This window comes from Rhinatrema bivittatum, chromosome 2 (genome assembly GCF_901001135.1).
Source record: "Rhinatrema bivittatum chromosome 2, aRhiBiv1.1, whole genome shotgun sequence".
Taxonomy (NCBI): Eukaryota; Metazoa; Chordata; class Amphibia; order Gymnophiona; family Rhinatrematidae; genus Rhinatrema; species Rhinatrema bivittatum.
Genome location: NC_042616.1, coordinates 4732820 through 4876998, shown reverse-complemented (window position 1 = coordinate 4876998; position 144179 = coordinate 4732820). Strand labels below are relative to the sequence as shown.

General features: G+C 46.7%; 1 long non-coding RNA gene across 1 annotated transcript; it reads right to left on the bottom strand.

The window, feature by feature from the left end:
* Positions 1 to 30100: 30100 nt before the first annotated feature.
* On the bottom strand, positions 30101 to 87620 carry LOC115083443. Its single transcript, XR_003854338.1, has 4 exons — positions 87558 to 87620; positions 80526 to 80641; positions 61251 to 61341; positions 30101 to 30276 (listed from the first exon to the last, which is right to left on the bottom strand). It is a non-coding gene; the product is annotated as an uncharacterized LOC115083443 (long non-coding RNA).
* Between the last annotated feature and the right edge of the window lie 56559 nt (positions 87621 to 144179).

Here is a 144179-nt window from a genome sequence, read left to right as displayed (position 1 = left end):
AGTCTTTCTATTTATTTAATTTATTTATTTATTTACTTTTATATACCGGTGTTCGATTTTACATATCACATCGGTTTACATTTAAACAAAATTTGCAGGAACTTATGCGTTACCTTTGTCAAATTATTCTTTATTATTAATTAATTAAATTAAAAAATTAAACTATTATTCGAAAGAGTAAAAACCTGATTCACATCTACCTGTTCTAGACCTCTCATGATTTTAAAGACCTCTATCATATCCCCCCTAAGCTCCAAGCTGAAAAGTCCTAACCTCTTTAGTCTTTCCTCATAGGGGAACTGTTCCATTCCCTTTATCATTTTGGTAGGCCTTCTCTGTACCTTCTCCATCGCAATTATATATTTTTTGAGATGTGGCGACCAGAATTTTACACAATATTCAAGGTGCGGTCTCACCATGGATTTATACAGAGGCATTATGACACTTTCCGTTTTATTCACCATTCCCTTTCTAATAATTCCCAACATTCTGTTTGCTTTCTTGACCGCCACAGCACACTGAACTGACGATTTCAATGTGTTATCCACTATGATGCCTAGATCTCTTTCTTGGGTAGTAGCACCTAATATGGAACCTAACATTGTGTAACTATAACATGGGTTATTTTTCCCTATATGCATCACCTTGCCCTTGTCCACATTAAATTTCATCTGCCATTTAGATGCCCAATTTTTCAGCTCACAAGGTCTTCCTGCAATTTATCACAAGCTGCTTGTGATTTAACTACTCTGAACAATTTTGTATCATCTGCAAATTTGATAACCTCACTCATCGTATTTCTTTCCAGATCATTTATAAATATATTGAAAAGTAAGGGCCCCAGTACAGATCCCTGAGGCACTCCACTGCCCACTCCCTTCCACTGAGAAAATTGTCCATTTAATCCTACGCTCTGTTTCCTGTCTTTTAGCCAGCTTGCAATCCACGAAAGGACATCACCACCTATCCCAAGACTTTTTACTTTTCCTAGAAGCCTCTCATGAGGAAGTTTGTCAAATGCCTTCTGAAAATCCAAGTACACTACATCTATCGGTTCACCTTTATCCACATGTTTATTAACTCCTTCAAAAAAGTGAAGCAGATTTGTGAGGCAAGACTTGCCTTGGGTAAAGCCATGCTGACTTTGTTCCATTAAACCATGTCTTTCTATATGTTCTGTGATTTTGATGTTTAGAACACTTTCCACTATTTTTCCTGGCACTGAAGTCAGGCTAACCAGTCTGTAATTTCCTGGATCTCTCCTGGAGCCCTTTTTAAATATGGGGGTTACATTAGCTATCCTCCAGTCTTCAGGTACAATGGATGATTTTAATGATAGGTTACAAATTTTTACTAATAGGTCTGAAATTTCATTTTTTAGTTCCTTCAGAACTCTGGGGTGTATACCATCCGGTCCAGGTGATTTACTACTCTTCAGTTTATCAATCAGGTCTACCACATCTCTAGGTTATCGTGATTTGGTTCAGTCCATCTGAATTATTACCCATGAAAACCTTCTCCAGTACGGGTACCTCCCCAACATCCTCTTCAGTAAACACCAAAGAAAAGAAATCATTTAATCTTTCCGCAATGGCCTTATCTTCTCTAAGTGCCCCCTTAACCCCTCGATCATCTAACGGTCCAACTGACTCCCTCACAGGCTTTCTGCTTCAGATATATTTTAAAAAGTTTTTACTGTGAGTTTTTGCCTCTACTGCCAACTTCTTTTCAAATACTCTCTTAGCCTGTCTTATCAGTGTCTTACTTTTAACTTGCCAACGTTTATGCATTATCCTATTTTCTTCTGTTGGATCCTTCTTCCAATTTTTGAATGAAGATCTTTTGGCTAAAATAGCTTCTTTCACCTCCCCTTTTAACCATGCCGGTAATCGTTTTGCCTGCTTTCCACCTTTCTTAATGTGTGGAATACATCTGGATTGTGCTTCTAGGATGGTATTTTTTAACAATGACCACGCCTCTTATTTATTTATTTATTTAACATTTTTCTATACCGAACTTCATGTCAAGATTCATATCAGACCGGTTTACATGGAAATTAGGGACTAACTAAACATAACCAAATAACAGGAAGGCCGAGGCGCAGTTACATATAACAGGGAAATAGAACTTGGGGGCTAGAGTAGCATGGGAATAAAAGGATAGCAAAAATAGAGGCTGAGAGCTAATGTCTAAACTGTGGCTGGAGCGGGAGTCTTGCCACTTGAGAAGTGTCTAGTTGAGTTATATTGAAATGTTCGAGCTTAGGGGAAGGCTTGGAGGAAAAGCCAGGTTTTGATTTTTTTTTCGGAAGGTTAGCAGGCAGGGTTCCAATCTTAGGTCTGTTGGCAGGTTGTTCCAGATGATGGGGCCTGCTGTGGACAATGCCCGTTCTTTGATGGAGGTTAGGCGTGTGGATTTAGTTGGGGGGACTTGAAGGGTTCCTTTATATGCTTCTCTAGTTGGTCTTGCGGATGAGTATAGTTTTAACGGGAACTGAAGGTCTAGTGGTAGTTGGTTGTGGATGGATTTGTGGATTATGGTGAGTGCTTTGTGTAGGATTCTGTATTTTATTGGTAGCCAGTGCAGGTTTTTAAGTATAGGGGTGATATGAGCTCCCCAATTGGTGTTGGTTAAGATTCTGGCTGCTGAGTTCTGGAGCATCTGTAGTGGTTTGGTGGCGGAGATCGGGAGTCCTAAAAGGAGAGTGTTACAATTGTCAGTTTTAGAGAACGGTGTTGACTGGAGGACAGTTCTGAAATCCTGGAAATGAAGAAGGGGTTTAAGTCTTTTAAGAACTTGAAGCTTGTAAAAACAGTCCTTAGTGATATTGTTGATTGATTTCTTTAAGTTCAAATGGTTATCTAGGATGACTCCCAAATCTCTAACTTGAGTGGTTTGTGGGTTAGAGACTGTCTGTTCTGAGCTGTCTGAACGGTCGGGGGAGATAAGAAGGATTTCTGTTTTGGCTGCATTGAGGACCAGGTTTAGGCTGGAGAGTAAGTTGTTGATGGACTTAAGGCAGTTCTCCCAGTATGAAAGCGTTTTTGGAAGGGATTCTTTTATAGGGATCAAGATCTAAACGTCGTCTGCGTATAGGTAGTGAACTAGGTTTAGGTTTGTGAGTAGCTGGCAAAGGGGTAGAAGGTAGATATTGAAGAGGGTGGGGGATAGAGAAGAGCCTTGAGGAACCCCAAGAGTAGATTTGAAATTAGGGGATTCTTTAGTATTAATTGTGACCTTAAAGCTTCTGTTATTGAGGAAGGAGTTGAACCATCTGAGGGCGTATCCAGATAATCCGATGTCTGAGAGGCGTTTAGGAGGATGTTATGGTTCACGGTGTCGAAAGCCGCGGAGATGTCTAAAAGGACAAGTAGAAATGAATGTCCTTTATCTAGTCCCAAGAGGATTTGGTCTGATAGGGAGAGGAGGAGGGTTTCCATTCTGGATGATTTACGGAAGCCATACTCTTGCACACTTTTTACTTTTATAGCTGCTCCTTTCAGTTTTTTTCTAACTATTTTTCTCATTTTATCAAAGTTTCCCTTTTGAAAGTTTAGCACGAGAGCCGTGGATTTGCTTACTGTCCCCCTTCCAGTCATTAATTCAAATTTGATCATATTATGGTCACTATTGCCAAGCGGCCCCACTACTGTTACCTCTCTCACCAAATCCTGTGCTCCACTCAGAATTAGGTCTAAAATTGCTCCCTCTCTCCTCGGTTCCTGAACCAATTGCTCCATAAAGCTATCATTTATTCCAGCCAGGAACTTTATCTCTGTAGCATGTCCCGATGATACATTTACCCAGTCAATATTGGGGTAATTGAAGTCTCCCATTATTACCTCACTACCAATTTGGTTAGCTTCCCTAATTTCTCTTAGCATTTCACTGTCAGTCTCACCATCTTGACCAGGGGGACGGTAGTATTCTCCCTTCACTATAGTCTTCCCCGACACACAAGGGATTTCTACCCCTAAAGATTCAATTGTGCATTTAGTCTCATGCAGGATGTTTATCCTGTTGGACTCTATGCCATCCCGGAGATAAAGCGCCACACCTCCTCCCGGGTGCTCCTCTCTGTCATTGCGATATAATTTGTATAGCACTGTCCCATTGGTTATCCTCTTTCCACCATGTCTCTGAGATGCCAATTAAGTCTATGTCATCATTCACTGCTATACATTCTAATTCTCCCATCTTACTTCTTAGACTTCTGGCATTAGCATACAAACATTTCAAAGTTTGTTTTTTGTTTGTATTTTCATTCTGCTTTTTAATTGATAGGGATAAGTTAGAATTTTTTAGCTCAGGTGAGTTTTTAGTTACAGGCACTTGGACTACTTTTCTTATTATTGGAACCTTACTGTTGGGATGCCCTAATTCTAATGCATCATTAGTATCCTTTGAAGATACCTCTCTCCGAACCATGCGCTGCTGAGCGACTGTCGGCTTTCCCCTTTGTTGTAGTTTAAAAGCTGCTTTATCTCCTTTTTAAAGGTTAGCGCCAGCAGTCTGGTTCCACTCTGGTTAAGGTGGAGCCCATCTCTTCGGAATAGACTCCCCCTTCCCCAAAAGGTTCCCCAGTTCCTAACAAAACTAAATCCCTCTTCCTTACACCATCGTCTCATCCATGCATTGAGACTCCGGAGCTCTGCCTGCCTCTGGTGACCTGCGCGTAGATGTTGATACTTCCATTATTGACTTTTGAGTTTCACTGACAAAACGACTGTAATCTTTATATTCTTGTTCAGCATATTTTTATAAGAGATATAATTTTTTTATTTGTGCTGTCTCTTGTCCTTCCTTCATTCTTGAGGATTTAGGAAAGGTTTATTAAGTATATAATATTTCTTTCTGTTTTTTCATTGTTCTTCGATATATTTTTGGTTTTATTTTACGTTAAACCTTGATTTCTGTCAAGCATTGTTGCTTGTTATTGTAATGTAAAAAAATTCAAACTAAAGAATTATTTACACTTTAGGATAATAGATAGACTAGGCGGCATTCCATGAAGTTAGCAAGTAGTACATTTAAGACTAATCAGAGAAAATTCTTTTTCACTCAACGCACAATAAAGCTCTGGAATTTGTTTCCAGTGGATGTGATTAGTGCAGTTAGTGCAGCTGGGTTCAAAAAAGGTTTGGATAAGTTCTTGGAGGAGAAGTCCATTAATGGCTATTAATCAAGATTACTTAGGGAATAGCCACTGCTATTAATTGCATCAGTAGCATGGGATTTTCTTGGTGTTTGGCTACTTGCCAGATTATTGTAGCCTGGTTTGGCCTCTGTTGGAAACAGGATGCTGGGTTTGATGGACTCTTGATGTGACCCAGCATGGCAATTTCTTATGTTCTTATGTTTAAAGAAAGCAGCTCTTTCTCCTTTTTAAATGTTAACTCCAGCAGCTGAGTTCCACCCTCAGAATAGGTTCCCCCCTCCCCAGAGTGTTCCCCAGTTTCTTACAAATAAATCCCTCTTCCCTGCGCTATCGTCTAGAGATGTGAATCGTGTGATCGATTTCGGCTGGGGGGGGGGGAATCGGATCGTCGCAGTTTTGTTTTTGAAAATATCGTGTAAATCGTAAATCGGGGGAGGGCGGGAAAACCGGCACACTAAAACATCCCTAAAACCCACCCCGACCCTTTAAAATAAATCCCCCACCTTCCCGAACCCCCCCAAAATGCCTTAAATTACCTGGGGTCCAGAGCGGGGGTCCCGGTGTAATCTTTTACTCTCAGGCCTGCGGTGCGTTGTAGAAATGGCGCCGGCACTACCTTTGCCCTGTCCAGGACAAAGGTAGCGCCGGCGCCATTTTGTTTTTTGTCCCCCGACGTCAAGAGCGTAGGAGATCGCTCCCGGACCTCCGCTGGACCCCCAGGGACTTTTGGCCAGCTTGGGGCGGCCTCCTGACCCCCACAAGACTTGCAAAAAGTCCAGCGAGGGTCCGGGAGCGACCTCCTGCACTCAAATCGTTTTGCCTTACGGCCGGCGCCATTTTGCGCAAAATGGCGCCGGCCGTACGGCAACACGATTCGACTGCAGGAGGTCATTCCCGGACCCCCGCTGGACCCCCAGGGACTTTTGGCCAGCTTGGGGGGCCTCCTGACCCCCACAAGACTTGCCAAAAGTCCAGCGGGTGTCCGGGGAGGCCCCCCAAGCTGGCCAAAAGTCCCTGGGGATCCAGTGGGGGTCCGGGAGCGATCTCCTACGCTCCTGACATCGTTTTGCCTTACAAAATGGCGCCGGCCATACAGTGTATGGCCGGCGCCATTTTGTACGGCAAAACGATTCGAGTGCAGGAGGTCGCTCCCGGACCCCCGCTGGACTTTTGGGTCACTCTTGTGGGGGTCAGGAGGCCCCCCAAGCTGGCCAAAAGTCCCTGGGGGTCCAGCGGGGGTCCGGGAACGACCTCCTGCAGTCGAATCGTGTTGCCGTACGGCCGGCGCCATTTTGCGCAAAATGGCACCGGCCGTACGGCAAAACGATTCGAGTGCAGGAGGTCACTCCCGGACCCCGCTGGACTTTTGGCAAGTCTTGTGGGGGTCAGGAGGCCCCCCAAGCTGGCCAAAAGTCCCTGGGGGTCCAGCGGGGGTCCGGGAGCGATCTCCTACGCTCCTGACGTCGTTTTGCCTTACAAAATGGCGCCGGCCATACACCGTATGGCCGGCACTATTTTGTACGGCAAAACGATTCTAGTGCCATTTTGTTCCCCAACATCAGGAGCGTAGGAGATCGCTCCCGGACCCCCGCTGGACCCCCAGGGACTTTTGGCCAGCTTGGGGGGGCCTCCTGACCCCCACAAGACTTGCCAAAAGTCCAGCAGGGGTCCTGGAGCGATCTCCTACGCTCCTGACGTCGTTTTGCCTTACAAAATGGCGCCGGCCATACACTGTATGGCCGGCGCCATTTTGTACGGCAAAACGATTTGAGTGCAGGTCAAAGGTAGCGCCGGCGCCATTTCTACAACGCACCGCAGGCCCGAGAGTAAAAGATCACACCGGGACCCCCGCTCTGGACCCCAGGTAATTTAAGGCATTTTGGGGGGGTTCGGGAGGGTGGGGGATTTATTTTAAAGGGTCGGGGTGGGTTTTAGGGTTGTTTTAGTGTGCCGGTTTTTCCGCCCTCCCCCTTCCCCTCCCCCTTCCTCCGATTTACAATTTTTGACGATAAATTGGGGGAATTCCTATTGTATCGCGCTTCTAACGATTTTTGACGATTTAAAATATATCGGACGATATTTTAAATCGTCAAAAAACGATTCACATCCCTACTATTGTCCCATCCACACACTGAGAATCTGCAGCTTTTCCTGCCTCAGGGATCCTTACATGGAACGGGGATCATTTCTGAGAATGTAACACTGGGGTTCTCCATTTCAACTTTTCACCTAAAGCCTAAAATTTAGCCTCCAGAACCTCTCCGCTTCCCCTTCCCTGTACATCAACAGCTTTCTCTAAAACCTTATGTAGGTGACACTTGAGATCTGCCACCTTTGCAGTAGGCAGGCAGGTTGCCAAGGATCCTCACATCCTTGGCAACATCCACCAGTCACCCAGCTATCTGCATTTCTAATTATTGAATTTCCAACTATATTGGCAGTCTTAACCCATCCCTCCTGGGCACCTGGCCCTGGAGACGCAAACTGGCAATTGATCCAAGTACTGAGCCCCTCGGCTGGTTGGATATGTGTTATAATTAGTGAGGTTTGGGTGGACCTTTGGACAATGTGGCAGCTGATCACGCCCACGGGGGGAAGTCCCGTGAGGGGCCACAAGTCATGCTCAGCTTAGGACATACAAACACAGATTGATCTTTTAGTAGAGAATGTGATGAAGCCACCAGAGGTGGCAGTGGTGAGCAGTAGAAGTAGCCTGGCTGGGCTAGTATCCCTCAGGTGCTGGAACAGAGACTCCTCCGGTAGCAGTTCTGTAGTGGAAAGAACTGAGAATAATGAGTACAGTGGAATATGCACAAGCCCCAGTATGGAGAACCCCAGGATAGGGAGAGCTGGCCCTCGAGGAGCGAGTACCTGATCCCTGAGAGCTGAGAGGCTTGAAGGTGATGTACTCACACAGCGGTTCCACGTAGGAGATGGCACCAGTGCTGGAATGGAGGCAGGCCCTCGAGGAGTGAGTACCTGGTTCCAGAGAACAGCTCTGAGGTGAAGATGGTAGTACTCACTGTTGTTGAATATAGTGAATCCTTCCAGGCAGAAGAGAAGGAATGAACAGACAGCAAGTCAGGGAACATGGGCCCTCGAAGAGCAAGTACCGTTTTCCTGATAGCGACCTGAAAAGCAAGTGAGGCCCCTGAGGAGCCGGTACCCCGTTAGCGTTAAGAGTCCAATGGAATTGGAGGCAGATTAGCTGGGAACGGAGAGCGAATCCCATCTGTAAGAATCCCCTTTGCTAACTCAAAGGCTATCAAACAATGTAGGCTTTAAATATCCGGGCGGTGTAACGTCATCACAGGGGGACACCCCTGAGGTTCGCGCCAAGTAGGAAATAAGAGAGAGGAGCGTGCGGTACTAGTGGAGCATGGGGGGAGGCAGCACCCAAGCCGGTCCGGGAACGCCAGAGAAGGCGGCAGGCAGATGCAGCAGCAGCCAGGCGTCCATCCGCAGCAAGAGGAGGAGCAAATAAAGAAAGGTAGCCGGAGTGAAGCTGTCGGGAAGGGATGGTTGCAACAGTACTCCCCCTTCAAACGGCGGTCTCCTCTGCGGGTACCAGGTTTAGGTTTCCAATGATACGAGAGATGAAACTGATGGAGCATCTCTTTGTCAAGGATATTAGCCAGAGGCTTCCAAGAATTTTCTTCGGAGACAAAACCTTCCCATGAAAGATGGTATTCCCAGGTTTTGCCTCATTTGCGGACATCAAGAATGGCTTCGACCTTGTATTCTAGGTCATCTTCTGCATTAATAGGAGATGGTTCCTGAGACTTGGAAGAGAATTCACTGATGATGAGTAATTTCAGAAGTGAAACATGAAAAGCCTTATGGATGTTCAATCCAGGTGGTAACTTCAGACTGTAGGTAACATTGCCAAGACATCGGAAGATTGGAAATGCTCGAACGTAGCGAGGAGAAAATCGAGAGGAGGGTATCTTCAGTCTAAGTTGCTTAGTGGATAGCTAGACTTTGTCACCAGGTTGAAAGACAAGTGCTTTGGAATGATGAGCGTCATAAAACGTTTTAGCTTGATAGCTTTCGTCTGAGTCCATAATTGATGGATTTCTTCAGCTGTGGATTGAGCTGCTGGGGACGTCACTGAGAGCTTCAGTGGAAGTGGCGGTGATGGCCACTTCAAATGGTGTTGATCCAGTAGATGTTGATGGATGAGAATTAATGGCGAATTCAGCCCATGGTAACAGTTTGGCCCAGTTATTCTGACGGCAGCTCACATAGGCCCAAATGAACTGTTTCAGGGTCCTATTCATCTGTTCTGTGTGGCCAGATTGAGGATGATAGGCAGATGTATAATCTAGAGAGATGTCCGACGAATTTGCAGAGGGCCTTCCAGAATCTTGCCGTGAACTGTGATCCTTGATCTAAGACTATGTGCTTCGGTAGGCCATGGAGGCGAAAGTGGAAACACTGAGAGGAGAGGATCACCTTGCTGGTGGCTGAAAGGAATCAGTAAGTTTTTGCTTGGGACATTGACTTTTTTAAAAGTATTGGGGCAAAGTTAAATATTTGGGAATATTATTTAGTGTGTTTGTGTGTTTGTGCCTTTAATAGTCAGAAAGGCAGTGAATAAACAAGTTAGACTGTTTGCATTTTTAAATAGTCAGTCAATAAGGTAGCAGTAGGTAGGCAGTGAATAAACAAGTGAATAAACAAGTTAGACTGTTTGCATTTTTAAATAGTCAGTCAATAAGGTAGCAGTAGGTAGGCAGTGAATAAACAAGTTAGACTGTTTGTATTTTTAGTCAGTCAATAAGGTAGCAGTAGGTAGGCAGTGAATAAACAAGTTAGACTGTTTGTATTTTTAGTCAGTCAATAAGGTAGCAGTAGGTAGGCAGTGAATAAACAAGTTAGACTGTTTGTATTTTTAGTCAGTCAATAAGGTAGCAGTAGATAGTGTGTGTTTATTTTTAAAAGTCTGCAGAACTGAGTGTTCTCCAGACTTTTAAAGAGCTGACTGTTTGTTTTTAATACTAACTGAGTGCATTGTGTTGAAAAAAAAAAACCACAAAAAAAAAAACAACCCACAAAAAAGTAGCCAGAAGCTAGAAATAAGCTAGGAGCAGTATATACCAAAGTAAAAAAGTTGAATAGTTCAGCTCAGTTACTCACCTTGGAAAGGTGTTGAGGTAGTGTGATTGGGTTTGAATAGGGACCAACATTTGTTAATCAAGGGAGCAGTGAGTCACTCAGGCTGACTAACTGAAGTTAGACTGTTTGTATTTCCCAACCCTCCCACCCCTCACCCACCCACCCCTAGCTCATCCCTTAATTTATAGGCAGGTGCCACTTTCACAAAAAAAAAAAAAAACATCAACAAAAACTTTATTGAGAATTCGATCAGACCACGGTAGGCCACTACCAGACACATAGTGAATTCACTAATACATTTAAAGGCAGTTAGACACATTCCTACTCCCATAGCAACCAAAAACTTAACTAGGAACTGATCAAAATTGAGATGAAGGCAGTAGTCCAGCAGCAAGAGGGGGGCTTCCCAGTCTTTTGCATCGAGTTTCACATTTATGATTTTTTACCCACCGGTGAGAAGTTGTACATGTGCATGCGATGCAAAGAGCTCCTGGCTCTCAGAGAATAAGTCCGATCTCTGGAGGCTAGAGTGGCAGACCTGGAGGAGCTGAGGCAGACAGAGAGGTATATAGATGAGACCTTCAGGGACATAGTAGTCAAGTCCCGACTTCAGACTGGCAGCCCTGGTGCTGCCTTGGAGGAAGAAGGTCTCATAATGGGAGAGCACCAACCAGGTGTAGCAGGAAAGGATCCTGTAGCAAGGACCTGCTCTCTAGATGATGCATTGTCCTTTCGCACTGAGGATATCTCCCCAAGGCCTACTGCCCAGGAGGGAAGGGTTAGGTCGGCCGTCATAGTTGGTGATTCGATTATTAGGAATGTAGATAGCTGGGTGGCTGGTGGGCGTGAGGATCGCCTGGTAACATGCCTACCTGGTGCGAAGGTGGCGGACCTCACACGTCACCTAGATAGGATTTTAGGCAGTGCTGGGGAGGAGCCGGCTGTCGTGGTACACGTGGGCACCAACGACATAGGAAAATGTGGGAGGGAGGTTCTGGAAGCCAAATTTAGGCTCTTAGGTAGAAAGATTAAATCCAGAATCTCCAGGGTAGCATTCTCTGAAATGCTCCCTGTTCCACGCGCAGGTCACCAGAGGCAGGCAGAGCTCCGGAGTCTCAATGCGTGGATGAGACGATGGTGCAAGGAAGAGGGATTCAGTTTTGTTAGGAATTGGGGAACCTTTTGGGGAAGGGGGAGTCTCTTCCGAAGGGATGGGCTCCACCTTAACCAGGGAGGAACCAGACTGCTGGCGCTAACCTTTAAAAAGGAAATAGAGCAGCTTTTAAACTAGAACAAAGGGGAAAGCCGACAGTCGCTCAGCAGCGCATGGTTCGGAGAGAGGTATCTTTAAAGGATACTAATGATGCCTTAGAATTAGGGCATCCCGACAGTGAAGTTCCAATAATTAGAAAAGTAGTCCAAGTGTCTGTAACTAAAAACTCACCTGAGCTAAAAAATTCTAACTTATCCCTATCAATTAAAAAGCAGAATAAAAATACAAACAAAAAACAAACTTTGAAATGTTTGTATGCTAATGCCAGAAGTCTAAGAAGTAAGATGGGAGAATTAGAATGTATAGCAGTAAATGATGACATAGACTTAATTGGCATCTCAGAGACATGGTGGAAAGAGGATAACCAATGGGACAGTGCTATACCGGGGTACAAATTATATTGCAATGACAGAGAGGAGCACTCGGGAGGAGATGTGGCGCTTTATGTCCGGGATGGCATAGAGTCCAACAGGATAAACATCCTGCATGAGACTAAACACAAAATTCAATCTTTATGGGTAGAAATCCCTTGTGTGTCAGGGAAGACTACAGTGATAGGGGTATACTACCGTCCACCTGGTCAAGATGGTGAGATGGACAGTGAAATGCTAAGAGAAATTAGGGAAACTAACCAAATTGGTAGTGCAGTAATAATGGGAGACTTCAATTACCCCAATATAGACTGGGTAAATGTATCATCGGGTCACACTAGAGAGATAACGTTCCTGGATAGAATAAATGATAGCTTTATGGAGCAATTGGTTCAGGAACCGACGAGAGAGGGAGCAATTTTAGATCTAATTCTCAGTGGAGCACAGGACTTGGTGAGAGAGGTAACGGTGGTGGGGCCACTTGGCAATAGTGATCATAATATGATCAAATTTGATTTAATGACTGGAAAAGGAACAGTGTGCAAATCCAAGGCTCTCGTGCTAAACTTTCAAAAGGGAAACTTTGATAAAATGAGAAAAATTGTTAGAAAAAAAACTGAAAGGAACAGCTACAAAAGTAAAAAATGTCCAAGAGGCGTGGTCATTGTTAAAAAATACCATTCTAGAAGCACAGTCCAGATGTATTCCACACATTAAGAAAGGTGGAAAGAAGGCAAAACGATTACGGCATGGTTAAAAGGGGAGGTGAATGAAGCTATTTTAGCCAAAAGATCTTCATTCAAAAATTGGAAGAAGGATCCAACAGAAGAAAATAGGATAAAGCATAAACATTGGCAAGTTAAATGTAAGACATTGATAAGACAGGCTAAGAGAGAATTTGAAAAGAAGTTGGCCGTAGAGGCAAAAACTCACAGTAAAAACTTTTTTAAATATATCCGAAGCAGAAAGCCTGTGAGGGAGTCAGTTGGACCGTTAGATGATCGAGGGGTTAAAGGGGCACTTAGAGAAGATAAGGCCATCGCGGAAAGATTAAATGATTTCTTTGCTTCGGTGTTTACTGAAGAAGATGTTGGGGAGGTACCCGTAATGGAGAAGGTTTTCATGGTAATGATTCAGATGGACTGAATCAAATCACGGTGAACCTAGAAGATGTGGTAGGCCTGATTGACAAACTGAAGAGTAGTAAATCACCTGGACCGGATGGTATACACCCCAGAGTTCTGAAGGAACTAAAAAATGTAATTTCAGACCAATTAGTAAAAATTTGTAACTTATCATTAAAATCATCCATTGTACCTGAAGACTGGAGGATAGCAAATGTAACCCCAATATTTAAAAAGGGTTCCAGGGGCGATCCGGGAAACTACAGACCGGTTAGCCTGACTTCAGTGCCAGGAAAAATAGTGGAAAGTGTTCTAAACATCAAAATCACAGAACATATAGAAAGACATGGTTTAATGGAACAAAGTCAGCATGGCTTTACCCAGGGCAAGTCTTGCCTCACAAATCTGCTTCACTTTTTTGAAGGCGTTAATTAACATGTGGATAAAGGTGAACCGGTAGATATAGTATACTTGGATTTTCAGAAGGCGTTTGACAAAGTTCCTCATGAGAGGCTTCTAGGAAAAGTAAAAAGTCATGGGATAGGTGGCGATGTCCTTTCGTGGATTGCAAACTGGCTAAAAGACAGGAAACAGAGAGTAGGATTAAATGGGCAATTTTCTCAGTGGAAGGGAATGGACAGTGGAGTGCCTCAGGGATCTGTATTGGGACCCTTACTGTTCAATATATTTATAAATGATCTGGAAAGAAATACGACGAGTGAGATAATCAAATTTGCAGATGACACAAAATTGTTCAGAGTAGTTAAATCACAAGCAGATTGTGATAAATTGCAGGAAGACCTTGTGAGACTGGAAAATTGGGCATCCAAATGGCAGATGAAATTTAATGTGGATAAGTGCAAGGTGATGCATATAGGGAAAAATAACCTATGCTATAATTACACAATGTTGGGTTCCATATTTTGAGCTACAACCCAAGAAAGAGATCTAGGTGTCATAGTGGATAACACATTGAAATCGTCGGTGCAGTGTGCTGCGGCAGTCAAAAAAGCATACAGTATGTTGGGAATTATTAGAAAAGGAATGATGAATAAAACGGAAAATGTCATAATGCCTCTGTATCGCTCCATGGCGAGACTGCACCTTGAATACTGTGTACAATTCTGGTCGCTGCATCTCAAAAAAGATATAATTGCGATGGAGAAGGTACAGAGAAGGGCTACCAAAATGATAAGGGGAATGGACTAAAGAGGTTAGGACTTTTCAGCTTGGAGAAGAGACGACTGAGGGGGGATATGATAGAGGTGTTTAAAATCATGAGAGGTCTAGAATGGGTAGATGTGAATCGGTTATTTACTCTTTCGGATAGTAGAAAGACTAGGGGGCACTCCATGAAGTTAGCATGGGGCACATTTAAAACTAATCGGAGAAAGTTCTTTTTTACTCAAAATGGCGCCGGCCGTACAGCAACACGGCCGGCAATATGGCCGGCGCCATTTTGCGCCGGCCATATTGCCGTATGGCAAAATGGCGCCGCCGTACAGCAACACGATTCGAGTGCAGGAGGTCGTTCCCGGACCCCCGCTGGACTTTTGGCAAGTCTTGTGGGGGTCAGGAGGCCCCCCCAAGCTGGCCAAAAGTCCCTGGGGGTCCAGCGGGGGTCCGGGAGCGATCTCCTACGCTCGTGACGTCGGGGGATAGGTCAAAGGTAGCGCCGGCGCCATTTTTCTATCAACGCACCCGTGGCCCGAGAGTGGAAGATCACAACGGGACCCCCCCCACTGGACCCCAGGTAATTTAAGACATTTGGGTGGGGGGGTTCGGGAGGGTGGGGGATTTATTTTAAAGGGTCGGGGTGGGTTTTAGGGATGTTTTAGTGTGCCGGTTTTCCCGCCCTCCCCCTTCCCCCGATTTACAATTTTTGACGATAAATCGGGGGAATTTCTATTAAATATCAACTCTAACGATTTTTGACGATTTAAAATGTATCGGTCGATATTTTAAATCGTCAAAAAACGATTCACATCCCTACGCGCGCCTGGCGTCACGCACCTAAGGAGCGCGACAAAGGAGCCCGTCCCTTTGTGCGCCCCTTAGTGCGCACCTGAACAAAGAAATAGAATTTCATATTCGGACTAGCTCCAGAAACCAATAGACACCGAACCTCAACAACTCCTTCTACTGCCCCCCTTTAAAAGGGCATACAACCACCCAACTATCCACTCCAGCGTTCATCTAAACACGCCAGCGTACCTCTAGACACTCATCCAGCCACGCCAGCACTCATCCAGCCACTCCAGTGTGATTCCAAGCACTCCAGCACTCATCCAGCCACTCCAGTGTGATTCCAAGCACTCCAGCACTCATCCAACCATTCCATTGTGATTCCAAGCACTCCAGCATTCATCCAGCCACTCCAGTGTGATTCTAAACACCCCAGCACCCATCCAGCCACTTCAGTGTGATTCCAAGCACTCCAGCACTCATCCAGCCACTCCAGTGTGATTCCAAGCACTCCAGCATTCATCCAGCCACTCCAGTGTGATTCCAAGCACCCCAGCACCCATCCATCCACTTCAGTGTGATTCCAAGCACTCCAGCACTCATCCAACCACTCCAGTGTGATTCCAAGCACTCCAGCATTCATCCAACCACTCCAGTGTGATTCCAAGCTTTCCAGTCTCTCCAGAGCCCGCCCCTTACACGTGACCCGGCCAACCACCCGAAGGTTATAAGGCAGCCAACTTGAAGAAGACTGGTGGCTCTCTTAACCTAAGTAGCCTGCAAATTCTCCTCCTTCGGCAGGCCCTCTGGGAAACATCTACAATCGCACCGGGAAGCAGTACCGCGGCTTTTAACAAGGCCTGTGATGCCGGCGCCAGCGTCACTTCGGAACCTCAATCCCCCAACATCTCAAATCCTGCTCCGGCATCATATCCCGCCAACGCATCTGCGGGAGGAAATGCTAACTCACCATATACCTATCAGACACCTCCGTCTCCACGCCAGCATTTATCCTACGGCTGAATTACCATCAAGAAGTCGCAGATCCCTCATACCAATCATGATCACCCCTCTCACCCAGTTCTTAGGACTCACGCTACTCTCGGTAACCCTATTTAATGACAATCACTGACTAAAAAGACGCACATCCTCAATGACTATCTACTGGACTCAGACCCCGATATCTGTGCCATCACAGAAACCTGGTTAGAAAACTCCGACATCGCGCTAATTAATCAATTACCTATACACAAGTATGACATACTATCAACTCACAGTCACAAAAAACGAGGGGGAGGTTTACTACTAGCAACCAAAAAAGAACTCAGACTCACTCCACATACAATCAAGTCTGAGTCTAAACTGGAACTGGGCCTAGTCAAATCACAACATCTTCAACTACTACTAGTCTATGCCCCTCCTGGATTACTTGAAGCGGACGCCTCTCCCCTCATCGAATCCATAGTGAAGCACATCGATTTTGACCTCCCTACCATGATCATGGGAGATTTTAACTTACACACCGACGCCTCACCCCTCTCCCCCAACTGCGAAACCCTTCTCATCTCCCTCAATGCAATGGGATTCACGCAGATCGTCAACAACCTGACTCACAAAGGAGGACACACGCTAGATCTTATCTTTATTAACTCAAAATTCAGTTGCTCTTCAGCACCCACTTGTACTCCAGTCCCATGGTCAGATCACTTTCTGATAACCACCAAGATCTCCGCTAAACAACAGACTTACAGCCCGCAGTACCCATCCACCATCCACTTCAGGAAATCATGTGAAGAAAAAATTGCCCCTCAGGGGTCTCCCTTCTTCAATTTTTACTCCGCGGTACTTCGTTAAGTTTTTTGCCGTTGTTTTTGTCGACTACCGTCGAATTTGGCCCTCGAGGCCTGTTGGCAGTCGACCGTCCCGCGGCTAAATTTTTGGCCTATGGCCATGGCATCGGGGTTCCGTTGGTGCCCGGACTGCACACGTACTATGTCCATCACAGACCCCCATAGAGTCTGTGTTTTGTGTTTAGGGAGTGAGCATGATGTCCTGACTTGCACCAAATGTGCCTTAATGACACCAAAAGGTCGCAAAGCTAGAATGGAGAAGATGGGACTCCTTTTCCATGCTCATACTCCGACGCCATCGATTGCATCGACGTCATCGGAACCGGCACCGTCGAAGTCCCATCGTCATCGACAGCCTCCTGGTGACCATCCGCCATCGACGTCTTCACGGCCATCGTCGCCTGTCCCTTCCCCCGAAGATCGAGGGGATCGGAAAGACAAACATCGCCATCGACATCATAAGTCTCGGACCGTCGAGGAATCAAAGTCATCGACCTCCGTGCTGTCCGAGCCTCCGTCCAAGAAGTCTCGACCAGAAGTGGCACCGTCCACTCCTGTCTCGCAGACACCGAGGCAACCCTCACCCCTCCGGGGTTTGGGAGCCGCGATTCCACCTGTGACGGTGGTCCCTCCGGCTCAGCCTCAGCCTCCCTCTCCCATACAGCCGGGTCTTGTTACCCCAGGTCTCCGGGTAGAACTGGACCGGCTGGTCCAGGAGGCCATCGATAAGGCGATGCTACAGTTCCAGACTCCTTCGGCACCGACCCCGGCACCGAGAGTGGAACCGGTCACCGACCCGATTCCAGCAGCACTGGCACCGCTGCTTGCTCGGATGGAAGCGCTTATGAATGCCCTTCCACCGGCAACACCCGGGTCACCGACAGCCTTCTCATCAGGTGGAGAAACACCGTACCAAATTCCTCCTTCTGGGGTAGTTCCATCGGTGCCTTGTCGTCCCTCGCCACCGATACGTTCCTCGGGGGCGATACGCACATCAGCTCCACCGAGATTTTCGATGACGGCACCGATTCCTTCGATGCCGACACCGATTCCTTCGATGTCGGCACCGGCACCGATGCCGGCACCGAGTCCATCGAGGAAATTCTTGATGCCCCCGGTAATTCCTTCGAATCTCTCGGAGCCTCAACCGGGGCCTTCAGGTATACAGCCCCCTCATTTATTTATTTATTTATTTATTTATTTATAGATTCTTTTATACCGCGGTACGTATAGACATACATCACCTCGGTTTACAGTGAAACAATAAATTAGCAACAGGCTTTACATGTAACAGTTTAAAAAACAGTAAAACATTTAACAGCAACAAGCTTTACAGAAACAAGGGTTTTAAAGATAATATGCATACATCATTAAATATCAAACAATAAAATATAAATAACCATGTATTCGCAGGAGCAAATTAACTGTCAGCAGCGAGACCAATGTCACATTGAATACAATAGCCTAAATTGAGTAACAGTGGGGGGGTATGGAAGGTCAGCAGCCTGATCTTTATGACACCTGGGGTGATGATACCTCTACTGACACCGATGATTTGCCATCACCACCCTCTCCTGCGGAGAGTAGAAAGCGTTCTCCCCCTGAGGACCTCTCTTTCATAAATTTTGTGAAGGACATGTCGAAGTTGGTCCCTTTTCAGCTTCAATCAGAACAAGATGACAGGCACCAGATGATGGAGTTGCTCCAATTCTTGGATGCCCCCAAAGTCATCACCTCTATTCCAATTCATCAGGTTTTTCTGGACCTTCTAAAAAAGAATTGGGAATCTCCTGGTTCTGTTGCTCCAGTGAACAAAAAAGCTGACTCTACTTATCTTGTACAGTCAGCACCTGGCTTTCAGAAACCACAATTAGATCATCACACTGTTGTGGTAGAATCAGCTCAAAAGAAAGCTAAAAGATTAAAGCCACATTCTTCCATACCTCCTACTAAGGAAAATAAATTCCTAGATAGTATAGATAGGAAAGTATACCAAGGAGCTATGCTAATTTCCAGAATAGCTTCTTATCAATTGTATATGACCCAATACAATAGGGTCATCCTGAAACAGATGCCTTACCAGAGCAGTTCCAGCCACAGCTTCAGTCCCTACTAAATAAAGGGTTTGAAGCTGGGAAGCATGAAATAAGAACAGCTTATGACATCTTTGTTGCTTCCACTAGACTTTCTGCTACGGCCATCTCTGCCAGACGCTGGGCTTGGCTTAAGTCGTCTGACCTTCGCCCGGAAGTTCAGCACAGGCTCTCTGATTTGCCCTGCCTAGGGGATAATTTATTTGGTGAGCAAATTCAGCAAATTGTTGCAGAACTGAAGGATCATCATGAGACACTTAAACAGCTCTCCTCTATTCCTTCTGACTTGCCTTCTAAACAACCATTTAAGAAGGACTCAAAAAAGTCATTCTTCCGTCCACGGAAGTATTATCCCCCACTAGCCAAGTCTAGGCCTGCGAGGCCTTACCATAAAACTCAGCCTCGTCAGTCTCGAAAACAAAAACCCGCAGCAGCTCCACAACCTGGCCCTGCATCGGGTTTTTGACTTTCAATTAGAGAGCAGATGCCAAATCCCTCTTCCAACTATACCAGTAGGAGGTCGGTTAACCCACTTTCTAGAAAAATGGCAGCATATCACCACAGATCAATGGGTGATAGCGATAATTGCACAGGGTTACCACCTCAACTTCCTGACTCTCCCTTCGGACTCCCCACCCCTGCAGGCGTGGAGACTCACCGATCACTCTATTATTCTAGAGCAGGAGGTTTCCCTTCTCCTCCAGTCAAACGCTATAGAACCCGTTCCTCCCTCACAACAGGGACTAGGGTTCTACTCCAGGTACTTTCTGATCTCAAAAAAGTCAGGAGGACTTCGACCAATCCTGGACTTACGAGCCCTCAACAAGTACCTTCACAAAGAGAAGTTCAAGATGGTAACCCTGGGCTCGCTTCTCCCTCTGCTGCAAAGAGGGGACTGGCTATGCTCTCTAGACCTAAAAGATGCCTATACTCACATTGCGATAGCTCAGTCTCATCGCAAATACCTCCGTTTTTTAGTAGGCCGAAATCATTACCAATACCGAGTGCTCCCTTTCGGCCTGGCATCCGCACCACGAGTTTTCACCAAATGCCTTGTGGTGGTTGCAGCTTTTCTCAGGAAGGAAGGTGTCCACGTCTACCCCTACCTGGACGATTGGTTAATCAGGGCCCCAACCCAGCAAATTGCTCTGTCCTCCCTGACCCTAACAATTCAAACTCTGCTTTCTCTAGGGTTTCTTGTCAATTACGAGAAATCCTACTTAGTCCCATCTCAGACCTTATCCTTCATTGGGGCAGACTTGGACACCTTACAGGCAAAAGCCTTCCTTCCTCATCCACGGGTTCAAACCCTTGTGTCCCTAGCTTGCCAGCTGCAGTCTCAACATACAGCTTCAGCTCGCCACTTCCTCATTCTACTGGGACACATGGCCTCCTCAGTTTATGTGGCTCCCATGGCCCGTCTGGCCATGAGAGTCACACAATGGACTCTGAGATTGCAATGGACCCAAGCTGTTCAGCCTCTGTCCTCCATTGTTCGCATCACCGATGCACTCCGTCTGTCTTTTGCCTGGTGGACAAATCAATTCAACCTCCTACAGGGCTTGCCCTTTCTTCCACCAGACCCTCAGGTAATCCTCAACACCGACGCTTCCAACATCGGTTGGGGAGCCCATGTAAACAATCTACAAACTCAAGGATTCTGGTCACTAGAGGAAGCCAAACACCAGATAAATTTCCTGGAGCTGCGAGCAATTCGCTATGCTCTCAGGACCTTTCAGGATTGCCTATCGAACCATGCAATCTTAATTCAGACGGACAACCAGGTGGCCATGTGGTATATAAACAAGCAGGGAGGCACAGGCTCCTTCCTTCTGTGTCAGGAAGCTGCGCAGATTTGGGCAGAAGCCCTCTCCCACTCCATGTACCTCAGGGCCACCTACCTGCCGGGAGTAGACAATGTATTGGCAGACCAGCTCAGCCGTGTCTTCCAACCACACGAGTGGTCACTCAATCCCTTGGTAGCGACCTCTCTGTTTCACAAATGGGGTTATCCCCACATAGACCTCTTTGCGTCCCCTCAGAACCACAAAGTAGACAATTACTGCTCTCTCATTCGGAGCCAGCACTCTCGGCCGAGGGATGCATTCTCCCTCACGTGGACAACCGGTCTGCTCTATGCATTCCCTCCACTTCCTCTTCTGTCGAAGACTCTCGTGAAGCTGCGTCAGGACAGGGGAACTATGATCCTGATAGCACCGCACTGGCCACGCCAAGTGTGGTTTCCCATACTCCAGGATCTCTCCATCCGCAGGCACATTCCTCTAGGAAAGGACCCGCATCTGATCACTCAAAACAACGGATGCCTCCTCCATCCCAACCTCCAAGCCTTGTCCCTGACGGCATGGATGTTGAAAGGTTAGTCCTTCAGCCATTTAACCTTTCAGATTCAGTTTCTCGTGTTCTGATCGCTTCACGAAAGCCTTCCACAAAGAAATCTTATTCCTACAAATGGAAAAGGTATACATCATGGTGCACTTCTCAGTCCCTTGATCCCCTTTCCTGTCCAATCTCTAAATTCTTGGACTATCTCTGGCATCTATCAGAATCAGGTCTAAAGACCTCTTCCATTAGAATGCACCTTCCATAAAGGTATCGGGGGTGTCCCTATTTCAGTACAACCCCTTGTTACACATTTTCTTAAAGGATTGCTCCATTTGAAGCCACCTTTACGTCCTCCGGCCCCATCTTGGGACCTTAACCTGGTTCTTGGTCACCTTATGAAACCACCTTTCGAACCTCTTTCCTCCTGTGACTTAAAATATCTCACATGGAAAGTATTATTCCTTTTGGCTATCACTTCAGCTCGCAGGGTTAGTGAATTACAGGCCCTAGTTACCTATCCGCCTTACACTAAACTCCTGCAGGACCGGGCGGTACTCTGCACTCACCCTAAATTCTTACCTAAGGTAGTTTCGGAGTTTCATATAAATCAATCCATCATACTACCTATCTTCTTTCCCAGGCCCCACTCCAACTCAGGATTCATTTAGGTACTCTACGACACTCTTGTACAACAAATCCCGCAGAATGTCATTTATCATGTTCTGGAACACAGTGAGTGCATTGCACAGGCTAAAGGGCATTACTAAGTACTCAAAATGACCATCTCGAGTGTTGAAAGCCGTTTTACACTCGTCACCACTGCGAATCCGGACTAAGTTGTAGGCCCCCTTCAGGTCAAGTTTCGAAAATATCTTGGCCCCCTGAAGCCGGTCAAACAGTTCTGAAATTAAAGGCAGGGGGTAACGGTCTTTAATCGTAATCTTGTTCAGACCTCGATAGTCGATACAAGGACGTAAGGTTCCATCCTTCTTCCCCACAAAGAAGAATCCTGCGCTGGCTGGCGACCTTTAAGGCCTAATGAAACCTTTCTGTAAATTCTCCTCGATGCACTCGGACATAGCCTTATTCTCTGAGAGTGGATAGACACGTCCTTTAGGAGGTTCAGTGTTTGGTTTCAGCCGAATGGCACAGTCGTAAGATCTATGTGGAGGGAGGATGTTAGCAGCTTCTTTGGAAAACACATCACTGAACGATGCACATTGAGGCAGCAGTCCTGCCATCACTGGAGTTGTAGGCATGCAGAAAACAGGAGAAACTTCCTTGAGGCAACTGCCATGACAACCTGGGCCCCAGCGGGAGAGTTCCAAGGAGGACCAGTCGAATTGAGGATGATGCGACTGCAACCAGGGTAACCTCAGAACAATAGGGTGCATGGCCTTCTCTAAAACAAAGAAGGAGATTGTCTCCGTATGGAGGGCTCCGGTGCAAAGAGTCACTGGTTCAGTGCGAAGAGTCACATCAAAGGGCAAAGGCTCTCCATGAATGGAAGACAAGAGTAGTGGAGCTTCTAAAGTGATGAGGGGAATCCTCAAATGTTCCACTAGGCGTTGAAGTATAAAGTTGCCTGCTGCCCCCGAATCCACAAGGGCAAGAGTTTGGATTGTAGACAGTCCGCAAGTCAGGGAGACTAGTAGAGAGAGCGGAGGAGAAGGCGAGGTAAGGCTTAAGAACAGTCCTCCTACAGGACTTAGGCCTGTCCGTTTCCCAGACGAATAGAGCATGTTGGGACATCGTGACCAGCTTGTCCACAGTACATACATAACCCTTGCTTCTTCTGAAGTCTTCTCTCTTTTGGAGTCAAATGACTGTGACCAAGTTGCATCGGTTCTTCTTCACTGGCAGCAGGTACTGCTGGAACCACCCAAGGTGCAAGTTTAGCACGTGTCTCCTTCTGAACCGGTCCTTTAGTAGGCTTGAGTTCTTTCACCTTATCAGCCTACATCAGCTTCTCCTCAAGCATTCATCCAGGCACTCCAGCATCCAGCAATCGTCCAGGCACTCCAGCAATCGTCCAGGCACTCCAGCATCCAGCATTCATCCAGGCACTCCAACATCCAACAATCGTCCAGGCACGCCAGCAATTGTCCAGGCACTCCAGCAATCGTCCAGGTACTTCAGCATCCAGCATTCATCCAGGCACTCCAACATCCAACAATCGTCCAGGCACGCTAGCATCCAGCATTCATCCAGGCACTCCAGCATCCAGCATTCATCCAGGCACTCCAGCATCCAGCAGCCGTCCAGGCACTCCAGCAATCGTCCAGGCACTCCAGCAATCGGCCACGCACTCCAGCAATCGGCCAGGCACTCCAGCATCCAGCATTCATCCAGGCACTCCAGCAATCGTCCAGGCACTCCAGCAATCGTCCAGGCACTCCAGCATCCAGCATTCATCCAGGCACTCCAGCAATCGTCCAGGCACTCCAGCATCCAGCATTCATCCAGCCACTCCAACATCCAACAATCGTCCAGGCACGCCAGCATCCAGCATTCATCCAGGTACTCCAGCATCCAGCATTCATCCAGGCACTCCAGCAACCATCCAGGCACTCCAGTAATTGTCCAGGCACTCCAGCAATCGTCCAGCCACTCCAGCATCCAGCATTCATCTAGGCACTCCAGCAATCGTCCAGCCACTCCAGCAGCCAGCAGTCTTCCAACGATCATCACCGCCAGCAATAACTCCAGCACCCAACGTCTCCTGCACCCTGCTCTCTCACATCACTCATTTCTTCTAGCAGCTATATTTCCCCCCACAATCCTAACAGTCATCCACTTTCTTCCAATAAAGCAACATGATACAAATCTTCCCCATACCGATTATCCCTCGCTCACTCCCCAACAGAGCTAATCCACCCATGCTCAATATACGCTCAAAGAGATCCCTGATTCCAATCATGATCTCCCCACTAACACAATTCCTAGGTTTATCTTTAATCACCTTAACCCTTCTCAACTCGCAGTCGCTCTCAAAAAAATCCCACATGCTCAACGACTACCTCATGGACACCCAACCGGACATCTGTGCCATTACCGAAACATGGCTGAAAAACACAGATACTGCCACAATTAACCAACTACCAATACAACAATATGACATCTTCTCTATCCCCAGACTTAAAAAAAGAGGGGGTGGAATAATGTTAATTGCAAAAAAAGAACTGAGGCTATCCCAGCAAGCCTTCAAATCGACGACCAAACTTGAAATCGGACTATTCAAATCCTCCCAGCTTCAAATCTGCCTTATTTACGCCCCCCCGGGGCTCCTAGAAGCCGACCCTTCTTCCCTCATCGAAGTCATAGCCAAACACCTCAACATTAATGCACCTCCCATCATTTTAGGAGATTTCAACATCCATGTTGACTCCCCCTCTCCATCATCCAACTGCAAAGCCCTTCTCTCCTCCCTCCAAGCTATGGGCTTCAAACAATTATAAACAATCCCACACACAAGGCAGGCCACACACTTGACCTGATATTCATGAATGAAACCATCTCGCCCATTTCCCCACCTTCTTGCACCCCATCCCTTGGTCAGATCACTCGCTAATAGTGACAGAATTATCCATAAAACAAAAACAGAATCCCATTGTTACGAAATTCTCTATCCAGTACAGGAAACCTTGTTCCATGGACACTCTCAACAACAGCTTTGCCAAAGACCTAACTAAACTGGACCTCTCTGATGCTGACTCCACTATTAACTCCTGGCAAACCATCACACATTCAGTAGCAAACTTAATATGCCCCTTATCTTCAAAAGTTATCAACCCTGCCCGTACGAACAAAAAACCCTGGTTCTCAACTGAATTAAGAAAACTCAAACAACACAAAGAACAACACTGGCGAAAAGATCCCTCCCCTACCTCTCTGGCTTCTTACAAAACAGCAATGAACTTTTATAGGACTTCCATTACCCGCACAAAACGAGATTTCTACGCCAAAAAAATACACGGCTTCCTATACGACCCAAAAACTCTGTTCTCATATGTTGCTGCCCTTACCACCCCTATTCCCCCTACCTTCCCAGAAGAAGAAGCCCAAAGCAAATCTACAGAGTTGGCAATCTTCTTTGACAACAAAATCAAAAATCTTCTTGCCCCGCTGGCAACATCCAACACTTCATCAACTCCCTCGCATCCACCAAGCCAAAATCCTTCACCAACTATCCACGAACAGACGCTAGAATCTCTTGAACCTACATCATCCCTGGAAATCGAATCGATAATCAAGAAAATGAAACCTTCGTCACACCCAGTGGACCAAATACCGACCAAACTACTTCTCACCATTCCTAACACCATTGCTAAACCTCTGGCTGACATTATAAATTGCTCCCTCAATCAAGGATCTGTCCCTGACTCTTTAAAAATTGCTTCCCGGAAACCCTTACTAAAAAATCCCAACCTGGACCCAACTAACCCTGTCAATTTCCACCCCATTGCAAACCTACCTTTTATAGCCAAGCTAATGGAAAAGCTGGTCAACATCCGACTCACAGACTACCTTGACTCTCACAACATTCTCTACCCTTCTGAATTCGGTTTCAGGAAACGACTAAACAAAGAATCTCTCCTTCTTTCTTTAACGGACAACATCCTGATTGGCCTTGACAAGGGACAATCATACCTGCTAGCCCTACTCGATATCTCCGCGGCTTTCGACACGGTAAACCATTCTATCCTCATCAACCGTCTAATGGAAATAGGCATCTCTGGCTCTGCACTGCTCTGGTTCAAATCTTTTCTGAATAACAGGCACTACAAAGTTAAAATTAATGACAAAGAATCCCACCCCATACCTTCAAAACAAGGAGTACCACAGGGTTCTTCACTTTCCCCTACCCTGTTCAATATATATCTACTCCCTCTATGCCAGCTACTCAACAGCCTCAACCTTACCCATTTTATATACGCGGACGATGTGCAAATCATAATCCCCATCTCGGACCCCATCTCCTCTACTCTAAATTTTTGGAACAGCTGCTTACATGCCATCAACCTTCTTCTCTCGAGTCTCAACCTGGTCCTTAATACGTCCAAAACGGAACTCCTGATTATTTCCCCTAGCGATAACCCCTTCGCTAATAATGCAATTATTCCACTAGCAAGCCAGGTTAGAGACCTTGGGGCCACCCTTGACTCTAGAATGAATTTCAAAAAGTTCATTAACACTACAACTAAAGAATGCTTCTTTAAGCTACAGGTTCTGAAGAAGCTAAGACCGCTCTTACACTTCCAGGATTTCCGTTCAGTGCTGCAAGCCATACTGTTTTCAAAGATCGACTATTGCAACGCTCTACTACTCGGTCTTCCCGCCTCTTCAACTAAACCTCTACAGATGCTGCAAAACGCAGCGGCCAGGATCCTTACAAACACACGTCGTAAGGACCACATCACACCAATTCTAAAAATCCTACATTGGCTACCCATCCAATATAGAATACTATTCAAGGCTCTCACCTTCATCCACAAATCCGTATACCAGCAATCTACACTCCAACTCTCCATCCCTCTCGAACTACATACTTCCGCAAGGCCGATCAGATCCGCCTACAAAGGTTTTCTCAAGGCCCCCCCTAACAAATCCTCGGTCCACAACTCCATTCATAAGCAAGTACTTTCAACTGCGGGTCCGTTCCATTGGAATTCGCTTCCCCCAGATATACACCAGGAACAATGCCATCTCTCCTTCAGAAAGAAACTGAAAACCTGGCTGTTCACACAAGTTTACCATTGAAGGAACCTTTATCAACCAACATTGACTCTCACCCTCTGATCTCTTCCCTAACTCCTCCCCCCCTCCCCGTCTTAGTCCCTGCCCTGCCATCACCCCCCCCCCTGCTTACCTCCCCATGTTTTCCTCCATCCACAAGATTTGTTAATAATCGCCTAAGATAAATCTACAGCTGAGATCAATCTAGCTGTTTATGTCTCGCTACTCTATTGTTTTCATTGTTTTTCATTGACTATTTTATCACTCTCCAGTTGTTATCATTTAAAAATCTTTCCTGTCCTCCAGCTCCCATGTTTTCGCTCCCTGGTTAATGTAACTTTTTACCTTCTATATAGTTGTTAATTGGTTTCCCCCTGTTCTATTGTAAACCGGTACGATAAGACCTCGTCTTGAGTATCGGTATAGTAAAAGAATTTCAATAAATAAATAAATAAAGCTGGTGGTCAATTCTAGTGGCCAAAGCCACTAGTTCATCCAGCGAGTCAGGTGTCTCACGAGCGGCAAGCTCACCCTTCAAGCGGGTATTCAGACCTCGGAGCAAATGAAGAAGAGAGTTTTCAGGCATCTAGGTTCCCAGCATAATTCTGTAGCAAGAGTCTTGAACTCTATTGCAAAATCAGCCCGTGGTCGGTTGCCTTGCTTCAGGTCCACCAGGTCAGAACTAGCAACAGTCACTCGAGCAGGATCATCAAAAATGGATTTAAATAATTCTAGAAATCCATCAATATCCTGCAGGATTGTATCCTTACGTTCCCACATCGTTGAAGCCCAAGACAAGGCCCTTCCATCAAGATAAGATAGAATATAAGTAGTCTTGGCGTAGACTGTGGGGAAGTGTGCAGGCTGCAATGCGAAATGCATGCAGCATTGGTTTAGGAAACCTCTAGTTCTTTGTATCTCTCCAGAGAAACGAACTGGAGCAGCCAGAGGTACCATAGTCTTTACAGTTACTTCAGGTAACTGATTTTCATTACTGGAAGTAGCACCTTGCGTCTTCTGTGCTTGTAGCTGATGAAACGCTGAAGTGAGTTTCTCCAAGGCATCTTGTTTAGCAATGCGCAGGGCCAGGCCAGGGACGGCCTGTAAGGTATAGATCTGTGCCGGATCCATGGAGTTAGCAATCTGTTATAATTAGTGAGGTTTTGGTGGACCCTTGGACACTGTGGCAGCTGATCACGCCCACGGGAGGAAGTCCCGTGAAGGGCCACAGGTCAGGCTCAGCTTAGGATACACAAACACAGAGATTGATCTTTTATTAGACAATGTGATGAAGCCACCAGAGGTGGCAGTGATGAGCAGTAGAAGTATCCTGGCTGGGCTAGTATCCCTCAGGCGCTGGAACAGCGACTCCTCCGGTTGCAGTGCTGTAGTGGAAAGAACTGAGAATAATGAGTACAGTGGAATATGCACAAGCCCCAGTATGGAGAACCCCAGGATAGGGAGAGCAGGCCCTCGAGGAGCAAGTACCTGATCCCTGAGAGCTGAGAGGCTTGAAGGTGATGTACTCGCACAGCGGCTCCACATAGGAGATGGCACCAGGGCTGAAACGGAAGCAGGTCCTCGAGGAGCGAGTACCTGGTTCCAGGGAACAGCTCTGAGGTGAAGATGGTAGTACTGACTGGTGTTGAAGATAGCGAATCCTTCCAGGCAAAAGAGAAGGTATGAGCAGGCAGCGAGTCAGGGAACATGGGCCCTCGAGGAGCGAGTACCGGTTTCCTGATAGTGACCTAAAAAGCAAATGAGGCCCCCAAGGAGCAGGTACCCCGTTAGCGTTAAGAGTCCAATGGAATTGGAAGCAGAGTAGCTGGGTATGGAGAGTGAATCCCATCCGTAAGAATCCCCCTTGCTAACTCAAAGGCTAGCAAACAATGTAGGCTTTAAATATCTGGGCAGCATGATGTCATCAAAGGGGGACGCCCCTGAGGTTCGCGCCAAGTAGGAAATAAGAGAAAGAAGTGTGCGGCGCGCACCCTAAGGTATTAGTGGAGCATGGTGGGAGGCAGCGCCCAAGCCGGTCCGGGAACGCCGGAGAGGGCGGCAGGTAGACGCCGTGGCAGCCAGGCGTCCATCTGCAGCAAGAGGAGAAACAAAGAAAGAAAGATAGGCGGAGTGAAGCCATCGGGAAGGGACGGTTGCAACAATATGTCCATCCTACTCAGTATTTACAAGCCTTTACTCTCCCAGATTATCCAGTACTTGGTGCCCTCTTCTGTGCATGTTGTTGGCTTGTGTAGTGTACATCTGGTTGGGTTATATCCTTGTACATCAGTTGACTCATTTCTCATGCTCAGCTTTATGATAACAAGTGCGAACCCACAAAAGCCTCTGCAGGATTGCCCCATACCACAAGATGTTTTTCGCATGGTGCATGGCCATTTACATAATATAAAAATGGATTCCACAGCAATTGCCATGCGAAAATGTTTGTGAGAATCCATTTACTTTTCTGCAAGAAAATCCAACTACACCTCCTTGAGGTGAAATTTTTCTCATGCAGAATCACTAATGAGCTGATTTGCCTGAATTTTCATTTCAATAGCTGATTTTGAACTGCTTCACAAACACAACATTTTGTGTGTTAAAATGGCGAATAGAGAGAGGACCTGATTTACTAAAGCATTTCTTCTATTCTTGAGTGTGAAAAGTTTTGCAAATACGATCACGCACTCCATTTGCTATTTTAACATGCAAAATTGTGTTTGCAAAGCCATTTGTTGTCATTTGTGGCTCTGTACATTATCCTTTAGGGTTTTTACTCAGGCAATAGCAGATTTTCTTGCCGTAGACTTAGAAAATGGTATTTCTTGTCACCCCATTAGTTTGTTACACACCGTGTATGTTTTGCTTTTTCCTACAAAGCTTGTTATAAAGATGCTTCCCTCAGTGTGGCTGACCTGTTTCCAGATACCTGTTCTCCATTGTCAGCAATGCGTCGGAGACATTATCGGGAAGGTTGCTCTGTTCCCTTATATTTGCCAAAGAATTTGATTTAACACAAGAACAAGAGTCCGATGTTTTTCTTTTTTTTCTGTTTGCTCTCTGGTTTATTTAGCAGGGATTCCAGCATTTAACATTACACATTTTGACAGGGGATAATTCCTGCCTTCCAAATGCCACTCTGCTTAGTGATTTCTCTCTGCCAGGATCCAGGTGCGAGAATGCAGACTTTTCCCCATCTTCATTTGCTCTTTGGATTCTTATGGTTCTTTTTAATCTCATAAAAGCTGTAAGAAACACAAAAACAAAATGAGAAATTTTTTTTTTTTATCAGGGATTACTCAGTCAAGAGAGTCTTTGAGTGTCTGACACTCAATTAAAAGTTTCCACTTTTTCCCTCTTCTTTTCTGCTCCTTCGTAATTTTTTTTTTTTTGTTTCTGTCTTTTTCAGCATAAGGAATGTTGGAAATAATTTTGCGTAGTGACCCACTGGGGTTTACTATCAGTGGAGCCCTTAGTCCACTCTTTGAGCTAGAATTAGGGAAAATGGGTGCTCATGATCGATTGCCCACTCTCCCAATGCACACCGATCGACCTCTCCGGGGCGCCTGATTTAATATTTAAATAATTTGCTGCGGTAAAAAGGAGGCACTAGGGAAATTGTGCACCCCTAGCGCCTCCTCTGCAGCGCCCAGGAGACGTGGCTGTCAGTGCGGGTTAGGAAAACGGACGCTCAATGTTACGAGCACAGCCACAGGTTAGGGAAATGGATGCTCATTAACCTTTTTTTTAAGGTTATCCTCCTTTTTGTTCCTCTGGGAAATCCTATTACCAACCGAAGCACTTCAGCTTACGTGCTTTGCCAAGCATAGTTCCATCTGTGACCACCAGCAGTGATTAGCAGTCCACCTGCCCTCTTGCATCTACACCTCAAAGGAAGTCACGCTTGCTCGTACTGCATATCTTCTAGAAACTGCTATACCATCCGGTCACTAATACTTTCAACCCTGACCCTCGAACTACTGAGTGATACCAACGGCTACTCCTCGATGCATTCAAGTGGCTAGCAAGTCTGCCAAGTCGTCCGGTCATCAAAGTCCCTACACATATATCCTTGACCGACTTGGGGATGCCTGCCACCGTGTCGAGACTTCTACACCTCTACTCGCCGCAGCTCAAACAGCTACCTTGACTCCTTGCATCCATCGTGAGTCACTGAACTGCCAAGTTCCTGGAACCATCAACTCAACGGCTAACTTCACCTAGTACTCCAGCCTGCACCACGGCTTCAGTCTTAAGTTTATGGACCTCCATTTAAGCCAAGTCTTGGATGGAGCCTTGCCTCTGCCTTGATCCTAGAACTAAGATGCCATCTTGTGGTTCTGTACCCTACACCCTGCCTGACCTGCGCTTTCAGCATTCCATGTTCTGTGTTTGTCTTGCCTGGACCTTGACCACTTCTGCCTTGTCTTCTGCGCTAGTATCCGTCTCGCTACAGCTACTCTCCAAGAAGTTCCAGCCTTGACCTTGGATCCTTGATTGCCCCTGACGGTATTGGTATACCGCCTTCTTCTCAAGCTGTTGACAAGAGGCTTGAGGGGGGGGCTTTGAGGAGGGGGTACTGTTGCGATCCTGCCCGCGAGGAGCGCGGGCAGGCTCTTACCTTCTCGCGGCCAGTCGGGCCACTGACGCTGCTGCTTCTCTCTCCTTGAATCAGCTGGGGCCGTCCCCGCAGCTGTTGCCATGTGGCCGGCTCCTCTGCTGCTGTTTCTGCCTTCCCCCGATGTGCTGCTGCGATCCCGGGGCCTTCAGCCAGCAGGGAGGCCATCCCTGCCGGTGCCTGCTTTAGCCCGGGTCCTCGCCCGGCAGGGAAGTCGTCCCTGCCGGTGCCTGCAGCCTGATACAGCTCTCTACTCTGCCTGCAGTCTCTCACAGCTCCCTGCAGCCAGCCTTACCTCTCTATGCTTCTTCCTGCTTCAGTCTTCGCGGCTGGGAGCCGCTCCAGCAACATGCCTTCACCCAGCTCCAGTCCAGGGCTGCTCCGCTGCTTCCTTGGGCCCTCCACGTGACTGAGGACGCCACCCGCTTCCAGCTCATCTCTCCAGTTTCCTAGGGCGCGGGCGTGCGCCTCTCTCCTCCTCTTCAAGGGCCAGCCGGGTGGGACCCTCTGCTGACCCCTCCCTGGTCGTTGTCTTCATCAGCCCTACAAAAGGGCTCAGCGTCCAGTCTAACTTTGCCTTCGCAAGGAGTTGGTCACTCCTGAGATCCTTCGCTCCAGGAGGTGTCCGTGTTCCAGCACTTCTGCAAGGTCCTGTGTTTCCTGTTACTTGTTGGAGCTCCTCGTCTTGTCCAGATGTCCGCCTTCTGTTCCAGTCCCGATGTCCGCCTGCTGTTCCAGTCCCAAGGTCTGTCTCTTGATCCAGTATCCGTGTTCCAGTCCTGATGTTACCTGCTGTTCCAGATGTCCATGTTCCAGCCCCGAGGTCTGTCTCTTGTTCCAGTATCCTTAGTGTTTGTTCCTGACCCTGATGCTTTAACCTGCCTTAGGCTGCCAGTGTGCAGCAAACTTGTCTTCGGCTGCCAGGAGTGCAGCACCAGCTTTCGGCTGCCAGGAGTGCAGCAACTTGCCTTGACTGCCAGGAGTGCAGTAAACCACTGCTTGCTCTTCCCTGTGCTCTCCCATTCTCAGCGTGGTCCGCGACCAGCCTTCCAGGGCTGTGTAGGGCGCGCATGGGACAGGGTGGTCCGCGACTCAGTCCCCGCGGGTGGCCTGAGTAGGGTGCCCTGAGGGACAGTGCCCATGTCTTCCTTCATCCCTCGTTCCTGAGTCCACCTCTGTGCATCCAGTATCTCGCCCTGAGTCCACGTCTGTGCCTGAGTCCACCTCTGTGCATCCAGTACCTCGTCCTGAGTCCACGTCTATGCCTGAGTCCACCTCTGTGCATCCAGTACCTCGTCCTGAGTCCACGTCTATGCCTGAGTCTATGTCGTTCCTGAAGTCTCGTCAGTACCTCTATGTTCCAGTCTTCACTACCCTGGCCTCCATCCGACCTCTACTTCGTGCCATACCCTGCGGCAGGTCCGAAAGGGCTGGGAAGGTTGGAGGACTGTTCACAAGACCAACATTGCGTTGTTGGGTCTTACGAAGCGTGCAGGTCCGGAGGAGGGCCTGTCTTCCCAGCCATCACTCCAGCCTTGCTCCCATCCAGCCCATGCTTGGGCATGCCACGCCTCCCAAGGCACCTCTTCAGAGTCCCTCTGGGGTCGAGCCGTGGCCCAAGGTCACACTTCTCTCAGGAAGTGGGATCGCTCTCCTAGCGCTCCCCAACACAACTATTACAAAATGCCGCAGAAAGACTCCTACTAGGATTCAAGAATTATGACCACGTTACACCCTCGCTAATCTCACTGCATTTGGTTATCAGTACAATCCAGAATTTATTATAAAGTACTAACAATAATTTTCATTATCATTCATTCCATTAACTCCAGCTTGTTAGGAGTGATATTACATCCTTACAAACCCCAGCACACTTTAAGATCACAAAATAAAGTACTATCGACTATTCCAACAATAAAGAGCACACCTCTAATGCAAATAAGAGACTATGTGTTCTCTGTAGTGGGCCCAAAGCTATGGAACTCTCTGTCTGAGATGCTACGTATTTTACCCGATAGAGTTTTAAAAGCAAACTATGGTAAAAACATGGTTATTCAAAAACGCATATGAATTAACATACAACACCTGAAAGTCAAGAACCACAAGGCCCAGAAGGACAAAAGATAATAATCAAAACATGTAAATAAATCCAGTGAGAGATATAATTACTATGTAATATAAAATTCACAAGACAGATATTAATAGATAACAATACTTGTACAAGAATACCAGATCTGAAACCAATCGTTTGTTGTCATAATTATGAATGTCATTTTGACTCGAAGGCTTTATTCTCCTACGTATCATCTCTCACCAAACCAACACCACCATCCATTCCAGACCAACTAGCGCTCAGCAAGGCCAACGAATTAGCCAACTACTTCAAAACAAAAATTACAAACCTCACTCGCTCCCTTACAATCCATCAAACTCTCCCAACACCTCTTAGCTCATACCAGCCCACGCTGACTTCTAGACTAGAGTCATTCGAGCCCACATCCGCCTTGGAGATTGAAAATTTACTTAAAAAAATTAAACCATCTGCACATCCCTCGGACCCACTCCCTACTAATCTGCTCACCGCCATCCCTAACACCGTCGCAAAACCTATTGCAGAAATCATCAATACCTCTTTAGCCATGGGCACAGTCCCTAATCAACTAAAACTTGCAATCATCAAACCCCTACTGAAAAAACCAACTGCATCACTAACGGACCCAGCTAACTTCAGACCCATTGCAAACCTGCCCCTGATCTCCAAACTGATGGAAAAAGCCGTAAACAAACAACTGTCCGAATATCTCGAGGAGCACAACATTCTTTCCCCGGCACAATATGGTTTTCGAAAATCACGAAGTACAGAGTCACTATTGCTCTCTCTCACTGATAATTTACTTTTAAACCTGGAGAAAAAACAGTCATTCTTACTGATACTTTTAGACCTATCCTCAGCGTTCGACACGGTAAATCACCCACAACTCCTAGAACAACTATCAAACATAGGAATAAAAGGCACAGCTCTCAGTTGGTTCAAATCGTTCCTATCTAACAGGTTCTACAAGGTCAGAATTAATAACAAGGAATCTGCACCCATCCTATCAGACCAAGGCGTACCTCAAGGTTCATCCCTCTCTCCCACCCTATTCAATGTCTACCTCCTCCCCCTCTGCCATCTGCTAACACAACTCAAACTTACTCATTACCTCTATGCAGACGACATCCAGATCCTCATCCCCATTACAGAATCTATTCAAAAAACCTTCGCCTACTGGGAAAATTGTCTTCAACCAATTAAACAACTACTTTCCAGTCTGAACCTGATTCTAAACTCTAGCAAAACAGAGTTGCTACTGATCTCACACAACCCGAACACCCACACACCCAGCCTGACACAAACCACATCTTTTAACATGGAGCTCTCTACCGACGTCAGGAATCTAGGAGCATGGCTTGACAACCAACTTAACCTAAAAAAATTCATAAACACAACCACCAGGGATTGCTTCTTTAAACTACAGGTCCTAAAGAAACTAAAGCCACTCCTTCACTTCAATGACTTTCGTCTCGTTCTTCAATCCATTATTTTTTCGAAACTTGACTACTGCAACTCAATCTTACTGGGCCTTCCCGCCATCAGCATCAAACCCCTACAGATAGTACAAAATGCCGCAGCCAGAATCCTAACTAACACTAATAAAAGAGACCATATTACCCCTATCTTGAGCAACCTCCACTGGCTACCCATCAAACAGAGAATCCTATATAAAACATTAACCATCATCCATAAAGCAATTCATAACGTTGCACCTATATCTCTACAAACCCAACTTCTTCCACACTCAGCTGCCAGACCCATAAGAAGCGCCTACAAAGGCACATTAGTCGCAGCTCCGGCCAAATCAACACTAAGAAAAAGAGCACTTTCCACTGCGGGACCACACCAATGGAATGCGCTCCCACCAGACCTTCGACTCGAACCCAATCTACTAGAGTTTAAAAAAAGGTTAAAAACCTGGCTCTTCAGGCAAGCGTTCCAATTCCCAGAATGTAACTAGGCACCTCCTCCTGACGCTCAATTCCAACCATTGCAGTGTGTCACTAACACATTGACACTTAATTTCATACCCGCACTTACTTTTTCTCATGTCTATTTAACAGTCGTTATTCACCTTTATATAGCCGCTTTTTGCAGACCATATTCGTTACTAAAATTCCTTGTAAAAAGATGAACTCACACATACTATTCATTACACGGTTAAGGTTTTGTTAATTGTTAAATTTGTTAAATATAATTATTATTACTTTCAATGTTCATTGTAATAAGGTTAAATAGTTGTAATAAGGTTCAATGGCTGATTGTTATTGTTCAATGTTCCATGTAAAAAAACCCCGGTCTAACCTCCCAGACCAGGGCAACCTTTTTGTTACTTGTAAACCGGATTGATTTGTATTGTATACAGGAATTCCGGTATATAAAAATTAAAAATAATAATAATAATAATAATAATTTTGTAAACTGTTGTGATTTATATATGGAACAATGGTATATAAAATGTCTAAATAAATAAAAAAATACTACCCCCACACATCCACACACTCACAACTAACCCCCAAAGATGTACACACATACATACCTATATACCACTCCCACAAACATCTACACACCCACATATATAACACACACATATTTAGCACACACAAATACCCACACAACCATATGTATACCACCCCGACTCACAGCCATACCCAACCTTCAAAGACATACACACACATCCAAAGATACAACACACATCCACATTTATAACACACACGCACACAACCGCAACCCTCCCACTCACATTCATCAGACCCTTAAAGACACACTTAAACACATATACATATATAGATATACCACCAGCACCACACATAGCCGCACACTCAGATATATACCACCATCACACACATCTATACCTTAACTGCCAAAACACACACAAACATATATATATTACATACACCCTCTCATACATCCACACTGGACGACCCAAAGACACACATGCACATACCCACATATATACATTAGGGATGTGAATCGTTTTAGGACGATTAAAATTATCGTCCGATAATTTTAATATCGTCTTAAACTGTTATGGAACACAATACAATACAGATTCTAACGATTTATCGTTATAAATCGTTAGAATCGTGAGCCGGCACACTAAAACCCCCTAAAACCCACCCCCGACCCTTTAAATTAAATCCCCCACCCTCCCGAACCCCCCCCAAATAACTTAAATAACCTGCGGGTCCAGCGGCGGTCCGGAACGGCAGCGGTCCGGAACGGGCTCCTGCTCCTGCATCTTGTCGTCTTCGGCCGGCGCCATTTTCCAAAATGGCGCCGAAAAATGGCGGCGGCCATAGACGAAAAAGATTGGACGGCAGGAGGTCCTTCCGGACCCCCGCTGGACTTTTGGCAAGTCTCGTGGGGGTCAGGAGGCCCCCCACAAGCTGGCCAAAAGTTCCTGGAGGTCCAGCGGGGGTCAGGGAGCGATTTCCCGCCGCGAATCGTTTTCGTACGGAAAATGGCGCCGGCAGGAGATCGACTGCAGGAGGTCGTTCAGCGAGGGTTCCGGCGCCTCGCTGAACGACCTCCTGCAGTCGATCTCCTGCCGGCGCCATTTTCCGTACGAAAACGATTCGCGGCGGGAAATCGCTCCCTGACCCCCGCTGGACCTCCAGGAACTTTTGGCCAGCTTGTGGGGGGCCTCCTGACCCCCACGAGACTTGCCAAAAGTCCAGCGGGGGTCCGGAAGGACCTCCTGCCGTCCAATCTTTTTCGTCTATGGCCGCCGCCATTTTTCGGCGCCATTTTGGAAAATGGCGCCGGCCGAAGACGACAAGATGCAGGAGCAGGAGCCCGTTCCGGACCGCTGCCGTTCCGGACCGCCGCTGGACCCGCAGGTTATTTAAGTTATTTGGGGGTGGGGGATTTAATTTAAAGGGTCGGGGGTGGGTTTTAGGGGGTTTTAATGTGCCGGTTTTTCGATTTTTTCGATTTTTTTAACGATTTTTCACGATTTTTCACGATATTTTACCCCCCCAAACGGCAACAATACGATTCCCTCCCCCTCCCAGCCGAAATCGATCGTTAAGACGATCGAGGACACGATTCACATCCCTAATATACATAGTAACATAGTAACAAAGTATTGACTATACAGACCAAATGGTCCATCCTGTCTGCTCAGCAAGCTTCTTATGGTAGTAACTGCTGCTCTGGCAGGTAACCCCCAAGACGTATGCTAAAGGGAGTAATATTAACAATCTACTCAAAACTAGTGTTGACTCATCCAGTGGGGGATAGCATCCAATCATTTCTATCTATTTGGAACCAAATATCAAATAATAATAATACAACATCAAAAATATAAACTCATAAACCATTGTAATTAATTCTTTCTTTGGCTAAGCTTGCACTAAATCTATAATGAGACAGTCATTGTTGCTTCCACCTTAAATTAAGATGCCACTAACTCAACCAGGTTTTTACCTTATACCTATCACACATCAGATCCAACTCCTCTCTGACAGATAACGATAGATCATTCCAAACTTTGGGAACTGACATGGGAAATGAGCAATTCTGCAATTTAAACTTCGTAAGCTTTAAGAACATAAGAACATTAGAAATTGCCAAGCTGGGTCAGACCAAGGGTTCATCAAGCCTAGCATCCTGTTTCCAACAGAGGCCAAGCCAGGTCACAAGAACCTGGCATGTACCCAAACACCAAGAAGATCCCATGCTACTGATGCCCGTAATAGCAGAGGCCATTTGTAGGAGCAGCTACAAAAGTAAAAAATGTGCAAGAGGCGTGGTCATTGTTAAAAAATTCCATTCTAGAAGCACAGTCCAGATGTATTCCACACATTAAGAAAGGAGGAAAGAAGGCAAAATGATTACTGGCATGGTTAAAAGGGGAGGTGAAAGAAGCTATTTTAGCCAAAAGATCTTCATTCAAAAATTGGAAGAAGGATCCAACAGAAGAAAATAGAATAATACATAAATGTTGGCAAGTTAAATGTAAAACATTGATAAGACAGGCGAAGAGAGAATTTGAAAAGAAGTTGGCCGTAGAGGCAAAAACTCACAGTAAAAACTTTTTTAAATATATCCGAAGCAGAAAGTCTGTGAGGGAATCAGTTGGACCGTTAGATGATCAAGGGGTTAAAGGGGCACTTAGAGAAGATAAGGCCATCGCGGAAAGATTAAATGATTTCTTTGCTTCGATGTTTACTGAAGAAGATGTTGGGGAGGTACCCGTACTGGAGAAGGTTTTCATGGGCAATGATTCAGATGGACTGAATCAAATCACGGTGAACCTAGAAGATGTGGTAGACCTGATTGACAAACTGAAGAGTAGTAAATCACCTGGACCGGATGGTATACACCCCAGAGTTCTGAAGGAACTAAAAAATGAAATTTCAGACCTATTAGGAAAAATTTGTAACCTATCATTAAAATCATCCATTGTACCTGAAGACTGGAAGATAGCAAATGTAACCCCAATATTTAAAAAGGGTTCCAGGGGCGATCCAGGAAACTACAGACCGGTTAGCCTGACTTCAGTGCCAGGAAAAATAGTGGAAAGTGTTCTAAACATCAAAATCACAGAACATATAGAAAGACATGGTTTAATGGAACAAAGTCAGCATGGCTTTACCCAAGGCAAGTCTAGCCTCACAAATCTGCTTCACTTTTAGGAAAAGTAAAAAGTCATGGGATAGGTGGTGATGTCCTTTCGTGGATTACAAACTGGCTAAAAGACAGGAAACAGAGAGTAGGATTAAATGAACAATTTTCTCAGTGGAAGGGAGTGGGCAGTGGAGTGCCTCAGGGATCTGTATTGGGACCCTTACTTTTCAATATATTTATAAATGATCTGGAAAGAAATACGACGAGTGAGATAATCCAATTTGCAGATGATACAAAATTGTTCAGAGTACTTAAATCACAAGCAGATTGTGATAAATGGCAGATGAAATTTAATGTGGATAAATGCAAGGTGATGCATATAAGGAAAAATAACCCATGCTATAATTACACAATGTTGGGTTCCATATTAGGTGCTACAACCCAAGAAAGAGATCTAGGTGTCATAGTGGATAACACATTGAAATCGTCGGTGCAGTGTGCTGCGGCAGTCAAAAAAGCAAACAGAATGTTGGGAATTATTAGAAAGGGAACGGCTGTCATTCATCAAAAAGGGGCGTGAAAGACAAATGCCCATATGTGCAAGAGAAAGCTACGAGTTAGACAATTATGATTTGGTGTCTTAGACTTAGTCTTAGTCATTTCTTAAATAAAATATTTATATAAAATAAAATAAAGATATCTACTTTAGTTAGTAGGGCAATCGCTTTTAATTTATGCGGTATCGTGGCTGGTTTTGATAGATAATGTTGCCGATCGACGTATAAGCAGTTTTTTTTCAACTTTTTAACAGTGTCTCTTTGAGAACTATTTTGATATATTTTCACAAATTGCTTAAGCCAGTATGTGCGTCAGGGTTTATTTATTTTTTGTAGTTTTTTGATAGATACATTTGATGATAAAGGGAGAAAGACAACAATGTCGATGTGTGTATAAAATTATTTGGTGCATGGAATTGAAAGCATTGTCATTAGTCATGTTCATTTTTTAAAATTCCCAATTAAACATTCATCTTACACGGCCCCTATTGACATATTTTTGAGACACCGACTTTAGTCACTTATTTTAAGTCATAACATTTATTGGCTTAAGTTTTATTCACTCACTTATTTATTTATTTTTGTTAGATAGAGTACTGCATTGTTCTATTTTACGATTTTTTCATCATTTTTTCTCCTTTTTACTTCTTTTTGTTTGCCATTAAATCTTCTCTGTTGTAACATGCACATTATACACAATAAGTGGTTTTATTATTTTATTTTTTCAAATTTTACACTATACACAGCATTGGAGAGCATTGTTCATTAATTATATTGTTGTGCAAGATATATATTTTCTTGACATGAGGCACATTCATAATCCTTTATGTGTTTTATTAATTACAATATTTATAACATTCTTTATTCATATTATTTTTTTATTCATCAAATTACAGACCATTTGATGTTTATTTACATTAGAAATCCGGATATTCAGAAACGACAAAACAATAAATTTGAGGTAAAGGCAATACTGTATTTTCACTTTATTACACATATTTATTACAACTTATGTTTTCAGCATTATATGTCACACCACACATATCCATGTTACCATTTTATATGTTCATTTTATATGTCTGTTTTAATTATGCTTTTATGCTTTTTATTCATTTATTTATTAGTATATGTTATTTATTGTATGTTGTAGCACCTGATGCAGCCCTATTGAAAGAGGGCGAAACTCGGCCTGAGTCGGGCTTGTTTGCATATTCTTGTCTCTATTCAATAAAGAAATCCAGATCGGACATTTGGCTGCTTATTCTGTACTGTTGCCCCCACGGCTTTGTTAGGCAGCCTTCCTTGCTGTTTCTTCAGTCCAATTCTGGTCACCGCATCTCAAAAAAGATATAATTGCGATGGAGAAGGTACAGAGAAGGGCAACCAAAATGATAAGGGGAATGGAACAACTCCCCTATGAAGAAAGGCTAAAGAGGTTAGGACTTTTCAGCTTGGAGAAGAGACGGCTGAGGGGGGATATGATAGAGGTGTTCCCTGTACGTACCAGGACCAGTCCAGACGGTGGGTTATGTCCCCCGTCCAGCAGATGGAGTCAGAACAGAGCTCGAGAGTGGCACCTCATAGGCTAGCGCACCCTCTGCTGGAGCCCAGTATCTTTCTGACTCCAGCAGATGTGAGTTGGGGAAACCAGAGCTTCCCCAGAGTGACAGGTTTTCGTACTTGTTTTTGCTCTTCTTTGAGTTCTCTTCCTGTCATTTCTTTATTCTGGTAACAGGTTGGATCAAGTTTAAAAAAAAAAAAAAAAAGTTTTCACTGCAAATTTTTGAGGAGGCGTGCCTTCCGATTTCTATTCTGCCTCCTCCTGCTGTTCTCTACTCACGTTTTGGGTAAGGGTTGAATTTTTGTACTTTTGCCTTTCAGCGCTCTTCAGCCGGTGGAGCCGGCTTCGGCATTCTTTTGCTGTCAGTCCCGCGGCCCGGCACCTCTCTCTCGGGCCTGGGCGCGCCGGCAGGGGGTTTTTCCCGCCGGTGCCTGAGGACTGTTTGGGCGGGTTGTGCAGGCCATTTCGGCCCCCCCGCGGTGCGATCCTTTTTCGGCCCCCCCCCGAGGCGTCCTTCTCGTTGCGGCGTTCCGATGCCGCGCTTCGCTCGTTGCGAGTCCTGCGGAGAGCAGGGGTCGCGTCTCTCGAGGGAGGGGGTTTGCCCGCGCTGCCTTCCAGGAGAGGAAGACGCCGCGCACGGCTCGGGGTCTCTCCCGACGCCCCCCTCCCCGCAGCCCGGGAAGCGTGGGCCGGCCATTTCCCCGCCGAGGGCGGGGAATGGCGGCCATTTTGGAGGGGGACCCTGGCGCGGCAAACGGCCAGGAGGAGAATTCTGCAGCTCGGGGCGTACCTCGCCTCCCTCGTAGCTCCGAGGAGGGCCTGCCGGCGCGTCTGCCTCAAGAGTCATCTACTTCGGGCGCGCCCCCCGGTCTGCCGTTTTTCTCACCAGATTTTATTTTAAAAATGCACATGGCATATTTACAGGGCCTGTCTGATCCGGGGGGCGCTGCAGCAGGACCGGCTCCTCCCAAGATCCCTAAGCTAGCTTTACCACCCTCCGGGCCTCGGAGTCCGGCTGGGGCGGTTCCAGGGACCTCTGCTCTGCCATCCCCGCCTCGTGCTGTGGGAGCGGCTCCCTCGACGGCATGTGACCCCTCGGACCCTCCGGATCCGGCGCAACTGGATGGCCAAGCGGAAGGCGACGACCCGCGCGCCCTACGAATCTTCCACAGGGAAGAGCTGCAGGATCTGCTCCAACAGACTCTGCAAGAGCTGGATTTGGATCCGCCGCCGGACCCTCCGGCACCGGTGGCTCCGGCAGTTGCGACGTGTTCCAAGAAAGGAGATCCAGTTCTAGCCGCCCTCAGGCCTCGGGCGAAGGCTTTCCCGGTACATGAATCCTTCCTGCAGCTACTTACGGGGGAATGGGAGCAGGCAACTTCCTGGGCTGAGTCTCGTTCCGTCTCGCCACAGGAGATCTGCCGGGCGGCGACATGGAAGTCGCTGCATACGTTTGCCAGGCACTATCGGTTGCACCTGGCTCCTTCGGGATCTGGCCACTTTGGCGATCAGGTCCTCCGAGCAGGGCTTTCGGGGGCCCACCCGGTTTAGGGAAGCTTTGGTACATCCCACCGTCTGGACTGGTCCTGGTACGTACAGGGAAAAGAAAATTATTCCTTACCTGCTAATTTTCGTTCCTGTAGTACCATGGACCAGTCCAGACGCCCACCACTCTGAGATTTTAAGCTCCTGCTCGGGTTTTGACTGTATAACTGTCTTATTGTCTATTTTTCCTCGTCTACCTTGTTTTGTTCGAGGTTGCAGCTCCTCACAAGTTTGCCTGTTGCGACCTGGGTTGCTGGTCGCACCTGTTATTGTTCTTGATGTTTCACTCACTTCAGGTTCTTGATCCAACTTGTTTCTTTACCTGGCTATTTTCAGCTTTGTTATTCATGATACTGAGCTCCAGCAGAGGGTGCGCTAGCCTATGAGGTGCCACTCTCGAGCTCTGTTCTGACTCCATCTGCTGGACGGGGGACATAACCCACCGTCTGGACTGGTCCATGGTACTACAGGAACGAAAATTAGCAGGTAAGGAATAATTTTCTTTTTAAAATCATGAGAGGTCTAGAACGGGTAGATGTGAATCGGTTATTTACTCTTTCGGATAATAGAAAGACTAGGGGGCACTCCATGAAGTTAGCATGGGGCACATTTAAGACTAATCGGAGAAAGTTCTTTTTTACACAACGCACAATTAAACTCTGGAATTTGTTGCCAGAGGATGTGGTTCGTGCAGTTAGTATAGCTGTGTTTAAAAAAGGATTGGATAAGTTCTTGGAGGAGAAGTCCATTACCTGCTATTAAGTTCACTTAGAGAATAGCCACTGCCATTAGCAATGGTTACATGGAATAGACTTAGTTTTTGGGTACTTGCCAGGTTCTTATGGCCTGGATTGGCCACTGTTGGAAACAGGATGCTGGGCTTGATGGATCCTTGGTCTGACCCAGCATGGCAATTTCTTATGCTCTTATGTAATTTAGGAATCCTGCCGGGTACCTGTGGCCTGGATTGGCCACCGTTGGAATCAGGATGCTGGGCTTGATGGACCCTTGGTCTGACCCAGCATGGCAATTTCTTATGCTCTTATGTAATTTAGGAATCCTGCCGGGTACCTGTGACCTGGATTGGCCACTGTTGGAAACAGGATGCTGGGCTTGATGGACCCTTGGTCTGACCCAGCCTGGCAATTTCTTATGTTCTTATGTAATTTAGGAATCCTGCCAGGTACCTGTGACCTGGATTGGCCACTGTTGGAATCAGGATGCTGGGCTTGATGGACCTTTGATCTGACCCAGAATGGCAATTTCTTTTTTTTTTTTTTTTAATTTAATATTTATTGAATTATAACATTTACATAAGAATGATATAAAACAAGAATACAGGTAAATTCTTTTCAAAATTTTTCCATAATTTTTCAATTTGTTCCAGTCCACGTCTAGGAGGAGAGGAGAAACTATTGTCTCATAGTGTGTCTTTACTTTATTTAACAACCATTCCCTTATTACCAATTTAGGATTTATCCCTAAGAAAACGTTCCAAGTGAGTAGGGTCTAAAAAAACAAATTTGTTATTTTGATACATAATTTGACATTTGCACGGGAATTTTAAGAAGAAGCCGGCCCCTATATCTAGAGCCTGCTTCTTCAAAGATAAGAATTGTTTCCTACGGGCCTGTGTGGCTCGGGAAACATCAGGAAAGACTTGTATCTTATGTCCACAAAAAATATTATCTTTATTTTGAAAATATTTTGTAAAGAACAAGTCTTTCTCTCTTTTTAAAGAAAAAGAAAGTAATAAAGTTGCTCTTGTATCAATTCTGTCCAAGGAGTCTTCCAAAAATGTGGATACTCCTGGGCTTTGCAATATGTCAACTCCCCCTTCTTGCCCTTGGATCGTTTTACTTTTAGGTAAGTAATACATCTTAGAAATTACAGGAATTTTTTCTACTTCAAAACTTAAAATTTCAACTGCATATTTTTTATACAATTCTTCAGATGACATTAACCTGGACACAGGAAAATTCAATAATCTTAGATTGAAAGATCTTAATTCATTCTCCATTGATTCTAATCTATTATGCAGTATCAAATTATCTTTGATGGATGATGTATTAACAGCCTGCAAATTATTTACTAAAGGGCTCAAATTTGCCACAGCCTGTTCTAATTTGTCAGTTCTATTATCTAATTCCTCGAGCTTTGCTCTTATTTCATCAGAAAAAGCATGTATTTTAGATATTGATCTAGACATTTTCTTATCTATTTTTACAGATAACTTCCAAACATCCAATAATGTTACATTTTCTGGCTCCTCATTATACTCCTCCCCTTCACTAGTAGCATCAGGAATTAATGATGGCAATTTGACTTTAGTATTACAGTCTGTGGCCTCGCCACCCAATGTTAACATTTGGAAATGTATATTTTCCCCTGGGGTCTCCCCATGTCCTCTAGGGCTTGGGGTATGACTCCCAGAGGGTCCTACCACTGCTTCTTCTGTTTGTACACCATCCATTACTGGCTGTAAAGGTGGTTGTGTGGACCTGGGGCTGAGGGTAACTTCTAATATAGAGTTTCCCTCCTGACTCCCTCTTACGGTGGACTCTGACATAAGAACTATATGAGAGTCCATCGGTCCTATTTTTCTTGACAATGGGGCTGATGGCGATGAAGTATAGTTCTTACTTTTCCTTTTCTTGCCCATTATTTTCCTTACCTAGGGGCGCGCTCCTTTGGCGCGCGGCTTCGGCAGCGCGCCGGCGGCTGCGCGCCGCAGGGCCCTTCTTTTTATGCTGTCCCGGGGCTCCTGCTGATGATGTCACACCGGGTCCACCCCCTCGATCCGGGTCTCCACTCTCCGAGCCCAGGAAACAGTTCTTTATTTCTCAATTCGCTTCCAGCAAGCAAAACCGGACTTGGGCAGCTCCCAGCACTAGAGCCTCTCTCTCTCCTCACCTCGGATTCGATCGCCGCAGGGCCCTTCTTTTTATGCTGTCCCAGGGCTCCTGCTGATGATGTCACACCGGGTCCGCCCCCTCGATCCGGGTCTCCACTCTCCGAGCCCAGGAAACAGTTCTTTTATTTCTCAATTCGCTTCCAGCAAGCAAAACCGGACTCGGGCAGCTCCCAGCACTAGAGCCTCTCTCTCTCCTCACCTCGGATTCGATCGCCGCAGGGCCCTTCTTTTTATGCTGTCCCAGGGCTCCTGCTGATGATGTCACACCGGGTCCGCCCCCTCGATCCGGGTCTCCACTCTCCGAGCCCAGGAAACAGTTCTTTTATTTCTCAATTCGCTTCCAGCAAGCAAAACTGGGCTCGGGCAGCTCCCAGCACTAGAGCCTCTCTCTCTCCTCACCTCGGATTCGATCGCCGCAGGGCCCTTCTTTTTATGCTGTGCCGGGGCTCCTGCTGATGATGTCACACCGGGTCCGCCCCCTCGATCCGGGTCTCCACTCTCCAAGCCCAGGAAACAGTTCTTTTATTTCTCAATTCGCTTCCAGCAAGCAAAACCGGACTCGGGCAGCTCCCAGCACTAGAGCCTCTCTCTCTCCTCACCTCCATGGCAATTTCTTATGTTCTTAGGTAATTTAGGAATCCTGCCGGGTATCTGTGACCTGGATTGGCCACTGTTGGAATCAGGATGCTGGGCTTGATGGACCCTTGGTCTGACCCAGCATGGCAATTTCTTATGTTCTTATGTAATTTAGGAATCCTGCCGGGTACCTGTGACCTGGATTGGCCTCTGTTGGAATCAGGATGCTGGGCTTGATGGACCCTTGTTCTGACCCAGCATGGCAATTTCTTATGTTCTTATGTAATTTAGGAATCCTGCCGGGTACCTGTGACCTGGGTTGGCCACTGTTGGAATCAGGATGCTGGGCTTGATGGACCTTTGACCTGACCCAGCATGGCAATTTCTTATGTTCTTATGTAATTTAGGAATCCTGCCGGGTACCTGTGACCTGGATTGGCCACTGTTGGAATCAGGATGCTGGGCTTGATGGACCCTTGGTCTGACCCAGCATGGCAATTTCTTATGTTCTTAGGTAATTTAGGAATCCTGCCGGGTACCTGTGACCTGGATTGGCAACTGTTGGAATCAGGATGCTGGGCTTGATGGACCCTTGGTCTGACCCAGCATGGCATGTTCTTATGTTCTAATGTGATTTGACTTTTTCCCAATTCCCTACACCTCTACCTGGCCTTCCTAACTTTTCAACCCCTAAAGTCTCCCTAACTTTTCTAAATGTTTTTGTTTTTTGACTTACCTGATCTAAGGAGCAGATGTAAGTTCCATGCACCGGCAACAGCGTTTTTTCAGGCCCGGCACTTGTGCGCATATTGAGGGTTACGTGCGTGGCCGGGCCCTTTCAAAAATGTGCGCAGTGCGTGCACGTGCGTAACCCTCGAATTTTACATGCGTGGGCCTTTTACAATGTGGGCGTAAGTGTTGTAAAATGAGCTGTAAGTGCCAGAATTATTCTGTATGAGAAGATCTGATCAGCTGGGTTCATCGCACAGGGAGGATTACCTTACCTGTAGGGGTTGTGTTGAGAAAGCTCGAATAAGGTTATGGAATGGAAGGAGTGACGGCGATGAAGATAGGGTTTGTCTTTTGAGAGAGAAGAAATGCAGGTGTTTCAGGGGAGGAATAATAATGACACTGCAGAACTCCAGGAGACTATTAACAGTGACTCTACATTTGTAGGAGAGACTGAGATTTTTAATATATTTTTCTACACTGTGAAGAAGATTTTCTAAGATTTATAATAAGACATTTGGGCCTTATTTTTTTAATAAGTAATGTTTATTCAGCGTAGCATGCACATGTTGGAAGTTGCAATAATGTGAATTTAGTACTTTGTATGTTTTGCATTATAAAAGAATAAAATGTTGTAAATTATCCCCCACAAAATGTTTTAACTCTCTCTAGTGCTCTCTGGTTTGTTTTTTGAATTGGTACCAGAAGGCTAACACTCACCTGAGAACCAACCTTGTTGGAGCAAGCAGGTTGCAGGTGGCCAGTTACTGGCCAAAAAAGGCCAAAATAGACTAGGAGGCAAGACATCTGGACAACAGCCGCACTAGCTTTGTTGATCTCAGGGAGGCCGATATTAAACATGGAATTTAGCCGGGTAAGCATGCATTTGCTTGACATGCGTTCTTCGTCTCTATTTGTTTTCATTTCTGCTATATGATGTGTTTGTCGGACTGATCACATTGCAATTTTGTAAACCGCTTTCAGCTTTGGTATATGGTGATATATAAATATAAATAAAGATTTGGGGTTCCACATTCAGCCACTGACTAGCTCGGTTAGTTAACTGGATAAACTTATGCGGCTAACTTATCTGGGCAATTTAGTGGCACAGCAGCATCACAGAATATTCCCAGCTATCTTACCCGCATAAGTTTATCCGGCTAACTTATCTGGGCAATTCATTGGCGCGGCAGCATCACAGAATATACCCAGCTTTCTTACCCGCATAAGTTTATCCTGCTAACTTATCTGGGCAATTCAGTGGTACGGCAGCATCACAGAATATACCCAGCTATCTTAGCCGCATAAGTTTATCCGGCTAACTTATCTGGGCAATTCAGTGGCACGGCAGCATCACAGAATATTCCCAGCTATCTTACCCGCATAAGTTTATCCTGCTAACTTATCTGGGCAATTCAGTGGCGCGGCAGCATCACAGAATATTCCCAGCTATCTTACCCGCATAAGTTTATCCGGCTAACTTATCTGGGCAATTCAGTGGCGCGGCAGCATCACAGAATATTCCCAGCTATCTTACCCGCATAAGTTTATCTTGCTAACTTATCTGGGCAATTCGGTGGCGCGGCAGCATCACAGAATATTCCCAGCTATCTTAGCCGCATAAGTTTATCCGGCTAACTTATCTGGGCAATTCAGTGGCGCGGCAGCATCACAGAATATTCCCAGCTATCTTACCCGCATAAGTTTATCCGGCTAACTTATCTGGGCAATTCAGTGGCACGGCAGCATCACAGAATATTCCCAGCTATCTTAGCTGCATAAGTTTATCCGGCTAACTTATCTGGGAAATTCAGTGGCACGGCAGCATCACAGAATATTCCCAGCTATCTTACCCGCATATTTTATTTATTTATTTATTTAACTTCTTTTACTATACCGACACTCAAGACCAGGTCTTATCGTGCCGGTTTACATTAAAACATGGGGAAACCAATTAACGTATAAGTAGAAATGAGAAGTTACATTAAAACAGAGAGAGTAAAAACATGGATGTCGGAAGATAGGACAGAATTAACTATAACAGCAATGGGAGATCAAGAATCAAACAATAAGTTAACAAAATTACAAACTATAAACTAACACAAAACAATAAATTAGTAATACAGAAACATGGATTATAATCAGCAGATATATACTTGGTATGTCAGATGGGAGGTAGTGGGGGGAGGGGGAAAAAAGGTGGGTTGAGGTTGGGGGGGGAAAGGGAAAAAGGTAGGGAGTGAGGGGAGGGATAAAGGGTGGGTTGAAGGGTGAGAGACAGAGTTGGTTGAAATGGATTCCTTCAACGGTAGGCTTGTGTGAACAGCCAGGTTTTAAGTTTTTTTCTGAAGGTTAAATGGCATTGTTCCTGGCGTAAGTCTTGAGGAAGCGAATTCCAATGTAGCGGACCTGATGTCGAAAGTGCTCGCTTGTGAATGGAGTTGTGGACTGATGATTTGTTGGGAGGGGCCTTGAGCTTACTTTTGTAGGCAGTTCTTATTGGTCTTGAGGATGTATGTAGTTCCAGAGGGAAGGTGAGTTGGAGAGTGGATTGTTGGTAGACCGATCTGTGGATGATAGTGAGAGCTTTGAAAAGTATTCTATATTGAATAGGAAGCCAATGTAAGATTTTTAGGATAGGTGTGATGTGGTCCTTGCGCCGTGGGTTTGTAAGGAGCCTGGTGCGCGAACAAAAGTACGCGATCGCGCAAGTATTTAAAATCTGCCCCTAAGATTATTCCATGTAACCATTGCTAATAATAGCGGTGGCTATTCTCTAAGTCAACTTAATAGCAGGTAAAGGACTTCTTCTCCAAGAACTTATCCAATCCCTTTTTAAACACAGCTATACTAACTGCACTAACCACATCCTCTGGCAACAAATTCCAGAGTTTAATTGTGAGTTGAGTGAAAAAGAACTTTCTCTGATTACTTTTAAATGTGCCACATGCTAACTTCATGGAGTGCCCCCTCGTCTTTCTATTATCCGAAAGAGTAAATAACTGATTCACATCTACCCGTTCTAGACCTCTCATAATTTTAAACACCTCTATCATATCCCCCCTCAGCCGTCTCTTCTCCAAGCTGAAAAGTCCTAACCCCTTTATACTTTCCTCATAGGGGAGCTGTTCCATTCCCTTTATCATTTTGGTCGCCCTTCTCTGTACCTTCTTCATCGCAATTATATCTTTTTTGAGATGCGGCGACCAGAATTGTACACAGTATTCAAGGTGCGGTCTCACCGTGGAGCGATACACAGGCATTATGACATTTTCCGTTTTATTCACCATTCCCTTTCTAATAATTCCCAACATTCTGTTTGCTTTTTTGACTGCCGCAGCACACTGAACCGACGATTTCAATGTGTTATCCACTATGATGCCTGGATCTCTTTCTTGGGTGGTAGCACCTAATATGGAACCTAACATTGTGTAACTATAGCATGGGTTATTTTTCCCTATATGCATCACCTTGCACTTGTCCACATTAAATTTCATCTGCCATTTTGATGCCCAATTTTCCAGCCTCACAAGGTCTTCCTGCAATTTATCACAATCTGCTTGTAATTTAACTACTCTGAACAATTTTGTATCATCTGCAAATTTAATTACCTCTCTTGTCGTATTTCTTTCCAGATCATTTATAAATATATTGAAAAGTAAGGGTCGCAATACAGATACCTGAGGCACTCCACATTCCACTCCCTTCCACTGAGAAAATTGTCCATTTAATCCTACTCTCTGTTTCCTATCTTTTAGCCAGTTTGTAATCCATGAAAGGACATCGCCACCTATCCCGTGACTTTTTTTTTCCTAGAAGCCTCTTATGAGGAACTTTGTCAAATGCTTTCTGAAAATCCAAGTACACTACATCTACAGGTTCACCTTTATCCACATGTTTGTTAACTCCTTCAAAAAAGTGAAGCAGATTTGTTAGGCAAAACTTGCCTTGGGTAAAGCCATGCTGACTTTGTTCCATTAAACCATGTCTTTCTATATGTTCTGTGATTTTGATATTTAGAATACTTTCCACTATTTTCCTGGCACTGAAGTCAGGCTAACCGGTATGTAGTTTCCCGGATTGTCCCTGGAGCCCTTTTTAAACATGTGGGTTACATTAGCTATCCCCCAGTCTTCAGGTACAATGGATGATTTTAATGACAGGTTACAAATTTTTACTAATAGGTCTGAAATTTCATTTTTTAGTTCCTTCAGAACTCTGGGGTGTATACCATCCGGTCCAGGTGATTTACTGCTCTTAAGTTTGTCAATTAGGTCTACCACATCTTCTAGGCTCACCATGATTTGGTTCAGTCCCATCTGAATCATTACTCATGAAAACCTTCTCCAGTACGGGTACCTCCCCAACATCTTCTTCAGTAAACACCAATGAAAAGAAATCATGTAATAAGAACATAAGAACATAAGAAATTGCCATGCTGGGACAGACCAAGGGTCCATCAAGCCCAGCATCCTGTTTCCAACAGAGGCCAAAAACCAGGCCACAAGAACCTGGCAATTACCCAAACACTAAGAAGAACCCATGCTACTGAGGCAATTAATAGCAGTGGCTATTCCCTAAGTATAATTGATTAATAGCCATTAATGGACTTCTCCTCCAAGAACTTATCCAAACCTTTTTTGAACCCAGCTACACTAACTGCACTAACCACATCTTCTGGCAACAAATTCCAGAGCTTTATTGTGCGTTGAGTGAAAAAGAATTTTCTCCGATTAGTCTTAAATGTGCTACTTGCTAACTTCATGGAATGCCCCCTAGTCCTTCTATTATTCGAAAGTGTAAATAACCGAGTCACATCTACTCGTTCAAGACCTCTCATGATCTTAAAGACCTCTATCATATCCCCCCTCAGCCGTCTCTTCTCCAAGCTGAACAGCCCTAACCTCTTCAGCCTTTCCTCATAGGGGAGCTGTTCCATCCCCTTTATCATTTTGGTTGCCCTTCTCTGTACCTTCTCCATCTCAACTATATCTTTTTTGAGATGCGGCGACCAGAATTGTACACAGTATTCAAGGTGCGGTCTCACCATGGAGCGATACAGAGGCATTATGACATTTTCCGTTCTATTAACCCAGAGCTTTCCAAAGTGTGTGTCGCGACACTTTAGTGTGTCGCCTGCAGTGTGCCGGTGTGTCGCGCAAGCCCAGTGCACGTGGCACACCGGCAAGTGGGAGCCAATGCGGCCGCCAGTGGACCTCATCCCACTGGCGGCTTAGTACTGAAGAATCGCTGTGCTGCATGCCAGCAGGAAGATCGGCAAGGCCGTGATGGAGCTCACGTCACCACGGCCAGAAAAAGAAAAAGGTCACGTCTAAACGTGCAGGTGCTCCTTCTCCTTCCTGCCCATGCGGCCCCGGAAGAAAAATATTGAAGGAGCCGCACGGGCAGGAAGGGGGAGGAGCGTCGGCCACGTGCAGAAGAGGAGCAGCGTTGTTGCTGCCAGCTAAGAAGAGGAGGAGGAGGCCCGGTAGCAGGGTCCCCACCGCGGATCGGCCGGAGAAGAGCAGGGCCGCCGCTGCCGCGGATCGGCCCGAGAAGAGCAGGGCGGCCGCTGCAGAGCCCATCCTGCAGTGACCCATGAAGAGGAGGCCCAGAGGTAAGAGAGAAGCTGAGGGCCCGTAGAGTGCGTGTTTGCGATGAGTTGAGAGATTGTTTGCGTGTATGAGATGAGTTGAGAGATTGTGTGTGGGAATGAGGACCTGAATGTTTGCAGAGACAGCATGTGAGAGCCTGTGTGTGTGTGTGAGAGACAGCATGTGACAGTGAGAGCCTGTGCTTGAGCAAGACAGCATGTGGGAGTGAGAGAGAGCCTGTGTGTGTGAGTCTGACAGCATGTGCAAGAGAGAGACTGTGTATGAATGATTGTATGAGAGAAAGCATGTGACAGTGAGAGACTGTATGAATGATTGTATGAGAGAGAGCATGTGACAGTGAGAGCCTGTGTGTGTGTGAGAGAGAGAGAGAAAGCATGTGAGAATGAGAACCTGACTGTATGTTTGAGGGAAGAAGATAGATGGAGAGAAAAGAAATAGAAAAAAAGACAATATGAAAGGAATTGTCAAAAAAATAATAAGGGGAGGGGGGGGGGGGCAAAAAAGCCTGGGACCAACCGATTAGAAAACTAAGATCAGACAGCAAAGGTAAAAAAAAAAAAATAATAATAAATTACTTTTTAGTGATTGGCACATGTAATCTTTGGTAATGTGCAAAAGTAGCACTTTCTCTATGCGGATCTCACAATGTACGAGATCAACATGGAGGAAGTGGAAACCCACGGGGCCTGCACAGAGGAGGCAGCAGAATGGGCTTCAGTGCCAATAGCAGCAATCAGCGCCACCCCAGTAGCCATGTGGCATCAGTGACAGTGGCAGCAGAGGAATGAGAGAGGCTCCGAGGTTGCTGGCAAAAGAAAGAGAGGGGGTCTGCTTTTAGTGTGTGCATGTGTATGAATGGGAGTCTGCCTGGGGGTGTATGTGTGTGAATGCATGGGTGCCTGCCTGAGGGTGTGTCTGTGTATGAGAATGTATGGGTGTCTTCCTGGGGTTTGTATGTGTGAGAAGAGGTGCCTGCCTGTGTGTGGTGTATGGGTGTGTGTGTGTGAGAATGAATTGGTGCCTGCCTGGGGGTCTGTGTGTGTGTGAGAATGAATTGGTGCCTGCCTGGGGTCTGTGTGAGAATGAATGTGTGCATCCCTGGGGGATGGTGAGGGAGTGGTATGAAAATGAATGGGAGCCTGCCTGGGGGTCAGTTTCAGTGTGTGAGAATGACTGGGAGCTTGCCTGGGTGTGTGTGTTTGTATGAGAATGATTGGGAACTTGCCTGGGTATGTGTGTGTGTATGTGAGGGAGCCAGAGAGAGTGAGAGCATGAGTGTGTATGAGAAAATCCAGGGGAGTAAGAGTTTGTGTGGGGGGTGTGTGTGGAGGGGAAGAGAGTGTCTTAGAGCCTGAGAGTGTGTCAGTGTTTGTGAGAGCGAGAGGTTATGGTGGATATAAGAGCATGAATGTGTATGTATGTGACAGTGTATGTGTGAGAGAGAATGGACATGTGAGTATGTGTGAGAGAGAGAGGATAACCTCCTAATCCTTGACAATATCAGGGTGACTGGAAATCAAGAGCTCCAAAGTATGGACAGCAGGGGCTTTTTAAAATCCTTATTAGTTTTAATTATTGGGTGTTATTTGATAAATGTGCTGTTTTGAAATATTTTATTGGTGTTTGGGAAATTGTAAAAAATGTATATGATTTTAATTAATAGAAATTCTATTTATCAATAGTTTTAAAATATTCTTTTATTAGTATGGTTTTACTATTATAACTGATGCTTTATGTTTCTTGATTTTATGTTTTATGAGGAATGGTGGTTCTGTTTTTCCATTGTTAATACAGAGAGTCTGGCTTCTTGGGATTTCCATTTCAGTTTTTGTCTAATTTGTGCTCCTTTATTTTGTAGTCTGTATTTGGTGAGGGTCTGTCTCTGCTCTGTGTGTGTGACCATGATGAGAGATTCTGCTAGCATAGGGATCTATAGCAATCTGGTTTGTTTTGTTTCCTCAGTAGGTGGTATTTTGGTATTCTAGGACCCAGTTAATATTTACCCTTGCTTTTTCACAGGTACGTTATGATGGGATTGCAGTATAGATTTTGAGTGTCTTTTTTGCGGGGTTTTGTGTTAGTTCACAATGTGCCTGGCAGTGGAAGGTGTTTCTGCTGCTGTTACTGTGAGGTGACACCAGAATTTGAAAATATCTTTTAGTATGATGAGCTGTAAGGGAAACATCCAAGCTCCATTGTTTGGGGGAATTTCTGTGGATGCACAGTGTTACAGAACTGGAGGTGCAGGATTTATATTGACATTCTGTCCCTTCCTATAAATTCCAGACTTCACTCTCATAGCCATATAGAATTAGTTGAATGAGGCTATCAATAATTTTATAGTGTGAAACTGGCCAGCTTTTTAAAATTACGCAGAAGACCTTTTGGACTTTTTTTATTAACATCAAAGTAAAACTTATTACTTTGTTTTTGTTCAATGTAAAACTTCTTTTATTCTGTTCTATGTAAACCGCTATTTGTAGCGATAGTTACTGTTCTTTGTGAACCGGGGTGATATGTATATTATACAGGAACCTCCGGTATATAAATTAATTTAAATAAATAAATAAATTCAAAAGCTGTGTCCATCAAGCTCATATATATTGCACCCCCATTCTATGTAAACCAGCAAGATATGTTTTCATGATTGCCGGTATATAAAAACTCTAAATAAATAAATAAATAAATAAATATATCTCATTAAAGAGGTAAATTGAATAACACAATAACTTTGTTTTATTATTGTTACTCATAAATTATAACAATAACATTAATCTTGGAATGTTATATATTTTTAATATAAATGAAAGGTTTTCACAAGATAGGTTGTGTCGTGAAACATTTTATTATGTATATATTTAAGGAAACATACGTAAATTGTAAAAATACATTTTGTTCATTTAACCTTTAACCTCTGGTTTGCTAGTAGATGAATTACTGTGTCCCGAAATTATGTTTGTCTAAAAAGTGTGTCACCAACATGAAAAGTTTGGAAAGCTCTGTATTAACCATTCCCTTCCTAATAATTCCTAACATTCTATTTGCTTTTTTGACTGCTGCAGCACACTGAGCTGACAATTTTAAAGTATTATCCACTATGATGCCTAGATCTTTTTCCTGAGTGGTAGCTCCTAATATGGAACCTAACATCGTGTAACTACAGCAAGGGTTATTTTTCCCTATGTGCATCACATTGCACTTGTCCACATTACATTTCATCTGCCATTTGGATGCCCAATTTTCCAGTCTCACAAGGTCTTCCTGTAATGTATCACAATCTGCTTGTGATTTAACTACTCTGAACAATTTTGTGTCATCTGCAAATTTGATTATCTCACTCGTCGTATTTCTTTCCAGATCATTTATAAATATACAAGCCGTTAAGCCCGTTAAAACGGGCTACATCCCTCTGTCTCTCACCTCCCCCTCATTCTCTCTCCCCTCACTCTTCACCACCCCCTACCTCCCTCCCTCACACTCACCCACTCCTCCCCACCCTCCCTCTCCTCTCACTCAGTCCCTCCCTCCTACTCAGTCTCACTCACTCCCTCCCCCCTCTCTCCCTCCCACTCACACTCAGTCCCACTCACTCTCACTCAGTCCCACTCCCTCCCTCCTCTCCCTCAGTCCCACTCCCTCCCTCTCTCTCAGTCCCACTCCCTCCCTCAGTCCCACTCACTCCCTCAGTCCCACTCACTCAGTCCCACTCACTCCCTCCCCCCTCACTCAGTCCCCCCTCTCCCTCTCACTCAGTCCCACTCCTTCCCTCCCTCTCACTCAGTCCCACTCCCTCCCTCTCACTCAGTCCCACTCCCTCTCTCTCCTCCCCTCTCACTCAGTCCCTCCCTCTCAGTCAGTCCCTCCCTCTCTCTCTCCTCCCTCACTGCTGCCGCCTGTCTTCGCCGCCGCCGCTGTGGCCCTGTCGCTCACCTCTCCCTCATTCTCCCTCTCCCCCTTCCACTTACTCACATCCCTGACTCTCACCTCTCCCCTCACTCTTCCCCACCCCCTACCTCTCTCCCACACACTCACCCACTCCTCCCTCCCTCTCACTCAGTCCCTCCCTCCCAGTCCCTCCCCCTCACTCAGTCCCTCCCTCCCTCTCAGTCCCTCCCACTCAGTCCCTCCCTCTCACTCAGTCACTCCCTCCCACTCTCTCTCTCCATCCCTCCCACTCCCTCCCTCCCACTCAGTCCGTCCCTCCCTCTCTCTCTCGCCTCCCTCCCTCGCTACTGGCCGCTGCCGCCGCCGCCCGCTGCCACTACCGCTGCCGCCGCCGGTACCGCCGCCGCTGCCGCCGCCATGTTTTTTTTTTTTTACGCTGCCTAAGACCGACGTACTCGCCCGCATTTGCGGCACGTCGGTCAAGCGTCGTTTATCTAGTTAGATAAAACAGTAAGGGTCCCAATACAGATCCCTGAGGCACTCCACTGTCCACTCCCTTCCACTGAGAAAATTGCCCATTTAATCCTACTCTCTGTTTCCTGTCTTTTAGCCAGTTTGCAATCCACGAAAGGACATAGCCACCTATCCCATGACTTTTTACTTTTCCTAGAAGCCTCTCATGAGGAACTTTGTCAAACGTCTTTTGAAAATCCAAGTATTCTATATCTACCGGTTCACCTTTATCCACATGTTTATTAACTCCTTCAAAAAAGTGAAGCAGATTTGTGAGGCAAGACTTGCCCTGGGTAAAGCCATGCTGACTTTGTTCCATTCAACCATGTCTTTCTATATGTTCTGTGATTTTGATGTTTAGAACACTTTCCACTATTTTTCCTGGCACTGAAGTCAGGCTAACCGGTCTGTAGTTTCCCGGATCGCCCCTGGAGCCCTTTTTAAATATTGGGGTTACATTTGCTATCCTCCAGTCTTCAGGTAAAATGGATGATTTTAATGATAAGTTACAAATTTTTACTAATAGGTCTGAAATTTCATTTTTTAGTTCCTTCAGAACGCTGGGGTGTATACCATCCGGTCCAGGTGATTTACTACTCTTCAGTTTGTCAATCAGGCCTACCACATCTTCTAGGTTCACCGTGATTTGATTCAGTCCATCTGAATCTGAATCATTACCCATGAAAACCTTTTCCATTACGGGTACCTCCCCAACATCCTCTTCAGTAAACACCGAAGCAAAGAAATCATTTAATCTTTCCGCGACGGCCTTATCTTCCCTAAGTGCCCCTTTAACCCCTCGATCATCTAACGGTCCAACTGACTCCCTCACAGGCTTTCTGCTTCGGATATATTTTAAAAAGTTTTTACTGTGAGTTTTTGCCTCTACAGCCAACTTCTTTTCAAATTCTCTCTTAGCCTGTCTTATCAATGTCTTACATTTAACTTGCCAATATTTATCTTCTTTCACCTCCCCTTTCAACCATGCCAGTAATCGTTTTGCCTTCTTTCCTCCTTTCTTAATGTGTGGAATACATCTGGATTGTGCTTCTAGGATGGTATTTTTTAACAATGACCACGCCTCCTGCACACCTTTTACTTTTGTAGCTGCTCCTTTCAGGTTTTTTCTAACTATTTTTCTCATTTTATCAAAGTTTCCCTTTTGAAAGTTTAGCACGAGAGCCATGGATTTGCTTACTGTCCCCCTTCCAGTCATTAAATCAAATTTGATCATATTATGATCACTGTTGCCAAGCGGCCCCACCACTGTTACCTCTCTCACCAAATCCTGTTCTCTACTGAGAATTAGATCTAAAATTGCTCCCTCTCTCGTCGGTTCCTGAACCAGTTGCTCCATAAAGCTATCATTCCATCCAGGAACTGTATCTCTCTAGCTTGTCCCGATGATACATTTACCCAGTCAATATTTATTTATTTTATTTATTTAACATTTTTTATATACCGAAATTCTAGCAACAATGTTGCTAATCATTTCGGTTTACATATAACATTGGAGTGACTTAACATGCGAGTCTTACATGGAACAGGAAAGTGAACTTGGAGAAAATTGAATAAATCCTAATAACAAATAACATTAAAACAACAACAGTAGTAATAGACATGTTATATACAGGCGATTAAAATGAATCAGTTATGAATAAGATATCTGCAAAATAGACAAGAGGGATTGGAAAATTAATTCTTTAGTTGTTGAGCTAAGAGGTATTATATGGCATAGACCTGGAGGAGGGATTTGTGGATAGTACTCTTTCGGATAGTAGAAAGACTAGGGGACACTCCATGAAGTTAGCAAGGGGCACATTTAAAACTAATCGGAGAAAGTTCTTTTTTACTCAACGCACAATTAAACTCTGGAATTTGTTGCCAGAGAATGTGGTTCGTGCAGTTAGTATAGCTGTGTTTAAAAAAGGATTGGATAAGTTCTTGGAGGAGAAGTCCATTACCTGCTATTAAGTTCACTTAGAGAATAGCCACTGCCATTAGCAATGGTTACATGGAATAGACTTAGTTTTTGGGTACTTGCCAGGTTCTTATGGCCTGGATTGGCCACTGTTGGAAACAGGATGCTGGGCTTGATGGACCCTTGGTCTGACCCAGTATGGCATTTTCTTATGTTCTTATGTTCTTATGTTCTTACTCAATCGTAGGCTTGAGAGAAAAGCCAAGTTTTAAGTCTTTTTTTAAAAGTGAGGGGGCATTGTTCAAGCCTAAGATCCGATGGTAGAGAGTTCCAGTGGATCGGACCTGCAGTGGAGAAGGCTCTTTTGTTTGACGAAATTTTAAGTGGAGGGATTTTCAGAGAGCCTTTTTGCGCAGCTCTCAGTGGACGGGAGGAAGTATGTAGCTGGAATGGGATCCTGAGGTCTAGGTATGAGGCTTTGTTAATGGATTTATGAATGGATGAAAGGGTTTTGTAGGTGATTCTGTGTTTTATAGGGAGCCAATGAAGATTTTTTAATATTGGTGTTATGTGGTCCCTTTTTTTTGCTTTAGTTAAGATCCTGGCAGTGGCATTTTGGAGCATTTGTAGCGGTTTCAGGGAGATATCAGGGAGTCCAAGTAAAAGGGAGTTGCAGTAATCAATTTTAGAAAATATGATTGCTTGCAGAACTGATCTGAAATCCTGGGGGTGCAATAAAGGTCTGAGTCTTTTTAGAACCTGGAGTTTGAAGAAGCATTCTTTCACTGTGTTACTGATAAAACTTTTGAAATTCAGTAGGTTATCCATGGTGACTCCTAGGTTTCTGACCTGGGTAGAAAGAGGAGGTGGTGCCGAAGAATGAGTGTTGGAGAGTTGGTAGTTGCCTTCTTGGGTGATTAGGAGGTATTCCGTTTTGTTGGTATTCAGAACTAGACAGAGATCAGCAAGGAGATTGGATATGGAGAGGAAGCATGAATTCCAAAAGTTAAGTGTTTCTTGCAAGGATTTGGTGATAGGAATAAGTATTTGGACATCGTCCGCATAAAGGTAGTGGGTTAGATTAAGCTTAGAAAGTAGGTTACAGAGTGGGTAACCTACGGTAATTGAAGTCTCCCATTATTACCGCACTACCAATTTGGTTAGTTTCCCTAATTTCTCTTAGCATTTCACTGTCAGTCTCACCTTCTTGACCAGGTGGACGGTAGTATACTCCTATCACTATAGTCTTCCCCGACACACAAGGGATTTCTACCCATAAAGATTCAATTGTGCATTTAGTCTCGTGCAGGATGTTTATCCTGTTGGACTCTATGCCATCCCGGACATAAAGCACCACACCGCCTCCCGGATGCTCCTCTCTGTACTGTCATTGCGATATAATTTGTACCCCAGTATAGCACTGTCCCATTGGTTGTCCTCCTTCCACCGTGTCTCTGAGATGCCAATTAAGTCTATGTCATCATTCTTTGCTATACATTCTAATTCTCCCATCTTACTTCTTAGACTTCTGGCATTAGCATATAAACATTTCAAAGTTTGTATTTTGTTTGTATTTTCATTCTGCTTTTTAATTGATAGGGATAAGTTAGAATTTTTTAGCTCAGGTGAGTTTTTAGTTACAGGCACTTGGACTACTTTTCTTATTATTGGAACCTCAGCGTCGGGATGCCCTAATTCTAATGCATCATTAGTATCCTTTGAAGATACCTCTCTCTGAACCATGCACTGCTGAGTGACTGTCGGCTTTCCCCTTTGTTCTAGTTTAAAAGCTGCTCTATCACCTGTTTTGCCTGTATCTTCCCCACCCCTCATCTTATTCACCCATAACGAAGACCCAGCAACTACTACTTGTGGAAACCCAAACTGGAAATTAGTGGTGGGGGGAAGGAGAGAATCACAGATCAAGTCAGCACAGTAAGAAGGTCGGAATGGGCAAACAGGGTGATTCAGATGATCCTGTTCTATCCTTATTGCCTACCCATGTTAATATATACGTTATATGCACATTGATTTAAATTACCACCGAATTCTCAAAGTATTGCAGCAAATCTTATGCTTTATCGTATTTTGGAATCCAGAAGGATGGGTGACCTACGTTGGGCTTAAGATGTCATGGAATCCACGTACTGCATGGTTGCTCCTCAGATGTGCAGGGACCAATATGGAGCATCCTCAGCATTGGACTCCTAGAGAAAAAGAGAAAAAAAGAGCAATGCAATCAGCAGTTTTAAGTAATCACCCAATCTCACTCCCCAAACTATGCATGATAGCACTAACCCTCCCCCATACATGATAATTATACTCCTCCCCTATCACACGTGATATTAATCCCCATGCCATGCATGATAACATCCCTCTGGTATCACACATGATATTAATCTGCACAACAAGCAAGATAGTACTCGTTCCATATCATACGTTAATAACATTACACTTGATACAAAGCCCCCTCCCACATGTGTTAATGTGGGATTTTATTTTCCTGTAACTCCTTTGTGTGGGAGGGGAGTTATTCCTGAACTAAGAGTAATTAAAAATTGAGTGCTAAACCAGGTATTTAAAAACTCTGATAAATTCCTGCGGAGGGCCTTTATTTCCCCACAGGTTGCTTGGCGAGCTCGTCTCATCTCTGTTTCAACATGCCCCCGTTGCCACCTCGCCATTGTTACTTTATCTCATGCCTTTTGGGCCTGTCCTCTAATACAATTGTTTTGGCAGAAAATTGTAAATTATTTACAGCATCTCTTGAAAGTGCGTTTCACAATCACTCTGCAGCTGATTTTATTTGATTGCATTCCCCAGTCTGTCATTAGAAAAGTGGGGTGGCGTATTTTGGTCAGGAAGGCCTGGCTGGTGGGGAAAAAAGTTATTTTACTTAATTGGTTGGAGCAGTCAGCGCCCTCATACTGGACATGGAGGAATCATTTTCATCGAATGATGCAAATAGACAATCTTATAAGAATATAAGAAATTGCCATGCTGGGTCAGACCAAGGGTCCATCAAGCCCAGCATCCTGTTTCCAACAGAGGCCAAACCTGGCAATTACCCAAACACTAAGAAGATCCCATGCTACTGATGCAATTAATAGCAATGGTTATTCCCTAAGTAAACTTGATTAATAGCCGTTAATGGACTTCTCCAAGAACTTATCCAAACTTTTTTTGAACCCAGCTACACTAACTGCACTAACCACATCCTCTGGCAACAAATTCCAGAGCTTTATTGTGCATTGAGTGAAAAGAATTTTCTCCGATTAGTCTTAAACGTACTACTTGCTAACTTCATGGAATGCCCCCTAGTCCTTCTATCATTCGAAAGTGTAAATAACCAAGTCACATCTACTCGTTCAAGACCTCTCATGATCTTACTTCTATAATGTCTCTGGCAAAAAGACGATCTTTCATGGACATCTGGGAGGTCTATCTGCAAGCCTTGCCACACCATGCTCGAAGTTTGATACTCAATGCTTAACCATTGACAGAAGACTATATTTTTTTTTTTTGGCAAGGATTGGGTTTCCACCCCTATGAGTTCGCTTTGATTCTTGTTTATTTTGCTATATCCATGTGCTCGCTTTGCCTAGACCTGGGGGGAGGGGGGAAGGGCTATGGGGGGGGGGGGGGGGGGGGGGGAGGGGAGGGTTAAGGGTGAGTCTGGAGGCTTTGTGTTCCTGAAAGTGGTTCTGGTGGGGCTTTGCCTTCTACAGTCGTTGGTTCAACTGGTTTGGGGGATGTCTCAGAGTCCAGCGTCCCCGACGCCATCTGGCACAACGCTTTCTAAGGGGCGTCCTTGAAGTGTTTATAAGTGTGGGTGTAGGTACACAGAGAAAATAGTAACTAAGTGGTTCTCTATGGTCTTTTGACTCTGGTTGTTGATATTTGTATTCTGTTCCATGTTCTTTGGTTCTTCTGACAAGTATTGTTTCTCCCTTTATTTATTTAAATTCTTTTACTATACCGATACTCAGGACGAGGTCTTATCGTACTGGTTTACAATAGAACAAGGGGAAACCAATTAACAACTAAGTAGAAGGTAAAGTTACATTAAACAGGGAGCGAAGAACATGGGAGATGGAAGACAGGAAAGATTTTAAACGATAACAACTAGAGAGTGATAAAAATAATCAACGAAAAACAATAGAGTAGCGAGACATAAACAGAGATTTTTCCTAGGCAATTATTACCATAATATATCCTGTGGGAGGAGGAGACATGGGGAGGTGAGCAGTCAGGGCAGGGACTGGAAACGGGGAGGGGGGGGGAGGGATTAGGGAAGAGGTCGAAGGGTGAGAGTCAGTGTTGGTTGATAGAGGTTCCTTCAACGGTAAGCTTGTGTGAACAGCCAGGTTTTCAGTTTCTTTCTGAAGGAGAGATGGCATTGTTCCTGGCGTATATCTGGGGGAAGAGAATTCCAATGGAGCGGACCTGCTGTCGAAAGTGCTCGCTTGTGAATAGAGTTGTGGACCGAGGATTTTTTTGGGGGGGGGGGGGGCCTTGAGCGAACCTTTGTAGGCGGTTCTGATCAGCCTTGCGGAAGTATGTAGTTCGAGAGGGATGGCGAGTTGGAGTGTGGATTGTTAGTAGACGGATTTGTGGATGATGGTGAGAGCCTTGAAGAGTATTCTATATTGGATGGGTAGCCAGTGTAGGATTTTTAGGATTGGTGTGATGTGGTCCTTACAACGTGTGTTTGTAAGGATCCTGGCCACTGCGTTTTGCAGCATCTGTAGAGGTTTAGTAGAAGAGGTGGGTAGAGCATTACAATAGTCGATCTTTGAAAACAGTATGGCTTGAAGCACTGAATGGAAATCCTGGAAGTGTAAGAGCGGTCTTAGCTGCTTCAGGACCTGTAGCTTAAAGAAGCATTCTTTAGTTGTAGTGTTAATAAACTTTTTGAAATTCATTCTAGAGTCAAGGGTGGCCCCAAGGTCTCTAACCTGGCTTGCTAGTGGAATAATTGCATTGTTGGCGAAGGGGTTGTTATCGCTAGGGGAGATAACCAGGAGTTCTGTTTTGGACGTATTAAGGACCATGTTGAGACTCGAGAGAAGAAGGTTTATGGCTTGTAAGCAGTTGTTCCAAAAATTTAAAGTAGAGGAGATGGGATCCGAGATGGGGATTATGATTTGCACATCGTCTGCGTATATAAAATGGGTGAGGTTGATATATATTGAACAGGGTAGGGGAAAGTGAAGAACCGTGTGGTACTCCTTGTTTTGAAGGAATGGGGTGGGATTCTTTGTCATTTATTTTAACCTTGTAGTGCCTGTTGTTCAGAAAGGATTTGAACCAGAGCAGTGCAGAGCCAGAGATGCCTATTTCCATTAGACAGTTGATGAGGATAGAATGGTTTACCGTGTCGAAGGCCGCGGAAATATCGAGTAGGGCTAGAAGGTATGATTGTCCCTTGTCAAGGCCCATCAGGATGTTGTCAGTTAAAGAAAGAAGGAGGGATTCTGTGTTTAGGCGTTTCCTGAATCCGAATTGAGAAGGGTAGAGAATATTGTGAGAGTCAAGGTAGTCTGTGAGTTGGGTGTTGACAAGCTTTTCCATTAGCTTGGCTATAAAAGGTAAGTTTGCAATGGGGCAGAAATTTACAAGGTTGGCTGGGTCCAGGTTGGGTTTTTTTAGTAAGGGTTTCAGCGAAGCAATTTTTAAAGAGTCAGGGACAGATCCTTGATTGAGTGAGCAATTTATGATGTCTGCCAGAGGTTTAGCAATGGTGTTAGGAATGGTGAGAAGAAGTTTGGTCGGTATTTGGTCCAATGGGTGTGAAGAAGGTTTCATTTTCTTGATTATCGATTCTATTTCCAGGGATGATGTAGGTTCAAGAGATTCTAGCATCTGTTTGTGGATAGTTGGTGAAGGATTTTGGCTTGGTGGTTGCGAGGGGTTTGATGTAGGTTGGATGTTGCCAGGGGGGCAAGTAGGTTTTTGATTTTGTTGTCAAAGAAGATTGCCAACTCTGTAGATTTGTTTTCGGCTTCTTCTTCAGGGAAGGTAGGGGGAATAGGGGTGGTGAGGGCTGCAACATATGAGAACAGAGTTTTTGGGTCGTATAAGAAGCCGTGTATTTTTTTGGCATAGAAATCTCGTTTGGTGCGGGTAATGGATGTCCTATAGTATTTCATTGCTGTTTTGTATGAAGCCAGTGAGGGAGGGGAGGGATCTTTCCGCCAGCATTGTTCTTTGTGTTGTAGGTCTTGTTTGAGTTTTCTTAATTCAGTTGAGAACCAGGGTTTTTTGTTCGTGCAGGCCGGGTTGATAACTTTTGAAGATAAGGGGCAGATTATGTTTGCTAATGAGTGTGTGATAGTTTGCCAGGGGTTAATAGCGGTATCAGCATCAGAGAAGTCCAGTTTAGTTAGGTCTTTGGCAAGGCTGTTATTGAGAGTGTCCATGGAACAAGGTTTCCTGAACTGGATAGAGGATTTAGTAGCAATGAGGGTCTGTTTTTGTTTTATAGATAATTCTGTAACTATCAGCGAGTGATCTGACCAGGGGATGGGGGTGCAAGAAGGTGGGGAGATGGGCGAGATGGTTTCATTCATGAATGAAATCCAAATCGGCCGCCATCAGAGGAAACCTGTAAGGAAAAAAAGGAATCGCGCCTAAGGCCCGCCCACCAAACAGCACCCACCCTATCAGAGCCAGCCCTGCTGGGCTTTAAACTAGAGCTCTGCTAGGCGCCATTTCTTCTCTGCGCCGACCCCCGGATCGCCACGGCTGTCGAAGACCTGCGCGACCGGCGCCAAAGCCCTGCTGGGGGAAGGTCAGGTCAGTGACTGCCCTCCACACCTGGGTGGCTCCAGCGCCGACCGCGCGTCCATATCGGCCGCCATCAGAGGAAATCTGTAAGGAAAAAAAGAACTGAAAAGAATCGCGCCTAAGGCCCGCCCACCAAACAGCACCCACCCTATCAGAGCCGGCCCTGCTGGGCTTTACACTAGTGCTCTGCTAGGCACCGTGCGAAAAAGGGGCAGGCCCCTTTGTGCGCCCCTTCGTGCAGCACCTTCACTCAGCCCTGCAAGGACCCCACCGAACCTTCTTCACGGCTCCACCGCATCACCCTCCTTCCAAGACATAGGCAACAGTCTCCGGAACCCCTGCGCTACCTCAGAAGAACTCGTGTTCCCCAGTAAGTATTGCCACTACACTGATTGATATCCCTACCTCAGCCAGCACTCCATAGCATTCACCCCTCACCTCCTAGACAATCCCCGCGCTCACCCAGACACAGGCAATAGTCCCCCAGACAGCAACTGCACAGGAACATCAGACCCATTCATCTGGCCGGATCCAGAACACCGCAACACCCAGCGAGAGGAAGAAGAGAGGGTAAAGAAAGAGGGGCCTCTAAAGAGTTAAACCTGCCCACCCCTGGGACTCCAGAGACCACGCTACCATAGCTTCTTCCAGACCGTCTAAAGAGACCGTCAATAGCAGACTCCATACGATAGAGCCCAACGCAGTTCATTCCACAGTACCGCCATTAACCAGACTTCACCCCTTCTCATAGCTATCCCCTTTGCATTTCACGCCCAATTCCCCCTAACGGAGCTCCAGGAAGAAATGCTAACACATCAGATCCCCATCAGATACCACCGCCACCGCTCAAGCACTCTTCCGGATCAAGAAATACCATCAAGAGTTTCCAAATCTCTCATCCCAATCATGCTCACCCCTCTGACCCAGTTCTTAGGGCTCGCTCTACTCTCGGTAACCCTTATTAATGCACAATCCCTGACTAAAAAGACACACATCCTCAACGACTACCTCCTGGACGCCAACCCAGACATCTGTGCCATCACGGAAACCTGGCTAAAAAACTCGGACATTGCTCTAATCAACCAACTTCCTACACATATATATGACATCGTCACCTTCCACAGACACAAAAAACGAGGGGGTGGTCTTCTTCTAGCCACCAAGAAAGAACTCAGACTTACTGCACATACAATCAGGTCTGACTCCAAATTGGAACTGGGTTTAGTCAAATCAAAACAACTGCAACTACTACTAGTTTACGCTCCTCCAGGAGTACTAGAAACCGACCCCTTGCCCCTTATAGAATCCATAGTGAAGATATCAACTCAGACCTCCCAACCATGATCATGGGTGACTTTAACCTCCATATCGACGCCTTACCTCGCTCCTCTAATTGTGAAGCCCTCCTCACTGCCCTCAATGCAATGGGATTCAGTCAGATCATCAACAACCCTACACACAAAGCTGGACACACCCTGGATCTAATCTTCATCAACTCTAACTTCTCCTATACAATGGAACCCTCAGTACCCCTATCCCCTGGTTAGACCACTTCCTGATAAAATCCGCCTTCTCCACAAATAAACAGACACACACTTCACATCACTTTTCTACCATTCAGTTCAGGAAATCATGCCCATCTGATATGCTTAGTGATCAGCTTTCCAAGGAACTCACAAACCTAGATCTATCCAATCCTGACTCAGCCTTATTTATTTATTTATTTAGAGATTTTTATATACCGCAGTACGTAAGGATATATATCACCGCGGTTTACATTTAACAATAACTTAGCAACAGGCTTTACAATTGACATTATTAATAAGTATTAATTAGAATTAATTACAAATAACAGGATTGACGGAAAGATAGGCTGTACAGACCGTGGACCCTCCATTAGTGTTTAACATACAAAAATGAAATTGAAGTAACTAAAAATATTTATGAACCAACACTAAAACCATAGAGCATATAATACAATAACGGTGCTGAGAGGGAATACAAGTTCTATATTGAACAGAGGATAATTCTATTATCTAAAATCAATTAAAATATCATAATCGGGGAAAGAGCGGGCAAATGGGAGAGGAAGAATTTTGGGGAGGGATAGTGGGTAGGAGGGACAATGAGCAGGGGGATAAAAAGGGGGATGCAAATTGAATGGCATTTCAGTTTAATTGGATATCATTGTGTGAAAGCTAGTTCAAATAACCACGTTTTGAGGCCTTGTTTGAATTTCTTATGGCAGGGTTCCAGACGCAAGTCAGTGGGCATCTTGTTCCATAGGTTGATTCCCGCTATGGAGAAAGCGCGGTCTCTTGTGGTCACATGTTTGATATGTTTAATAGGCGCAGCTGCAAATTTAGCTTGATGGATATTTCTTATTGGTCTCTTAGAGGTACGGAAAACAAACTGCTCCGAGAACCATAGCATCTCTTGGTTATAGACCAACTTATGAATAAGGGAGAGAACTTTAAAGATAATTCTAGATGCTACTGGAAGCCAATGCAAGAACATGAGAGCTGGTGTTGTTGCTATCCCGGTCGCCAGACTAGCGACCGGGCTCTTACCTCTGTCCCGAGGGCCCCGGGATCGCCGCGCTCCGCCGGACTTTTGGGCCTGGTCGGCCGCATGGCAGCGGTGTCTCCCTCGTGGAGACACCGTCGAGGCCGATTCTGACTCCTCCCCCCTGCCGGGTACGCGCGCGCGCGAAGGGACTGCTCTTGTAGGTCCAGCACCCGGAAGTGCTGAACCGCCCCCTTTGCTGACGTCGGAGCCTGGCTGAGTATTTAAGGCAGCTTCAGTCTCTCCTGCCTTGCCTTGCAACGAGGTCGCTCCTGTGAGTACTTAGTTGCTTCCCTGGATCCAGCTTGCTCCGTTCCTGCTTGTTCCGGTCCTTGTTCCTGTGTATCCTGCTGTACCTGTTCCTGCTTGTTCCTGTGTCTGCTCCTGTGGTTCCTGCCTTGCTCCGTTCCTGCTTGTTCCAGTTCCCGCTCCTGTGGATCCGCTCCTGCCTTTTCAGCTTCTTGTCTTCCGCCAGCCTTGACCATCGGACTTCTGCTTGACTCTTCTTGTCTTCCGCCAGCCTTGACCATCGGACTTCTGCTTGACTCTTCTTGTCTTCCGCCAGCCTTGACCATCGGACTCCTGCTTGACTCTTCTCGTCTTCCGCCAGCCTTGACCATCGGACTTCTGCTCGACTCTTCCCGTCCTCAGCCAGCCTTGATCACCGGACCTCCTAAGTCCCAGCGACCCGGACCCCTACAGGCTCCTCCTGGGGGGGTCTCGGGTTTCCAGGGCGAACAATCCTTCCTCCACGCCAGATCCGTGCCGCCTCCCGGCTCCTTTTCCATCGTCTGGACTCCGCTGTTCAGGCAGCCGGGCCAAGGGTTCACTAAACAGACTTTCTCACATCAGGTGTAATGTGATCATGGTGGCGGGTATTGGTGATTAGTCGAGCTGCTACATTCTGTAACATCTGTAAAGGTTGAATTGAGTTTTTAGGGAGACCTAAGAGTAATGCGTTGCAGTAGTCAATTTTTGGTAGTATGGTAGCTTGCAATACCGTCCGGAAATCTTGTGGGTGAAGAAAAGGTTTAATTCTTTTTAGCGTGTGAAGTTTGAAAAAACCATTTTTTATTGTGGCCGAGATGAATTTCTTTAATGTAAAATGGTTGTCAATTATGACGCCAAGACTGCGGACTTGCTGTAGTTGGGGAAGAACTGAAGTTGAAAAATGGGATGTGTTGGAGGAGATGTTATTGTGTGGCGTGATGAGGATGAGTTCAGTTTTGGAAGTGTTTATAGCTAGGAAGTTATCTGTGAGAAGCTTTTTTATTTCAGCCAGAGCTGATTCCCAGGTTTTCAGAGCATTAGAGAGGGAATCATTAATAGGGATGAGAATCTGTACGTCATCAGCATATATGAAGTGACGGAGATTCAGTTTTGCTAGGAGTCGACAGAGAGGAGCTAAGTAAATGTTAAACAGGGTTGATGATAGCGAAGAGCCTTGTGGTACACCTTGTAGCAGATTTCTTGCTTTAGATATTTGGGATCCCAACTTGACACTGTATGTCCTGTCTTTCAGGAAAGATTGGATCCAGTATAATGCAGTGCCAGTGATGCCGATTTGAGAGAGGAGGGCTAGTAGGATATTATGATTGACTGTGTCAAATGCCGAAGAAATATCAAGAAGGGCAAGAATGTATGAATGACCAGAATCTAGTGTTTTTAGAATAGAGTCTGAAAGGGAAACTAGCAGCGTTTCAGTACTATGGTTCTTATCTTTTTGGCATAAAATTACGGAAGCAGTTGCAAACAAATTGTGCCCAATAGTCTCCAAAACAATTAATCCAGCAAAAAAAGGAAATCAACCCTGGTTCACCTCTGAACTTAAACGGATGAAACAAGACCTACATCAAAAGGAAAATAGATGGCGCAAAACCCCCAACTCATCTACCCTTTCAGCATACAAAGGAACTTTGCATCATTACAGGACCTCTATTCTAACAACAAAAAGGGAATACTATGCCAACAAAATCCACCATCTCCAGTATGATGCCCAGGCTCTTTTCTCTTATGTAGCACAAATCACTAAACCAACCCCCCCCCCCCCCCCCCCCGTCTATACCAGACGAACAAGCACTATCCAAGGCTAATGAGCTCGCATCATTTTTCCAACAGAAGATCTCGAATACGCTTGCCCTCCTCCCTTCTATTACTACACCTCTCACTTCAGGCGTGAATCCTCACCCCCTCACAGGAGCCAAGCTCAACAGCTTCGAATCAATCTCCCCCAAGGAGATTGAATCCCTCCTAAAAAGACAGAAACCATCTAGCCACCCAGCAGACAATATCCCATTGAAACTCTTACTTCTCATCCCAAACACGATTTCTGGCCCTCTGACAAGTATTATAAACTGCCTTCTAACTCAAGGGATTTACCCAGACAGACTAAAAACCGCTTCCCTCAAACCCCTCCTTAAGAAACACAATTTAGACCCCAACGAATTAGTCAGTTTCCGCCCTATCTCTAATCTCCCCTTCTTAGCCAAACTAACGGAGAAATTGATAAACACCCAGCTTTCAGAGTATCTAGAAGATCACAACATCTTATACCCTTCGCAATATGGTTTCCGCAAATCACGCAACACGGAAACCCTCCTCATCTCACTTACAGACCATATTATCATGGGATTAGACAAAGGCCACTCCTTTATACTAATTCTGCTAGACATTTCGGCGGCATTTGACACCGTCAACCACTCCATCCTCCTGGATCGCCTAACAGACATTGGTATCTCCGGATCAGCCCACAGCTGGTTCAAGTCCTTCCTCTGCAATAGAACCTTTAAAGTCAAAATCAATAATAAAGAATCACCCTTGACAAAGTCCCCACTTGGTGTACCACAAGGATCCTCCTTATCTCCGACCCTTTTCAACATCTACCTCCTCCCCCTCTGCCAATTGCTAACTGATCTTAACCTTATTCACTACCTTTACGCAGACGACGTACAGATTCTGATCCCTATAACAGAATCTATCTCAAAATAACTGGAATAACTGCCTACTATCTATCACCAGCCTTCTCAACAGCTTAAACCTGGTCCTCAATGCCTCGAAGACAGAGTTCCTCCTCATCTCTTCAGACCAAGATAACGTCCTCCCACCGTCCCCCGACAACACCCATCTCACCCATACGCATGTAAGAGACCTTGGGGTAATTCTCGACAATCGCCTAAACCTAAAGAAAATGGTCAACACCACAACCAAAGACTGCTTCTACAGACTCCAGGTTCTAAAACAAATCAAACCACTCCTATTTTTCTACGACTTCAGGACAATTCTCCAATCCTTGCTGTTTGCCAAAATTGACTACTGCAGCGCCCTCCTCCTAGGCCTCCCCAAATCTACCACCAAGCCACTGCAGATGATACAGAACACCGCAGCGAGATTGCTGACCAACACTAACCGTGGAGAACACATCTCACCCATCCTCAGAAACCTACATTGGTTACCAGTTAATTTCAGAATCCTGCACAAATCAATCACCTTAATACACAAATCCATCCACAACCAACTTCAACTCGACCTCGAAATCCCCTTCAAACTCCATTCCTCCAACAGACCAACTAGAGAAATTCACAAAGGTACCCTGCAATTTCCCCCAACTAAAGCCACACGCCTCACCTCGACCAAAGACCGAGCTTTCTCGACAGCAGGCCCATCTATCTGGAATAACATCCCCTCAGACCTCAGATTGGAACCCTGCCTCTTAACATTTAGGAAAAAACTCAAGACGTGGCTCTTCCACCAAGCCTTCTCAGAACCCCCAGATACACACTAGTTTGTCCTTACTCTCTGCCTGAATGATGGACCTATCCTCTGCCTGAACGATGGACTCTGGTACTTCTAAGCACATTATGCTTTAACCTGTTTTCTCTATTGTATTATATTTATAATTACTGCCGGCTTTAACCTCTCTTTCCAGCTGATTAAGCTTCCAAGTTCATACCCCTTGTTGAATGTAACTTTGCCTCTTCCACTTCATTTGTTTATTTACTTTAGTTGTCGATCCAGTTTTTTTACCCTGTTCGATGTAAACCGATCCGATATGGTTTTACTCTGAAGGTCGGTATAGAAAAGTGTTAAATAATAAATAAATAATATCAGGTCAAGCGTGTGGCCTGCCTTGTATGTGGGATTGTTTATAATTTGTTTGAATCCCATAGCCTGGAGGGAGGAGAGAAGGGCTTCACAATTGGATGATGGGGAGGGGGAGTCAACATGGATGTTGAAGTCTCCTAAAATGATAGCAGGTGAGTTAGTGTTGATGTGTTTGGCTATGATTTTGATGAGGGGAGAGGGGTCGGCTTCTAGGAGCCCCGGGGGAGGCGTAAATAAGGCAGATTTGAATCTGGGAGGATTTGAATAGTCCGATTTCTAGTTTGGTCGTCGATTTGAAGGCTTGCTGGGATAGTCTCAGTTCTTTTTTTGCAATTAGCATTATTCCACCCCCTCTTTTTTTAGGTCTGGGGTTAGAGAAGATGTCATATTGTTGTATTGGTAGTTGGTTAATTATGGCAGTATCTGTGTTTTTCAGCCATGTTTCGGTAATGGCACAGATGTCTGGTTGGGTGTCCAGGAGGTGGTCGTTGAGCATGTAGGATTTTTTTTAGAGCGACTGCGAGTTGAGAAGGGTTAAGGTGATTAAAGATAAGCCTAGGAATTGTGTTAGTGGGGAGATCATGATTGGAATCAGGGATCTCTTTGAGCGTAGATTGAGCAAGGGTGGATTAGCTCTGTTGGGGAGTGAGCGAGGGATAATCGGTATGGGGAAGGTTTGTAGCATGTTGTCTTTTTGGAAGAAAGTGGATGACGGTTAGGATTGTGGAGGGAAATATAGCTGCTAGAAGAAATGAGTGATGTGAGGATGTAGGGTGCAGGAGGTGTTGGGTGCTGGAGTGATTGCTGGTGGAGATGATTGTTGGATGAATGCTGGATGTTGGAGTGGCTGGACGATTGCTAGATGAATGCTGGAGTGGTTGGACGATTGCTGGAGTGGCTAGATGAATGCTGGATGCTGGAGTGGCTGGACGATTGCTATATGAATGCTGGAGTGGTTGGACGATTGCTGGAGTGGCTGGATGAATGCTGGATGCTGGAGTGGTTGGACGATTGCTGGAGTGGCTGGATGAATGCTGGATGCTGGAGTGGCTGGACGAGTGCTGGATGAATGCTGGAGTGGTTGGACAATTGCTGGAAGTTGGAGTGGCTGGAAGAATGCTTGAGGAGTACTGATTTAGGGTGGTTGGATTAAGGAGAGGGTGGAGTAACAGAAGGAGATAGCAAGGGTGACTTCTAGTTCTATGTGCTGGTACGCACGAAGGGGCAGGCCCCTTTGTCGCACTCCTTAGGCGCGCGACGCCTGGAGCCGTTTCAGCCCTTTAAAGGGCTCTGGGGAGGCATCGGGGCTTCCGGGGAGGGCTTACCGGTTCCCTTCCTTTTTTGCTTCCTTCTGCCTTCCTATTTAACAGGCTGCTTTTTTAATTTTTTTTTTAATTTTTATTTGTGGTCGCCTCGGAGGTCTCGCGAGAGGCTTGCCACCAGTCCACCTCCCCTTGTCACCGGTCCACCTCCCCTTTTTCTGTGTGAATCACTCAATAAAAATTGTATTTACAAAAAAAACTCTGTATCACAATGCAGGTGCACTGTAAGACAGATCTGCATATGACTGCTATTCTGTGTAACAACTGTGGTGTCTTGGTACTAAGGCAGACCATCTGGAAGCTCAAGGCTTGTCCTATTTGCCTTCAGCCATCTGCAATAAAAAAGGAGCTGATTCAACTGAAAGCGGAATTGTCTATGTTTAAAATCGCTTCTCCATGTTGCGCCTATCGGTCGCAGATGGCTGCGACCTCTCATGCTCACCTCTTTTTTCTCTGCACTGTTAATGATTGCGAGAATAGCGGCCTCTACAAACCAATGCCAACTTCCCCGGCATTCCCGGGACAGCATGGGTGTTGTCGGCCGCCATTTTGCTTCCGGAGTCACATAGGCACACGTGCACGTGCAGGGCCTCCTTTTGTGTACGTCATAGCGGGAACCTCGGGGGCGTCTCCTCCCGATGATGTCAGCAACCCCTCGCGATGAGTTAGCAAGGAGTTCTCTCGTTGTATAATTCTGCTCCAACTTGGATCTTCTGTTCCAGTTGCGCTTCCTGGCATTAAGACGCTCCGGGTACCTGCTCCTCGGGGGCTTCCCGCGTCTTGGCTATCCGTTCCTTGGAGGGCCTTCCTGCCTTGGACTTCCTGTGTGAGTACCTGCTTCATCTCTTCATTGCCTAGGTCACTGAAGCCTCCACGGGTTATCCCATTCCTCAGGTCACTACCGTTCTTCAGTGCATCTCTTCTACCATCCTGAGCTACAGAGTTTTGCTGCACCTTGGACGATCCTTTTCTTGGTTCCTGTACCTCCATTCCCTGCTACTATACCATACTCAACGCAGTCAGCTATCCTTGGCGTTCCCTGCACTGCGAGCCACTACCGGATCAGCACTCTGAGACATCTCCATCTGCATACAGTAACCCTCTGCGTACCACGCGCTGCGGGCTACTAGCGAATCCACACTCAGAGGTATCTTCACCTGCAGTACCACTCTACTACTGTCATTATAGAACTGTGCTTTGCAGGCTCCACTCCTCTGGTCTTGCATTTTCTTTTTCCTCAATAAAGTCTCTATCATAGCAGTGTCACCTTGCTGAGACCATGCCCACCTTTGATGAGGCTCACAGGGCTCCGCCCTGTGGGCGGGGACACCTCTCATCTAGGTCCAGGGTTCACGAATTTGCACAAACTGTTGTGGAGCGCTAGGAGAGCGATCCCACTCCTGGGTGATGTGTGTCCTTGGGCCACGGCTCGACCCCAGAGGACTCTGAAGAAGTGCCTTGGGAGGCGTGGCATGCCCGAGCATGGGCTGGACGGGAGCAGGGCTGGAGTGACATGGAAGTCAGGCTCTCCTCCGGACCTGCACGCTTCGGAAGACCCAACAACGCAATGTTGGTCTTGTGAACAGTCCTCCGACCGTTCCCAGCCCTTTCGGACCTGCCGCAGGGTACGGCACGAAGCGGCAGGCCGGATGGAGGCCAGGACAGCGATGACTGGAACATGGATTCAGACGAGACTCAGGAACGACGTAGACTCAGGCATAGATGTGGACTCAGGACGAGGTGCAGGATCCATAGACGTGGACTCAGGCAAAGACGTGGACTCAGGAATGAGGTGTAGGATGCATAGACGTGGACAGGCACAGGCGTGGACTCAGGACTGGATGCACAGAGGAGGAATCAGGAACAAGGGCTGAAGGTAGACATGGGCACTGACCCTCAGGGCGCCCTACTCAGGCCACCCGCGGAACTGAGTCGCGGACCACCCTGTCCCATGCGCGCCCTACTCAGCCCTGGAAGGCTGGTCGCGGACCACGCAGAGAGCGGGAGAGCACAGGAAAGAGGAAGCAGGTTCGCTGCACTCCTGGCAGCACAAGGCAAGAATACGCTGCTCTCCTGGCAGCACAAGGCAAGGATACGCTGCTCTCCTGGCAGCACAAGGCAGGTTAGGCATCAGGATCAGGAACAAGGATATCTGGAACAGCAGGAACATCAGGACTGGACCACAGATACTGGAACAGGAGACACACCTCAGGGCTGGAACATGGACATCAGGAACATCAGGACTGGAACACAGATACTGGAACAGGAGACACACCTCAGGGCTGGAACATGGACATCAGGAACAGCAGGAACATCAGGACTGGATCAAGAGACAGACCTTGGGACTGGAACGGCAGGCAGACATCAGGACTGGACGAGGAGCTCCGACAGGTAACACGAAACACAGGACCTTGCAGAAGTGCTGGAACACGGACGACTTCCTGGAGCGAAGGATCTCAGGAGTGACCAACTCCTTGCGAAGGCAAAGACACACTGAAAGCTGAGCCCTTTAGTAGGGCTGAGGTGGACAACGCCCAGGGAGGGGTCAGCAGGGGGCCACACCTGGCTGGCCCTTTAAGAGGAGCAGAGAGGCGCGCGCTCGTGCCCTAGGAGGCTGGAGAGAAGAGCTGGAAGCTGGTGGCGTCCTCAGCCACGTGGAAGGCCAAGGAAGCAGTGGAGCAGCCCTGGGCTGGAGCTGGGTGAAGGCAGGTCAGTGGAGCAGCTCCCAGCTGCAAGGACAGAAGCAGAGAGAGGTAAGACTGGCTGCAGAGGAAGCGGGGGAAGGGCTGACTGCAGGAACGGCTCCATGCCGTGAAGACAGCCCCAGGAGCAGAGGTAAGACTGCAGGCACTGGCAGGGACGGCTTCCCAGACAGGCAAGGACCCGGGCTGTAGCAGGCACTGGGAGGGACAGCCTCCCTGCTGGCTGAAAGGTCCCGTGATCGCAGCAGTACGTCGGGGGAAGGCAGAAACATGAGCAGAGGAGCCGACCGCATGGCAGCAGCTGCAGGAATGGCCCCAGCTGATTCAGGGAGGAAGCAAGCAGCGTCAGCAGCCCGGCTGGCTGTGGCTGTGAGAAGGTAAGAGCCTGCCCACGCTCCTTGCGGGCAGGAGCACAACACAAACCATAACACTCCAACTGTGCAGCATCCAGAATATCTGTCCTCACTCCTTCAGAGGATTTGGAAAGCCATGATACTCAAAGAAAACAAGTTTTCTGCACTGGAAAATGAAGAGGACACTGAAACCACATAATGCCATCAAGCATGGAGGCAGAATTCTCCCTCCGCTGGGAGATAATTTCAGCAGAATCCGACAGAATCCACAAAATGCCATGAAGGGCTCTGCTGGAATCTCTGGCTTCAGAGGCACTAACCTGGTGCCTCTGAAGCCAGAGGGACATACAATAGGACATACAATAGGAAAATGCATTCCAGGATCCTCCTCAGCTTGCAGAACTACAAACCAAATTGTCAAATCCATTAAGAAATAAAGTAAGGAACATAAAACTGATGTTAGCATCCATCCTTGCTAGAAACGGATTTCCAGAATCTGTGGCAGCAGCTTGGGCAGAGGGCTCAGATTTTTCCCTTTTCAGAAGTGTTACCAGTTCACAGAGAGGGAAGGGAAAGGTGAAATCATTAATGGACAACTCCAACATGTGGCTAAAAACTTGATGGAAAGTAGGATTTGGATACATTGAGGGCTGGTGCAGTATACGTAATAATAACATTCTGTACAGCAAGATCACCTGCATCTGTCCTTAGCAGGAAATTATATCGTAAGTGAGAAACTCGGAGCACATGTCAACAGTCATTTAAACTAAAGGAAATCAATGGAATTCAGTTGTCACCCCCAATGCATAAAAATCAAGAAATAGAACAGATCAACCATAGCAATAAAAAGAAAAATGTCAAATCAGCTGATGAATAGAGCAACATCCAATAATTAAAAACACATACAAGAATGTTTAAAAACTTACCCTTCACCGATAAAATATTTCAAAGCAGCAAGTGCATTACAGCCAGTAATAAAACTGCTAAGGATTTAAAAAATCTCTCACTCTCCGTACTTAGCGAATTTTAGATTTCCAGTCCCTCTGCAATTGCCGTAGAATGGAGGAGGATGCACAAAGTTTAACCTGTCTTTCACTCACACACACACACGGCACAGGTACCTCTCACACCCACACAAGCAGGCAAGCAGTCTCTCTCATACACACCCACACACACAGATGCAGGCACACTGTCATACACACACATGCACTCAGGCGCCCATACACATGTGTGCAGGCACTCATACATATATGCAGGCAAGCACTCTCTCACTCACAGCAGGCACTCTCACACACGCACAGACAGGCACACACACATGCAGGCAAGCACTCACTCACATGCAGGCACTCTCACACACACGCAGGCAGGCAGACATACATGCTCTCAGGAGAGAAGATACTTACTTTTCCTTTGCATTGCAGAAGTCACATTCATTATTGTAATGAATTGGGATTCTGCACCCTCACCCAGCTCTCAGGAGAGAAGATACTTACTTTTCCTTTCCATTGCAGAAGTCACATTCATTATTGCAATGAGTTGGGATTCTGCAGCCTCACCCAGCTCTCAGGAGAGAAGATACTTACTTTTCCTTTGCATTGCAGAAGTCACATTCATTATTGTAATGAGTTCTTCTACCATCCTGAGCTACAGCTCTCAGGAGAGAAGATTCTTACTTTTCTTTTGCATTGCGGAAGTCACATTCATTATTGTAATGAGTTGGGATTCTGCATCCTCACCCTGCTCTCAGGAGAGAAGATACTTACTTTTCCTTTGCATTGCAGAAGTCACATTCATTATTGTAATGAGTTGGGATTCTGCATCCTCACCCAGCTCTCAGGAGAGAAGATACTTATTTTTCCTTTGCATTGCAGAAGTCACATTCATTATTGTAATGAGTTGGGATTCTGCCTCCTCACCCAGCTCTCAGGAGAGAAGATACTTACTTTTCCTTTGCATTGCAGAAGTCACATTCATTATTGTAATGAGTTGGGATTCTGCCTCCTCACCCAGCTCTCAGGAGAGAAGATACTTACTTTTCCTTTGCATTGCAGAAGTCACATTCATTATTGTAATGAGTTGGGATTCTGCCTCCTCACCCAGCTCTCAGGAGAGAAGATACTTACTTTTCCTTTCATTGCAGAAGTCACATTCATTATTGCAATGAGTTGGGATTCTGCATCCTCACCCAGCTCTCAGGAGAGAAGATACTTACTTTTCCTTTGCATTGCAGAAGTCACATTCATTATTGTAATGAGTTGGGATTCTGCACCCTCACCCAGCTCTCAGAGAGAAGATACTTACTTTTCCTTTGCATTGCAGAAGTCACATTCATTATTGTAATGAGTTGGGATTCTGCACCCTCACCCAGCTCTCAGGAGAGAAGATACTTACTTTTCCTTTGCATTGCAGAAGTCACATTCATTATTGTAATGAGTTGGGATTCTGCACCCTCACCCAGCTCTCAGGAGAGAAGATACTTACTTTTCCTTTGCATTGCAGAAGTCACATTCATTATTGTAATGAATTGGGATTCTGGATCCTCACCCAGCTCTCAGGAGAGAAGATACTTTCTTTTCCTTTGCATTGCAGAAGTCACATTCATTATTGTAATGAGTTGGGATTCTGCATCCTCACCCAGCTCTCAGGAGAGAAGATACTTACTTTTCCTTTGCATTGCAGAAGTCACATTCATTATTGTAATGAGTTGGGATTCTGCCTCCTCACCCAGCTCTCAGGAGAGAAGATACTTACTTTTCCTTTCATTGCAGAAGTCACATTCATTATTGCAATGAGTTGGGATTCTGCATCCTCACCCAGCTCTCAGGAGAGAAGATACTTACTTTTCCTTTGCATTGCAGAAGTCACATTCATTATTGTAATGAGTTGGGATTCTGCACCCTCACCCAGCTCTCAGAGAGAAGATACTTACTTTTCCTTTGCATTGCAGAAGTCACATTCATTATTGTAATGAGTTGGGATTCTGCACCCTCACCCAGCTCTCAGGAGAGAAGATACTTACTTTTCCTTTGCATTGCAGAAGTCACATTCATTATTGTAATGAGTTGGGATTCTGCACCCTCACCCAGCTCTCAGGAGAGAAGATACTTACTTTTCCTTTGCATTGCAGAAGTCACATTCATTATTGTAATGAATTGGGATTCTGGATCCTCACCCAGCTCTCAGGAGAGAAGATACTTTCTTTTCCTTTGCATTGCAGAAGTCACATTCATTATTGTAATGAGTTGGGATTCTGCATCCTCACCCAGCTCTCAGGAGAGAAGATACTTACTTTTCCTTTGTATTGCAGAAGTCACATTCATTATTGCAATGAGTTGGGATTCTGCATCCTCGCCCAGCTCTCAGGAGAGAAGATACTTACTTTTCCTTTGCATTGCAGAAGTCACATTCATTATTGTAATGAGTTGGGATTCTGCATCCTCACCCAGCTCTCAGGAGAGAAGATACTTACTTTTCCTTTGCATTGCAGAAGTCATATTCATTATTGTAATGAGTTGGGATTCTGCATCCTCACCCAGCTCTCAGGAGAGAAGATACTTACTTTTTCTTTGCATTGCAGAAGTCACATTCATTACTATATTCCTGTCCATCAGTACCACAAAGAGTAAATTGATCAACGAAACAAGCTTCTTTCCTCTTCTTAGAGCAGTTCGGATACTGTGGTAATACAGAGGGTGGGAGGAATATCAGGGACAGCTCTTGTATTCTGACAAAATATTTCAGCAGCATCTTTAACTTTCTGTACCAAGGTTACCACTTATCCTGATGTGCATTTTGGGAGATATCTAGAACACTTGTAGGTGGAGAGGATCATTTTGCAAACTTTGAATGTGGGTAAAGAACCATTTGCCTGTATACATAGAGCCTGTGAATGCTCTCCCCTCACTCTCTCACCCATCAGCCCCCACTGCAGGTAAAATTCCATGTGCTGGTTAATGCCGTGGAATGAATAGGGGTGGGATTGGATCAGGGGAGAGAATTTTAGCAGTGGGGGTTTCATTTATAAATCCCCACATGTAATTTCTCACAGGTGCTTTGATCCTGCTACAAAGCAATGGAGGAGAAGGCTCGTGGCTAGACAGTGGGCTGAGACCAGGGAAGCCAGGCAATGAATCTTGCTAGGATTGCTAACTGGTTCCAGATTCACCAAAGTGCTTACAATCTAAGGGAAAATGACCCTGCATCTTTGTGACCCTTCATGGTATTTTTTCCCATGATAAAGTACTGTGGCCCGTGCTATTTTCTCAAGAGGAAAAATACCGCAGGAGTAAACGCCCCTCCAAATAATGCACGATGCTAACCTCGGGACTGAGGTACTGCCATCACTTAATGGGGCTAATGGCCCAAAGTAATCCATTTATAAATGATCTGGAAAGGGATACAAGTTAGGTGATCAAATTTGCCAATGACACAAAATTATGCAGAGTAATCCAATCTCAAGCGGATTGTGATAAATTTCAGGAAGACCTTGTGAGACTGGAAAATTGGACATCCACATGGCAAATGAATTTTAATGTGGGATAAGTGCAAGGTGTTGCATTTAGGGAAAAATAGCCCTTGTTCAATGTTAGGTTCCATATTACTATGTAAAATAGTTTGACCTATAAGCACACAAAATGTATATTTATATGTATGTATAGGTATCAAAACCGCACCTCGATATAATTACTCTATGTTTTGTAATATAGAATAGTGTGGCCTATAATCACACTATTTCTCATACATCATGTAAACCGATGTGATACTCAGTATGAATGTCGGTATATAAAAACAAATAAATAAATATTAGGAGCTACCACCCAAGAACGAGATCTAGGCGTCATAGTGGATAACACATTGAAATCGTCGGCTCAGTGTGCTGCGGCAGTCAAAAAAGCAAATAGAATGTTAGGAATTATTAGGAAGGGAATGGTGAATAAAACGGAAAATGTCATAATGCCTCTGTATCGCTCCATGATGAGACCGCACCTTGAATATTGTGTAGAGTTCTGATCGCCGCATCTCAAAAATGATATAATTGGGCAACCAAAATGATGAGGGGAATGGAACAGCTCCCCTATGAGGAAAGACTAAAGAGGTAAGGCTGTTCAGCTTGGAGAAGAGACGGCTAAGGGGGGATATGATAGAGCTCTTTGAAATCATAAGAGGTCTAGAATGGGTAAATGTGAATCGGTTATTTACACTTTCAGATAATAGAAGTGTTAGCTTCGTGGACCCTTGGGTCGATCGGAACCGGAGAGTGGAGCGCTGTGGAGATTCACAGCAGCGGCCCGACCGAGAGGCGGCTGAAGCTGACTCGTGGGTGGCTCGGAGGAGAAGGCACGGAGGGCCCTATGCGACCAAGGGCTCGAGAGAGAGAAGAAGAGAAGGCTGACCTGGTGGAAGGAGGTCTTCACCCTGGAAGCCGGTACTCCCCCGAGAGGAGCTCGTAAGAGCCCGGCCGCTGGGACTTAGGCGATTTCACCCTGGAAGCCGGCGTCCCCCCAGGAGGAGCCCGTAGGAACCCGGCTGCTGGGACTTAGGCGATCCTCGGAGAAGGGGTCGTCACTCACCAGGCCAGGGTCGAATACCAGAGGGATGCCGTCAGCCAGTCCGGGTCAGAAGTCCGAGAATATCCGTCAGCCAATCCGAGTCAGAGCCAGAGAAACACCGAAGCCAATCCACGTCAGAGCCAGAGAAACACCGAAGCCAATCCGAGTCAGAGCCAGAGAATCAAGAGACGAGCAGGAACGCAGCAACTGGAGGCAGGAAGCAGAAGCACCTGGGAACCTCGTTGCAAGGCCCTGAGGGATTCCAGAAGCAGGGTATAAATACCCTGAGGGCGTCTGACGTCAGCAGAGGCTGGCCTGCCGGTTTCCTGCACTGCCCCTTTAAATGTGAGCCCCAGCCGCGCGCGCGCACCTAGGGGGCGGAGTCAGCTGCGGCCAGACGCCGGCTGCTCCGTCGGAGCGGAGGCACGGCGGCAGAAGCGGGGGCAGGCCCCGCCGCAGCGGCAGAGCGTCGGGGGAGGCGCAGCAAGGGTCCCCGGAGGCCGGAGGGGAACCGGGAAGGCCCGCAGGACCGCGAAGGTAGGCGGCGCGGCGGGAGCCGACCTGAGGCCGCAACAAGAAGGATTAGGGGGCATTCCATAAAGTTAGCAAGCAGCACATTTAAGACTAATCGGAGAATTTATTTTTTCACTCAACGCACAATTAAGCTCTGGAATTTGTTACCAGAGGATGTGGTTAGTGCAGTTAGTGTAGCTGGGTTCAAGAAAGGACTGGATAAGTTCTTGGAGGAGAAGTCCATTACCAGTTATTAATCAAGGTGACTTACGGAATGGCTGTTGCGCATCCCGGCAGCGTGGGTGCCGCGACGGGGCTTGCTCACCTTGCGCTGCCCTCAACAAGCTCCGGTCTCGCTGCAGCTGCCAGCTCCTGCCGTCCCCGTTGCTCACCAAGGCGCTCTCCAGCTTCCTCCATGCCGCAGGCCTTACAGCAGAGCTCCCGTCGGGTATCCGCATCTTCGGCCGCCTCGGCCTTGCCCCTAGGCGTGTGCGCGGCCGACGTGCTGGGCTTTAAAGGGCCCAGCGCGGGAAAACCAGGGCGGGCGCTTAAAGATGACATCACCTAACCTGTCCCCAGAGCTTCGCCTTGGCATTCGGGACTACACAATAGTGTATCTAGTTTGCCTGATCCTTGTTCCAGTGTCTCCTTGTTCCAGCGTCTCCTTGTTCCAGCGTTCCTGTTCCCGGGGTCTTCAGTGTCTCCAGCGTCTGTCTTCTCCTTGTTCCATGTTCCTAGGTAGTACCCTTCGGACTGATTCTTGGTACTGACCTCTGCTTGCCTGACTATGACTGACTGCTGCCTGGACCTGACCTCTGCCTGTTTACTGACCATGTTTGACCGCTGCCTGAACCTGTCCTCTGCCAGTCTCACTACGCTGATCGCCTCCTGGAACTGTCCCTCGCTTGCCTTGACTATGCTCGGACTGACCTTGGATTTGACCCTCGTTTTGCTGACCACTTCTGGACGGATACCCTGGTTTTGACCCTTGCGCTTCACTCTGTAGAGATGCAGGCCTTTTCTTTTCTGTTGGCAAACCATGGAGGCTGAAGGGCCTGCATCAGCACTTCTCACTGAAAGGCCTGATTCTGCTTATGTAAGCTTTTCTCACTGTCTGCTTGCCTTAAGCTTTGTTTTGACAGACAGACCTTGCCTCTTAGTATAAATAATCTTTTGCCCTAGATACAGTATACCTATTTTTCCCTGAAACCGGCACAGCATGAGATATGGTAACCATAGTAATCACATAGCACGTTTAGCCAATAATAATGTAGAAGCTGTGGAATTCTGTAACTCTATATAATAAACACAACATCCTTGGGGGGAGATCAGAGGATGATCGGAGGATGATGGCTCTCTAAGAATCCTGTCTGACGTGTCTCTCCTTTCAATGCGTCCCCCGCGTCGCTACACACTCGGACACTCTCTGTCTACCTTCCATGTCAACCAGACCAGCCTGCTTGGACACTGACCGTGGCCTTCGTCTGACCAGGCCCACACGCTCTGCCTGTCACGCCTGGAGGACCTTCCTGAACTGCTACCTCCCTGAGGTCTACAGAGCTTTCAATTTGGGTCTGGCCCATCCTGTCAGCATCAGCCATGCACCCTAGCTCATGGTGGGCACACTTCTCCACTACCTCACCGGGAAACCCTGCGAGGCCCACTTAAGTCCAGACGGTATGGGTACCCAAGGGCTCAACCTGCGTAAACCCCAGACTGTTATTGGCGAAGCTCCAGCTATCCTCTGTCTCCTTGGGTGCTCCACCTCCTGGTGGTAGGCGCTCTCTGGGTCCGACCAGAGGGCCGTAGCAATCCTGCACCAGGCCAAGGGTCCACTTCCGGAGCAACAGGTTGCCAAGGCCATGGACTCGGCGGAGTCTCCTGCCTTGCAGGCCATACCTGGTCTGGTCTCTCGTGTCCGAGAGCAACAACAGATCATGGAAGCATTGGCCTCCTCCGTGGAAAAGATGTGTTCGCAGTTGGCCAACCCAGGGGCTCTTGCGCACATCTTGACCTCACGGGCACAGCTGGCCCTCCCAGCTCCACCCCGTTTCAATGGGGATCCTCGCCTCTGTCAAGGCTTCATAAATCAGTGATATATGCAGTTCTCACTGCAACCTTCACTCTTCCCAGATGAAGCAACAAAAATCATGTTTATCCTCTCGCGCCTTGAGGGGGTAGGCCCTAGCTTGGGCTTTTCCAGTCTGGGAGCATTCCGATGCAATTCTTCGCCAGCTCTCCCAGTTCATCTCTGTCTTCCGAAGCACCTTCGAGGACCCAGGCCAACAGGTGGTTGCAGGCCACCACCTACTCCACCTCCGTCAAGGTTCTCACCTGCTCGCCGAATACACAGTGGAATTTATTTATTTATTTATTTATTTATTTGTAGATTTTTATATACCGACAGTAGGGGAACATCACATCGGTTTACATAGAACTAAAATAAAGCAAACAAGCTTTACTGGGAAATATGAACAGAGTATAGCAAAACAGGCTTTACAGGAAACTATGAACAGCATTATGAGCAGCCTAGAACTATGAGCTAAAATATGAACAGCTATAATACAGCAACCGGTTAAAATAAAGATGGAATATGTACAATGCTTTAACTAAGGAGTATGTTATAGGGAGGGAAAACAATCTATCATAGGATCATGGACTGTATATTTTTACATAGTAGTGAAGTACAGGGAAGCATAGTCATTATTAGAGATGTGAATCGGAACCGGAATCGGTTCCGATTCCGGTTCCAATTCACATCGTGAATTATTTTTTGTGCGGCCCGATCGGGTTTTTTTTTATCGGCTGCGCTCGAGCTGATAAACAACCCACCCTGACACTTCAAAACAGCTCCCTTAGCTTCCCCACCCTCCCGCCCCCCCCCCCCCCAAAACATTTTAAATTACCTGGTGGTCCAGTGCTGGCCCAGGGAGAGATCTCCCGCTCTCGGGCCGTCGGCTGCCACTAATTAAAATGGCGCCAATGGCCCTTTGCCCTTACCATGTGACAGCATATCCGTGCCATTGGCCGGCCCCTGTCACATAGTAGGAGCACTGGATGGCCCGCGCCATCGGACTGATTCTTGGTACTGATCTCTGCCTGTTTGACTACGCTGATCGCTGCCTGGAACTGACCCTCGCTTGCCTTGACTACACTTGGATTGATCTTGGATTTGACCCTCGCTTTGGCTGACCACTTCTGGATTCATAACCTGGCTTTGACCCTTGTGCTTCACTCGGACACTCTCTTTCTTCCTTCCACGTCAACCAGACCAGCCTGCTTGGATACTGACCGCGGCCTTCATCAGACCAGACCCACAGGCCCTGCATGTCATGCCTGGAGGACCTTCCTGAACTGTTACCTCCCTGAGGTCTCCGGAGCTTCCAGTTTGGGTCTGGCCCATCCTGTCAGCATCAGCCACTCACCCTTGCTCGTGGTGGGAACACCTCTCCGCTACCTCTCTGGGAGACCCTGAGAGGCCCACCTAAGTCCAGGCGGTCTGGGTACCCAAGAGCTCAACCTGCGGAAAACCCGGACTGTTATTGGCGAAGCTCCAGCTATCCTCTGTCTCCTTGTATGCTCCGCCTCCTGGTGGCAAACGCTCTCTGGGTCTGACCAGAGGGCCATACCAATACTGCACCAGGTCAAGGGTCCACCTCCAGCGCAACAATGGCCTCTGCTATTATTGGCATCAGTAGCATGGGATCTTCTTGGTGTATGGGTACTTGCCAGGTTCCTGTGGCCTGCTTTAACTTCTTTTGGAAACAGGATGCTGGGCTTGATGGACCCTTGGTCTGAACCAGTATGGCAATTTCTTATGTTCTTATGTTCATTTTACTTTACTCTATTTATTTACTATATTATATTGCTTTATTTACTTTATTATATTACTTATTTTTTTGCATTTTATTATTTGGTTACTTTTCAATCTTACTTTAGTTATATTCTTTATTAATTCACTTGATTTTACTTTGCTTTATTTTTATTTTTAACTTTCTTATTAATTTACATTATTATATAACTTTTTTTTTTAACTTTATTTCACTTTACTTCTTATTTTTAAGTTTTGTATGTGAGTGGGAAGTGGTTTCCTACTTAACCCACTCTACTGTGGGAAGTTTAACTCCTGGTCTTGATCCAGGAGACAAATTTCCCACGGTGGAATGATTCATTCATAGGTGTCTGTCCTTCAGCGCGACTCCTTGCATTGCAGGGTAAGCTCATTACTCTGCAAATTGCATGGAGATACGCTTATTTTAGCATGACTTATTATTCCTGTTTTACTGCATGTTTGTTCAGCACTAAACCCTCTGTTACACACTGGGGTTACATTAGCATTGAAAACTCCACACTAAAATGGGAGTGAAGAGCCATGCTAGGGTCAGAAGGGCTTATACATCGACCTCCAAGACTGGGACTTAAATAATTTCAAAGCAGACTTATGCACACAAGTCTGGGTTTAGTAGCTACAGGCAGACTTCACTTCTATCTCGTTTGTTTGCAAGTTGCCCTCTTGCAGAAAAATGTACCGGGTGGTCTGGAGAGCCACACTTTCCTCTATGCATCACACAAATCTTCTTATTTTCTTCCCTAAAGGAGAGAAAAGAGAAACATTTTGATTTTTCAGATAAAGCCAAAACCTCTCCAGCTCAAATTCAAATTTCACAAAATTAACCTGAAAAGTAGAGCATAGCCTAAAGAATGCATCTCTTGGCCTGGCACTGTAGGACCGGATCACTAATGCATGCTCTTTAACTGGCATTATCAGGCACCAGGCTAATCTTGGAAAATATTTCCCCATTCACTCGCTAAATTTGACCCTCTAAATTCACAGGACGTACAAATTTAGCAGATCAAAAAGGACATGATGTGTTCCTGGTAGGGATATGAATCGTATTTCGGACGATTGAAAATATCGTACGATATTTTCAAAATCGTCAGAAATTGGGGGCTCCCCAAAACCGATAGGAAAACCCCATGATATTGTTCGTGGGGTTCTGTTATCGTTTCGGGGGAGGGCGGGAAAAACGGCACACAAAAATAATCCCTAAACCCACCCCGACCCTTTGAAACTAATCCCTTAGCTTCCCCCACCCTCCTGACCCCCCCAAAAACTTTTCACAGGTACCTGGCGGTCTCCCGCTCCCGGCCGTCGGCTGCCACTAATCAAAATGGCGCTGATGGCCCTTTGCCCTTACCATGTGACAGGGTATCTGTGCCATTGGCCGGCTCCTGTCACATGGAGGGAGCACTGGATGGCCGGCGCCATCTTTAAAAATGGAGATCGCTCCCGGGACCCCCACTGGACCACCAGGTACCTGTAAAAGGTTTTGGGGGGTGGGGGAAGCTAAGGGATTAGTTTTAAATGGTTGGGGTGGGTTTTTTGTTTATCGGCTCGGGCGCAGAAGATAAAAAAAACCCGATCGGGCCGGACGAAAAAAAAATCACGATGTGAATCGGAACCGGAATCAGAACTGAATCCGGTCCCGATTCACATCTCTAGTTCCTGGAATAGGTTTACAGACAAGATTGTGCCACCATGTTTCTAAGTTTCCATGTTAGCCGGTCAGTATTAAACCTCCCTGCACAAACACACAGAAAAACTCAGCACACAGAAGGAAAAGAGATTAGGGTGGTGCTTCAAACATCAGAATATAAGAAAGCAAATGTTGCTTACCTGATGTAACAGGTGTTCTCACAGGACAGCAGGATGTTAGTCCTCACAAATGGGTGACATCGAGGATGGAGCCCAACCACGGAAAACTTCTGTCAAAGTTTCTGGAACTTTGACTGGCCCCTACTGGGCATGCCCAGCACGGCACCAAACCTGCAGCCAGCAGGGGTCCCCTCTCAGTCTTGTTTCAAAGCTACAGGCAGTGCCAAAAAATAAAATAAGAAAAACGAACCCAACACCGTGGGGCGGCTGGCGGGTTTCGTGAGGACTAACATCCTGCTGTCCTGTGAGAACACCTGTTACATCAGGTAAGCAACATTTGCTTTCTCACTGGACAAGCAGGATGGTTGTCCTCACAAATGGGTGAGTACCAAGCTGAGGATGTCCGAACGTGCACCAAAAGTACCCAACGGCGTGCAACAGGCACAACAACTGGGGTGAAGTTTGGTAGAGGACATCCTCACCCCACCGGGTAGGCAGAAGGGTGTTGGTACGTCATGTTGGAAAAAGGTTACGCAAGAAAGATTGGCCAAAGATGGAATCCTGTCTTCCAGCTTTGTCCAAACAGTAGTGGGCTGCAAATGTATGGAGAGAACTCCAGGTAGCAGCCCTGCAGATGTCAGGAAGCGGCACCGATCGAAGGTGTGCTACTGAAGTCGCCATGGCCCTCACAGAGTGTGCCTTAACACGGTCTTGAAAGGGAATGCCAGCTTGCTGATAGCAGAAAGAGATGCAGTCTGCCAACCAGGAGGAAAGAGCCTGCTTACCCACAGGTTGCCCTAACTTGTTAGGATGGAAAGAGACGAATAATTGAGTGCTCTTCCTGTGGGCAACTGTACAGTCTAGATAGAAAGCTAGAGCACGAGGGTATGCAGAGTCTGTTCCCCGGAGTTGGAGTGGGGCCTGGGAAAGAAAATAGGTAGTATGATGGATTGATTAATATGAAACTCCGAAACTACCTTAGGTAAGAATTTAGGGTGAGTGCAGAGTACTGCCCGGTCCTGCAGGAGTTTAGTGTAGGGCGGATAGGTAACTAGGGCCTGCAATTCACTAACCCTGCGAGCTGAAGTGATAGCCAGAAGAAAAATCACTTTCCATGTGAGATATTTAAGGTCACAGGAGTGGAGAGGTTCAAAGGGTGGTTTCATAAGGCGACCAAGAACCAGATTAAGGTCCCAAAATGGGGCCGGAGGACGTAAAGGTGGCTTCAAATGGAGCAAGCCTTTAAGAAAGCGTGTTACAAGGGGTTGTACTGAAATAGGGACACCCCCGATACCTTTATGGAAGGCGGCTACCGCACTGACATGCATTCGAATGGAAGAGGTCTTTAGACCTGATTCTGACAATTGCCAAAGATAGTCCAAGAATTTAGGAATTGGACAGGAAAGGGGATCAAGGGACTGCGAAGTGCACCATGATGTGTACCTTTTCCATTTGTAGGAGTAAGATTTTCTTGTGGAAGGCTTTCGTGAAGCGATGAGGACACGAGAAACTGAATCCGATAGGTTAAGTGGTTGAAGGACTAACCTTTCAACATCCATGCCATCAGGGACAAAGCTTGGAGATTGGGATGGAGGAGGCATCCGTCGTTTTGAGTGATCAGATGCGGGTCCGTTCCCAGGGGAATGTGTCTGAGGCTGGAGAGATCCTGGAGTATGGGAAACCACACTTGGTGTGGCCAGTGCGGTGCTATCAGGATCATGATTCCCTTGTCCTGACGTAGCTTCACAAGAGTCTTCGACAGAAGAGGAAGTGGAGGGAATGCATAAAGGAGACCGGTTGTCCACGGGAGGGAGAATGCATCCCTGGGCCGAGAGTGCTGAGACCGAATGAGAGTGCAGTAATTGGCCACTTTGTGGTTCTGAGGGGACGCAAAGAGGTCTATGTGGGGATAACCCCATTTCTGGAAAAGACAGGTCGCTACCAAGGGATTGAGTGACCACTCGTGTGGTTGGAAGACACGGCTCAGCCGGTCTGCCAAAACATTTTCTACTCCCGGCAAGTAGGTGGCCCTGAGGTACATGGAACGGGAGAGGGCTTCTGCCCAAATCTGCGCAGTTTCCTGACAGAGAAGGAAGGAGCCTGTGCCTCCCTGTTTGTTGATGTACCACATGGCCACCTGGTTGTCCGTCTGAATTAAGATTATGTGATTTGATAGGCAATCTTGAAAAGCCCGAGAGCGTATCGGATTGCTCGACGCTGTAGGAAATTTATCTGGTGTTTGGCTTCCTCTAGAGACCAGAATCCTTGAGTTTGTAGACCGTTTACATGGGCTCCCCAGCCGAGGTTGGGAGCGTCGGTGGTGAGAATTACTTGAGGATCTGGTGGGTGAAAGGGCAAGCCCTGTAGGAGGTTGGACTGATTTTTCCACCAGGCAAGAGACAGACGGAGTGCATCGGTGATGCGAACAATGGTCGACAGAAGCTGAGTGGCTTGGATCCATTGTGATTTCAGAGTCCAGTGCATGACTCTCATGGCCAGATGGGCCATTGGAGTCACATAAACTGAGGAGGGCCATGTGTCCCAGCAGAATGAGAAATTGGTGAGCTATTGCTGTGGGTTGAGACTGCAACTGGCAAGCTAGGGTACAAGGGTTTGAACACATTGATGAGGAAGGAAGGCTTTTGCCTGTAAGGTGTCCAAGTCTGCTCCAATGAAGGATAAGGTTTGAGCTGGGAGTAAGTAGGATTTCTCATAGTTGACAAGAAATCCTAGAGAAATTAGAGTTCGGATTGTCAGGGTCAGAGAAGACCGAGCGGTTTGCTGGGTTGTGGCCCTGATCAACCAGTCGTCCAAGTAGGGGTAGACATGGACGCCTGCCTTCCTGAGGAACGCTGCAACCACTACGAGACATTTGGTGAAAACTCGTGGTGCGGATGCTAGGCCAAATGGGAGCACTCGGTATTGATAGTGGTTTTGGCCTACTAGAAATCGGAGGTATTTGCGATGAGACTGAGTTATCGCGTCTTTGAGGTCTAGAGAGCAGAGCCAGTCCTCTCTAGACTTTGAGGTCTAGAGAGGACTGGCTCTGAGGTTTAGAGAGCAGAGCGTCTTTGAGGTCTAGAGAGCAGAGCCAGTCCTCTCTTTGCAGCAGAGGGAGAAGCGAGCCCAGGGTTACCATCTTGAACTTTTCTCTGTGAAGGTACTTGTTGAGATCCCGTAGGTCCAGGATTGATCGAAGTCCCCCTGACTTTTTTGGGATCAGAAAGTACCTGGAATAGAACCCTAGTCCGTGTTGTGAGAGAGGAACGGGTTCTATAGCGTTGGACTGGAGGAGAAGGGAAACTTCCTGCTCTAGAAGAACGGAGTGGTCGGTAAGTCTCCACGCTTGCAGAGGTGGAGAGTCCGAAGGAAGAGTTAGGAAGTTTAGATGGTAACCTTGTGCAATTATCACTAGCACCCATTGATCTGTGGTGGTGCGATGCCATGTTTCTGTAAAGTGGCTTAGTCGACCTCCTACTGGTATGTTTGGTAGAGGGACTAGGCATCTGCTCTCTAAGTGAAAGTCAAAACCCCGACGCAGGGCCTGGTTGCGGAGCTGTTGTGGGCTTCTGCTTTCGAGGTTGGCGAGGCTGAGGCTTTTGATACGGCCTCGTTGACCTAGACTTGGTGTGTGGGGGATAATACTTCCGTGGACGGAAAAATGACTTTTTGGGTTCCCTCTTAAAAGGTTGTTTAGAAGGGAAGTCAGAAGGAATCGATGAAAGCTGCTTAAGGGTCTCGTGATGATCCTTTAATTCAGCAACTATTTGGTGAATTTGCTCACCAAACAAATTATCCCCTAAACAGGGCAGGTCGGAGAGCCTGTCCTGAACCTCCGGGCGAAGGTCAGAAGACTTAAGCCAAGCCCAGCATCTTGCTGAGATGGCTGTAGCAGATAGTCTAGTGAAAGCATCGAAGATGCCGTAAGATATTCTTATCTCATGCTTTCCAGCTTCAAATCCTTTAAGTACGAGGGTTTGAAGGTGTTGTTGGAATTGTTCTGGTAAGGTATCTGAAAATTCTTATATCTGCTTAAAAATGACCCTGTTGAATTGGGTCATATACAGCTGATAAGAAGCTATCCTGGAAATGAGCATGGCTCCTTGGTATACTTTTCTGCCTATACTATCTAGGAACTTGCTCTCCTTGGTAGGAGGTGTGGATGAGTAAGGCTTCATTCTTTTAGCTTTCTTTTGAGCGGACTCTACCACAACAGAGTGGTGGTCTAGCTGTGGTTTTTGAAAGCCAGGTGCTGATTGTACAAGGTAAGTAGAGTCAGCTTTTTTGTTTACTGGAGCAACAGATCCAGGAGTTTCCCAATTCTTTTTTAGAAGGTCTAGAAAAACCTGATGAATTGGAATGGAAGTGATGACTTTTGGGGCATCCAAAAATTGGAGTCATTCCATCATTTGGTGCCTGTCATCTTGCTCCGATTGAAGCTGAAAAGGGACCAACTCTGACATTTCCTTCACAAAATTTGTGAGAGAGAGGTCCTCAGGGGGAGAACTCTTTCTGCTTTCAGCAGGAGAGGGTGGTGAAGGTAAATCATCGGTATCTGTGGAAGTATCATCACCCCAGGTGTCATAAGCGTCAGGTTGTTGACCTGTAGGACCACGAGGGGGTTGGATACCTGAAGGTCCCGGCTGAGGCTCCGAGAATCCCAAAGGAATCATCGGAGGCATCGAAAATACCTTCGGAGGCATCGGTGCGGGCATCAAAGGCATCGATGGAGCCGATGTGCGTATCGCCCCGGAGGAATGTATCGGTGGCGATGGATGACACGGCATCGATGGGACTACTCCCGAAGGAGGAATTCGATACGGTGTTTCTGCACCCGATGAAATTGGCATCAGGGAGCGCACCAGTGCTGTCAGTGACCCAGGTATCACCGGTGGAAGGGCAGTCATGAGCTCTTCCATCCGGGTGAGCAGCGGTGCCAGCGCTGCTGGAATCGGGTCGGTGACTGGTTCCACTCTCGGTGGCAGAGTCGGTGCCGAAGGAGTCTGGAACCGTTGCATCACTTTGTTGATGGCCTCCTGGACCAGCCGGTCCAGTTCTTCCCGGAGACCTCCTGGACCAGCCGGTCCAGTTCTTCCCGGCTCCACAGAAGAGGGAGGCTGAGGCTGAGCCGGAGGGACCACTGTCACCGGTGGAATCGCGGCACCCAAACCCCGATGGGGAGAGGGTTGCCTCAGTGTCTCAGAAACAGAGGTGGACGGTGCCACTTCTGGTCGAAACTTCTTCGATGGCGGCTCGGACGGTACCGAGGTCGATGACTTCGATTCCTCGATGGTCCGAGACTTGCGATGTCGATGACGATGCTTTTCCCTCCGATCCCCACAATCCTCGGAGGAAGGGACGGGAGTCGATGGTCATGGAGACGTCGATGGCAGACGGTCACCGGGAGGTTGCCGACGATGGAAGGACTTTGACGGTGCCGGTTCTGAGGATGTCAATGCGATGGACGGCGTCGGAGTGTGAGCATGGAAAAGGAGTCCCATCTTCTCCATTCTGGCTTTGTGACCTTTTGGTGTCATAAGGGCACATTTGGTGCAAGTCAGGACATCATGCTCACTCCCTAAACATAATACACAGACTCTGTGAGGGTCTGTGATAGACATGGTGCGCGTACAATCTGGGCATCGACGGAACCCCAACGCCATGGCCATTGACCAAAAATTTAGCCGCGGGACGGTCGACGGCCAGCAGGCCGCGAAGGCCAAACTCGACGGTAATCGGCGAAAAACGGCAAAAAACTTACCGAAACACTGCAGGCTAAATTTAGATAGAGGAGGGACCCCTGTGGGGCGAATTTTACTTCGAAGAAGTTCAAGAAGAGTTTCCTCTCAGGAATGTGGTAAGAGCTCCTTAACCGCGTGGCTACTGCTGCGCAGAAAAAAGAAGACTGAGGGGGGACCCCTGCTGGTTGCAGGGTTGGTGCCGTGCTGGGCATGCCCAGTAGGGGCCAGTCAAAGTTCCAGAAATTTTGACAGAAGTTTTCCGTGGTTGGGCTCCATCCTTGATGTCACCCATTTGTGAGGACAACCATCCTGCTTGTCCTGTGAGAAGATGCCATACTGGGTCAGACCAAGGGTCCATCAAGCCCAGCATCCTGTTTCCAACAGTGGCCAATCCAGGCCATAAGAACCTGGCAAGTACTCAAAAACATAAGAACCTGGCAAGTACCCAAAAACTTCTAAACCAGTGGTTCTCAACAGGTGTGTTGGGACACACTAGTGTGTCGCAAAGTCCCAAGAGGTGTGTCGCAGAGCCAGCACAAGGCTGATCTTTCCTCGTCAGTCTGGGCAGGAGTTGGCTGACTTCTTTTTTATTGGATATGACAGGAAGCTGCTCCTGCTTCCTTCTCCTCTTCCTGACCCAGTAGGAGGTTATTCCTTCCTCCTTCAGTCTGATCAAAGCATGATATCCCCAACTACTGTTCATATGGACCCGGCAGGACACCAACTTTATCTTCTTCTGCCTGGCCTGACAGTGAGGCTGCTGATGCTTTTTTCACCCCATGGGGCCTGGATGTGAAAGCAGGAGCATAAGGGAGAAAGGTGCGTGCTCTGTAGATCTGCTGCTGCTGTCTCCTCATCTTTCTCTCCTCATACTTCTTGCCCTCATCTGCTGCTGATAAAGAGGGAGGGAGACTCTGGTTTGGAGAAATTTACTGGGCAAAAAAGCATGGCAAGATTGGAGTTCAAGAGTCTTCTGGGCAGGAAGGCATGGGGAGATAGGAAGTCAGGGGTGGGGGAAAGGAGTTTGGGATTGCTGGGTAGAGAAAGATGAAGGAGGAGGCATTGGGACTGCTGGGCAGGGAAGAGAGATGGACATGGAGAGATGTAGATGTGGGACAGCTGGGTTGGGGGAGAGGGGAGTGGGGAGTGGGGGATGCTGAGCAGGAAGAGGTAGGAAAGGTGGTCAGAGATATTCTAGTTGGGAAGATGAGAAGGAAGGGCAGAAAGGGAGCACTTGGAAGAGGATGTGGGGTGAGGGATGACGGGAATGTGGACAAGGTTATGAGTATGAGAAGGGATGATTGAGTAGTTGGGAGAAGTGAGGGGTGATGAGGGCATGGAGGGGAGTGACTGGGTACAAGGTCCATACTATGTCAGTTTAGAAAATATGCATTTCTTCTATCTTTGAACTTTGCTTAGTGTAGGAAGAAATATACAAGGGCTCGCGCTCAACGGCATGCCGCCGGGTCAGAACACTCACCATCCTCCGGCGCTGGTCTTCCTGGCAGGGCCAGAGGAACTACTTGGTGAGCTAGGCCTGTGCCTAGGGCGCCGAGACTTAGGGGGCGCCGTGGCAGGCAGCAGAATTTTGAAAGAGGAAAAAGTGCCCTTTCAAAATGTTGCCAGCCCTCGACTTGCCATGCCTCCCCCCCAGTGCCACCCTCCCGATGCCCCCCCTGGAGGTCCAGTGAACGGCCCGGGAGTGATCTGCGGCTCCTGTGGCCTCGGCTGCCACTAAGCAAAATGGCGCCAGTGACCTTTAGCCCCTGCCATGTGACAGAGGCCAACCAATGGCACCGGTAGCCCCTGTCACATGGTAGGGGCTGAAGGCCACCGGCACCATTTTGGTTAGTGGCAGCCGAGGCCCAGGGAGCGGCAGATTGCTCCCGGGCCCTCCGCTGGACCACTAGGAGGGCGTCGGGAGGGTGGCACTTGGGGGAAGGCAGGGCGAGTGGGGGCTGGCTGCCTGCCGCGGCGCCCCTAAGTCTCGGCGCTTGGTCTCCGGCTGCGCCGATCTTCCTTTCTTCGGCTATATAATCAGCTAGACCATCTGTGCCGATCTTCTTTCTGTGTGTATGTGAGATGTGGTGTGTATATGGTGAGTATGTGAGAAAGGAATGGTGCTTCTGTATGTGTGTGTGTGTATGTGATGTGTATATGAGAAAGGAATGGTGCTGCTGTGTGGGTGTATGTGATATGTATGTGAGAAAGGAATCTGCCAGTTTAAAAAAATGAATTGTGATAATACATATACCTCAACTTTTGTGCTGGTAGCGCAACATTTGAAAAGTTGGATGAAAGATGAAATTACTGAATTTTAAGCACACACCAATAAAATAAAATTTAACAAAGTGGGTAGAGACAAATACTAAAGAAAAATAAAAATATTTAAAATGTTCATCTCAGCAAAATCACAAATTTAAGATACTGATGCCAGGTGGGGTTTTTTAGTTTTTTTTAAAGCATAATTTAAGCATGAAGACTAGAATAGTTCCAATCTGAAACAGTTTTGCTTTTTTTTTTTTTTTATGCCTTTAGAAAATGTATATTTTTAAATGACTAAGACTGGAATCTTCCCATTTAAAAGGGAAGCTGACTAAGGATGTCTTTCTGTTCCATATCTCCCACATGAATAATCATACGACTGATAGTTTGAAGAAAGACACTTGCTTTATTGCCTGAAAGCGTAAAACAAGAGAAGCTGTACGGTGTGGGTGGCTGTCCCTTGGGAGGACAGAATCTGAAGGAAGGGTGTCATTTCGCCTTTTGATAGGAATGTGGTTTTCTTATTTAACGGTTGGGAGCATCACTTTCACTTTTAGTAAAAGTGAAAAATGCTGCAAGTCTGAAAGCAAAGTGCTTCTGTGAGAGCGTAGTGTGAATGTGAGACAGGGAGGGTGCTTCGTGTATGTGAGACAGGGAGGGTGCTTGTATGTGTCAATGTGTGTGTGTGAGAGAGATGGAGCATGTTTTTGGCTGGCTTGTGGCTGTGAGAGAGGGCATGTGTGTGATTGAGCCTGTTTGTAAGTGAGATAGAACATGTGTGTGATTGAGAGCTTGTGTGTAAGTGAAATAGAGAGAGCATGTGTGTGATTGAAAGCCAGTATATAAGTAAGAGAGAGCGCGAGCATTGTGCGATTGAGAGAGACTAACCAGAGAGGTGACATGTGTATGTGTGAGAGAGACTGATCAGGGAGATGACTGGTATGTGTGTGCTTGTGTGTGTGTGAGAGTGAGAGAGAGAGACTGGTTGGGGAGATGATTGGTGTGTGTGAGACAGAAACTTGTCCTGAGGGTGTGACTGGTGTGTGTGTGTGAGAGAGAGAAGATACTGGTTGTGGTCCCTAAGCAAGAGGACTGTGAGGACAGCTTCAGCAGCTACTGCTTCTTCTGGTGTGGCCTGTAAGGGAAAGGAGTAGGAGAACTGCTGGAGAGGGTAAGTAAAGATGGCTTTTTAAGATCATTTTTCTTGACTGACTACCATTTTAATTATTTGATAGTATATGATGTGTCTGCTGTTTGAATTATTTTATTGGTCTTTGGTAAAGTTTTCAAAATTTGCATGAGTCTTTAATTATTGGATATTCTATTCATCAGCTGTTTTGAAATTATTTTATTTGTATGATTTTATAATTATGATTAATGATTTATATATCTTGATTTTATTGATTTGTTTCACGAGAAATGATAACATTTTTGTTTTTCCATTGTTACACTGTATAGAGTCTGCCGTGATGAGTTTTACAGTTCAGTTTTTGTCTGCACATTTCTATTTATACTTTATGGGCCAGATTTTAAAAGCCCTGCGAACGTAAATCTGGCCGGATTTACGCGCACAGGGCACTCAAGCGCCGGCACGCCTATTTTGCATAGGCCACCGGTGCGCGCATAGCCCCGGGACGCGTGTAAATCCCGGGGCTTCGTAAAAGGGGCAGGAGGGGACGGGTCCGTGGGTCAGGGGGCGGTTTGGGGCGGGTCCATGGGCGTGGCGCTGGCCCGGGGGCATGGTCGAGGCCTCCAGACCAGCCCCCGGGTCGGCTGATGGTGCACCAGCAGCCTGCTGGCGCGCGCAGATTTACGCCTGCTTTCGGCAGGCGTAAATCTGCCAACAAAGGTAGGGGGGTTTAGATAGGGTCAGGGGGGTGGGTTAGGTTTCCCCCCTCTAAGGTTGCTCCGATTTTTAAAGATGGCGCCGGCCATCTAGTGCTCCCTCCATGTGACAGGGGCCGGCCAATGGCACGGATACCCTGTCACATGGTAAGGGCAAAGACCATCGGTGCCATTTTTATTAGTGGCAGCCGACAGCCCGAGAGCGGGAAATCGCTCCCGGGACCCCCACTGGACCACCAGGTACCTGTAAAAAGTTTTTTGGGGGGTTTGGAGGGTGGGGGAAGCTCAGGGATTAGTTTTAAAGGGTCGGGTGGGTTTTTTGTTTATTGGCTCGGGCGCAGCCGATAAACAAAACCGCGATCAGATGAAAAAAAAAACATGATGTGAATCGGAACCGGAATCCAAACCGATTCCGGTTCTGATTCACATCTCTAATAACTTGTATATTAATTTTACCTCAGAATGTCATTTTTCATGTAAAATATGTTATAAATGCATAATTTAAAATTGTGTATGGGGAGGGGGGCGCCAGACTGTAAGGTTTGCCTAGGGTGCCTAATACCCTTGCACCGGCCCTGCTTCCTTGGCACATTGGGCGCAGGCCTCTCGCGAGAGCATCCCCCCCCCCCACCCACGACGTGCCCATGACGTCATCGACCTGCAACGCTTGTTGCAGTTGGACACTGCTGGAGAGATAGTGGACCCTTGGACCGGCCTACCTAGGGAAACAGGGTAGGTCGGGGGGCGGAGCCACAAGCTGGAGGGGTTCACCCGGAACCAAGGACCCCCCGGGAGGAGCCCGTAGGGTCCCAGGTCCTTGGGACTTGGAACTGAGACAGAAAGTCCAGAGGCTGAGATGGGCGTAGACCGGGACCAGAGCAAGCAGAAAGGATAGGAAGTCCAAGGTACCCGGAAGGCAGGGGACCGGCTGCCCAGGGCCGAGGGCCGGCTGAAGGCAGGGCAGCAGGTGGCTGCGGAGTCTGTAGCAAACCGGAGCCTGAAGCAGGCTGTAGGCTGAAGCGGAGTAGGAAGCAGGCCGGAGTCAGCGGCTGGTTGCAGGCTGAAGCAGAGTCGGAAGCAAACCGGAGTCGGAGGCAGGCAGCAGGCTGAAGCGGAGTCAGAGGCAAACCGGAGTCAGAAGCAGGCAATGTGGAGATCACCAGGAACGCAACTAAGAACAACTACGGAGTTGTGAACCTCGTTGCAAGGCGATGAGAGAGAGTTTGAGCGCCGGTTATATCGGGACTTGGGCGTGACATCAGCAGTGCGGGCGGGGCCAGGCTTCCGGGAGCTGAGCGCTCAAGACGGACGTCCTCGCACGCGCGCGAGACTGAAGGGAAGCAGGCATGTAATGGCGGCCGCCACGTGGAGTGAGAGAAGCCCCCGGGGTCCGGAGCGGGCGGAATGCGGTGATCCCTGAAGCGGAGGTAGGCGGGCCTGAGCCCTAACAGAAGAGAAGCGGTCGGGACCGCAACAGTACGCCCCCCCCCCCCCCTTTATGGCCCCTCTTGAGAGGACCAGGTTTCTCCGGGTGGTCACGGTGGAACTGTTGCAACAAGGACTTGTCCAAGATGTTGCGGCTGGGCTCCCAGGTGTTGTCCTCATCGCCGCAACCCTCCCATGCGAGCAGATACTCCCACCTCCGGTTGTAGAAGCGAACATCCAGGACCTCGTGTACCTGGTAAGTAGGATCATCGTCAATGGTAGTAGGTGAAGGATCCGAAGGTTTTCGGTGATACCAAGAGAGGACTACGGGCTTTAGCAGGGATATGTGGAAAACATTGTGGACTCGAAGAGAGGACGGCAACCTCAGCCGATATGAGACTGAGCCCACTCTCTCGGCGATCCGGAATGGCCCACAGAACTTGGGTGCAAATCTTCGTGAGGGGAGGCGGAGCCGAATGTTTTTGGTGCTAAGCCAAACCCGGTCTCCTGGCTGATAGGTAGGAGCCGGTCGTCGGTGGCGATCAGCCGCCTGTTTGGCAGAAGAGGCTGAGCGGATCAGTTTGTTCTGGGTTTTCTGCCACAAGGTCTGTAGCTGACGAGTTGTTAACTGGGTGGCTGGAGAGGCGCTGGGAGTAGTGATGGGAAGCGGAGGTCTTAGCTGTTTCCCGTAGACTAGCTGGAACGGTGAGAGCCCGGTGGCAGCATGAGCTTGATTGTTATAGGCGAACTCGGCCCAGGGCAGTAGTTCTGACCAGTTGTCTTGCTTTTCATTGGTGAAGGCTCGAAGGTAGGTTTTCAGAGACCAATTCATCCTTTCGGACTGTCCGTTACTCTGCGGGTGGAAAGCCTTAGAAAAGCTGAGCTTCACCTTGAAGCATTTACAGATGGCCCTCCAGTAGCGTGCGACAAACTGGGGCCCCCGGTCGGAAACTATGTCTTGCGGGAGGCCGTGTAGCCTGAAAATATGCTGGGCGAAGAGGAGAGCTAGTTCGGGTGCAGAGGGTAGCTTAGTCAATGGAACAAGGTGCACCATCTTAGAGAAGCGGTCGACAGTAACCCAGATCACCGTTTGACCGCGAGATGGAGGCAAGTCCACCATAAAGTCTGTAGCGAGATGGGTCCAGGGCTCTGTGGGAACTGGCAGAGGCTGTAGGAGACCGCACGGGGGTCCAGGACTGGGCTTTTGATGAGCACAGGTGGGGCAGGAACTAACATAGATGCGAACATCCTGTCGCATGTTGGGCCACCAGTAAAAGCGGTTAAGGAGTTCCAAGGTTCTCTCGCATCCTGCATGCCCTCCAGTGAGGGAGTCATGGGCCCAGCGGAGTGTCTTTAAACGGTCTCGTCGAGGAACCACGGTCCTATCTTGGGAGAGGACCGTCAGGGCGAACAGGCAAATCTTACTAGGATCTAGTATGTACTGTGGAGGTTCTTGGTCTTCTTTGGATAAGAAGGTCCGTGATAGAGCATCTGCTCGGAGATTCTTGACCGCCGGCCGGTACTGTAAGACAAAATCAAAGCGGCTAAAGAACAGGGCCCAGTGTGCTTGGCGAGGGTTTAAGCGTTGAGCCTGGGACAAAAACTCTAAGTTTTTGTGATCTGTATATACGGTGGTCGTGTGTCTGGCCCCCTCGAGCCATTGTCTCCATTCTTCAAATGCGAGTTTGATTGCCAACAGCTCCTTGTTGCCGATGGAATAATTTGTCTCGGCGGGGGAGAACTTCCTGGAGAAGTAGGAGCATGGCAAGAGTTGTCCGGACTCGGAGTGTTGACTGAGGACCGCCCTGACGGCTATGCTGGAGGCATTGACCTCGACGATGAAGGCTCTAGCTGGATCGGGATGACGGAGGCAGGTATCCATGAGAAATGCCTCTTTCAAGTCGGTGAAGGCTGCGACCGCAGCGTCAGGCCAGTTCTTGGCGTCGGCTCCCTTGCGGGTCAGGGCAGTAAGGGGAGCGACCCAATGTGAGTACTGTGGAATAAAATGTCTATAAAAGTTAGCGAAGCCCAAGAATCTCTGAAGGGCCTTGAGACCCTTGGGTTGAGGCCATCTAGTTATGGCAGATACTTTTTCGGGGTCCATCCGGAAGCCTGTGGAGGAGATGATATACCCCAGGAAGGGCAGGGCCTCAGCTTCGAAAACACATTTTTCAAGCTTGGCGTAGAGGTGATTGTCTCGGAGAGCCTGCAGAACTTATGTGATGTGGTGGCGGTGAGTGTCCAGATCTCTGGAGAAGATGAGCACGTCATCAAGGTAGACAATCACATGAGAGTGGAGCATGTCGCGTAGGACCTCGTTCATGAGATTCTGGAAGACGGCTGGGGCGTTGCAGAGTCCAAAGGGCATTACTAGGTACTCATAATGCCCATCCCTGGTATTAAAGGCCGTCTTCCATTCATCCCCAGGGCGAATACGGATGAGGTTATAGGCCCCCCGGAGGTCTAGCTTGGTGAAGATGCGTGCTCCCTGGAGGCGATCCAAAAGCTCAGGAATCAGGGGAAGCGGATAACGGTCCCGCTTCGTGATGGCATTCAAGCCACGATAGTCTATGCAAGGACGGAGGGAGCCGTCCTTCTTGGCCACAAAGAAGAAGCCGGCTCCGGCGGGTGAATGAGAGGCACGAATGAAGCCTTTGGCAAGGTTCTCAGTCACATACTGGGACATGGCAGCAGTCTCTGGCAAAGACAAAGGATACACCCAGCCACGGGGAGGCGTGGTGCCCGGTAGCAAGTCAATCGGGCAATCAAAAGGCCGGTGCTGAGGAAGTATTTCGGCCATCTCTTTGGAGAAGACGTCGGCGAAGTCTCGATATGGCTTGGGCAGCAGGAGAGAGGAGCAGAGGTGCAAGGTTTTCAGTGGACATGGGAGGCGTAAACAATGTTCAAAACAAAAGGGACTCCATTGAATAACGGGTGAATGCTGTCGCAACCAAGGAAGTCCAAGAACCAGGGGATGCACCGCTTGCTCCAAGACTAGCAGGGAAATCTCCTCCGAACTGTTTCAGCCATTAGTTCAAAGCAGTCCCTTCCACCTCAGCCTGGGTTTGTAGGGGAGGCAGTAATTGGATTAAAGTTGCCAGAGCCTCATGTGCATTGGGAACTGAATTCACTTTGGAGCTGGGATCTTCATGAGCCAGAACCTTTCCTGCTAAAGTTAAGTCCATTTTGGTTGTTATCTGTTGTTATCTGTGCTTAGAAGTAGGGCATTATATTTGCCAAAACTAGTGCACTGCCTGTTAAAAAGAAGCACAACTGAAATAGAAATTTGGGAGTGCTGTTAGTCTGCTTTAACTGTTTAACACCCTCCCACCCTACCCCTCTACCAACCCACCCCTAGGTTTGTGTTTCTTATATAACCTGCCTAGATTCATAAATGGCAACAAGGTAAATTAGTATTTCCATAATTGCTATTCATCAAAAATCAAAAATTACCAAATGAGGACTATCCAATGTAACTGCTGTGGAGCCTTTATTCTGAGGGAAAGCATCTGGAAACTTAGAGCTTGCCCAATTTGTGCACAACTCTCTTCCTTGAAAAAGGAGCTGACTGAGGTTAAAGCTCAATTAGCTTCAATTACAAGAATTACACCCACATTGCATTACTCAGAAAATAATTCCCCAACATCACAGAAAAACCAGAAGTCAAGAAAAAGAGATTCATTAGGCTCAGGTAGGACCCACAGTCTCCCATTCTTGACAGATGGACAGCCAACAGATACACCCTCCCACTCAAACAGGTCATTAAGAAATTCTTTAATATCCAGGATTACAGTGGGCTCTGGTAGAATTAGACCTGTGATGAGGAGACACACAATGTACCGAATGCAAAAAGAACAAAAAGCCTTCTCTATATTAAAAACTGAAAAAGTTCTTGAGAAAAACATTTAAGTGTTACCAGAAAAGAGAAAACAAACACAATGCATGCAAAATTTCAAGATCCATAAACAAAAGAAAAATCTAATTGAGATGGATAACTCTGTCAACAGTGGCACAACTGCAAAAGGAAAGAGTGAAGTGAATAACAAATCTCAAATAAAGTCTCATAAGGAGTCCAGGAAAAGCAATAACCTTAAAGAGAGTACCTGGAAGGCTATGACCACAAATGCTCATAGTTTGGGAAATAAAATCCCAGATCTGCAGGCCCTAATGACTGGACAGAGAGGATAGAAAAGGGGGAGATATGGCTCTTTATGTCAGAAACAACATCCAAGCATCTGAGCTGCAAGGAAGTTGGGGCAAGGAAGAAGCACTATGGGTCGACCTAAAAAAAGATGATGGAGCATCCATTTATATTGGAGTGGTTTACAGGCCTCCAAACCAAAGGGAAGAGCTGGACAGAGATCTGGTTGAAGACATCCATAAGATAGGTAAGAAGGGAGAAGTGGTGATCGTTGGTGACTTTAATATGCCAGATGTACACTGGAAAATCCCATCTGCAGAAACTAAAAATAGTAGAGCGATAGTGGATGCCATGCAAGTATGAGACTAAATACAAAATTGAATCTTTATGGGTAGAAATCCCTTGTGTATCAGGGAAGACTACAGTGATAGGGGTATACTACCGTCCACCTGGTCAAGATGGTGAGATGGACAGTGAAATGCTAAGAGAAATTAGGGAAGCTAACCAAATTGGTAGTGCAGTAATAATGGGAGACTTCAATTACCCCAATATAGACTGGGTAAATGTATCATCGGGTCATGCTAGAGAGATAACGTTCCTGGATGGAATAAATGATAGCTTTATGGAGCAATTGGTTCAGGAACCGACGAGAGAGGGAGCAATTTTAGATCTAATTCTCAGTGGAGCACAGGACTTGGTGAGAGAGGTAACGGTGGTGGGGCCGCTTGGCAATAGTGATCATAATATGATCAAATTTGATTTAATGACTGGAAAAGGAACAGTGTGCAAACCCAAGGCTCTCGTGCTAAACTTTCAAAAGGGAAACTTTGATAAAATGAGAAAAATTGTTAGAAAAAAACTGAAAGGAGCAGCTACAAAAGTAAAAAATGTCCAAGAGGCGTGGTCATTGTTAAAAAATACCATTCTAGAAGCACAGTCCAGATGTATTCCACACATTAAGAAAGGTGGAAAAAAGGCAAAACGATTACCGGCATGGTTAAAAGGGGAGGTGAAAGAAGCTATTTTAGCCAAAAGATCTTCATTCAAAAATTGGAAGAAGGATCCAACAGAAGAAAATAGGATAAAGCATAAACATTGGCAAGTTAAATGTAAGACATTGATAAGACAGGCTAAGAGAGAATTTGAAAAGAAGTTGGCTGTAGAGGCAAAAACTCACAGTAAAAACTTTTTTAAATATATCCGAAGCAGAAAGCCTGTGAGGGAGTCAGTTGGACCGTTAGATGATTGAGGGGTTAAAGGGGCACTTAGAGAAGATAAGGCCATCGCGGAAAGATTAAATGATTTCTTTGCTTCGGTGTTTACTGAAGAGGATGTTGGGGAGGTACCCGTAATGGAGAAGGTTTTCATGGGTAATGATTCAGATGGACTGAATCAAATCACGGTGAACCTAGAAGATGTGGTAGGCCTGATTGACAAACTGAAGAGTAGTAAATCACCTGGACCGGATGGTATACACCCCAGAGTTCTGAAGGAACTAAAAAATGAAATTTCAGACCTATTAGTAAAAATTTGTAACTTATCATTAAAATCATCCATTGTACCTGAAGACTGGAGGATAGCAAATGTAACCCCAATATTTAAAAAGGGCTCCAGGGGTGATCCGGGAAACTACAGACTGGTTAGCCTGACTTCAGTGCCAGGAAAAATAGTGGAAAGTGTTCTAAACATCAAAATCACAGAACATATAGAAAGACATGGTTTAATGGAACAAAGTCAGCATGGCTTTACCCAGGGCAAGTCTTGCCTCACAAATCTGCTTCACTTTTTTGAAGGAGTTAATAAACATGTGGATAAAGGTGAACCGGTAGATATAGTATACTTGGATTTTCAGAAGGCGTTTGACAAAGTTCCTCATGAGAGGCTTCTAGGAAAAGTAAAAAGTCATGGGATAGGTGGCGATATCCTTTCGTGGATTGCAAACTGGCTAAAAGACAGGAAACAGAGAGTAGGATTAAATGGGCAATTTTCTCAGTGGAAGGGAGTGGACAGTGGAGTGCCTAAGGGATCTGTATTGGGACCCTTACTGTTCAATATATTTATAAATGATCTGGAAAGAAATACGACGAGTGAGATAATCAAATTTGCAGATGACACAAAATTGTTCAGAGTAGTTAAATCACAAGCAGATTGTGATAAATTGCAGGAAGACCTTGTGAGACTGGAAAATTGGGCATCCAAATGGCAGATGAAATTTAATGTGGATAAGTGCAAGGTGATGCATATAGGGAAAAATAACCCATGCTATAATTACACGAAGTTGGGTTCCATATTAGGTGCTACAACCCAAGAAAGAGATCTAGGTGTCATAGTGGATAACACATTGAAATCGTCGGTTCAGTGTGCTGCGGCAGTCAAAAAAGCAAACAGAATGTTGGGAATTATTAGAAAAGGAATGATGAATAAAACAGAAAATGTCATAATGCCTCTGTATCGCTCCATGGTGAGACCGCACCTTGAATACTGTGTACAATTCTGGTCGCCGCATCTCAAAAAAGATATAATTGCGATGGAGAAGGTACAGAGAAGGGCTACCAAAATGATAAGGGGAATGGAACAACTCCCCTATGAGGAAAGACTAAAGAGGTTAGGACTTTTCAGCTTGGAGAAGAGACGACTGAGGGGGGATATGATAGAGGTGTTTAAAATCATGAGAGGTCTAGAACGGGTAGATGTGAATCGGTTATTTACTCTTTCGGATAGTAGAAAGACTAGGGGACACTCCATGAAGTTAGCATGGGGCACATTTAAAACTAATCGGAGAAAGTTCTTTTTTACTCAACGCACAATTAAACTCTGGAATTTGTTGCCAGAGAATGTGGTTCGTGCAGTTAGTATAGCTGTGTTTAAAAAAGGATTGGATAAGTTCTTGGAGGAGAAGTCCATTACCTGCTATTAATCTCACTTAGAGAATAGCCACTGCCATTAGCAATGGTTACATGGAATAGACTTAGTTTTTGGGTACTTGCCAGGTTCTTATGGCCTGGATTGGCCACTGTTGGAAACAGGATGCTGGGCTTGATGGACCCTTGGTCTGACCCAGTATGGCATTTTCTTATGTTCCTATGTTCTTATCTTTGTTCAAACAAATAGTATTGGAACCCACGAGAGAAGGAACTATACTCGACTTAGTGCTCACTAATGGAGATAATGTCTCCGATGTCCAGGTGGGCACCCACCTCAGCACCAGTGATCATCAAACGGTAGAGATGTGAATCGTGTCCTCGATCATCTTAACGATCGATTTCGGCTGGGAGGGGGAGGGAATCGTATCGTCGCCGTTTGGGTGTTTAGAGTATCGTGAAAATCGTTAAAATCGTGAACCGGCACACTAAAACCCCATAAAACCCACCCCCGACCCTTTAAATTAAATCCCCCACCCTCCCGAACCCCCCCCCCCAAATGCCTTAAATTACCTGGGGGTCCAGCGGCGGTCCGTAGCTAAATCGGGGGAAGGGGGAGGGCAGGAAAACCAGAACACTAAAACACCCTAAAACCCACCCCCGACCCTTTAAATTAAATCCCCCACCCTCCCGAACCCCCCCAAATGCCTTAAATTACCTGGGGGTCCAGCGGCGGTCCGTAGCTAAATTGGGGGAAGGGGGAGGGCAGGAAAACCGGCACACTAAAACACCCTAAAACCCACCTCCGACCCTTTAAATTAAATCCCCCACCCTCCCAAACCCCCCCCCCCCAAATGCCTTAAATTACCTGGGGGTCCAGCGGCGGTCCGGAACGGTCTCCTGCAATTGAATCGTGTTGTCTTCAGCCGGCGCCATTCTGCGCCGCCATTTTGCAAAATGGCGGCGGCCATAGACCAACACGATTCGACTGCAGGAGGTCGTTCCGGACCCCCGCTGGACTTTTGGCAAGTCTTGTGGGGGTCAGGAGGCCCCCCCAAGCTGGCCAAAAGTCCCTGGGGGTCCAGCGGGGGTCCAGGAGCGATTTCCTGCCGCGAATCGTTTTCCGTACGGAAAATGGCGCCGGCAGGAGATCGACTGCAGGAGGTCGTTCAGCCGGGGTCGTTCAGCCGGGGTTCCAGACCCCGGCTGAACGACCTCTTGCAGTCGATCTCCTGCCGGTGCCATTTTCCATACGGAAAACGATTCGCGGCAGGAAATCGCTCCCGGACCCCCGCTGGACCCCCAGGGACTTTGGCCAGCTTGGGGGGGCCTCCTGACCCCCACAAGACTTGCCAAAAATCCAGCGGGGGTCCGGAACGACCTTCTGCAGTCAAATCGTGTTGGTCTATGGCCGCCGCCATTTTGCGCCGCCATTTTGCAAAATGGCGGCGCAGAATGGCGCCGGCTGAAGACAACACGATTCAATTGCAGGAGGCCGTTCCGAACCGCCGCTGGACCCCCAGGTAATTTAAGGCATTTGGGGGGGGGGGTTCGGGAGGGTGGGGGATTTAATTTAAAGGGTCGGGGGTGGGTTTTAGGGTGTTTTAGTGTGCCGGTTTTCCTGCCCTCCCCCTTCCCCCGATTTACGATTTTTTGACGATAAATCGGGGGAATTGGTATTGTATCGTGGCCCTAACGATTTTTGACGATTTAAAATATATCGGACAATATTTTAAATCGTCAAAAAACGATTCACATCCCTATCAAACGGTATGGTTTAATATCACTAAAAGAATAGGGAAAAGAAACACAAAGACCCGAGTTTTACAGTTCAAAAACACGGACTTTGAGGAAATGGGGAAGTACCTGGAGGAAGAACTAAAATGATGGGAGAACGAGAGAGATGTGGAGCAGCAGTGGACCAATCTAAAAGGAGCAATCACCAAGGCAACTACTCTATATGTTAGAAATGTAAAGAAAAGCAAAAGAAAATTGAAACCTATCTGGTTCTCAAAGGAGGTAGCTGACAAAATTAAAGCTAAAAGAACAGCATTCAAGAAATATAAAAGATCCCAAAGGGAGGAACACAAAGAAGAATATTTGATTCAACTGAGGGAGACAAAGAAATTAATCAAGTTGGCAAAAAGTCAAGCGGAAGAGAGGATTGCCAAGGAGATAAAAAATGGTGACAAAACATTTTTCAGATACATCAGCGAAAAGAGAAAAGTCCATAGTGGTATTGTGAAATTAAAAGGTGGTAATGATCAATGTGTGGAGAGAGACAAAGAAATGGCAGAAATATTAAACGAATACTTCAGTTCTGTGTTCACTAAAGAAGACCCTGGAGAAGGACCATCTCTACACAACAAGAAACTGGAGGGAAGTGGAATAGATGAAAATCCTTTTACAGTAGAAAATGTATGGGAAGAGCTAAAGAATCTGAAGGTGGACAAAGCCATGGGGCCTGATGGGATTCATCCAAGGATATTGAGGGAGCTCAGAGATGTTCTGGCGGGTCCGCTGTGTGACCTGTTCAATAGATCCCTAGAAACGGGAGTGGTACCGAGAGATTGGAGAAGAGCGGTGGTGGTCCCGCTTCACAAGAGTGGGAACAGAGAGGAGGCTAGTAACTACAGACCGGTTAGCCTCACTTCAGTGGTGGGAAAAGTAATGGAGTCACTGCTGAAAGAGAGAATAGTGAAACATCTACAGTCCGGAGAATTGATGGACCAGAGGCAACATGGATTCACCAGGGGAAGATCCTGTCAGACAAATCTGATTGACTTTTTTGACTGGGTAACCAAGGAATTGGATCGAGGAAGAGCACTCGATGTCATCTACTTGGATTTCATCAAAGCTTTTGATACGGTTCCGTACAAGAGACTGGTGAATAAAACGAGAAACTTAGGAGTGAGTGCCGAGGTGGTGACCTGGATTGCAAATTGGTTGACGGACAGAAGACAATGTGTGATGGTAAATGGTACTTTCTCTGAAGAGAGAGCGGTTTTAAGTGGTGTACCGCAAGGATCGGTGTTGGGACCGGTCCTGTTCAATATCTTTGTGAGCAACATTGCGGACGGGATAGAAGGTAAGGTTTGTCTTTTTGCGGATGACACTAAGATCTGCAACAGAGTGGACACGCCGGAAGGAGTGGAGAGAATGAGACGGGATTTAAGGAAACTGGAAGAGTGGTCGAAGATATGGCAGCTGAGATTCAGTGCCAAGAAGTGCAAAGTTATGCATATGGGGAGTGGAAATCCGAATGAACTGTATTTGATGGGGGGGAAAGGCTGATGTGCACGGAGCAGGAGAGGGACCTTGGGGTGATAGTGTCTAATGATATGAAGTCTGCGAAACAATGCGACAAGGCGATAGCAAAATCCAGAAGAATGCTGGGCTGCATAGAGAGAGGAATATCGAGTAAGAAAAGGGAAGTGATTATCCCCTTGTACAGGTCCTTGGTGAGGCCTCACCTGGAGTACTGTGTTCAGTTCTGGAGACCGTATCTACAAAGAGACAATGACAAGATGGAAGCGGTACAGAGAAGGGCGACCAGGAAGGTGGAGGATCTTCATCGGATGATGTACGAGGAGAGATTGAAGAATCTAAATATGTACACCCTGGAAGAAAGGAGGAGCAGGGGTGATATGATTCAGACTTTCAGATACTTGAAAAACTTTAATGATCCAAAGACAACAACAAACCTTTTCCGTAGGAAAAAAATCAGCAGAACCAGAGGTCACGAGCTGAGGCTCCGGGGAGGAAGACTAAGAACCAATGTCAGGAAGTATTTCTTCATGGAAAGGGTGGTGGATGCCTGGAATGCCCTTCCGGAGGAAGTGGTGAAGCCTAAAACTGTGAAGGACTTCAAAGGGGCGTGGAATAAACACTGTGGATCCATCAAGTCTAGTGGGCATAAATAGAGAGGAGGCAGCAAACACTGCACGGAGCGGCAGTAGCCACTAAGGCATTCACGGAGCGGGATGCCAGTGGCCAGTAGTTGGTGTTCCACCTTCAGGCAGCAAAACACTGCACGGAGCGGCAGTAGCCACTGAGGCATTCACGGAGCGGGATGCCAGTGGCCAGTAGTTGGTGTTCCACCTTCAGGCAGCAAAACACTGCACGGAGCGGCAGTAGCCACTGAGGCATTCACGGAGCAGGATGCCAGTGGCCAGCGATTGGTGTTCCACCTTCACGGAGCGGAAGGATGGAGGGCTGCCATCTAAAAAAAAAAACAAGCAAACAAAACAGGGGTGGGTAAGGGGCAGGGGTATGGCCTGCTGGTTGCAGCGGTTGCTACCCCTGATTGAGCTAGATGTTCACTAGGATGGCGCTGCTCTCTGCATTGGTGGAGGGTGGAAGGGAATTGGGCCGGAGGGTGCTGGAAGCCAATAGAGACGGGTGGGAGGGAGAAAAAGGGGGAGAAAAAAAAATGGATAAACTGCGTAGCTTGCTGGGCAGACTGGATGAGCCGTTGGTCTTCTTCTGCCGTCACTTCTATGTTTCTATGTTTCTATGAATGGAACAAGCCTGTCTGGAGAGTCAAAGGGGCTGTGGAGCAGGTGATGGTACCAGGGAGGAGCGTACCCCGGATGGAGGAAATCCGTAGCGGAGGAACCTTCCGTTGCGTGGGGAGAGACAGCTGATTCACCAGATCGGCCACAATGAAATTCCCCTCAGCACCAGTCGATGAAAGCCCGGATCTGGAGTTCCCCCCCGGGGTATTTAAGAGTCACTGACAAGGTACATAGAGGAGCTGATCCTGTAGAGCCTAGGTGTAGCTCCTCGGTATAACCTAGGCACGGTCGTTTCCCGGACGTTCCAGGCAATTGGCGAGGAAGTGCCCCTTGCCTCCGCAGTAGAGACAGAGGCCCTGCGAGCGGCGCCTCCTCCTTTCTTCGGGAGTTAGTGGAGATCTACCCAATTGCATGGGTTCTCCACTGTTGGCAGGAGCTGGAAGAAACTTAGGTGCCGGGGTTCTGGTGGCAGTGGACAACTGTGGTGATGTTTTACGGTAGGAGCGGGTCTCCTTATCCCGCTGCTGAAGGCGGCGATCCACCCTGCCGACGATGTCAAGTCATTTAAGTCCTCCAGGAGGTCCCGGCCTGCTAACTCATCTTTGATGCAGCTGGCAAAGCCCCTCCAGGAAGATTCCCCTAAGGCAATCATCCCGCCAGCCAACTTCCATGGCCAGCGTGCGAAAGTCTATGGTGTAATCAGCCACCGAACGTGACCCTTGCCTGAGGTGCAAGAGCTACGAGGCCGCGGTGGTCTGGCGTGCAGGATCATCAAAAGCGAGGTGAAAGTTGAGGACGAATTCCTGCAGATTCTGTAACAAGGGGTCCTGACGCTCCCACATGGGTGAAACCCAGTCAAGGGCCTTACCATCCAGTAGCAAGAATATATATGCTACTTTAACTGCGTCTGAGGGAAACTGTGCAGGCAGAAGGGCAAAACGCACGTAGCACTGATTCAAAAAGCCACGGCATGTCTTGATATCCCCGGCATACCGGGTCGGCGTGGGTAGCTGAGTCACTGAAGCCGAACTAGGTGCTGGAGCCGGAGGAGGGGCTGGAGGCGGTTCCAGAGGAGAAGCCTCCAGGCGGGAGACCAGCTGTTCCACGGTAGCAGCAAGCGTGTCGATACAGTGCTGTTGCTGCTGGAGGCGTTGTGCCATCCCCGGGATGGCCTGCAGGCTTGGGGCCTCCGCCGAGTCCATGGCCTTGCAAACTGTTGTAGTTGGACACTGCTGGAGAGATAGTGGACCCTTGGGCCGGCCTACCTAGGGAAACAGGGTAGGCTGGGGGGCGGAGCCACAAGCTGGAGGGGTTCACCCAGGAACCAGGGACCCCCCCGGGAGGAGCCCGTAGGGTCCCGGGTCCTCGGGACTTGGAACTGAGACAGAAAGTCCAGAGGCTGAGATGGGCGTAGACTGGGACCAGAGCAAGCAGAAAGGATAGGAAGTCCAAGGTACCCGGAAGGCAGGGGACCGGCTGCCCAGGGCTGAGGGCCAGCTGAAGGCCGGGCAGCGAGCGGCTGCGGAGTCTGTAGCAAACCGAAGTCTGAAGCAGGCTGTAGGCTGAAGCGGAGTCGGAAGCAGGCCGGAGTCAGCGGCTGGCTGCAGGCTGAAGCGGAGTCAGAAGCAAACCGGAGTCGGAGGCAGGCTGCAGGCTGAAGCGGAGTCAGAGGCAAACCGGAGTCAGAGGCAGGCAGCAGGCTGAAGCGGAGTCAGAGGCAAACCGGAGTCGGAGGCAGGCAGCAGGCTGAAGCGGAGTCGGAGGCAAACCGGAGTCGGAGGCAGGCAGCAGGCTGAAGCGGAAGTCAGAAGCAAACCGGAGTTAGAAACAGGCAACGTGGAGATCACCAGGAACGCAACTAAGAACAACTACGGAGTTGTGAACCTCGTTGCAAGGCGATGAGAGAGAGTTTGAGCGTCGGTTATATCGGGACTTGGGCGTGACGTCAGCAGCGCAGGCGGGGCCAGGCTTCCGGGAGCTGAGCGCTCAAGACGGATGTCCTCGCGCGCGCACGAGACTGAAGGGAAACAGGCACGTAATGGCGGCCGCCACGTGGAGTGAGAGAAGCCCCCGGGGTCCGGAGCGGGCGGAATGCGGTGATCCCTGAAGCGGAGGTAGGCGGGCCTGAGCCCTAACAGAAGGGAAGCGGTCGGGACCGCAACAACGCGCACCAAAGAGCGTGTCACAGCACCGATAAAACCTGCCTCGCCGCTGCCATCGCCCCTTTTCAGCTTCGATGGCAAGCGACCATCCCTTTAACTACAGGACTGCAAGTTTTGCGATTCGGGGTGCAGAGGGAACGCAGAACTCCTCCACAAACATGGCAATCCGAGGAATAAGGGCAAGGGCCGCACAGCAAGGCCAAAAAAAAACAAAAGTGGGGGACAAACGCCGGCAGCCTGCCCTTTGCAGGCAAAACCGGCCCATCTGCCCAGCGGCAGCCAAAACATGTGGCACACACATGGATTCCCCACTTCCCCAAGTTTTAATATCATTTTTCTTTCTTAAAAAAAAAACCCAAAAAACGTTTATTTCTGCTGAACTTCTACTATGGCGATCCCTCCCTGGTTTGAGAGAGCACACTGAGCCCTAGATTAAAAAAAAAAAAGAGGGAGAGACACACTCCTTAGTGACTGGGGTGGCAAGAGGCCTGTCCTCTGAGTCTCAGGGGCCATGAATTCAATCGCCCGTGCTTACGGCGGAAGACCTGCCACAAGACAGAGTAATTTAAAAGAAGAGCCATCGGCATGATTTCAAAGGATGTTGTTCATCCATAATGCACCTGGATACGAAAAGCTATCTCCAGAAACATTATAAACTAGACAAGAGCATTTTTGTGCATGACAAGCGTCATGGAAAAAGAAGACCCATCACAATACGGCCCGATGCTCAGCTATGCAGACACCATTTTGGATGCATATAGAGAATGTGAAGGATGGGCATGGCCTAATTATGATGAGCGTTTCAGAGACAAAATGGAAGAGAACCGCTTCATGTCTTGGGGAACGCAGGATGTCAGTCTGTGGCTCAGGCACATGAAGAGCAAGGTGCAGGACACAGCAATCAGCATCCGTTCAGCCAACCGATTAAATCAACAAAACACACACACAGGACAATCAGTGTTCAACAGTAACAATGGCACGTGCTGGAGGTATAGCAAATCATATTCATAAGAACATGAGAATATTAGAACATGCCATACTGGGTCAGACCAAGGGTCCATCACGTCCAGCATCCTGTTTCCAACAGTGGCCAATCCAGCCATAAGAACCTGGCAAGTACCCAGAAACTAAGTCTATTCCATGCTACTGTTGTTAGTAATAGCAGTGGCTATTTTCTAAATCATCTTAATTAATAGCAGCTAATGGACTGCTCCTCCAAGAACTTATCCAATCCTTTTTAAACACAGCTACACTAATTTCACTAACCACATTATCTGGCAACAAATTCCAGAGTTTAATTGTGTGTTGAGTGAAAAAGAACTTTCTCCGATTAGTTTTAAATGTGCCCCATGCTAACTTCATGGAGTACCCCTAGTCTTTCTATTATCTGAAAGAGTAAATAACCGATTCACATTAACCCGTTCTAGACATCTCATGATTTTAAACACCTCTATCATATCCCACCTCAGCTGTCTCTTCTCCAAGCTGAAAAGTCCGAACCTCTTTAGTCTTTCCTCATAGGGGAGCTGTTTATTCCCTTTATTTATTTATTTATTTGTCGAGTTTTATATACCATCGTTCGGTTTCGCCATCACAACGGTTTACAAAATTTCGATATTTAACAGAGTTTTCAAAAAGGTTCGTTCAAATGGTTGTTAACATAGCATTATAATTTTTACAAAGTTTTTTTTTTTTTTAAATTTTATTTTTATTGAAATTTCACATTTTTAAACAGATATGTGATAATATATTCTTATACAAAGTATATTATTACAAGTACAAATTCCTTATTATCTCTTTAAAAGAAATCTAATAGGAAATAAAAGTCATGAGAACAGAGGGATTTCAAACATCAAAATCAGGAGCAAATTAATAAGAAAGGAAGTAAGAAATATACTTAATGCTATTTTTCCCACCATATATCTCTTTCCCCCTATCACACAGCTTCTTTAGGGTGTGTGTCCAAGTATGTTCGCAGTTGTTCAGGGTAAGTGAAAATGAATCTATTATTCAAATGCTTTATTAAACACCTACAGGGATACCTTAATTGGAATTGTGCCCCCCTTAATAATACTTCAGATCGCATTTCTATAAACCTTTTCTGTCTTAATTGGGTGGGACGTGCTATATCCGGAAATATCCTTATAGCTTGCCCATAAAAAATGGACTTTTGATGTTTAAAATGTAGTTTTAACACTGCATCTCTATCTATTTGTGACAGAAATTGAACTAACAATATGGCCGTAGAATTAATTTTAGACTCAAAGGATTTTTCCAGGAATTCAGTTAAATTTAATTCCTCTAGGATCTCTCCATTGTTTACATTACCCCCTCCCTCTGTTTGTGGTAAATAATATAATTTACTTAGTTTGGGAAAATTTACCTCAGAGTATTTCAAGATGTTTTTCAAATAACTATGGAATAAATCCAAAGGTGTAATCAAATGGCTTTTTGGGAAGTTCAACAATCTAAGATTAAACTTTTTCAACTGATTTTCTAGGGATGTGAATCGTTTTTTGACGATTTAAAATATCGTCTGATATATTTTAAATCATCAAAAACTGTTAGGGCCACGATACAATACCAATTCCCCCAATTTATCGTCAAAATATCGTAAATCGGGGGAAGGGGGAGGGCAGGAAAACCGGCACACTAAAACACCCTAAAACCCACCCCGACCCTTTAAATTAAATCCCCCACCCTCCCGAACCCCCCCCCCAAATGCCTTAAATTACCTGGGGGTCCAGCGGCGGTCCGTAGCTAAATCGGGGGAAAGGGGAGGGCAGGAAAACCGGCACACTAAAACACTCTAAAACCCACCCCCGACCCTTTAAATTAAATCCCCCACCCTCCCGAACCCCCCCCCCCAAATGCCTTAAATTACCTGGGGGTCCAGCGGCGGTCCGGAACGGTCTCCTGCAATTGAATCGTGTTGTCTTCAGCCGGCGCCATTCTGCGCCGCCATTTTGCAAAATGGCGGCGGCCATAGACCAACACAATTCATTTGGGGCATTTGGGGGGGGGTTCGGGAGGGTGGGGGATTTAATTTAAAGGGTCGGGGGTGGGTTTTAGGGGGTTTTAGTGTGCCGGTTCACGATTTTCACGATTTTCACGATACTCTAAACACCCAAACGGCGACGATACGATTCCCTCCCCCTCCCAGCCGAAATCGATCGTTAAGATGATCGAGGACACGATTCACATCTCTATTTTCTAATATCTCAATTTTATTTTCATGATCTTCTGATTTAATTAGGTTTATCTGTATTTTTTGAACTTCCCCCAAATTTTTATCCATTGTATTAACACATTTCTCCAATTGATCTACTTTATCTTGTACTTGATTATTTTGCTTCAAAGCCTCCTGTACTGTGTTTGCTAATTTATTAATAGATATTTGCATTTTGATCATCATGGACCCTAATTCCTCCATCGAGAACTTTTTTGGAACAATAAGAGAAACCTTTTCACTACTATCCAGATATAGTTGTACATCACTTTCCCCAATCTGTTGCAATACCCCTCCTTTTCCTTCTGCATTACCCAACAAAGTTTTCTTAATTTCCGTTGAGTTATGGTCAACCATAACCCTCGAGTTCTCAATTATCTCCACAGGTCCTTCCCAAGAAAAGGAATCCTGAAAAGAAACATTTAAGTCCACTTCGGTTTCTGCAGTTGGAGGGACCGATTTTTTTTCTGGGCCACCCGGGGTTAAGGATGTCTTGAATGCCTCATTGTCCAACGCCTGCTCCAGGGTTGGGCTACTAGCGGCCCTTCCGGGTGTATGGGTGGGATTACTATGAAAGCAGTCTGTAATGGTAGACTGAAACATATTACCAGATATTGTTGCCGAGGACAACTCTCTCATCCTTGCCTTCCTCTTGGTGTGAGGCATGGCTGTATGGGAGATTAATATTCTAAATTACAGAGAGTCTTATATCACTGCTTCCAATTTAGCATTAAATTACTCACTGTTTGTTCCCAATGCTCTCAATCTGGTCGCTTCGCAAGCAAAAATTTTGGCTCCAAACCGCTCCAAACTGGGCTAAGCCGGGCAAAGTCGCGCGCACCTTGTACGCGCGCGGCTTAGACGTCGCGCCGGCGTAGGCTTGATTTTATTAGCCTACCCGACTTCTCCTCCACGTCGCGGCGTCCTCAGTGCTGCCCCAGGATTGGTAGGCAAATTTGAAGCAATGTTTCAATTTCAGCTGGGCTCTCGCAACCGGGAACCCGAACCAGGAAATGCTGCGGCAGTGTCCCGCCGGCGTAGGCTTGATTTTATTAGCCTACCCGGCTCCTCCTCCACGTCGCGGCGTCCTCAGTGCTGCCCCAGGATTGGTAGGCAAATTTGAAGCAATGTTTCAATTTCAGCTGGGCTCTCGCAACCGGGAACCCGAACCAGGAAATGCTGCGGCCTTTACTTCTATATACCCACATTTAATATGCCACATTTAATATGCCACATTTAATATGCCACTTCTATATACCCACATTTAATATTTAATTTTAATTTTATCCATATGTTACAATGTTCCTTATATTGTTTAATCAACTGTTATCTTGTTACAATGTAAAAATAGGGCAGTTCCGGCTCTATTCAACCTGTTATCTGGAAACCGATGTGATATCTCGATCGAATGTCGGTATACAAAAGAAATAAATAATAATAATAATAATAATAATTTACAAAGTTTTAAATGTTTTATGAACTTAGTTCATAGGTTAGATTATACATGTTTCGGTTAATTGTTATGTTATTTTTAACATTGGGAGGGGAGTGGTGATTTAGAGTCTTTGGGTGAGTTGGTAGGCTTTGGTAAACATCCAGGTTTTTAGATCTGTTTTGAAAGTTTATAAATTTTCTTGTGTTCGTAGTTCGGTTGGGAGGGTGTTCCAAAGTTTAGGGCTTCCTAGTGAGATTGCTGTCTTTTGAGTTGAGGTGTGTTGATTAGAGGGAGCAGGTGGAATCTTTAGTAGTTCTTTATTTGCTGATCTGAGTTTTCTGTTTGGAGAATGCAGTTTTACGGATGAGCTTAGCCAGTTTGTTTGTTTTTTGTATAATATTTTGTGTAGTATGAATAGTATTTTATATTCAATCCTAAATTTTATTGGGAGCCAGTGAAGTGCTATAAGTGTAGGAGTGATGTGATCATGTTTTTTCGATCCAGTGAGTATTCTTGCAGTTGCGTTTTGTAGAATTTGGAATGGTCAGATGGTGTTAAGGGGTAAATTGAATAGTAGGGAGTTGCAGTAATCCAGGTTGGAGAAGATGAGTAGTTGAAGGACTGATATGAAGTCATTGGGGGAGAGGAAAGGTTTTAATTGACGTAATGTTAGAAGTTTGTGATATCCATCTTTGATTTTAGTTGTGATGTGGTTCCTGAAGGAGAGTTCTTTCTCTATTATGACTCCAAGGTTGCATGAATAATTGACCGGAGAGATAGCCACTTTTTGGTTCATTAGGTTGAGTGGTGGTAGTTGAGGGGTGTTGTTTTTTCTATCCAGGATTATTATTTCAGTCTTATCGAAGTTTAGTATGAGTTTCATGTTGGTTAGTAGTTGTTTTACTTTGTTTAGGTAAGTGGCTGTTTTTGGGATTGGGATTAATATTTGAATGTCATCTGCGTATATGAAGATTAAGGTTTGAGAGGAAATGGCATATCGGAAGCAGGTAAATGTTGAAGAGTGTCACTGATAGAGCGGAGCCTTGGGGGACTCTGGTGTCTAAGTTTATTTTTTTGAAAGGGTGTCATTGATCCATACTTGGTAGGTTCTTTGTGATAGATATGATATGAACCATTGTAGGGTTTTTTCTTTTGCACCAATTTCTGATATTTATTTATTTATTATTTAACATTTTTATATATCGGGATTCATGCAGAATTTGCATATCATCTCGGTTTACATTGTAACTGAAAAAGACAAGCATGAAGAATGCAAATTACATAGAACAGGTGTTACGCTTGGGCTCCGGTCAGGAGTCGTGAACACCACCCAGCAGGGTGGCTCCAGGTGGAGAGAGACAGGAAGCTAGAAACAGTGTCTGGTTCCAGGCTGGGTCAGGGCAGGCGGCAAGTAGCAGTGTCTGGGTTCAGGCTGGGTCAGGGCAGGCGGCAAGTAGCAGTGTCTGGGTCCAGGCTGTGTCAGGGCAGGCGGCAGAGCAAGGCAGGTCAGAAGGCCCGTAGGCCACACACACACAGAAGGCCCGTAGGCCACACACACAGCAAGCAGGGCAAGGCAGGTCAGAAGGCCCGTAGGCCACACACACACAGAAGGCCCGTAGGCCACACACAGTAAGCAGGGCAGGGCAGGTCAGAAGGCCCGTAGGCCACACACATACAGAAGGCCCGTAGGCCACACACAGTACGCAGGGCAAGGCAGGTCAGAAGGCCCGTAGGCCATACACACACACACAGAAGGCCCGTAGGCCACACACAGTAAGCAGGGCAAGGCAGGTCAGAAGGCCCGTAGGCCACACACACACAGAAGGCCCGTAGGCCACACACAGTAAGCAGGGCAAGGCAGGTCAGAAGGCCCGTAGGCCACACACACACACAGAAGGCCCGTAGGCCACACACAGTAAGCAGGGCAAGGCAAGTCAGAAGGCCCGTAGGCCATACACACACACAGAAGGCCCGTAGGCCACACACAGTAAGCAGGGCAAGGCAGGTCAGAAGGCCCGTAGGCCACACACATACAGAAGGCCCGTAGGCCACACACAGTACGCAGGGCAAGGCAGGTCAGAAGGCCCATAGGCCACGCAAGGCAAGGCAAGGAATAAGGCCTGAAGGCCGCGCAAGGCAAGGCAAGGCAAGGCAAGGAATAAGGCCCGAAGGCCACGCAAGGCAAGGCAAGGAAAGGAATATGGCCCGAAGGCCGCGCAAGGCAAGGCAAGGCAAGGCAAGGAATAAGGCCCGAAGGCCGTGCAAGGCAAGGCAAGGAATAAGGCCCGAAGGCCGCGCAAGGCAAGGGAAGGTCCAGGGACCAAATGCACAGCAAGCAAGGAAGGCTAGAGCAGGGAGCCCAGGCGAGCTCGATGCCGAAGCCCTGAGGGAACTGTCAGGCAGGGTTATAAGGGACAGCCCAGAACATAGAGAGGAGAAGGGAGATGGACTGGGCCTGTCAGGAGATCCAGCTCTAGAGGGACCCCTGGTGGTGAGGCGGTTGCACAGCAGCCATAGCCGTAACAACAGGTTATTAAAACTTGGAACAGAATACATGGGTAAAATAACTTAGAACATAATAGAGGATGGAGAAACTGAAAATTATCTTATTGTAATATTTTATATTTTAAGCTTGGTTTGAAGGTTGGAAAGATTGTTCGAATAGCCAGGTTTTTAGTCTCTTTTTGAAGTTGATTGGGCAATGTTCTGTCCGGAGTAAAGAAGGTAGGGAGTTCCAAATTGATGGACCTGCTGAAGACAAGGCGCGTTTGCTTAGAGAAGTTTTGACGTGTGTTGTTCGGAGAGTGTTTTTGTACGCTGTTCTCGTTGGTCTGGTTGGTAGATGAAATTGAAGTGGATAGTTGAGTTCAAGAGGAATGCCCTTGTGCATGGTTTTGTGAATGATTGTTAGTGTTTTGTATAAGATTCTGTACTTTATTGGGGCCAATGTAGGTCCCTCAAAATGGGGGTAATATGATCTCTCCTGTTGGTCTTGGTCATTATCCTGGCTGCGGCGTTCTGCAGCATTTGAAGGGGTTTAAGGGTGTTAGCTGGAATGCTGATTAGCAAAGAATTGCAATAATCGATTTTAGAGAAAATGATTGCTTGGAGTACTGATCAGTAGTCTTGGAAGTGCAGTAGTGGTCTGAGACATTTAAGGACTTGTAATTTAAAAAAGCCCTCCTTAGCTGTGTTATTGACGAATCTCTTTAGGTTTAGTTGGTCGTCCATGATGACTCCTAGGTTTCTCACTTGGGCAGAAAAGGATGGTTGATTTATTTGGTTTGAGTTTGGCCTGGCGTAGTTACCGTCTTGAGAGATAAGGAGTATTTCCGTTTTATTGGAATTGAGTATTAGATTAAGGTTGAGAGCAAGTTGTTGATGGAAAACAGGCAGGAGTTCCAGAATTCTAGTGTTTTTTGAAGGGATTCTTTAATTGATATAAAAATTTGTACATCGTCTGCATAAATGAAATGTTTAAGATTGAGTTTGGATAGGAGCTGGCATAACGGTAAAAGGTATATGTTGAAAAGAGTCGGAGATAATGAGGAGCCTTGAGGGACTCCCATAGAGGAGTTGACGGGGTGTGATTCATTGTTGTTGATTCTAACTTTGTAAAATCTGTTTTGTAGAAATGACTTAAACCAATTTAGTGCGGTGTCTTTGATTCCAATGTCGGCTAGACGTTCCAAGAGTAGGGAGTGTTTCACCGTGTCGAATGCGGCTGATAGATCGAGGAGTATGAGTAAGCAGGATTGTTTTTTATCAAGATTCAGGAGTATTGTGTCAGTTAAAGAAATTAGGAGAGTTTCAGTGCTCCGTTCTTTGCGAAAACCAAATTGAGATGATGCTAGAATTTTGTTGTGGTCAAGGTATTCCGTCAGTTGTCTGTTTACTATTTTTTCCAGGATTTTTGAGATGAAGGGGAGATTTGCAATAGGTCGGAAGTTGGCTGGGTCATCTGGAGAAAGGTTAGGTTTTTTCAGGAGTGGTTTGAGTATTGCGAGTTTAAGCGGGTCTGGAACAGAGCCTTGAATTAGTGAACAATTGATAATGTCTGCGATAGGTTTGGCGACTGTTTTAGGGATGGCTATAAGTAAATTAGAAGGGATCGCATCGGTGGGGTGTGAAGAAGGTTTAAGTTTTTTTAGGACTGTTTCGATCTCTAAGGAGGAAATAAGTTCAAATTTAGTCAGAGTTGTGTTCTGTTGGAAATGTACTGAGTAGAGAAGGGTCAAATGTGAGCCCTTGTTGGCATTTAAAGGTGTTATAAGGTCTGTGATTTTTTTCTTGAAGTAAGTTGCTAGTTCAGCGGCTTTTTTGGCGGCTTGATCATCCGGGATGGATGGGGGGGAGGATTTAGTGAGCGACGAGACGAGAGAGAAAAGAGCTTTGGGATCGAAGATGAAGTGGTGAATTTTCTGGGAGTAGAAATCCCTTTTAGTTTGTAGAATGGCTGTCCAGTAGCGGTGCATGAGAGACTTGTATGTGTCCCTGTTAAATTGTGATGGTTTTTTTCGCCATAAAAGTTCTTTACTTCTCAGTTCTTGTTTGAGGGTTTTCAGTTGTGGGGTGTACCAGGGTTTTCTGTTGTTCTGGTTGGGAATAGAACTTTTTGTGATTAAAGGGTAAGTGAGGTCTGCAATGTTCTTTGTTATCTTGAACCATGAGGATGTGGCTGAATCTGTGTCAGTGAGGTCAAGATTGTTTAATGCTGAGGATAGGTGAGTGTTGATGGTGTCAGGGTTGCATAGTTTCCTGTATTGAATTGTAGATCTTTGAGTAGGTTTAAGGGAGGGTTGGAAGTTCTTCAAAGTAATGGATATCATCTTATGGTCTGACCAGGGTACTGGTGAGTAGATCATGGAGGAGGCGGGGGTGATGTATTCGTTAATGAAGATTAAGTTCAGGGTGTGACCCGCTTTATGTGTTGGTTCCTTGATGATTTGGTTGAAGCCCATGTATTTAAGTGTGGTGAGAAATGTTACACAGCTGGAAGATTGTGGTGATTGGTCCACGTGGAGGTTAAAATCTCCTATTATTATGGCAGGGGAGTCTGTGTTAATGTGTTTGGCTATGAGTTCAATTATAGGGGATGGATCTGATTCTAGGCTTCCTGGAGGGGCATATGTTAGGCATATTTGTAGGTATTTGGACTTGAAGATAGCTACTTCGAGTGAGGTTGATGAGTTAGAAGTCTGAAGGGATAGGCATAATTCTTTTTTGGCTGCTAAAAGCAGTCCGCCACCTCTTTTTTTAGGTCTGGGGATGGAGAATATGTCATAGTCTTGTGTGGGGAGTTGGTTAATTATTGCCGTATCCTGAGGTTTCAGCCAGGACTCAGTGATAGTGCAGCAGTCCGGTTTAGCTTCTAATAGGTAGTCGTGTAAAAGGTGAGATTTTTTCGAGATGGATTGTGCATTGATTAATGTTAAGGAGAACAGAGTGAGGCCCAGAAGTTGGTTCAGGGGTGATGTCATGATTGGAATATATCTCTTTTGCGAGACGTGTGGTGTGTTGAGAGGGTTTGCGAAGTTTCTCCATCGGTTGTAGATGATTGGGATATCGTATGTGTGCATGAATGATGATGTCTAGGAAGTTATAAGGATGAATGCTGTGAGGTTAGTTTGGAGGACTTTTAGAATGTTTGAGTGCTCAGAGCTATGCTGACTCTGTGATTTGTAATATGGCCGTCGGGATTAATCGTAGGGTAGGTCCCTTAGTGCCTTATCTTGAAGTCTCCTGTACTACTGTCCGTTTTGTAGTTAATAGTCTGAGTAGAAGCGAGTGCAGGTTTTTACTCACTGTGTAAGATTATCGGAATGGTTGGGATGGCTGGACGTCTGCGAATGGTTCTGGGTCCGGTTCTGGTTCCGGTTGCAGGGATCAATGATGAGGGCCAAGAGTTCAAGTAGTGAAGTTTCAAAACTTATATTATTGTGGGCTCTGAACTGCTCGACGGGTCTGCACGAAGGGGCGCACAAAGGGGCCTGCCCCTTTGACGCGCTCCTTTGGCGTGCGACGCTGGCGCGCGGCGCCGGATGATCGCTTGATTTAAAGGTCCCTCTCCCCGCGCAGCGATTGGTCCGTCTGCGTTGTGGGAGGGCTGGAGGACCGAGCAGCGAGACGGTGCGGCGGTGGTTCAGCGGCGGTGGAAGGCGGACTTGCCGCGTGGTCCGCGTCTGGGCTTGCCGAGGGCAAGGGAAATTTTAAGGCCTTACCCCGGCGGGTCAGGGCGCCGACCGCGCAGGCCTCCCTACTGTGCTTTGGGCGTTGTCGATGCTGAAGCGGACGAGACGCTGAAGAGGAGCGGCGCTGGATGATTGCTTGATTTAAAGGTCCCTCTCCCCGCGCAGCGATTGGTCCATCTGCGTTGTGGGAGGGCTGGAGGACCGAGCAGCGAGACGGTGCGGCGGTGGTTCAGCGGCGGTGGAAGGCGGACTTGCCGCGTGGTCTGCGTCCGGGCTCGCCGAGGGCAAGGGAAATTTTAAGGCCTTACCCCGGCGGGTCAGGGCGCCGACCGCGCAGGCCTCCCTTCTGTGCTTTGGGGGTTGTCGATGCTGAAGCGGACGAGACGCTGAAGAGTCTCATCGTTCAATTGATAGTCGTTCAATCAATCGTTTATCATTTTGGTCGCCCTTCCAGATTGCAAATTTAAGCACATTTGCTCGATTTGCTCGGCAACACATCTGGCCTTTAAATGCAATAAGAAGGGTTACACGGGGAGTAATCCCAAAGCGAAGTGATAACAGCGTGTTCATCAAATGCCATCCCCAATCAACAGTGAAGCCATGCTCCCTTGGTTAAATCATTACCCAAGCAAACAACAGGCAGCTAAGCTGACAGAGGGATATTGCTTCGGATTCAAAATACCTTTTCAAGGCATCATAGAGGAAACATGGACAGATAATGCAACCTCGGCAACAAAACATCAAACAATCATTCAAAAGAAAATCGAAGAAGAAATATCAAAAGGCAGAATAGCCGGACCCTTCCATTCTCCACCTTTCAAAAAATGATGATATCTCCGTTGGCCATCATCCCAAAAAAGGAGTCTGGAAAATACAGATTCAAAACCTTTCATATCCACGTGATGCCTCAGTCAACGACCACTTGCTAGCCGAAGAATGCACAGTTCAGTATGCTTCCTTCGATAGCACCATAAATATAGGGGTAGATTTTATAAACTTACGCGCACACGTACTTTTGTTCGCGCACCAGGCGCGAACAAAAGTACGCCGGATTTTATAAGATACGCGCATAGCTGTGCGTATCTTATAAAATCCGAGGTCAGCGCGCGCAAGGGGGTGCACATTTGTGCACCTTGCGCGTGCCGAGCCCTAGGCGCGCTGCCCGTTCCCTCCGAGGCCGTTCCGAAATTGGAGCGGCCTCGGAGGGAACTTTCTCTTCACCCCCCCCCCGCACCTTCCCCTCCCTTCCCCTACCTAACCCACCCCCCCCCCGGCCCTATCTAAACCACCCCCCCCTACCATTGTCAGCAGAGTTACGCCTGCCTGAAGCAGGCCCGCCCCAAAATTTGTGCCACCCACCCGGCATGCCCCCGACACGCCCCCCCTTGCTAAGCCCCGGGACTTACGCGCATCCCGGGGCTTGCGCGCACCGCCGAGCCTATGCAAAATAGGCTCAGCGCGCGCAGGGGGCTTTTAAAAGGGTTACGTGCATAACTTATGCGCGTAACCCTTTTAAAATCCGGCCCATATTGCGTAGATGTGGATGAGAGGTGCTCATGGCAAAAACAGACATTGAATCAGCTTTCTGGCTTCTCCCGGTGCACCCCAGCAGTTTCCCATTGCTCGAATTTTGGTTTGACAAATGTATGCCAACGGGGTGCACAGTATTATGTGTTACCTTTGAGGCATTCAGTTCATTCCTTACTTGGGTAACAGCGCAACAAGCAGGAACGAACAACATAGTGCATTACCTTGATGATTTCCTTTTCGTCGGACCCAAAAACACTACTGCCTGCTCGAGAATTCTAAGAACATTCCATACAATAGCATCTGACTTCAGAGTCCCAATAGCACATGACAAGACCAAAGGGCCCACCACTTCAATCAAATTTCTGGGAATCGAACTTGACTCCAACAAGATGGAGTCCAGGTTACCTCAAGAAAAGCTCCGAGACATTCAGAGCAGACTGAAGCAAGGGATGACAGCCAAAAAGATGACTTTGGTCAAAATGCAGTCACTAATAGGCAGCTTGAATTTCACATGTCGAGTTATACCAATGGGGAGGGTTTTCCTGAGGAGGTTAATCTTAAGCATGATCGGAGTTTCACACCCAAAACATCGCATCAGAGTCACTCAGGTGACGAAGGATGATTTGTACTTATGGTCATCCTTCCTCAACAAGTTCAATGGAACATCCATTTGGCAAGACCCTCCTATATCAAACTGAGACCTTGGTATATATTCAGATGCATCTGGCGGATGGGGTTTCAGTTTGTACTGGCAGGGCTCCTGGGCAGCTGAGCAATGGCCGCAGGAGTAGGTACAGAATGGTTTAATGCGTAACATCATTTTCCTTGAGCTGTTTCCCATCCTGGTGGCACTTGTCATATGGGGCCACAAATTACAGAATAAATACATAATTTTTTGGTGTGACAATATGTCGGTAGTGCAAATTCTCAATAAATAATCGGCTAAATGTCCAAGAGTGGCTGAATTACTTTGAGAGGTGATACTAACCAGTTTACCTTTAAACATGACCATAAGAGCATGCTGATGCATTATCCAGAGCTAAATGGGATTTGTTTCAAAAACAGGTTCCCGGAACAGACAAGGAAGGCACAGCGGTACCCAAAAAATTGTGGAGCATTGGGACAATGCCATGAGAGACCTCCTGAAGAGATCAGTCGCCTCCTCCACATGGAGAGCGTACAGCAGAGCCTATGACACCATATCCGAATTCCTAAAAGAGAGAGGTTGGAATGCAGGACCAGTTCAACAAGATCTAATGGTCAAATTTATTGTGAGCTCAAAAGAGAGCGGTATATCAAGGGGTGTAGTGACGAGTCAGATAGCTGGCTTCACCTTTTTCTCAAAGGCAGGAGGTTGGGGTGACCCATCAATGAATTTCCTAGTTAAGAAAATAATGGCGGAATGAGCCAAAAAATCAGGACCTGTCATTGATACACGTAAGCCTATCACAAATGACTTGCTTTTGCAGCTGTGGTCAGTGTTACCAATGGTATGCGTATCGCCTTTGAAGTTAAATTATTTAGAACCGCCTTTTCGCTGCCCTTTTTTGGAGCACTGCGAATTAACAATATGGTGGTCATGTCAAAAAGTAAAGTGGGTTTCGGAGGTATATTATTGAAGAACATCACAGTATCCGAACACTTTGTCCAGATAATAATACAGAGGTAAAAAACAGACCAAGCTGCTAGAGGAGTCAAATTCTATTTAAGGACAATCGAGAACATGTCCACATGCCCCGTTAAAAATCTTAAGACATACCTATTAGCTCACCGAGCAGGCGGCACACAATTGCTGATCCATAATGATTACTAGTTCGCGGCAGTCCTCAGATTGGCAATTCAACAAATAGGACACAACCCTGAGGAATTTGGGACCCACTCGTTCAGGATAGGCATGGCCACCAGTGTGGCGCAAGCCGAACTAAACATTGCCACCATTCAAAAAAATTGGGAGGTGGAAGTCGGATGCTGTCTATACGTATATCAAGCCAAGTGTACTGTGACCACATAACCTCATTTGCAAACCTTATTTACAGAGACACCACAACAGCAAAGGTCTGTCTGGATTATCAGACACTCCTTTGTTCATTGGGCAGCCAAGAGGGCGCAGTTTCACTCTTATGGGACTCACTTGGGTCTAGCATCAAGAAACGTGAGCATCATATGGATGGGTCATAAAGGAATGACCTGGGATCAGCTTCTGCAGAGAATGCAGCACAGTAAAGACAGGTTGGTCGAACCAGATGCCATGGTCATTCACCTCGGTGGCAATGACCTGGGAACTATATCATGCATAGCATTAATAAGATGCATTAAACAAGATTGGAGTGAATTGGTTGCCAATTTTCCTAATTCCTTCATGATGTGGTCAGATATTATAATGTGACTGAAATGGCGCGATAGCAGGTTATGGAAAAGAGTTCGAAAAAAGGTTAACCGACAAGTCGGATGTTGGGCACCAGGCTGGGAGGGCGGCACATATGCCATGAACGGGCGGAAGACGCATGTGAAGGTTTATACAGGTCTGATAATATACACCTATCAGATATTGGCATTGACCTGTTCAGAAATTCCATTCAGGAAGCCAATGAACAATTCTTAGGTTGAGAAGGCCACAGCTTCGGGAGGGGGAGTGGGGGGGGTGCGGGGGCACGAGGCAAGTGCTACTACCTCATGTTGGTGGTGGGTGCATGAGTCAGGGCGGAATCTGGTAGACCAGGGACGGGGCCCCCTTGCTGGGATGAGCACGGCGAAGGGCCGGTGGAAGGGGCCGCCTTGCTTGGAGACACGGCGGGTGGCACCCTGGACTGTTGCTTAGATACAGATATGATGAGAGACTCGTGCATCCCAAGGCTATATAGTTGTTGAAGTGTTAATTATATAATAAAGCTGCGGCCTTTATTACCACCATAAAAAGCTTTCGCCTCGTATTGTTCTGCATTGTGTCAGCGATTCCCGATTGCGATAGCGAACAGAGCACTGCCCCGAGCATCGGCGGTCGCGACGTTAATATTTCTGTTTCTAGTCTCCAGTTTTGCATTGCATGCAGAAGGTGGTCTTGGGGTTTCCATTCCAGGTTTTGCACCTTGTAGTCTTTTATTCTGTATTTGGTGAAGGTAAGTCCATCTGGGTTCTGTGTTTGTGTGACTGAGATGAGGAACTTTACTAGCATGTAAGGATTTGTATCAGTCTTATGTGTTGTATATTCTCAATATGATATTGCACAGGTGGTGAACTGCTGCCTTTTCATGGGTAGGGCTATTGCTGTTTCATTTCTTGGCGTTTGGTGCTGCTAAAGTATGGCAGGTTTGATAGAGAGGTACAGAGCGGGGTTTGTTTGCATTATTTACAGTGCACCTGGTAGTAGAGGGAGTTTGTGATGCTGTTATTAAGATGATACCAGAATCAGAATCATTTTTGTAGGGTGAGTTGTACAGGGAAATATCTTAGTACTGCTCTGCACCCATTGTTAGGAAGTGGGGGATTCCTGTGGATGCACAGCATATGCGTACATTTAATCCCATGACGGTCATGTGTTCAGTGCGTCGCACACGTGAGCATCATCTCTCAGGTGTGTCCTGATGGAAAAAAGGTTGAGAACCACTGTTCTAAACCATTGTACATGAGAACTTTTTAGCACACAGGCCACAAAATATTAGAAGAAACTTTTATCAGTACAGAAGTGCAAGACTAACCACTTCCATTAAGTCCGAGAAATCGCTGGAATAAATGTAACTGGTTAAAGTTGATCTCTATTTGGCTGGCTACCTTAGCAGATAAATGTTCTGACAACCCATTGGGTTTCAATGTCTTTTTGTAAAACTAGGCAGTAATAATAATTTGGGAATGCTCTTGATTTCTCATTCCCCTAGTGAGTGTTTTAACTTTATTCCTCATCTCGCTCAGGACATTTAGATGAATTTTTTGAATCTCTCTGTCTTTTGGTCTTATGTAATTTTAATGTGCAGGGGTTCCTAATCTCCGTGAGGAAGCCTGACCTTCACCCAGAAATAATCATACCTTTGATCTAGGTTTATACACTGGGGTTAACCATTTAAAAATCCCATTCAGAGCTTGCTGGTTAAACCAGTTGTTCTGTCATATAATAATTACTTGGTTAGTTGTACAGCAAAGCATGCTTCCAATCGTACCAAATTAGGCAAAGACTACTGGTTTATTCTGTAATCTCACCACTACTTATACGCTCCGTGCAGGTTACCCCCCTGCCTTCTATTCAGCATATAGTAACTGCCGCTCCATGCAGGTTACCCCTCTGCCTTCTATTCAGCATGTAGTAACTGCCGCTCCATGCAGATTACCCCCCTGCCTTCTATTCAGCATATAGTAACTGCCACTCCATGCAGGTTACCCCCATGCCTTCTATTCAGCATATAGTAACTGCCACTCCATGCAGGTTACCCCCCTGCCTTCTATTCAGCATGTAGTAACTGCCACTCCATGCAGATTATCCCCCTGCCTTCTATTCAGCATATAGTAACTGCCGCTCCATGCAGATTACCCCCCTGCCTTCTATTCAGCATGTAGTAACTGCCACTCCATGCAGGTTACCCCCCTGCCTTCTATTCAGCATATAGTAACTGCCACGCCATGCAGGTTACCCCCTGCCTTCTATTCAGCATATAGTAACTGCCACTCCATGCAGGTTACCCCCCTGCCTTCTATTCAGCATGTAGTAACTGCCACTCCATGCAGATTATCCCCCTGCCTTCTAGTCAGCATATAGTAACTGCCGCTCCATGCAGATTACCCCCCTGCCTTCTATTCAGCATATAGTAACTGCCACTCCATGCAGGTTACCCCCCTGCCTTCTATTCAGCATATAGTAACTGCCACGCCATGCAGGTTACCCCCCTGCCTTCTATTCAGCATATAGTAACTGCCACTCCATGCAGGTTACCCCCCTGCCTTCTATTCAGCATGTAGTAACTGCCGCTCCATGCAGATTATCCCCCTGCCTTCTATTCAGCGTATAGTAACTGCCACTCCATGCAGGTTACCCCCCTGCCTTCTATTCAGCATATAGTAACTGCCACGCCATGCAGGTTACCCCCCTGCCTTCTATTCAGCATATAGTAACAGCCACTCCATGCAGGTTACCCACTGCCTTTTATTCAGCATGTAGTAACTGCCACTCCATGCAGATTATCCCCCTGCCTTCTATTCAGCATATAGTAACTGCCACGCCATGCAGGTTACCCCCCTGCCTTCTATTCAGCATATAGTAACAGCCACTCCATGCAGTTTACCCCCCTGCCTTCTATTCAGCATATAGTAACTGCCACTCCATGCAGGTTAACCCCCTGCCTTCTATTCAGCATATAGTAACTGCCACGCCATGCAGATTATCCCCCTGCCTTCTATTCAGCATATAGTAACTGCCACTCCATGCAGATTATCCCCCTGCCTTCTATTCAGCATATAGTAACTGCCACTCCATGCAGGTTACCCCCTGCCTTCTGTTCAGCATATAGTAACTGCCACTCCATGCAGGTCACCCCCCTGCCTTCTATTCAGCATATAGTAACTGCCACTCCATGCAGGTTACCTCCCTGCCTTCTATTCAGCATATAGTAACTGCCACTCCATGCAGGTTACCCCCCTGCCTTCTATTCAGCATATAGTAACTGCCACTCCATGCAGGTTTCCCCCTGCCTTCTATTCAGCATATAGTAACTGCCACTCCATGCAGGTTACCCCCCTGCCTTCTATTCAGCATGTAGTAACTGCCACTCCATGCAGATTACCCCCCTGCCTTCTATTCAGCATATAGTAACTGCCACTCCATGCAGGTTACCCCCATGCCTTCTGTTAAGGATAGTAACTGCCGCTCCATGCAGTTACCCCCATGCCTTCTGTTAAGGGCAGTAATTGCTGCTCCACGCAGTTTACCCCCACGCCTTCTGTTAAGGGCAGTAACTGCCGCTCCATGCAGTTACCCCCACGCCTTCTGTTAAGGGCAGTAATTGCTGCTCCACGCAGTTTACCCCCACGCCTTCTGTTAAGGGCAGTAACTGCCGCTCCATGCAGTTACCCCCACGCCTTCTGTTAAGGGCAGTAACTGCCGCTCCATGCAGTTACCCCCATGCCTTCTGTTAAGGGCAGTAACTGCCTCTCCATGCAAGTTACCCCCATGCCTTCTGTTAAGGATAGTAACTGCCACTCCATGCAGGTTACCCCCATGCCTTCTGTTAAGGGCAGTAACTGCCGCTCCATGCAGGTTACCCCCATGCCTTCTGTTAAGGGCAGTAACTGCTGCTCCGTGCAGGTTACACCCATGCCTTCTGTTGAGGATGGTAACTGCTGCTCCGTAGGTTACCCCCATGCCTTCTGTTAAGAGTAGTTACTGCTGCTCTATGCAGGTTACTCAAACCCTTCTGTTAAGGGTAGTAACTGCCACTACATGCAGGTTAGCCCCAAGCCTTCTGTTAAGGTAGTAACTGCTGCTCCCTGGGGGTTAGCACCATGCCTTCTGTTAAGGGTAATAACTGCCGCTCCATGCAGGTTACCCCATGCCTTATGTTAAGGATAGTAATTGCCATTTCATGCAGGTTACCCCCATGCCTTCTGTTAAGGATAGTAACTACTGCTCCATGCAGGTTACCCCATGCCTTCTGTTAAGGATAGTAACTGCTGCTCCATGCAGGTTACCCCATGCTTTCTGTTAAGGATAGTAATTGCTGCTCCATGCAGGTTACCCTCCCCCCATCCCCATGCCTTCTGTTAAGGGTAGTAACTACTGCTCCGTGCAGGTTACCTCATGCCTTCTGTTAAGGATAGTAACTACTGCTCCATGCAGGTTACCCTCCCCCCCCCCCATGCCTTCTGTTAAGGGTAGTAACTGCTGCTCCGTGCAGGTTACCCCCATGTTTCTGTTAAGGGTAGTAACTACTGCTCCATGCAGGTTACCCCATGCCTTCTGTTAAGGATAGTAACTGCTGCTCCATGCAGGTTACCCCCCCCCCTCTCCATGCCTTCTGTTAAGGGTAGTAACTACTGCTCCATGCAGGTTACTCCATGCCTTCTGTTAAGGGTAGTAACTGCTGCTCCATGCAGGTTACCCCATGCCTTCTGTTAAGGATAGTAATTGCTGCTCCATGCAGGTTACCCCCATGCCTTCTGTTAAGGGTAGTAACTACTGCTCCGTGCAGGTTACCCCATGCCTTCTGTTAAGGATAGTAACTGCTGCTCCATGCAGTTACCCCATGCCTTCTGTTAAGGATAGTAACTGCTGCTCCATGCAGGTTACCCCCCCCCCCCCTCCATGCCTTCTGTTAAGGGTAGTAACTACTGCTCCATGCAGGTTACTCCATGCCTTCTGTTAAGGGTAGTAACTGCTGCTCCATGCAGGTTACCCCCATGCCTTCTGTTAAGGGCAGTAACTACTGCTCCGTTCAGGTTACCCCATGCCTTCTGTTAAGGGTAGTAACTGCTGCTCCTTGCAGGTTACTCCCATGCCTTCTGTTAAAGGTAGTAACTACCGCTCCCTGTGGCTTAGCAGCATGCCTTCTGTTAACATAGAAACATAGAAATGACAGCAGAAGAAGACCAAATGGTCCATCTAGTCTGCCCAGCAAGATTTCACTCCCCCCCCCCCCATACTTATCTGTTACTCTTGTCCCTTGTATGTGACTTTTTTGTTCTATTTCCCTTCTACCCCCGCCATCAATCTGTTTCCCTTCCACACCTGCCATCGATCTATTTCCCTTCCACCGCCGCCATCGATGTAGTTAAGGGTAGTAACTGCCGCTCTGTGCATGGTACCCCATGCCTTCTGATAAGGGTAGTTACTGCTGCTCCCTGTGAGTTACGCCCATGCCTTCTGTTAAGGGTAGTGACTGCTGCTCCATGCAGATTACTCCTCATCTTTCCCTATCGCTCACCTACACCCTGTCTTGTATCCTTACCCAAGCCTAACCTACATCCTTCCCCCTGTCATTTTATTCCATCTATCCTCTATTCTCTGCCCCTTACCCTCATCCTTACCTATCCATCACCTACTCCCTATCTTCTATCTTCTATCGTTATCTTATCCAAGTCTCACCTGTATCCTGTCCCCTCTCATCTTATTCCATCTACCCTCTATTCCTGTCTTTATTCTCATCTTTACCTACCCATCACCTACTCCCTATCTTCTAGCCTAATCTTCTCCAAGATTAACCTTCATTCTGCCCCCTCTCATCCAATCTATCCTCTATCCCCTGCCTTTATTCTCATCCTTACCTATCCATCACCTACTTATTTATTTATTTATTTAAATACTTTTCTATACCGAAGATCATGTACAAGTACATATCGGTTCGGTTTACAGTGAACCAACAGTTGGAAATTACATCAAACAATAAAAACATAATTTAACTAAACCTTGTACAGCAAACAATAAGAACATAATTAACAAAATTGTACTAGAGTAGAACTGTAGTTGAACAAGCATAACGAGTGGAATATAGGGAATATCGAAAAAGGGAAAAAAAAATGATAATCAGCACAGGGAGTACATTATAGAGGTTACGGGGAACTTCGATCGGTTAGACACGATTGAACCTAAGTTCTAAAAAGTAAGGACAGGTATGGGACTTTAAGTAAATGCTCTTGAGAAGAGCCAGGTCTTCAGTTTTTTTTTGAACGTCCGCAGGCAGGGTTCTGTTCGGAGTTCCGAGGGCAGATTGTTCCATTGTAATGGTCCTGCAATTGAGAATGCTCGTTTCTTGAGAGCTGACTTGGCCGGGGGAACATAGAGTGTACCTAGGTATGTTGTTCTCATTGGTCTGGAGGTTGAGTGATGTTGCAGGGGGAAGGATAGTTCGAGGGAAGTTAGAGAGTGAATCGTTTTGTGGATCATAGTTAGCACTTTATACTGAATTCTGTATTTGATAGGGAGCCAATGTAAATACATAAGGACAGGAGTGATGTGGTCTCCTCTACCGGTGTTGGTCAATATTCTTGCTGCAGAATTCTGTAGCATTTGCAATGGTTTGGTTGTGATAGCTGGGAGGCCGATTAGAAGAGCATTGCAGTAATCTATTTTTGAGAATAAGATGGCTTGGAGAACTGTTCGGAAGTCCTGCATGTGAAGGAGGGGCTTCAGATTTTTTAGAATGCGTAATTTATGGAAGCATTCTTTTGTTGTGTTGTTGACGAATTTTTTTAAATTCAGCCTCTTACATTAGTGGTAGTAGATATTTGGAGTGAAGAGAGGTTGTGGAGTGTCCGAGCATATTTGTTGTCCTCTTGATCGATGATTAGTAATTCCGTTTTAGATGTGTTGAGTACTAAATTAAGGTTAGTAAGGAGGGTGGTAATAGACTGTAGGCAACTGTTCCAAAAAGTGAGCGTTTTTGTGATTGATTCTTTGACAGGTATCAGGATCTGAACGTCATCTGCGTAAATGAAATGAGTAACCTTTAGTTTTGTGAGAAGCTGACAGAGCTTCTGTCAGCTTCTATTGTTATCTTATCCAAGCCTAACTTACATCCTGCCCCTCTCATCTTATTCCATCTATCCTCTATTCCCTGCCTTTATTCTCATCTTTATCTAATCAACACCTACTTCCTATCTTCTATTCTTATCTTACCCAAATCTAACCTACATCCTGCCTCCTCTCATTTTATTCCATCTATCCTCTGTTCCCTGTCTTTATTCTCATCTTTTTCCGTCGATAAGCAGGGCCATGCAGCGTGGGTGATGTCATCCATGATGTCACTATTACATGACGGCAGGTTTAGTGTGCCCTTGGGCCTCAGCCCGACCCCAGATGGATCCAGGACTGAACCGAGGGTTGACAGCGTGTTTCAGCATGGTGGGACTACGGTCTTACCCTCTGCCAGGCCTGCAAGCTCCCAGCGCTAACAACAAGATGATGTTGGTAGGAGAATGGTCCTCCAACCGTTCCAAGCCCTTTCGGACCTGCCACTTGGATTGGCATGGAGCAGCAGGCCGGCCTGAGGATGAGGGCAGATGGAGGCCTTGACATGAAGACATGACACCAAGGTTGATGCAAGTCGAAAACAGGATACCAGGACTGATGCAACAGCATCAGAGATGCGGGTTGAAGCGAAGACATGACACCAAGGCTATTGAAGACATGACACCAGGGCTGTTGAAGACATGAAACCAGGGCTGATGCAACGGCATCAGAGGCAAGAAGAGGAACTTGACGAAGTCCAGACGAGATGAGAAGCTGGGCAGGTAGACATTGGCACTGTCTCTCAGGGCACCCTACTCAGCCGACCTTCACGGGAGGACCCAATGGGCTGGTCGCGGACCACCCTGTCCCATTGTGGGTCCTACACAGCCTGAGGAGACTGGTCATGGACCACGCGGAGAGCGGGACAAGTGCAGGGAAGAATCCAGCCAAGGCAGAACTTCGACGACGGAGCCAGATGTCATCCGGAGCTCCACAAAGGCTGGCAGGACAAGATGGCTCAGGAGCACAGGACACCAGTCCACTGCCGGCATCTCCCATGACGAAGCTGCATCACCCGGAGATCCACGGCTGGCAGAACAGAAGGCTCCGGAGCAAGAATGAACACCAAGGTGGGCTAGAACACCAGGAAGCGAGACATCAGGAGATGAGACACCAGGACACCTGGACGAGGACCTCAGGCAATCAAGACATAGCATGATGAGAAGACGAGACGAGGAGCTCCACGAAGAAGACCTGATGGAGCTCTGGCAGGCAGGAGCCTCCAGGGTGAAGTAACTCCGATGCAAGGCGAAGAGCAATGAAAGACCAGCCCTTTTATAGGGCTGCAGCAAGAAATAGTCACTAAGGTGGGGCCCAGGGCATATCCGGCTGTGGGCCCTTTAAATATAGCAGAGAGGCGCAGTCACGCGCCTACAGGGAAGCAGAAAGCTGTGCAGGACTGTGGACAGTGGTCCTGCACCGACGTCATGTCGCAGACGCAGGGCTGGCTTGAGAAGCAGGCCCCGATGAAGGCAGCGGCTCCAACTGCTGCAGGAGACCCCGGGGGCGGCTCCAGCCGCTAATCGAGCTCGAGGATGCGGCCTCCTGCTGCAAAGAAGGGCAGAGAAGTCCGTGGCTCCGGCCGCGGTGAAGAAGGCAAAGTGAGCGGCCTCCGGGCCACATGATGAAGGCGAGTCCGTGGCTCCAGCCGCACGGGAAGGCCCGACATTGGCGGTGACCAGCCACGTTGGGAAAGCAGCAGCATGGGGTAAAAGGTGAGTGCCTGCTTGCGGGGAGACCTGCGGGCAGTGTTCATAACTGTCACAAAGTGGAGCTTACTCTCTTAGCTCAAAGAGCTTTGAAGTGCGCATGCACCGGCGTTCCTGCGCTCCTCAAGCCATCTCCTCAGTTTTAGTTTTCCCACGGTACTTCACGGACGGATTATTATACTCTCTCCAACTACTCAGAAATCTTCAGCCAAAAAAAAAAAATGAAGATCGACATGCCGAAGAGCCCAGGATTCAAATATTAGTCCTGTGAAAAAATTATGTCAGTGACTGATGGATATAATTACTGCTATTTATGTCTCGGTCCCGACCACGACCAGGCTGCATGTAAGGACTGCAGCAGGATGTCCCCGCAGGCTAGACGCCAACGGGTGGAAAAAATGAAGAGGCTGAGGCACTTGTCATCATATGCCCCCTCTCCTGCTGTCAAATGATTGACCAAGTCCTCTCTGGGTAAGAAGAAACCCCAGTCCGAGGCTCCACGATGCATGACACATGCTTCGCTCCTTTCCATCTTGCCTTGTACGATGCAACCGATGCATGCATCAGTACCTTTAAAAGCGTCGATTTTTATGACGCACTCCGATGCACCCAAGGACCAAACGATGCACCTGACACACAAAAGCAAAAAATATTCTCAACATCATCCAGAGAAGCAAATTTCAAAAGGAAAACTGGATGATACACCACGTAAGTCTTCTTCGAAGATGAGACACATAGTGCTACCATCTGGAGCACCCTCTTCCTCAAGATCCACCGCTCAGCATCCCACATCCCCATATGGGAGCCACCACTCGCCCTCTTCAGTTTTCTCGGATATAATCATAGACGAAGCAGTGGGTAATTGGGACTCATCACCAGAGATCGGACACCTTCCTCACCACTCTCAGAAGAGATCAAGATCTCCACATTCCCAAGACTCCCATCAAGCGGTCACGCACAGTTACCATGGGACTTACTTCACCTCAACGTCCATCGGCCCAGGAAACGATGTCTCAAATCTCTACTCTTTTACAGAATTTTTTCCAAGGATTGCCATCAAATCCCACTCCACCATTTGACGACCCACATAAAGCTACATCATCGTATGTTTCTCCTTCTTCACCGCAAGGAGTAACATCCCCATGGGATTCGAATTCTCCTCTGTATTCCACTCATGTTATGTCCCCGGAACTCTCCCCACTGTCATCTCCAGGCAGTTCTATGGGAATTCCGTCGGACCTTCCACAAGAACACCCCCAGCCTTCTTTACCACCGGAAGATCTCATGAATGCTAAATTCCCTGAAAAATTGGGATTAGCTCTTAATATAGAAACCCAGAAACTACCAGATCCCAGATCTGAGGTAATGGGAATCCTTCAAATATTGGAAGTTCCAGCTGAGCAACTGCTCTTCCTTCTCACCAAGTTTTGGAAACCCTTATGGACAAGACTTGGGATACTCTGCATCTTGTTGCTCCTACGTCTAGGAAACTACACCTGAAGTACAGGATGCAGAAAAATTCTTACTATTCTAATGTCCAGATTCCTCACTGTTGCATCCGTTGGTTGCAGATGGCTGCAACCGCTCTGCCTTACCTCTTTTTCTCCTGTTTCACTCTCTTTGGGCAAAATGGCTGCCTCCGGTGCCGAGTGCTGAGGGTCTCGGCGTTTCCAAACCAGCATGGGCGTCCCCATTAGCCATGCTCACTACCATGGCCTCCTAGGGCATGAGCGCGCACATCTCCTACGTTCAAATACACGTCATGGCAGGAACCTCAGGGGCGGCCCCACCACATGATTTCAGAGCCTCCGGGTATATCTAGCCTCCACTTCCGCTACCACCTTGAGTTAGCAAGGACTTCGGTTTTAGCTACTCTGACCGCTCTAAGCTCTACGCTTAAATGCTGCTTCCACTCCAAGGGCCTCGTTCCTATAGAAGCTCTAGATACCCGCTCCTCAGTGGTCTCTCGCTTCCAACTACCCTTTGGGGTTCTCTTTAACTAAAACAGCCACTCCTCAGGGGTCTTTCTCTCTCTTCTACATTTCAGGATATCGGACCATCGGGTACTCGCTCCTCAAGGGCCTACCAGCCATTATATAAACTGCACCATGGACCTTCGGTCCTAACTTTCCACCATCAGAAAGACACCATCATTCCTGTGAGTACCTCTACAATCCGGTGCTCCTGCTCCACCCACCAGCTGCAATGTTACCCGCACTGCGGGCTTCCGCCTATTGTAACATTTGGGTGAGACTTCACATCTGAGCATGTTGAACGTACTGGCACTTCTTGGATCAGTGCCTTACCTTCCTGCTATCACCATCTATCTACAGCAATATAATAAAGCCTCTATCCACACTGTATCTGAGTTCAGCCTCTATCCACACTGTATCTGAGTTCGGCATATTGTAGTGGTTCTCCACTGGGCCCCTCCCCATGGGCGGAGTCATCTCCATTGTGACTAAGGGTCCACAATGCCACAAACACAGCACTCACAATTCAATAGTAGTAGAATCAGCAATGAGAAGAGCTAAAAAGAACAGGCTATATTCCAATACACCACCGGGGAAAGACAACAAACTTCTGGATGACTTTGCTCGGAAAATTTACTAAAACTCAATGCTTGGATCCCGTATACATCAACACCAGTTCTATATCATCCAGTACTTGTTCAACTCTACTCAACAACTTCAACCTTTCCTTGCCACATCGTACGGGGATGCCCCCCTTCCACAACCTTTTCAGGACTTGCAAGAAGGCCTACTCCACTTATTAAGAACAGCATATGAGGCATTTGATACATCTGCCAGGTCTTCGGCCACTTCAATATCAGCTAGACGTATAGCGTGGCTACGTGCAAGTAGCATAAGGGAAGATGCTATGGCAAATTCGCCATGACAGGTTGGCGAATTTGCCATGTAGACCAGACAACCTTTTTGGGGAAAAACTCAGAGAAACCGTTTCCCAAATAAAAGAGCAAAACATTGTGGTTCAGTCATTAATATCACCCTCAGACACACCTTCAACGTCCAGGCTTTACTACGACCAATACTAAAGGGGATATTACTATAGGAGATCATATTACTATAGGAGATCATACCAACCGTACCTCCAAAATTTCAGACAACAACCCTTCCAGCAGCAAAGACCTCAATCTCAATTACAGGGTCAAAGGCCCTGGCAAAGATCCCAAAGACAGCAAAAAAGCCACAATCTTTTCAACCACCACCTAAACAACCTTATTAGATGCTCTCGCCACAACAACAACAAAACATGTAGCGGGGAGACTATCCCTATTTCATCCGCAGTGGTCCGAAATTACCTCGGACCAGTAGGTGTTGAGTATAATTTTGCAGGGTTACAAGCTACAATTCAACTCTTTTCCAACACTTCCCCATCCCATTGGGCCCAGAGCACCACAGTTACAAATTCCCTCATTAATGAAGGAAGTAGCACTAGCACTGCTCCTTCAACAAAAGGCAATCTGCCCAGTTCTTTTCTCACAAAGGGAGAAATGTTTCTATTATAGAAACATAGAAACATAGAAATGACGGCAGAAGAAGACCAATAGGCCCATGTAGTCTGCCCAGCAAGCTTTCACACATATTTTCTCATACTTATTTGTTACGCCGACTGCTGAATTCAGGGCCCTTATTGGTAGCTTTTTTATTCTAATTTCCTTCACCTCCGCCATTGATGCAGAGAGCAGAGTTGGAGCTGTATCAAAGTGAAGTATAAGGCTTAATGTTTGAGGGTAGTAACCATCGTATCGAGCAAGTTACCCCGATGTTTGTATACTCATACTGCTCAGATCAATGCCTTGTTAGATGTCGGCTGGATGTAAATCCTATTTCTTCATTCCCTCCTGCCATTGAAGCAGTGAGCTGCGCTGGATATGCATTCAAAGTGAAGTATCAGGCTTAATTTATTTGGGGTAGTAAACGCCACAACAAGCAAGCTACTCCCATGCTTATTTGTTTACCCAGTACTTCCTCATCCCCAAAACATCAGGAGGTCTTCATCCCATCCTGGACTTTCGAGCTCTCAACAAGCATCTAAAAAAAGAAAGGTTCAAGATGACCTCCCTCAAGACAGTCCTCCCTTTTCTACGATTGGATGTGTTCACTAGATCTAAAGGATGCATACACTGACATTCCAATTCACAAGAAGTTCTGACGTTACCTCTGTTTCCAAGTTGCAGGCCAACACTACCAATAAAAGGTACTCCTGTTATGCTGGTCGGCCACGGAAGACACGGCCGTCCACGCTCACCTCCCAGCTGGCCGATCTTCCCGCTCCATCGCTGGGCCTTGGAGCACCTCGCAGCGCATCACTCCGCTTCGTGGCCTACCCTGAGGTCGGGAGGACTTGGGGCACGGCAGGGACGCTGCCATCACGATGTGCTCCGCCCCCTGGACCTCCATACACACGCACGTGTGCCATCAAGAGAACATTTAAAGAGCCCAGGGCGAGAACCCTGGGCCTACCCCCAGATGACATCACAAAGGGCGGGCTATTTAAACCTCTTCCTGCCTCCTACTCCTTGAGTTAACAAGGAGTTCTTCACTGCTAATCTTTCTTACTTCGTGGACTTTCAGATCTTCTTCCAGCACTGGTAGGAACGCGCTGAGTAACCGCTCCTCGGGGGTTCCTCTACGTTCCTGGGCTATCCGCTTCTCGGAGGGTCTCTCTTCCTGCATCCTTCATTTGGCCTACCTTTTGGAGTTCTCTCGTTGTTAAATTCCGCTTCACATTGGGATTCCGTTCCAGACTTCACTGTGGCATTTAGACGCTCCGGGTACCCGCTCCTCGGGAACCTTCCGCGTCTAGGCCATACGCTCCTTGGAGGGCCTTCCTGCCTTGGACAGTCCTTACCAAGTCCTTGGGTTCTGCAAGGAACTTCTTGGTGTGAGTACCTTCTTCAACCATTGCCTTCTCTACGCTGCTGATTACTCCACAGGTTACCTGGAGCCTTATGTCACTACCATGCTTCAGCACTCTTCTGCCTCCTATCCTGAGCTACAGGGTACTACTGCCTCTATCTACAATCCATGGCTGGATTCCTGTATTACCATCCTCTGTGACCATTCCATCTACAGCTTTGTACCACGATCCTCGGCGTACCCCATGCTGCGGGCCACTACCGAATCTACATTCAGAGGGATTTCCATCGGTACACAGGAGCCTCCAGGTGTACTCCGCACTGCGGACCACTCTCGGATCTTCTCAGCTACAGTATCAATCTACCTTGCTCATTGACTGTGTTTACTCAACCTGCTCCTCGGGTCTTGCATGAGCCTTATCTCTCCTTAATAAATTCTCTCTACAGCAGAGTCCTTCCTCGCTGAGGCCACGCCCACCTATGGTGAGGCTCACAGGGCTCCTCCCTGTGGGCAGTGACTTCACTCATCTAGGCCCAGGGTCCACTATTTCCACAAACCATAACAACTCCCTTTTGGTCTATCCTCTGCCCCAAGAGTCTTCATGAAATGTCTTGCTGTTGTTGTGGCACATTTACGCAAGCAGGGCATAAACATTTTTCCTTACTTGGATGATTGGTTAATCGTCTCTTCCAATGCAAAGCTCCTACAGAACCAGATGGAGCACACACTACTCTGTCTAGAAAATTTGGGTTGGATCATAAACTACAAAAAATCCCAGCTCCATCCCTCCCAAGAGATTCAATTCATCGGAGCAATAATTCAAACTCACTTTTCCAGGGCCTTTCTACCTTTGGACAGGATTCAGACTTTGAAGTTCCTCTGTCAATCCTCCTTCGTCAAAAAGTCGCTTCTGTTCGTCAGATACTGGTATTTTTGAGACACATGACTGCAGCAATTCATGAGGTTCAGAACACATGTCTACACATAAGACATCTCCAATGGGGTTTGAAATCTCAATGGAGCCAGGTTACTCAGCAAATGACTCAAAAAATACAAATTACAAAGTCTATGTGAAGGGACATCCTTTGGTGGCTAAGTCGATCCGTCTTAACTGAAGGGAGTCCACTGCGACGGCCTCCTCATCAACTTATCATTACAACAGATGCATCAATAAAAGGGTGGGGAGCCTATCTCCTACATCTGGAAACCCAAGGAGTATGGTCCAAGAGCGAATAAGGTCTTCAAATCAATTTGCTGGAACTCAGAGCAATAGAAAACTCTCTACTAGCATTCCACTTATGGACACAAAGCAAATCCGTAATGATTCACACGGACAACCAAGTAGCAATGTTCTATGTAAACAAACAAGGAGATCCGATTCCTGGATACTTTGCAAGGAAGCGATTCAAATATGGGAATGGGCGGAACACAACAGAGTTCTCCTTCAGGCGTCATACCTACCAGGGCTTCGCATGCTGGGGTACTCCAGAGATGGACCTGTTCACATCAGAAGACAACAGAAGAGTAAGGAATTTCTGCTGTCTTCTCCCCAGCATACACAGGACATTGCAGGAGGCATTCTTATTTATTTATTTATTGTTTTTATATACCGACATTCAATCTCAATTGAGATATCACACCAGTTTACATTCAGGTACTGTAGGTATTTCTCTATCCCCAACGGGCTTACAATCTAAGTTGTTTTTTTTTGTACCTGAGGTAATGTAGGGTAAAATGACTTGCCCAAGATCAGAAGGAGCGACAGTGGGACTTGAACCTTGGTCTCCTTGTTCATAGTCCACTGCTCTAACCACTAGGCTATTCCTCCTCCCATTCTTGATTCCATAGAAGGACAGCCTCCTATACGCCTTCCCTCCCTCTGACGCACAATCCAGAAATGTATAGAGGACAAGGTGGATTTAATCCTTATCGCGCCTGCCTGGCTGAGGCAACCATGGAATGCTTATCTTCTTCATCTTTTGATCAGTCCACCGATGCCACTAATCAATGACCCCTTTCTCCTTTCTCAGGACAGAGGGATTCTCATTCACCCCATGCAGTCATCTCTTCACTTGAC